Genomic DNA, 144,179 nt, shown 5'->3' with positions numbered 1-144,179 from the left:
ACAGAAGACTGCAACCTCTGTCCTCTCTTCTGCAATTCAGCAGGAATTAGCAGCACACCTTCCCATGAACCTGGCCTGGTGTGTGTGTGTGTGTGTGTGTGTGTGTGTGTGTGTGTGTGTGTAAGGGTGCTAGGTGAGCACTGACCACTTGGAATATGGCTTATAAATTAAAACAAAACCAACTTTCAATCTTCACAGACACTAGTGGCAAAACCAGTCTTGGTCAGGTATTTCCCGCTTCTTCTTCAGGACCGGCCTTGGCCTTCCCAGTCCACCTGCAGGGCTGGGCCTGGAGCAGTCATGTTAATTTTGTATGTCCATAGCTTGCCCTAATAACTAGTGACTGGCCCGAGGGAGAACACCTGGGATAACCTGGACCCATCAGATTTCTCCTGCATGGATTTAGAAGCAGGGTGCTGAGTTGAGTCTATGCCTGTGGCAACTGGACGTCTTTCCTCAGATTTCTCATCACTAGAGTCAACACTAGCCTTTGTTTACCATGGCACTTCCCTGTCCCCACATTTCCAATCTCCCTTTCTCCTACTCTACTTTCTCCCAAACCCTGGTAATCTACATGCCACATGTGCTTACTTGTGATGTCTACAGGCCCTCCCCTCTCTTTCCAGCTCCAGGAAGGTGGGTCTCTCCACTTTGTTCACGGATGCAGCTGAAACACCTAAACTATTGCCTGGTGCATTCTATACAGAAAAATGCGTAACTGAATAAATGAGTTCAAGCTATAGTGTGGTCAGAAAATATTTTGTCATCCAGAGAAGCAGGAAAGCCAGGACGTAGAGGGAGAAGGAATCAGAGTTCTACCTAGAGACCAACAAGTTAGTGAGAGCTTTCCAGGTTTAGCCCCATCTGGATGGACTCCAGGCTGTTGTTCTGAACTGGACTTCATGAGTTCTCAGAGTAAGCGATCTCCAGGACCTTGTTCAATTAAGGGAGCAGAAAGCATCCAGATTTCCAAGAACTTACATCCTAGAGGACTTAGTGAAGGCCCAGGAACTAGAGAAAAGTGACCAGAGGGGGAAGCAGGTGAGGAGGTTGTGTCCAGCCGGCTTTGCCTTTTACCTGGACTCATACAGAAAGCCACTGCAGAGTTGAGAAATTTTACATCTGAATCTATTACATTTAAAAGGATCCCCTTGGCTGTCACAGAGCAATATGAGGGATGTGGGAGGCAAGGGGAAGCCTGAATTTCAGCCAGGAGCTACTGCAGTGATTCAGGAGAGAGGGAAGCTCTGAACAGGTGTCACTGGGGTGTGATAGTGCCAATGCTGCTGACATCTCAGACATATGAGGCCCCACTCTCCAAAACAGAAAGGTATGTCTTCTATGAGCCTGTCACTGTTGGACAGTGGGGCTGTTGATCCACCACATCCTGCCATCTGTCCCTTGTCACCAGCCTTCTGCTTGTATGGGATGTCATCACCCCTCTGCTTATGTGAGGTATCACCAGCCCTGTGCTTATATGGTGTATTACCAGTCTTCTGCTTGTGTGGGGTATCACCAGTCCTTGGCTTCTTCAGGTTGTCTGCAGGCTTCTGCAGAGCTAGTTAGTAATAAGCCTGAGCTATTGGCCAAGCATTTATAATTAATACTAAGTCTCTGAATGGTTATTTGGATAGTGGCTGATGGAACACAGCTGATTAAGGTCCAGACAAAGAAAGCCCCACTTACACCAGCCCTCAGCTTCTGCAGGGTGAGGCTGAGCAGCTCTACTGTCCAAATCCTGAGCAAGGCTTCAAACCCTTTTCCACCTTGAGTCTACCTGGGCTGTGGGCTGAGGGGAAGACTCAGTGTTTGTAGGGATGGGACTGGGGATGTATGTGTGACTAGAATGGGAGGGAAATTTGTAGTTTGCTGAATTGCTTTGTAACTCTGTATAAAAGTTGCTGATAATTAAGGGGCATTCAGCTGGGTATTGGATAACCTAGAAAGTGCGGCTGGTGGCAGGCAAGGCTTCCACAGCTGGAAACATGACACCTGGATGTGCACCAGGTCATTTCCTGCTGATAGAGCCCCTTGGTGAGACCCAGGGCAGGAAGGTCTGCCCCTCAGACCTTTTAGTCTTTCCCAGAACACATTCTTTCACATATGCATTCTTTACCATGTATGGGCCAGTATATAGATTTTTTTCACAGTCTCTTAGCCTCTGTCTGTGACTTTGCTAGTGGTGAGAAGAAAGAGCAATGTGAGGCAGAGTGTATGACTGCTGGATGTGAGAGCTGCTGGATTCCCAGAGAGAGAAGGAACCCAGGAAAATGTGGGCAGCTGCGGCAAGCAAGCTGAAAACAACAGAGTTACAGACGACAGCAGGAAGTTGATCAAACAGATCGTAGCCTTCGGAGGGCCTTGGACGATGAAAATCCCACCTCTTTGCGGATAAAGAAATGTGCTGAGAGATGTGAAGGAGAGAAAGTCACTGCCTAGCAGCTTAGTCGGCACCACGAGTGTGCCAGCATTCACCTACAAGCAAGGAGTCCTACTAAGAATGAAAGAGTTGCCGGGCGGTGGTGGCACACGCCTTTAATCCCAGCACTCAGGAGGCAGAGCCAGGTGGATCTCTGTGAGTTCGAGGCCAGCCTGGGCTACCAAGTGAGTTCCAGGAAAGGCGCAAAGCTACACAGAGAAACCCTGTCTCGAAAAACCAACAAAACAAAACAAAACAAAACAAAACAAACAAACAAAAAGAATGAAAGAGTTAGGCAGACAGGCATTCCTTTGTCATAATAGGAAGTATTGTATGTTCCCTAAAGAAAAAGTCAGGTTGTTAGGACTCCTTTTACCCCTTCTGAACCAAGGTGTAATTACCTCCATCCCTCTGTGTGGGGGGAAATTAGGTTGTGGTCACACCTGGGCTCGGTGCCTCTGTCACGAAGAGGGCTTCATTTCGAAAGTTTCATTCTTGTTAATGCAGTGCTGGAAAGGCCCAAGGGGCTGACTGACCTCAAACACAGTCCTCTGAAATACCTTGAAGGGCTAATCCGGGGACAATCCTTACACACCAGTATTCTTGAATCTTATAGAATACAAGCCCACTGAGTCAATAGTTCTTGAATAACCCCCCCCCTTTTTTTTTGAGACGAGGTCTTTCTAACTTTGTATGTAGCCCAGGCTGGCCCTGAACTTACAGAGCTCCACCTTCCTCAGCTTCCCGGGTGCTAGGATTAAAGGTGCACACCAGCCACTATGCCTGGCTTGCATAACCATTTTTTTTTTAATTTAATGTGGTCATTTTCTTAGTTTGCGATAACCTCAAGGAACTCTTAACTGAACTAGAAACAGAGTTGATTTAAAGTTAAGATTGAAATCAAAAGAGTTTCTAAACACATATTTTTGATGAAATAAAGCAGGCATCAATGTCTTGTAAGTGACTCCCGACCCCTAGCCCACAGAGTTCAGATTAAGCTGAGATTCAGTACAGACATCAGATCTCAATCATCTGGAGTGAGTGCTCTGACACACTGAAAAGCACCAGGTCCTCGAACAATAATTAAAAGACGCTTCATCGTTCCTATCAAAAGCAGCTATCAAGCTGTTACTGAGAGATTTAATTCCTAGAGACGGATGGGGAAGTGGGATTATTATAAACACCAAAGCTTTCTCCCTGTGTTTGGAAACGTTTCGTTGGGAGCTTTCACACGGTCCCTACACTGTGAGATGTCCTGGCTTCTCAGATAGTGGGAAACATAAAATCTACAAATCTACATCTTTTTTTTTTTTTTTTTTTTGTCTAAAGAAAGGAGTCACAAATCCTCTTGGAAAAATACCGTTGTGGAATAATAAAGAAAACTATGCTTCAGCAGATATAAAAGGATAGTTGACCCCCACATCTGTGGGTTCTCCATGTGCAGATCCAACCAGCTGCAGACTGGAAATATTTGGAAATTTGAAGAGATGTGGATGTGCTGAACACAGGATAAGCTTTTTTTCTTTTTAGTATTTCCTAAACAATACAGGACAGGGAGTCTTTGTGCCACATTTACATCGTTTAAGGCATTGTCTGTAATCTAGAGCTGATTTAAATCAGACAGGAGATTTGCATAGGTTCCCTGTAAACTGTGCTATTTTAAGAAAAGGACTTAGCAGGCACACATCTTGATATCTGGGAGAAGGGACTCCCAGGATGAATTCTCAGTTGAGTACGGAGGGATGGCTGTTCTGTGAAGGGCAGAATGCTCCGCAAACAATCAGATGAGAAAATGGTAAATCTGTATGCTTCGTGTGCACAGATAATGCCTCAGCCCCTCCATGTGCAGAACTGCCGGCTTTGCATTATGCCATTCCCCTCCCCTCTTCTCCTGATTTCCCCTGTGACCCATAAAGGAAAAGGGAAAGGAGGAGAGCAGTGAATGCGCATCTTAGTGAAGCTGGGCCGCACCTCAGAGGCGTTCCTCCTCCCTGTCGTCCCCATTGCCACCTTTGCCTAAAAATACTGTGCTCTCTTTGAATATTGTTTAAAAATAATTTGCTCTTGAAAGGATACTGGCCTTTTTAGGAAGCAGCTTCTGGCACGGACCAAGCTGTTTTGTGATCTAAGCTCTTTGAGAGAGCAGCGTATCTCAGAAAGCCCGCAGTAAAAGCGGTGGTTGCTAAGGGAACAATTGAATTGCTGACACAGAGACATGTGATGTGACTGAAAACTCTTTTCTTCTCCTGCCACGTGGAAAAGAAAGCAGATGAGTCAGAGGGAATGGTGGACGGTCCTTTCTGACTGCTAAGAAAGCTGATGGTAAAATAGGCTGGGCCCAGAGAGGAACAGTCGGGCGGTGGTTCAAAGGGAATTAGAGGCTGGAGCAACGGCTGGGCCATTAAGAGCACTTTCGCTCTTGCAGAGCACAGAGGTACCATTGCAGAACCCCGACGATGGTGACGCATAGCCGTCCATAGCTTCAGTTCCAGGGGACTGGACGCCCTTTTCTGACCTCCGTGGGCCCTGGGCATGCACGTGGAACACATACATACATGCAGGCAAAACATTTGTACACAAAAAAATAAAAATAAATACATTTAAAAAAAATTCAGAGCCTCCGAAGCAGCTGGAAACTGAGGGTAAGTTGTGTGTGACAGTCAGCTGTGAGATGGCTGGCCGTAGGTCCACAGAGTCAAACACAGAGGATGCTGCGCGATCACATCTTCCTGGAGCACCATCCTAAATACTCTGAAATATTTCCTAATTTATTGAATCACTCACTCATAGACCATAGGTATTTGGGAGAGAGCCTATTGGTTTTTTAAGCACCTTTTGTGTATGTGTGTGTGTGTGTGTGTGTGTGTGTGTGTGTGTGGTATAATTTATATACCTTAAAATTCATGACAACCATATGCTTTAGTGTGTTGGGGGTAACTTTACGAAGTCCCTTAATTGTTCTTCTAATGTAATTTGAGAATATGTCCACCTCATCAGAAAGTCCCCTTTTGCCCATTCAGCTACTCCATCCTTCCGGCCTAGACAAAGACTAGTCAGCTTTGGAACTTGCTCATTAACCTTTCATAGACACTTCTGAAAGACGTGATAGAGCCTGCAGGCTTTTGTGTCTGGATTACTTATCTTGTATTGTGTTTGAGATCTAGCCATATTATACCATGTCTCAGCTCATTCCCTTTAGACTGAATAATATTCCGTTGTCCCAATATACGACACCACACGTTCACCAGAGGAGGACATTTTTGTTGATGCTGTTGTTTTCTGGTTTTGGAGAATTATGGAAGATGTCTCCGTGAGGCACTCGTGTACAAATCTGTATAGGGAACTTTTCGTTCCTTTGGGGTGTGTGCTTAGGATTAGAACTTCTGAAACATCGGTAGGTATGCTTAACTTTTTAGGAAGCCACTCAAGGCCAGCAGAGGACTCAGCAGGTCAGGCACTTGCCACCGAGCCCGGTAACTGGGTTCCATGTCCAGAACCCACGTGGGGGAAGCTGAGAGTCTAATCATGGAAATTGTTCTCTAGCCTCCACACAGGTCCTGTGTACATGTTTATAAACACACACACGTGTGTGTGTGTGTGCACACTTACATGCACACACAAGAAATAAATAAATGAAATAAAAAGTAAGAGGTCCCCAGTTTCTTCCCATCCTCCAGGTAGATCTAGGCTGACACCACTTCCCAGGTATTGTGAACAGTAGTAAAGAACGTGATGCGGAAGTATCTCTATAGTAAGATACGGAATCCTTTTGGGTATATGTCCAGGAGTTGTACAGCTGAATCACGTGGTAGATCTACTTGTAGCTTTTTTGAACCTCCACATGACTTCCATAATGGCTGCACCAATTTCAACTCCCACCAACAGTGGTTAATAATCTCCCTCGACAGTATTCCTTGTCATTTAACACTTCTTAAGATTTATTTATTGTTTTACATGGATGAGTGTTTTGCCTGCATGTGTGCCCACATGCATACAGGACCCACAGAAGCCAGAAGAGGGCATCAGGTCTCTTGGAAATGGAGTTACAGATGCCTGAGTGCTGCCTTGGGGGTGCTCTTGACCGCTGAGCTAACTCTCCAGCCCGTCACTTGTTTCCTTGACAGCCATTCTGTCTTGGGAGAGACGGAAGCTCCAAGCAGTTTTAATGTGCATTTCCCTAGGAGCTCATGATGTTGAACACTTTTAAAATGTTTTATTGGTTGTTTGTCTTTCTTCTCTTGAAGACAGTTTTATAACCTGTTCTTTTTTTAATTGGGTTGTTTGTTTTCTTGAAGTTTAGTTTCTTGAGTTCTTTGCATACTCCAAACACTGGTCCTCTGTCAGATGAGTAGTTAGCGGAGAGTTTTCGCCCATTCTGTAGGCAGTCTCTCGCCCAATTGGCTGTTTCCTGTGCTGGATGAAAACCTTTGGGTTTCATGACACCCGATTCGCCTTCTTTGCTGAGCAACTGGAGCCCTTGTCAGAAAGTCCTGTGTCTCGACATGTCCTCTCTGCCTTTCCTCCAGCTGTTTCCTTGTTGTGTTTGGAGTTGAGTTGTACGCAGGGTGAGAGGGAAGTATCATTCTAGTTTCATTCTTTCGCTCGCAGACATCCAATTTTCCCAGAACCATCTGTTGAAGACACTGTCTTTTCTTCAATGTGTAGTTTTGGGTTCTTGGTCCAACATCACAGGTGGCTGCAGCTGCACAGTCTTGTCTCTAGACCTCTGGATTATTCCATTGATCTACACTGTGCTATTTTTTTTTTCTATTTCTTTTCTTTTTTTTTTCGGGGGTGAGGGGAGTGGGTTGGTTTTGTTTTTTCCAGACTGGGTTTCTCTGTGTAACAGCTCTAACTGTCCTTGAACTCACTTTGTAGACCAGGCTGGCCTCGAACTCACAGAGATCCTCTTGCCTCTGCCTCCTAAGTTCTGGGATTAAAGGCATGCACCACCACCTGGCCTCCTGTGTTGTTTCTTATTCCTAGAGTTCTGTAGTATATCTTCAAGTCGTATGCTGACACCTCCAGGAATAATCTTTTTGTTGAGAATTGCTTTAACTTTCTTGGGTATGCTTCATGTTTTATGCTTCAACAAGATTTAAATACTGATTTTTCTATTCCTATGAAGAAGTACTGGATTTTGATTGGGATTTCATTGAATCTGCAGATTGGTGTGGGGAGGACGTCCATTTTCACAGTATTAATTCTTGCAATTTATGAGCCTAAGGAGTCTTTCTTCTAGTGTCTTCCTCAATTTCTTTCTTCAGTGTTGGAAAGCTTTCATTGTGAAGGTTTTTCACATTCCTGGTTAGGTTTAATCTAAGATATTCTTTAGGCTGCTGTGAATAAAATTCTCTCTCTCTCTCTCTCTCTCTCTCTCTCTCTCTCTCTCTCTCTCTCTCTCACACACACACACACACACACACACACACACACACACACACACTTGTATGCACATAGGAAAACTGCTGGGTTTTTGTGTTGATTTTGTATCCTGCCATGTTCCTAAAAGTTCTTACCAGTTTCAAGAGTTCTAAAAAAGTCTGGGTAAGTCCTAGGCGCTTTCTTTAGGATCTCCTAGGTATAGAATCGTATCATCTGGAAACAGAGACACTTTCATTTCTTCCTTTCCTATTTCATTCCCTCTTCTTTGCCCCTCTTGTCTTACTGCTCTAGCTAAGACTTCCAAAAAGTTCATCCCTTTTTCTTGTCCACAATTTTAGGGGAAATGCTGTAATTTTCTCCTCATTTAACATAATGTTGGTTATTCGTTTGTCACATGGAGCCTTCATTATGTTGAGATATATTCATTTTATTGCACATTTCTTCAGGATTTTTAATGTGACAGGATGTTGGATTTTGTTAAAGCTCCTTGGCTGTGTCAATGAGGATGACCATGCACTTTTTGGCCTTGAGTCCATCTGTGTCATTTAGAACATTTATTGATTGCTGCATACTGAACCATCTCTGCCTCTCTGGAATAAAGCCCATCTTGTCATGGTGAGCGATACTTTGATGTGCTCTTGCATTTGGTTTGCAATATTTTGTTGAAAACTTTTGCATCAGTGTTCATCAGGTAACTGGTCTGTAATTTTCTCTTTTTTTTCTTGTGTCTTTATCTCCTTTTGGTATTAGGGTAATACTAAGTTCCTAAAAAGTTTATCATTGTTCCCTTATTTTCTACTTTATGGAATAGTTTGAGAAGCATGGATGCTCTGCTTTGAAGGGCTGGGAAAATTCATAGTGAATCCATCCAGGTTTGAACTTTTTTTTTAGTGAGGAGATTTTAAAAAATATTCAGTCAATTTTTTTTGTCATGCCTTTGAAAAAGATTTATCTTTTAGTATTTTTTAATTTTTTGGGGTGTGTGTGCGTGTGTGTGCTTGCACACTTGGGTGCAGGTGCCTGAGTAACCCAGAAAAAGGTGTCACATCCCTTGAAGCTGGAGTTACAAGAGGTTGTGAGCCACCCAATGTGCATGCTGGGAACCGAACTCTGGTCCTCTAGACAGCAGCAAGTGCTTTGAACCCAGCAGTTCTCAGCTGTGAGATGTGACCCCTTTGGAGGCCCAGTGACTCTTTCTCAGGAGTAGCCTAAGCCCATCGGAAAACAGATGGTGACATTATAACTCATAACAGTAGCAAAATTACAGTTATAAAGCAGCAACAACAATAATTTCATGGTTGGGGGTCCCCACAACACGAGAAACTGTGTTAAAGGGTCCCAGCATGAGGAAGGTTGAGAACCGCTGTCTTAACCACTGAAGTATCTCTCCATTACGTAGTTATAAGATTAAAACTAACTCTTCAATTTGACTGCTTGCTATAAATCTGTTTAAATTGTTTATCTCAACGTGGCTTAATTGTAGTAAGTCATATGGATCTAGAAATTTATCCGTTTACTCTAGACTTTACAGTGTAATGGAATATAACTTTTTAAGGTAAAAACCAGTGATTTGCTGAATTTCATTAGTATTTGTTGCAGCATCTCCCTTTTCATCTCTAGTTTTATTAGTTTGGGTCTTCTCTCTCTTCTGGTTAGTTTAGCTAGTTTATTGATGGTATTTACCGAAGAACTCTTTATTTCATTGACTCTTAATACATTTTTTGTTTCCATTTCATTAATGTTGCACTGATTCTAATACTTTTCTTCCATCTTCTGATTTGGGGTTTACCTGGTTCTTATTTTTCCAGGGATCTCAGGTGTGTTGCTTCTGTTCAATGTCTCTGATTTCTTAGCGTAGGCACTTAGAGCTAAGAATTTCCCTATTAGGACTGTGTTCGTTGTATCCCATAGGTTTGGGTATGCTGTGTTTTCATTTTCTCTAAAGTCTAGGATTTTCGTCGTTGTTGCTGTTTCTTTCTTGGTTTCTTCAGGGACCCATTCATCAGGTAATAATGTGTGTATGTTCTTGAGCTTCTCTTGCTGTTGATTCACACTTTTCTTTCCATTGTGATCGGACAGAAGACAAAGAATTATTTCAATGTTCTTGCATTCATTGATACTTTCATTGTGTCCTAATGTATGATCAGTTTTAGAGAAAGTCCTGTGTGCTGCTCAGGAAGAAGGTGTACTCTGCTGTGTTTGCATAAAATGTTCTAGAGATGCCTGGTAAGTCCACTTGTTCTATATCATTTAACTTACTTCTTTTCATTTTTACTTTTTATTGTTTTCTCAAAGGAATAAAAAACCAAAACACATTATATGCACATATAATCAAGTGTTTTAATTAAGTCTATCCCAATTCCCTTCCCCCCAGGCCTCCCCTATGTCTTCTATCGCTATTTCCTACCAATTTTATTCTTTTTTATTTTTGAGTGCCCACTTAACCATGCCTGTATGTTCACGGGTACAGGACCATCTACTAGATTGTGGGCAGCCTCTCAGGGGCTGCACTTGAAGACAATTGACTCTCCCTTTCTCAAAAGCCATCAATTGTCAAAAGCTTCTTAGCTGAGGGCAGGACTTCATGACCACGCTCCATGCTGGGCTATTATCTGACTGGATCTTATAGGGGTTTTGAACCTGCTGTCACTGCCGCTGTGACCTCGGTTGCTCCATCGTGTCCAGAAAATACTGTTTTACTCTCGTCACTCACTGCCTATGGCCTTTACAAATTTCCTGCCCCCTCTTCCACAATGATCTCTGAGCCTTGGGAAGATGTAGTGTGATACAGATGTCCCATTCAGGGCTGAAAGCTCTGCAGCCTCTTACACTCTGCATGTTGACCAGCTAGGGGTATCTGTATTAATCTACAGCAAAAAGAAGCTTCTCTGGTATTGAGAGATGCACTAATCTATGAGTATAATGATGAGTCATTAGGAGTCAGTTTAGTTCATGTCTATTTAGAAGAATAGTAATAGTAGGTCCTCCCATAGGGGCCTATGACCATGGGTTCTTGGTGACTGAGGTAACCCAGCCTCAGAAAGACATACATAATATGTTCCCTCTCTTATGTGGATGCTAGCTTTGACTCTAGATATTCATGTTAAAATGGGAGTACCCATAGAGGTCAGTACTAGGCATGGGTGTTGGCTTGTGGAGTGGTCCTTAAATCTAATTGACTCAGAAAGTGGTTGGTTACTCCCATGGTATTCAAACCACCGTTTCATCAGTGTGTTTCACCAGGCCAGTTGCTATGGTAGCTCACAGAGTGCACAGCTATGTGAGACTGATGATTACTTTACTCTCCTAGTAGCATGCATAATACTTTCAGCACTACTGGGATAAAGTTCCCAAATTGGTGTCAACTTGATTTCTCCATGTTTTATGACTCAAGTATGTAGTGTCTTCAGTAATAGTGTCCAAACAGTAACCAAAAGCAATGGTAAACAGCTTGTGATGTTCAGGTGTCTATGGGGGCCCATTGACCAACAACTCCCAAAACAAAACAAAACAAAACCAACCAATCCCTGGCACTGAGATTTTCTTTTGATAGCATATGATGTCTAGGAGAGACATTGTCTCCCATTATAGGGGACATTGTTTATAGTTATAGTAATATCATGTATTATTACATTATAAGTCACTTCATTTGAGCTCTTTTGATATATGAATATGGAGCCTCTACAGCAGTAGGTTTCCATGCAGATTTTTCAAAGGTCTGACGTATTAGTTATCCCTCTTCTACTCTGCCTTCTTATCCCCACCCCACTTAATCACTCTTGCTCCATTATTCCTCTTCCCACGTTCATACCAACTGCGTCTCTCTCCTCCCTTGAAAGACCCCTTCATAGCCACTTACAAGTTTTATGACCTCTCTGGGTACTCCAATTTAAACACAAATATCTATAGTCAAAGCTGGCACCCACATATGAGAAAACATGTCATGTTTCTCTTTCTGGGTCTAGATTACCTCACTAATTTTTTTAAAGATTTATTTACTTTTTTTTTATGTATATTATGTTTTGCCTACATGGATATCTGTGCACCACATGTCCTGCCCAGTGCCCATGGAGGCCAGAAGAGGGCATTGGATGCCCTGGAATTGGAGTTAAAGATGGTTGCAAGGCACCAAATGGGTGCTGGGAGCCAAACCACAGTTCCCTGGAAAAGCAGCCAGTGCACTTAACAATTGAGCCATATTTCTAGTCCCTCATTTAGGATTATTGTTCCCAGCTCCACTCATTTACTTGCAAATATCATTTTTCTTCATAGCTGAATAATACTCCATTGTGTAAATGTACCACATTTTCATTATAATAGGCTTTTCCCGTTTCCTGTCTATTGTGAATAAAGCAGCCAAGAACATGGATCAGTGAGTACATCTGTAGTATGGTATTGAGTCATTTGGGTATATGCTTGCGTGGTGTAGATGGATCATGTGGAAGATCTATTAGCTTTTTGAGGAACCTCCACACTAATTTCCACAGTAGATGCACCAGTTTGCATCAGTCTCACCAGCAGTGAATAGATGTTTCCCTTTTCCCACATCCAAACCACCATCTGTCGCTATGGTTTTAGTCTTGGCCATTCTGCCTGATGTGAGATGAAATCTCAAAGGGGTTTCTCTTGTCGACGTTTTATGCACATGGGTATTTTGCCTGCCTGTGTGTTTGTGCACCATTTCTTGCCTGGTGCCCAGGTAGGCCAGAGGAGGGCATCAGATTCCCTGGAACTGGAGTTACAGATGGCTGTGAGCCACCGTATTGCTGCTGAGAAGCGAACCCAAGTCCTTTGGAAGAGTAGCCAGAACTCTTAAACACTGAGCCATCTCTTCAGCTCCTCATATGGTTTTAATTGCATTTTCCTGTGCCTAAGGGTGGTGAACATTTTTAAAACCTATTAGCCATTGTTATTTCTTTTGAGAACTCTACTTACACAACTCAATTTTTAATTGTGTTGTTTGTTCTCTTGATGTTAAGTTTTTTAGTTCTTTGTGTATTCTAGACACTACCCGTCTGTTTTTCCTATTCTGTAGGCTGACTTTCCACTCGAGTGATGTTGTCCTTTGCTTTTGAGTTTGGGGTTCCACTTATTAATTCTTGGTGTGCACTACTGGAGTTCTGTTCAGAAAATCCTTTCTGGTTCCCCTAAGGTCAAGCCTATTGCCTGATTCTCCTCTATCAGAATCAGTGCCAGATCTTATGTTGAGGTCCTCTTTGGAGTTGAGAGTCATGTGGGGTAAGAGATATGGATCTAATTTCATTCTGTTACATGTAGCTAAACAGTTTAACCAGCAACATTTGCTGATGTCTGTGTTGATTTGTTGTCAGAAGAACCTGCCAATTGCTGAGAGTGGTGTGTGGAAGACATCCACCACTGTTGTGCTAGAGCTAATCTGTGACTTTACATCTAACGAGATTTTTGTTTTATGAAATTGGTTGTGCCTGTGCTCAGGCCATAGATCCTCACAATTAGAATGCTCTCTGTGTAGACTGCTCTCTTAGTCAGCATGAGTGACCTTGTGTCAGGTATTAGAGCAGTGACATCTGCTTGTCTCCTGGGCTCATTGACTTGAAATGTCATTTTCCATCTCTTCACCCTATGGTAGTATCTGTCTTTTATGGTGAGGTACATGCCTTGGAGGCAGCAAAAAGAAAGGATCTTGTTTTCCAGCACAGTTTCCTGGCCTGTGTCTTTATAGGGAATCGAGGTTATTAATATTCAAAGTCACTATCAGAGGGTGTTCGGTTTGTTTTGTTAGTTTGTTGTCTCCATGTCACCTCTTGGATGTGTTTATATTTCTCTTTAATCTCAAATATTCCTCCTGGTATCCTTTGCGGAGATGGCCTGATGATCATAAACTCCTTTAGCATGCTTCTGTCAGGGGAAGATTTTCTTTCTCCTTCGATTACGATAGATAGTTTTATCAGGTGTGAGTTTGCAGCTGTGATCTTTCCGAATCTGTAATAGATCTTTCCTAGTTTTTCTGACTTTATTTCCACCGAAAGACCAGCAGTTATTCGGATGTGTCTGCCTTCATGTGTTACTTGGCTTTTCTCTCCTGGAGCTCTCAATGTCCTTTCTTTGTCCTGTCTATTTAGTGTTGTGTCTATGTGATAATAAAGGGTTTCCTTTTCTAGTCTTAATTGATGCTCTGTGGACCTCAAGTACAAATGGGCATCTTTCCCCTTAGTTTTGGGAAATTTTGTTCTAATTTTTTAGTTTTACTGAAAACACTTCCCATTTCTTTGGCATAAACTTCTCTCTTTTCTATGTCCGCAGTTTGTAAATTTTTCCTTTTCATAATGTCTTCCCAAATTTGCATATCCCATTGATGCACTTTTCAAAATTTATCATTGATTTTGGTGGAGTGACCCAGTTCTTCTACCTTGTCTTTAAGCCCAAAAGTTCAGTCCTCTCTATGATCCATTATACCATTGAGAGTTCAGTCCTCTCTATGATCCATTATACCATTGAGAGTTCAGTCCTCTCTATGATCCATTATACCATTGAGAGTTCAGTCCTCTCTATGATCCATTATACCATTGAAAGTTCAGTCCTCTCTATGATCCATTATACTATTGAGAGTTCAATCCTCTCTATGATCCATTATACCATTGAAAGTTCAGTCCTCTCTATGATCCATTATACTATTGAGAGTTCAGTCCTCTCTATGATCCATTATACCACTGAAAGTTCTGTCCTCTCTATGATCCATTACACCATTCAGGCTTTCTGTTGACCTTTTATTTGACCTATTGTTATGTTTCATTTCCGTCATCATTTCAGTTTGCTTTTCCTTCAGTATTTCTCTTTACTGAATTCTACTTTCAAATCCTGAACTGACTTACTTATCTTCCAGTTGTTTCTATTCTCTTAGAATATAGTCATTTCCTCTTTGAGTTGTTTTGATGTTTTATAATCATTTTTCAGTTGTGTATTTAGAATTTCATCTGTGTCTTTTTCATTTTTTGTGGATTGGTAATTTTTGGAGTAGACAATATTTTTATCTTTAGTTACAGTTTATCAATTTAGTGTATATATGTATGTGCAAATGTGTATGTGCATGATTACCTGCTGTGGGTGGTCTTTCTGTATTCTATGAATATGTGTTGCTACCATTGGTTAATAAATAAGCTGCTATGGCCTATGGCAAGGCAGAATACAGCCAGAGGGGAGTCCAAGGAGAGACGAGGAGAAAAAGAGTCAGAGAAGACACTGAGTGCTGCTGGGGGAGTGAGGTGTAATGGGACACAGGTAACACCACAAAGCCATGTGGCAAAACATAGGTTGATAGAAATGGGTTAATTTAAGATTAAAGAGCTAGCTAGCAGGAAGCTTGAGCCATAGACCATACAGTTTATAATTAACATAAAGCCTCTGACTAGTTATTCAGGTATTGGCAGGCGGGAAGGCATTATCTGGCTACAATTATGGGCCATGGTGTGTGTGTGTGTGAAGGTCAAAGGATAACGTTCGGAAGTCAAAAGTTTAGCAAACAAAACACTCGTACACATACAATCCACAGATCTTTAAATTAGTGAGTGATGCTCTACACGCATTCACAAGCACTGTTGTTGTTGCCTGCCCCCTCCCCCGAAAAGAAGAAAATCCAGACTGTAAAGGTTACTTAAGCCTAGGGAGGAGGTTTCACCTTGAAAAGACTTAAAATTTAAGGGAACACAGTTTCTGCTCCATCAGGAAGTAGAAAGAAAACTGGTAGAAAAGGTTCAAAGGAACTTAAAGTGGAGATTGATGGCAACTGGGAATCTTACTAAGAAATTGTTTTTCTTACCACATGAAGTCAGGCAATCTTCCTGTGTGTATTTCAGATTAAACACCACACACAGACACACACACACACACACACACACACACACACACATCAAGCCACGCCCCCCACCCCGCCCCCAGGGTGGGCACTTCCATGTTAATGGTCTGTGGGTGGCATCTCTGCAGCCTTCCATCACGACAGCTCCCTATCACTCCAGGGAAAATGATACACACGCCTGACAAGGGAACAGAATCCTGACTCCACCCACGCTGTTTATGGGCTTGTTTCCCTACACTGGGCTACTGAGCGGCATTGTGAAGTAGAATTGCTTTGGCAGAGCCCGGGACTACAGACATTGACGGAATTACTAGGCACAAATTACTTGGCACTGACAGTTGGAACGATCAGCAAACCTTGTGACGAAAGGATGCCGGTCGTGAAGCAACTTGAGAACGGAGTAAACTGGCCCTGTGAGGCTTTGTAGTCAAGTGCCCATAGTGCACTGTTTGCTTTAGCCAAACTGAGTATTTATGTATGCAATTTGAGAGCTCGGATCAGACCAATCAGCAGAGCCTTGGCCCTCACCAAACATGAAAGGAAGGAACAAGCTATTCTTCAGAAGGCAGCATGCCCCCATCCCAGATCGGACGGCAAGTCACATCATGTGCCGGTAACATCCCAGTTAGTTTTTACAGTGACCATGGGTTTTTGTAGAAATTAATGACAGAAATGAGACTTCTGAAATAACACCATTTAGTAGAGTGACTTTCTCCCCTCCCCAACCGTCTTTTTGAGAAAGGATCTCTCTGTGTAGCCCTGGCCGGTGTCAAACACAGAGACCCACCTGCCTCTGCCTCCCGAGTGCTGGGATGCCTGGGCCTCTCCCGCTTCTCTGCAGGTCAGGCAGACCCCTTGGCTCCTGACTCAAGTCACTCAGTCGCAGTGCATGCAAAAGCTGGCAATTAAGAGCTGAGGGTGGCTGTCAGGTCTGGTCTAGCATATAAGTTCCCTCCTCTCCCTCCCCTCTCCTCCCCTCCCCTCTTTCCCTCTTCCCCTCCCCTTCCCTCCCCTCCCCTCCCCTCCTCCTCTCCCCTCTTCACCCAGGACTGCATGGCTCTTCTTTGCCTTTCCTCTTCTGCTTCCACTGCCTTAACTTCTTTTCTTTTTGAGATTTATTTATTGATTACATATACAGAAGAGGGTGCCAGATCTCATTATAGATGGTTGTGAGCCACCATGTGGGTGCTGGGAATTGAACTTAGGACCTCTGGAAGAGCAGTTGGTGCTCTTAACCTCTAAGCTATCTCTCTAGCCCTGCCTTAACTTTGAGAGTCATCTTTCTTATAACACAGATCCCCACTTCTTTCTTCTTTCATCTTTCTTATAACACAGATCCCCACTTTCTTTTATACTTCAAGTGAATGTTACTGATTCTGCTGATTCTTGGCATTTATCTTTATTTATTTATCTATTTATTTTGGGTTTTTGAGATAGAGTTTCTCTGTGTAACAGAATCCTGGCTGTCCTGGAACTTGCTTTGTAGACCAGGCTGGCCTCGAATTCACAGAGATCCTTCTACCTCTGCTTACTGAGTGCTGGGATTAAAGGTGTGCGCCACCACCGCCCGGCTGGCATTTATATTTATAAAGTTGATTCTCCTTCACCTTTGTTTCTTGTTTTCTTAGGACACAGGGGTTGAACCCAGGGCCTTCTGTGTGCTGGGAAAGTGCGGTACCACCAAGCCAGCTCTGTATGTCCTCACTCCTCTGCTTTGATTTTGTGCATCTTCCATATCGAGATTTTCTTTCTACTAATTTTATGTTTTAGAAATTTTAAATTTTATAACAATTTTAGAATTACTGAAAATCTGAAAGAATAGTAAAAACAGTTCTCATAGATTCTTCACTCAGATTCTGGAATGATCGTTATCACTTCACAATTATTCTATCATTTTCTCTCTGGGGTGTGTGTGTGTGTGTGTGTGTGTGTGTGTGTGTGTGTGTGTGTATACATTTGTCTAAGCTATTTCTGAGAAAGGTGCAGCATGGTTCTCTTTTGCCCTAACATATTTCAGGGTGTAATCTCACTCTAAAAGAATTGCTCTTCAGTGCTGAAGAAAGAAAACACAGATAAGGAAAAAAGAAGGTAATTAAATTCCATCTGGGATCTCACCACCCAGAAATAAGTGCTTGCTCCATAGTCTTCCAGTTCTGTTCTGTGCATATATTCAATCTCTTAAAACACCAGTGTGCTGTTTTACATATCGTTCTGAGCCATACTGTGAGAGGCTGACTAGCAAGGTGGGAGACTTGCCTGGGTACAGATCTGGGTGGAGCGCTTTTTCCATTTAAGTACTGCAAGCAAGGTAGATCGGAACAACACATCTCACAGTTCTTGAGTCAGGAGTCTGATACCAACGTGCTGGCAGGTTGGTAGTTTCTGAAGGCCCTCTGGGAGAATCTGCCCCCTGCTCCTCTCTGGCCTTCCAGGGAATACAGGAACCTTTGGCATTCCAAGGCTTTCAAATGATGAATCTAGGATCTGCTTCCACCTTCACAGCTCCAAATCAAGACCATTTGAGTAGGGTCCACTCTAATTTGAGAACACCACCGTCTCAAGACCTTTAAGTAATGAATCGCGTTTACAAAGACTTTCTTTCTAAATAAGGCTATGGCCTGAAGTTCGGGGTGGGCATGAATCTTGGGGGAGGTGTCATTGTTCATCTTACTATAGTATTCACGGAAGGATCTTTACCTCTCCAGGTGTGTTATGTTTTCTGAGTTTAACTTCCTGGCCATCAAAGATTAAATGTACCAATAATACACAGAAAAGGGGGTATTCGATAATTCTGGCTATTGATTGTAGAAAAATATTGTTATAATTTATTCAACCCAAATCCTAATGTCTACTTAGGGTGATGTTTTATATCTTTTGTTGTTATATGTGTTGTGTCTAATAAATATCTGTGGCAATTTCTGAAAATTGTACACGATTATTCCTTAGTATGAAAGTTTGTATGATTTCCAAAATTCTAAGAGTTTTGATTTGACAAGTTTCTTTCTTGAACTGCATGCTTCCTGTCTGATTTTTATTGCTCATCCTGTGAGTTCCCCTTTTGCACGGCAGTCTGCAGACTGTGGGAATTTGCCTGATGTGTGCACTTCGTGTGCCGAGAGCTTGGTCTCCAGTGTGATGGTGGGAGCTGTGGGGACCTTTAAGTAGAGGGGTCTAGTGGGAAGTCCTAAGATCCCTGAGGCGTGCCCTGGGACCAGGTTAAAGCGGTTCGCCGGCAGTTCTTTAGAGCTTTGTTATCTAGCACTAGGACGTCCCTCAGTGGCAGAGCCCTTGCTTAGCGTCTATCTAGGCCTTGCATTCAACCGCGAGGACCACAAGAATAACAAAAGTTAGGCAAAGATGGGGGGGGGTTGGACTTAAGAACTAGAGGCTGGCCACACCCAGCACCTGAGCTTCCAGGTTTGCGATGTGTTCTGTGATGGGTGGTGAAGGAGGCGCTCACCTGAGTCTGCGCTGTGCGGTTTGGACCTCAGCGTCCAATATGATGACGTAACAAGCCTCTACTTTATAGGTACCTGTCTTGTTATGGCACACAAAGCTGACCAACACAGGACCCATTGTTTATTCCATCCAAAGTACCATCCTTGGAAACACACTCTGCTAAGGGACTGGAGTTGACACCACCCCCTTCATACCCTTTCTTCTGATGGTTAGTCACACGGTGGATATGCAGTGAGCAGAGAGAAGAGGTACAACAGGGTGTTATGGGGGTGACCCAGGAGTCAGGTCAGTGGACAAGGGAGAAGCACTCAGCTTGAAGCAAATCCCTGCTTTTTATAAAGCAGTTGGGAACACTTGGGTCAGCAGTAACTACAGTAGTGTTGCTATGACATTGCTTAGCAACTCAGGTGGGCGTGTCCAGAGTCCTCTGTACTTACAGAGGAACCTGATAGGTGTCTTTTAAAGGGACTTCAGGCCTGGGACTCAGGTAATTCCAAAGAGAAACGTGCAAGGCTTTCAAGAGAACTAACCCCTCCTTCTCCTAAGTGCAGAGCTAATGTGGGGTAAATAGAAAAGACAGAGCAGGTGTGATATCACACAGCCAGCACAAAACTGGAATTCTAGCTCCAGAGGAAGAGGCAGGAAGATCACTGTCACTTTGGATCATCCTGGTCTATACGGTGGTTCCAGGCTAGCCAGAGCTACATAATGAGACACAAAAGTCACGGTGTTCCCCGGCATGGTAAGAAGATGTTGGTTTCCAGTGTTAACACGCATCTTAGCATGTCTCCGTGGTACGGCGCAGAGGCTCACACAGAGGCAGCACCAAGCCAGGCCAAGCACGCTGACGAACTCCCAGACCCATCAGGCATCTGGCAGCTCAGAGTCCTAGAGCAACCCTGAATCCTGCTACTTTAGCTGCTTCTGACCACAATAGAGAATGTCCCCAGTGCAGGTGACCACGGATGTATTTTAAGACATTCTGATGGTTGGAGAGGGGCGAGCCCACCAAGCTAGCCCCCACCCTCACACGCCCTGCCTGGGTTCCACCTGCCACACAAACTGGTTTTCTCTTATTCTTGTTTGAAATGGTTCAAAAAAGCCATGAATTTGGAGGTGAGCGATCTGTTATCTGAAGCCTGTCTTTAGTTCTGCAGTGAGCGTGTGGAATGTTTGTGCGAGCACCCAGAAACAGGGCTTCTGTGCTTTGTTCCAGGATGACTCCAGTGAGTCAGAGAACAGCATGTGGCTTAAGATCCCTCTCCAAGTGGCCTGGGGGTTTCAAGGGCTGGAATTTGTGGATCTTCTAAGACTATCAGCTGCCTCCTGTCTGCCTTGGCCTGGCCTAGGGCACTTTCCATTCTTTTCTCTTCTATTTCTCTCTCCTTTCCCCTCCTCTCCTCACACTCGCTTCTTCCGCCTCCCTTTGCACTCAGAACCCCTTTGTCTATTTTGTCCAGTAAGATGAGGGTCAGCCTGGAGGAGGAAATTATTGGAAGGCTGGGAGCAGAGAGGCCAGAGTCTGTTTTGGAGTGAATGAACCTGTTCTAAACCCATGTGGGCTGAAAGGAAAGCAAGTGTGTGGACTTGGCACCTAGTTTTTCCAATGTCCTCCACCAACACATCCATGCTCAGCATGTTACTGGTTAGTCAAGCAGGGGGATTTGTAAAGGCTAAGTCTTCAGACAGACTGCACTAGAACCCACCATGCTCGTTCAGACTGCACTAGAACCCACCACGCTCGTTCAGACTGCACTAGAACCCACCACGCTCGTGAGCTCAGAACAGAAGCAGTCATGGAAGGAGGACAGGGATGCGGGCAACAGGCCATGTACACAAGAAGGTTGTTTAAAAAGGCGAAGTGTGTCTGGTAGTTGCAAGCGCTCCGGCAAACTTCCCAGCCTTTGAAGAATATCCTGGAGAGGGATGTCCTCTGTTCTGAGCTCACGAGCGTGGTGGGTTCTAGTGCAGTCTGAACGAGTGGTGGGTTCTAGTGCAGTCTGAACGAGTGGTGGGTTCTAGTGCAGTCTGAACAAGTGGTGGGTTCTAGTGCAGTCTGAACGAGCGTGGTGGGTTCTAGTGCAGTCTGAATGAGTGGTGGGTTCTAGTGCAGTCTGAACGAGTGGTGGGTTCTAGTGCAGTCTGAACGAGCGTGGTGGGTTCTAGTGCAGTCTGAACGAGTGGTGAGTTCTAGTGCAGTCTGAACGAGTGGTGGGTTCTAGTGCAGTCTGAACGAGTGGTGGGTTCTAGTGCAGTCTGAACGAGTGGTGGGTTCTAGTGCAGTCTGAACGAGTGGTGGGTTCTAGTGCAGTCTGAAGACTTAGCCTTTACAAATCCCCTGCTTGACTAACCAGTAACATGCTGAGCATGGATGTGTCGGTGGAGAACATTGGAAAAACTAGGTGCCAAGTCCACACACTTGCTTTCCTTTCAGCCCACATGGGTTTAGAACAGGTTCATTCACTCCAAATATTTCTAGAAAGTTTTCAAAACCTGAATCTTTTCATAATAACACATTTCTGCTTTTGGCAGCTGAGTTCACACACATATACTTTAAAACGTGCATACACAGGCATGCACACCCACACATGCACCTTCACACGTATACACACACACACATCCCTCCACATTCACACACAAGCACCTCAAAGTGTATACACACACACACACACACACACACACACACACACACACACACACACCCCTACAAGCTGTCTCAAAAATTCAGTGACAGTGAGCTATGATGACCACTAGATGGCACTCTACAAACCACTCACAAAGAGACTTGCCTGAAGGACATTCAGAGACAACCCAGGGGTAAGAGTCTCCATTTTTTTAATCTATAAAATTAGAAAAGGAAAAAGAAATCTAGAAAAGGAAAGGAAAGGAAGAGAAGAGGAGAGAAGAGGAGAGAAGAGAAGAGAAGAGAAGAGAAGAGAAGAGAAGAGAAGAGAAGAGAAGAGAAGTGAAGAGAAGAGAAGAGAAGGGAAGAGAAGAGGACTAGGAATATAGCTAGATTGGTACAGTACTTGCCTGGCATGCTCCGAGCCCGGACCATTTAAACCAGGTCATAGCTGTAGTCCCAGCACTAAGGAGGAAGAGGCAGGAGGATCAGAAGTTGGTAAGGGATTGCAAAGGAAAAGAAGAAAAGATCACCCTATGCCTGCCAAGCTTGTGCTTTTCTAAGGAATACCATTAGACATAACTAAGCTTGCAAGCACCCTAGAGAAGCATTCTCAGGAAAGACAGAATTTCAGAGGAAAGGGTGTTCTAAACTCCATGTTTGTTCTTTCGCATGTTTTGATACAGGTGGGTAAAAGCAAGTTGTGAACAAGCACTTGGGAACCAAACCTAAAGGAAGATTTGCAGTCCGGGGTACGTTCCCAGGAGTGGGATTAACACCTGCAGGCTTGTGCTAGCTGAGCTCCTAAAAGACTCTAAGACCTAACCAAGCTCAGGGCTCAATCCAGAGGCACCAAGAGAAGGAGGACCACTCCCTGATGAGAACTAGAGTTAGCAGAACTGAGTGCAAAGACCAGACGTTCTCATCCCCTTTCCTCATTTGGAGCACACACACCCCCCAACACACACACACACACACCACACACCTTTGGTTGGGATCAGAGCCATTCATTGCTGAATCCCCTGGTCTTCAGGATGGGCCCATTTGGCCAAACCTCTGGGCCAGGGCACTGGAACTTCTAGAAGGCTCCATCTGATGGCCATGGCTAGGCTTGCCTGCATTTGAACTTCACCAAAGCATTCTGAGCTAGAACCTACAGAGAGACACAATGGGCAGGACTCCATTACAGGGTGTTTTAAATATATATACTCTAAGACATCCAGCAGTTTCCCATCAGGCTGGTTTCAGATTCTAGGGCTTGAAACAACCTTTTGTAGCTATTGAGTTAATGAGGTGATCTCCACCAGGAGTTCAGTGCCACCCTTGCTGTTTATCTAGTATGCACTAACCAATACTACTATAACTTTGATCAGGGTATCCCTTCCCAGAGCAGGTGGGCTCGATTGCCCTCAGAGATGCTCTTCTCTAGAATGAGAACTCTTAGAATCCAGTTGGGGGAAATTTTTGCTCCTAGGTAAGTGGGAATGTGAGAGAATCCTATTCTTCCAGAAGGTTCTAATTTGATTCCCAGAACTCATGCCCTGCTGCTCAAAACCTTCTGAAACTCCAGTTTCAGGGGAGCTAACATTCTCTCTCTCTTTCTCTTTCTCTCTCTCTCTCTCTCTCTCTCTCTCTCTCTCTCTCTCTCTCTCTCTCTCTCTCTCTCTCTTAAGTCATAGTCATCCGTGCCCATGTGACATACAAACACATACATTTCAAAAGCTTCCGAATCTCGAATTTTCTTTGAACAGCTGGTCATAACGAGTAAGTGACTAGGATGCTGGTGACCTGGATGGAGCTTGTAGATGGAGCCTCCTTGTCCAGAGGGTGAGGAGTGGAGCGTTTCTCTCAAGTCACTATATTCCATTTCCCGGAGGGCTCAAGGTGTTGTGCCCCCAGCAAAATTATGACGACTCTGGAGAGCCTGGAGATGCAGAGGAAACTCCAAGTGGCCAAAAACATCGAATCGGACACCAGCCATCTGAAGTTATAGAAGACAAAAAAGAAACAAAACACAAAGCCAGCCTCGTTAGCAAAGCGGGCTGTCACCACCCTGTCAGTAAAAGCCCTTTGGAAGGCTATGCTTTTACTGCCATCTAGTGGCCAGAGAAGGCAAGGCTGGAGCCGGTAGCGTCCCTGGCCACGCTGTGCGAGGATGGTTCAATAGGAACTACCTTTCTCTTGAAGAATTTATAATAAACGTTATCAGAAGCTTGGAATGATTGTTCTCTGTTTTTGTTTCGCAATGTCCCCAAATCACCGACAAGTCTCTGAGAGTTGAGAAGAGGGTAGCCTATGAGTCTGGAGGCTCAGTTGGTCCGTAGCTGGCTGCGTGTCTTAGGGGAAGTGGTTAAAGCCTGTTTTCTGTTAGAGCAAGCGTTAAGTTCATGATCCTCAGAAATGAAGGCGAGGGGTGGATAGCTCAGGAGGGCTGTGCTGGCCTCTCGTGAAGGAGACCAGGTTGGAGGTCTGAAGGTAAAGCCACTCACTATCCACATGCTATGTTCTCATCCTATGTTCTCAGCCCTGTGTTCTCTAACTTCTAAATGAGTGTTCCTTGCTTCCCTTTTAAAAATCTTTCATCTGAGTTCAGAACTTCAGGGAAATATTCCGAACTTGTGGAGACTCTGGATTTTGGCTGCAGGCTTGTTCCCTTGAGTCACTGGCCCTAAGACTTTGAAACAGTGCTTTTCCACGGGCAGTCTTCTTAACATGGCCACGATCACATCAGAGTTAGGCTCAGTGAAGGCCCGCGCTTCAGGGACACAGAATTTGGGAGCTGCCCCAAAGTGACGGGTTCAAAATCCTTCCCCACGTTAATAGTCTGTAACCTCTTAGGGTAATTTAAATTTTGCTAAGTATTATATTTACTGTGTTTTAAAAACAAATCTAAGGCTGAGGCCAGATGGGTAAATGGCTGACTGGATAAATAAAGTACTGTCCTGTAAGCCTGATGACCTGAGCTTGACCCCTGGAAGGAGAAAACAAACTCGAAAAGTTGTCCTCTGACACCACACACACACACACACACACATACACACACACACTCAATCACACACACACACACACACTCAATCACACACACACACCACACACACACACACATACACACACACACCACACACACATACACACCCCCCCCACACACACACACTCAATCACACACACACACACCACACACACACACACATGCACACACACCACACACACCACACACACACACATACACACACCACACACACACACACACACCACACACACAATTTTTTTAAAAAGCCAAGTGTGGCAGTTTCTCATTGTAGTTCCTGAGCTGGGGAGGCAGACATGGGAGGGTCCTCGGGGCTTGCTGGCCAGCCAGCCTAACTGAGCTGGTGAATTCCAGGTTTCTTCGAGAACACATCTCCTCACACACACACTCTCACACAAATAAAGACAAAAGAAAAGACAACGTCGACAGTCTCTGAGGAATGGTGCCTGAGGGGGATCTCTGGCCTCAAGAGGCACCCGCACACAGGCCACGCACCCAGTGAGCATTCAGACTGAACTGGGATCTTTCATAAGGCCGTATATGAGAATCATCATAGTTTGTAGATACATTAGCTTGCTTTCTAATGACCAAAAGTAACTTGGGGAGGAACGTTTCTTTCATCTTCCACTTCCAGAAAACAGTCCATCACTGGGAGAAGTCGGGGCAGGGACTCAGGCAGGGCAAGAACTCAAGCACTGCGGGATTCTAAAAGCAAGGAAGAGCTTGCCGCGCCACCTAGTACCTGAGACAGAACCGCAAACGAAGCCATGCCTTCTGAGCTGGAAGCCTAGGCCCCCTGCACTGCACTGGAAGACACACCGTTTCAGTGCCCAGGCACAGGCTTCTCAGTGGCATGCTAGTGAATAGTCTCATATTATTAGCTGGGACCCAGGGAACCAGGTCCCACAGTGTGGAGAGCCAGGAGGAGGAGTTACAGAGGAGAGGGCCCACCATTATCCAGGCGAGCCCAGGAGGGCTGTGTGTTTCACTCTCATGTCCATGTTCCCAGAGTCGGCACCAGTCACAGCTGAAACGCTGCTTCACCAGAGGAAAGGAGAGGAGCAGCATTCACACAAGTTGCTGAGAATCAAGAAGTGCACCATTGTCATGTCTACCAGAAAACCTTCCGTGAGATGTCTGTCTCTTTACGCTCCGTTACTGGAATGCTTGACACCCTTCTGGAGATATCAAACTTGCCTTAGTTGCTGTGTTAGTTAGGGATTTTTCTTTTCCTTTTCGTCAACCTGACAGAAGCTAAAGTCATCTGGAAAGAGGGAACCTCAACAGAGAAACCACTACCATCAGATTGGCCGGTAGTCGGGGCTGTGGGGCATTGTCTTGACTGATGATGGATGTGGGAGGGCCCAGGTCACTGTGGGTGGGGCCATCCCTGGGCAGGCGGTCTGGAGCAGGCTGAGCAAGCCCTGGGGGGTAAGCTAGTTAGCAGTGCTCCTGTATGGCCTCTGCTTTGGTTCCTTAGTTCTGTCCTGACTTTCTTCAGTGGAGGGCTGTGACCTACATGCTGAAATAAACCCTTCTTCTTCTCAAGTTTCTTTGGCCATGACATTTTATCACAGCAACAGAAACCTAACCAGGACAGTTCCCACCATATTAGAATTGGTAGTGGCCTTCAAACTAATGTGCAACAGGGGTTAAAATTTTGGTCTTGTTTCAGTTAGCTGTGGAGCTGAGTATCGCTTAGGGAAGTGGCTTGGGGATCATGGTGTAACCACCGTTGTCTTTGATCCTGGGTGTCCCGCTTACCATCAGCGTCCTCATCTGAGAAACAGGACTCCCATCAGCAGAGGTTTACCAGAAGGATGTGCCCTACCCCAGGTGTGCAGTGTTTAAATACTTGATGGATCCACCTAATATCCCTGTTTGAAGATGGTATAGTCACAGCTTCTGTGGTTTTGTGAGGCAGCAAAGAATAGTTTAATGGTTCAATTAGCTCCTTGAGGAGAGACGTGGTGCTTGAGATATGCCAAATAAGCAGCGTGTAGCCTCTGTGGGAGAAAAGGGTTAGCAACTTCTTGCGAAGACACAGCTTCCTGCAGAGCCAGATGTAGTCTGCATTTTCTTATTGCTTTTTCCCAATAGCAGTGCTCAGGGGGGATAAACTTTACTTAACCTAATTAATTTTAATCACAGCTTTCAAATCTCATACTGTGAAAAGAATTACAAATTGGAATACATTAATAGAAGCCATAGTTTATGCTGCAAGCTAATCATGAAATGTGCATTTACATTTTCTGCATGAGTTTGCAATTATCATTAAAATAAAAATCTGTTATGTCCTTTTAAATTACCAAAATGTGAACAGCAGATTGAGCAGGCCCGTTGTGTGTGTGTGTGTATGTGTGTGTGTGTGTGTGTGTGTGTGTGTATGTGTGTGTGTGCTAAATTACTAGAGGAATGTCTAAATTTCCAAGAAATGGATGACTGCCTCCATGTGAGTTACTGCGAGGAATGATTGACAGTCTTCTGCTCCAGGGATGTTTCTGTTTTTAAATAACCTTTAAAGCTGATGCTGCAAAAGTCTCACCTGCTTTAACAAGTAGTCCTCTGAGTCTAGTCCAGAGATATGTATTTATTCTCTCTCTGTCTCTGTCTCTCTCTGTCTCTCTGTCTCTCTCTGTCTCTCTCTGTCTCTTTCTCTCTGTCTCTCTCTGTCTCTCTGCTCTTAATAATAACATATACATACAATTTTAATTTTGGGTTCTGTGTCTATTTCTGCATTATCAATATAACAAAATTTTAGTTGCTTCCTCAAATGATTACAGGTAGTTTAAAGGAAACATGGGAGGCATACTAACAAAATTTTAAATTAAAAATGAGTTTCTGGGCTGGAAATCGAGCTCAGTCAGTAGATGCTTGTCTAATGTGCACAAAGCCTCGGGCTCAGTCCCCAGCACCACAGAAAACTGGTTGTAGCACATACCTGTCATCCCAGCACTAGGGAGGTAGAGGCAGGAGGATCAGAACTTTAAGGGCATCTTCAGCCATATAGTGAGTTCAAGGCCAGCCTGGGCTATGTTAGACCCTGTCTCAAAAAACAGTTCATTGCCGAATTGGCCTGGAAGGGCAGTGCAGCCGCAGAGCGATACAAAGGGTGTCTGTGTCTCTGTGTCCAGTTCTTTCCTTCTTCACACACAAGCTCGCTCCCCAGAGGAACGGTACTAGGGTTGCAGCATAGGTGTGACTGTCCCCACATCATAGACAGGAGACCCAGAGAGTTGTCGTGATCCACACAGTTTGGGTCTAGAAACCTGACTGGGGTGGCGCAGAAAGGAAGGAAGGACAGACACACTGCAGAAAACCCAGGTCAGATGGGCTCTCTGTACTCTGATGGAGCGTCATAAGCTATCACAGACACCGGGAAGCTCCGCCTCTTTATTTATGTGCAGCCCAAGGCCGGGGGTCGGGGTTCGCTCCTCTGAGTAGGAGGTTTCTTCAGGGGAGCAGTCTCAGGCTCTACACAGAAGGAAAAAGATGTTGTTGCCAGTTTTTGCACACATCCGTCAATCATAAACATTTGTCCTTGCATACTCCACCAACGTTCACACTCAGACCACAGAAAGGCTTTGCGGATTTCCGGTGGGTCTGAGGCCTTAATCTTTGCCATGGCTGCGCCCATGTCAGAGAATACACATTCACTCGGGGTTTCCTCAATGTCTCGTAGATAGTGTTGTTGAAAGCGATGGGATCTTCAACTATGGTCTTAGGTTCTAACCTGGATGGTTTTTTGTCAATTCTACTCAACCTAGGATCATCTGAGAAGAGAAACCTGTAGGCATGTCTGTGGAGCATTTTTTGATTGATGATTGATGGGGTGGGCCCTGCCCACTGTGGGTGGTGTCACTTCTGGGAAGGTAGTCCTGAGTTATATAAATGCAAGCCAGTAAGCAGCATTTCTCCATGGCTTCTGCTTTAGTTCCTGCCTCAAGTTCCTACTCTGACTTCCTTCACTGATGGACCGTGTTGTGATAGTGTAAGAGAAATAAACCCTTTCCTCCTCAGTTACTTTTGGTTGTGGTGTTTTATCATGACAGCAGAAACCCTAAGACAGGTCTTTCTGTAGAGAGGCTCTGACTGTTAGAAACATGATTTTTGAATGTGCTGGATAAGGAGGGAGCTACTTCTTTCAGGTAAAGATTCCGTTTCTGACAAAATTTCTATCCAAGATGGCTTCAAGGTGTCCACCAATCAGTTAACTTACCTCTCTACATGCCAACTACTGAGAATACTCTGGGCTCCTGGTGGTCCTACACAGAGGCAGACCCCCACCTGGCCCAGGAGGGTCAGGCCACTTCTAGAATGGGAGTCCAACTTCAGGTACCCCTGTTTCCTTCAGATGTGACTGTCTGGAACTAGCACTTCCTGCCTGAATCACTGGCTTCCAGTATGGAGGCTCATCTGTTTTTAGAAGGGTTAGCAAACAATGGAGCACACCTGAAGCATGAGGATTTCAGAAACTGAAGATGTGGGGGTGAAGTGTGGATCCATCCTGTGCCTGCTGGGAGATCAGGTTGCTATGGAAAGGCTCCACACTTCAAGCTCCTCCCCTGTTAGCAAGGACTAAAGTCTGTTTGTAGGGACTTTAACCATGATGTGTGATATTATGGCTGGTTTTAATGTCGGCTTGCCACAAGCTAGAATCGTGTAAGTAAGGAGGCCTGACTGAAGAACTGTCCTGATTGGTTGCTTCAATTGATGCAGAAAGACCCACTCCAACTGAGGGCAGCACCCTCTCATAGCAGGGCGCCTAAAAAGAATGTCTTCTCTCTTACTATCTGTCCTGTTGTTGCTGCTGATTGCTTTAATGACTCCAGAACCAGCGTCTCTGGCTTCCACCAATTGCTCTCCGGAAAACTTCCAGATTTTCAGTGACCAGTTGAGACTGTTGAGTCGTCTGGCTTCAAGGACAAGCAATGACTAGATTTTTAAACTCTGGTGTGATTCAGCTGTTGTCACTATTTCATAAGCTTGACTTAATAAATTCACACACACACAAACATATATATGTATATATATATGTATATGTATATGTATATGTGATATATCTCCATATGTAACCATCCATCCAGTTGATTCTGTTCCTCTAGAGAACCTTGACTAATTAGTACATGTGGCCTCTTGTGGGATACTCTTTTTGTACACTGTGAAGATGTGTCTCTGCCACGGCACCTTCTGACTGGTTTAATAAAGAGCTGAATGGCCAATAGCTAAGCAGGAGAGGATAGGCAGGACTTCTGGGCTGAGGTAAGAACTCTGGGAAGAATGTATGACATTTGCCAGCCAGAAATGGAAGAAGTTAGGTGTACTGTACTGAGGAGGGGTAATGAGCCATGTGGAAGAATGTAGATTAATATAAATGGGTTAATTTAAGTTTTAAGAGCTAGTTGGGAACAAGCCTAAGCTAAGGCCAAGCTTTCATACTTAATAAGAAGTCTTCATGTCATTATTTTGGAGCCAGTGGTCCAAAGAAAGCCTGACTACATTTGGTGCCCAACAAGTGGCATTGTACAGCCAAGCATAGGGCCTGAGAGGGCTGAGAGGGGTTCTGGATGCAGAGTCAGATGTGGCTTCCTGACAACCTGGGTCTCTCAGATAGGCCTAATGCTCATGGTATACAGAGGTGAGGCTCCTTTAAGAGGCCCTACTGTGCAGTCAAGCACTTGAGCAGCTGGCATGATACTAGGGACTGGGTAGAAATAACCTGCTGTAGCACAGGCCCACCAACTTCCCAGAGCTGGGGTGGGTAAATGTGGCTCCTAACCAGTGCCTGCAGGTGTAAGGCTTGGCTCTCATGGACCCAAAGTGGGTGGAGCCAGCCACCAGCAACATGTGCTAAGTGAAGCAGCAGCAGGAGGCCTGGCCATTTAAGGTTTGGCTCACGTGATCAGAGAACAAAGCAGGCATGCAGAAAGCCAGGTTCAGACTAAAAAAACCTCTGAACAGGTACAGTATGCTTGAATATGTGCTTAGATGCTGAAGAAAGAAAAGAAAAATGGGAATAGACAATCATAGAAAAAATTAGGTAGTTTAAAAATAATAAAGCAAAGTCTTTAAAGAGAGAGTAAAGTAATATAAAAAACAAGCCACTTAAAGGTAGGGAATACCATAACACAGGGCATGTGAGCCCTATATAGTTCTTTATTAACTTTAAATGTTTAAGTGCTAATAAGCAAAAAATAACAGCTGCTAAGATATATTGGATTATGGAAACTGCTGAATTAAACCAGCCTATATATTTTAAGAATGTTTGAACTTCAGAATGAAAGTCAGGAATTGTGTTGTATTTGGGGAGAGGTCATGCCTTTGTTTTCACAGGAAATAAAAAGCTATAGATGCCTTCAAAATTAATAAAGGTCAGATTTGACTGGGGGAGATCTCTTGAAAATCTTGGCTGCAGACATGAGGGAAAAAAACAAGAAAAACTACAAGACAGGTGATGTACATGCTGATCCCTTGACATGGGAACAGCTCTGAGACTGGATGAGACATGGTAAATCTTCTTGGCTACAAAGTCCTTATTGTAGTTTTTGTTTGTTTGTTTGTTTGTTTGTTTTTACTTTTAGCTCTTTTGGGGTCCTACCACTCAGCTCCCAAATAAATACACATGGAGACTTCTTATTACTTATAAATGCCTGGCCTTAGCTTGGCTTGTTTCTTGCCCGTTTTTCTTAACTTAAATTGTCCCATCTATCTTTTGCCTCTGAACTTTCTCTATTTCTGTGTATCTTACTTTCACTCTTATTCTGTGCCTGGCTGGATGGCTGGGTGGCTGGTCCCTTGTGTTCTCTTCTCCTTCTCTCTTTTGCTTTTTCTTGTTTTTCTCCCAGATTTCTCCTTTTTCTTATTCTTTCTGCCTGCCAGCCCCACCTATCCTTTCTCCTGCCTCACTATTGGCCATTCAGCTCTTTATTAGACCATCACGTGTTTTAGATAGGCAAAGTAACACAGCTTCATGGAGTTAAACAAATGCAACATAAACAAGAGTAACACACCTTAAAATAATATTCTGCAACAACTCATGACTTATTTTTACATGCCATCCTTTCACATGGCATGGATGGAGATTTGTATTACAGTTTGGTTATGCAGTTCAAATGGACTTATAAAGTTGGCAGATGCTTTTTACCTGCTCAAACATAGAACAGAAAATCATCTTTACCTGATTTGTGCATACCACTTATTCCATACTTATATTAAGGCAGATATGTATGTTACCTGTAAAAGTCTGTGTGTTTTCAGAACAAAAGGACCAGACACCAGTGAAGAAGACAAGAAGCCCAGATGATCCAGACTTTCAGAATGCTTCTGTTGCAGTTTCTTTAAAAATCTTCATCGAGAACAGCTCCAAATCATCTAGCTGGAATGGTCCAGCCTCAAGGACTACTCCAGCCAGGGCTTCAGTTAAGCCCTGCATTTTCTCATCACACAGAGACTGGACAACAAATGACACAGCTAGCTCTCCCAGGACTTGATCATTATCCCAATTTTCTCAGGGTCTCCTAAAGATGCTGTCACCCCCAGATAGCAGGAAATAATTTTAAGAACATGACACTCACATTCCCAAGAGGTGGTGGGTATAGGACAAATGTTTCTTGAGTCCCACCAAACCCCTGCAGTCCTGTGGCCCACTTATAAAATAATCACTCAGAAGCTTATAATTATAACTGCTTGGCCATTAGCTCAGGCTTATTACTGACTAGCTCTTACACTTATATTAACCCATAATTCTTATCTATGCTTATTCACGTGGCTTGGTACCTTTTCTCAATTCTGCCTTGTCATCTTGCTTCATCTGTGTCTGGCTGGAAACTCCTAAATCAGCATTTCTCTTCCCAGAATTCTCCTCATCTGCTCACCCCACCTATACTTCCTGCCTTGCTACTGGCCAGTGTTTTATTTATCAACCAATCAGAGCAACACATAGTCACAGCATACAGAACAATATCCCACAGCCAGTGGGTGGTTTTTGGTTGTTCAGTGGATTATGGATGTTTGTCATTGTTTAGGGGGGTTAGTTGCAAGTTGTTATTAGTCATGGTCAAGGAGGAAACTAAACAAAGGAGGTTGGATTAAGGGACTTCCTTCCTTCCTTCCTTCCTTCCTTCCTTCCTTCCTTCCTTCCTCCCTCCCTCCGTCCCCCTCTCTCTCTTTCTTTCTTTCTTTTTTCCTTTCCTCTATCCTTTCTTTCCTATCTAGTGAAAAAGGGGATGGGCAGCAGAATGATAAAAGGGTAGGCTATTGAATCTACTTTTAAACTAAAAAGCAACTACTAGTCTTAAATATTTTACATTGGTATGGATTTTGTATATTGATACAAATTTAAGGTTGCTATAACATACTGCACATATATGATTTTATTCTTGTTTAAGGTATTGTACTTATGTAGCTCACTTAAAAATTAATGTAAAGTTCTAGTCCTTGAAAGCTACTATTACAAACCATTTAGGATAATTAAGAAATGCAGGTTAGTATTAGTCATCTATAACAATCAAATTTGTAGTCATGTTAGGTATGTTTTCAAGGTCAAACAGATATATTTTGGATAGATAGGTCATCTTCAAACACTTCAGAGAGCTACAGAATATGGCATTTAAGATGTTTTAATAACATAAGGCTTTTCATGACAGTGAGATGTGTCCTGGCAACACCAACCTACTTCAGAGAAGATGATGGGCACTGAAGAACCTCCACATGTAGTTTGCTTTCAATGTGGCAAAGTTAGCCACTGGGCAAGAAACTGTCCTTGCCTCAACTGCTGACAGTATGCTGTCCAAATTGGATAAGCAAGACACAAAGGAAATCGACTACTGAACTTTGCCAAGACAAGGCAGGGCAGTCCTTCAAAATTCCTGCTTCACAGAAAAGTCTTTCAGATATTCTAGGCCTGTAGGCTGAAAATGGATGCCCATAGCAGACCTTGGGTGACTGTGCAGATAGCCAGCTTTCTCTGTCATTTCTAGTTTTCGAAGTTGTTTGCTCTGCACTTCTTATTTACTCAGGTAATATTTTATCCTTCTCAAGTCTCTGATGGGGTTGAAGACTAAATTAGTACAGTCTTACAGTTTTCCTTGTTACTAAATTCAGAAAATTTACATCTCCTCACAAAGGAGATGTAAAATTTATAAAGTTTGAGAGACATAAAAACTTAAGTTGTTTATCTAAGAACAGTTTTAATGTCTAAAAAGATATTTTTAGGCTGACAACTCAAATTATGATAGAAAGTGATTTAGGTACACAACTTTGGACTCACCAAGATAGGATAGATAATAGAGTACTTTCTCCAAAGTTGCCGTAAAAATGGACTGGACATTGTGACTGTAATTTTTACCTGATAATTGCTCTTATTGCATATATTTTTACTGTGTTAGAGTTAAAACCTTTCCTTTTTATTTAGACAAAAAGGGAGAATTGTGAAATCTTTTTGTACACTGTGAAGATGTGTCTCTGCCAAGGCACCTTCTGATTGGTTTAATAAAGAGCTGAATAGCCAATAGGTAGGCAGTAGAGAATAGGCAGGACTTCTGGGCAGAGACAGAAACTCTGAGAAGAATTTGAGGCATGTGACATTCACCAGCCAGACACAGAGGAAGTCAGATGCACTGTACTGAGGAGAGGTAATGAGCCACATGGCAGAATGTAGATTAATATAAATAGGTTAATTTAATTTTTAAGAGCTAGTTGGTAACAAGCCTAAGCTAAGGCCAAGCTTTCATACTTAATAAAAATTCCTCATTTCATTATTTGGGAGCTGGTGATCCAAAGAAAAATCTGACCACAGCCTCTAGGTGAAGCAGGAATCCAATCTTTAGCACATAGTCAACAATAGTCAACTTTTAATGCCCTGATTTGAATGTCCTTCTTTTCTTGCCCCTCAGATTGGATTGTGCTTAACTTCTGCTGGAGAGGTCTAGGCCCATTTCCAGAGAACTAGTCCATTCCACAGTTTCTACTTCCACTCTCCCAATCAGGTATTAGCACTCCTCCCTGCTGGCCAGAGCATCTGCCTAGACTCCATAGATGGGACCCTGTACTTCAAGCCCTGGGAGCTTCAGGGTGTGGTCCACTAGCAGCCCCTGCACTAAAGCAGTATGTTCCTGGTGATTTCTCTTAAGGTGTGTGTGTGTGTGTGTGTGTGTGTGTGTGTGTGTGTGTGTGTGTATGTGACTATATGAGCACAGAAGGAGATAGTGAGAGAATGGGTAAGACCTGGATCCTCACAGTGTGGCCAGCAGCACAGATACCACCTTAGAACTTGTTAGACATACAGACAGTTGAGCTGAGGACTCAGAGTGTGCATCTCCACAGGTTCACAGGTAAGCCCTGTGCACATGGAAATAGGAAGCACAGGCAGAGCTCCCAGGATGCAAGGGGTTCTCAGCCACTGACTAGAACCTCCAGGTGCCCACATACCCTGCTGTTCCACCCTGGCCTCAGGCTTAAGGATCTCTTCTGTGGGCTATCCTTGCCATGCTCATTAAGTATTGCTTAGCTACAGAAGCTATCAGCCCAGCCAAAGCCTCCATCTTGCTCCTACAAGCTCTAAGGAACATGGCCTCATAATGACATTTCTGTGGCTTCATGGCATCACAAAATTTTGTGTTTTATTTGTACACTTGGTAACACTGAAGGCACAGCTTTCTGTCTGACACTAAATTTCAGGCATGTCATGGATGCCCTAAAAATGCTTATTGCATAAGACAAAACAAGCTAAGCCTGGTGTGAGGGGTTTCCCTTTGTCCATTGCAGTTTAATTAGAATGAAAGAAAACCACTGCAGATTCAAAGCATTGGGGGAATATCTGTGACGCCCCACAACCAAAGTGGAAAAAACAGATCAAAGGGAAATTAGATGGCAATGTGTGTGTGTGTGTGTGTGTGTGTGTGTGTGTGTGTGTGAGATGTGGTGGCATTTTAATTAGAGGATATTCTGAGGAACTCCCAGGGAAATACTTGAGACATTAGAGTGTCCCTCCTCACATTTTCCCTCCAGCTATCACAGGACCCGCTGAGAAGCCTTTGTGACAGCAGCACCCAGAAAGCCCAGAGCAGAGCACTTAGCACTCCGCTAATGTGCAGCTCTCTCCCGTCCTGGCCCGGAGGGGTGAAAGCCCACATTATGATCGGGATTTGCTGGTGAGAGGTTAGAGATGCTGAGGATAAACTTGTGGGCTCCAGCCCACGTGTGGGCTCCCTTCACATGGGAAAATTAATCTATTTTTCCCCTAAACAACAAGGCTAATAAAATTGAAAATTCATGATCAGTATTATGCCTTAGCACACAAATATCTTACACCAAAAAATAAGGAATTATTTCAGTTTAGGTTTTGTTTGTTGTTTGGCTGGTTTTGGTTTTTCTTTTTTGAGATGAGTTCTCACTACATAGCCCAGGTTGGTGATCTTCCTGCCTCCCGAGTGCTGGGCGCCGATATGTGGCACTCCTGGCTAAAAGCCCAATTATTTACAGACTTAAAAAAAGATTTATTTAATGTACATGTTCTTGCTTGCATGTGTTTCTGTGTACCATGTGTGTGCCCGGTGCCCCTAAAGAGGAAAGAGTGCATTGGATCTCTGGAGTTAGGGATGCTTGTGAACCATCATGTGAGAGCTGGGAACTCAACTCCAGGCCTCTGTAAGATCAACAAATGATCTTTACTGCTGAGCCTTCTTTCTGGCCCTGGAACGTAGCTTTTAAAAATGGACTACACTTGACTTTGGGAAAGTCTTGTCCTACTGCATTTTTTCTCATTTCACTGCAGGTTGATGAAGACCAGTCTGGATCTGTGCATGGGAATATCTCACTTCAGTGACCCTTATTTAACAAGCTTAGTCCACTAGATGGGTGCATTTAAGATGGTTTAAGAGTTAAACTTTATTTAGTTTAGAGACAGGGTCTTACTATGTAGGCCAGGTTGGCCTTGAAATCACAGAGATCCACCTGTCTCTGTCTCCTGAGTGCTGGGCTTAAAGGCATATGCCACCACACCTGGCTTACTTAACCAGATCTATGCTGTGTATTCTGTTAAAACCTCAAAGCCTGACTTGTCAAGGAAAAGTGATCAGCCTTGCCTGTGGTGGCCTATTGTAGTGTGTTCTCTGCTCCTCCTTCATGGCATACACACGTAGGTGCCACTCAGAATGGGGATGGGACTTAATGAGAATCAGCGTTATAGCCCTGCCAGGCCAAGTTTCAAATACCAATTAAAATCAAAATCTGAGAAACCAGGAAAGAGTGAAATCCATCCATCCATCCATCCATCCATCCATCCATCATCATTTATCTATCTATCATTTATCTATCTAGTGTATATACATATATAATGTATATATATATATATATATACATGTATGTATGTGTGTGTGTATAGGTATATAGAGTGAGGGTATAAAGGAGGAAGAGGAGGGAGAGGGAGCTGGGGAAGGGAAGGAGGGAGAGAGAGATGGAGGAAGGAAAGGAAATAGGGGAGAGAGAAATGCGGGGGGGGGAAAGAAAGAGGCTTTAGCTCCTGGCATTTTAAACATCCCCCCCCCCACACACACACACTTTGGTCACCTCTGGTCTGAGTCTTCTCAGAGGTCCTGACCTGAGCCCGCTGTCCTTTTGCATTCAGATCAGTCTTGAACCACAGAATCTTGTTCTCACGTTGCTGCTTTCCTGTTGCACCAGGATCTGTGGCCACTAGAAGTTCCTCTTAGTAAAAGCAAGGAAGCAAAGGATAAGGAAGGTCCAGTGACCCTGAACACATCTACGTTGATTTTATATTTTTATTATGTTGAAATACAAAGTTTGTCCAGGTGTGGTGACACACACCTTGAGCCCAGCACCCAGGAGACAGAGGCAGGTAGATCTCTGTGATTTCAAGGTCAGCCTGGCCTACATAGTGAGACCCTGTCTACAAACTATCTAAATAAATAAATAAATAAATATAAATACATAAAATTTAACTCTTCAACCATCTTAAGAGCATCCATCTAGAGGATTAAGGATGTCTACACTGCTGTGTAACCATCTCCAGAATGTTCTCCCTCTCCAAGCTGTAACATTGGACCCACCAAACCCAACTCCTTCCCATAGCCTCCTCCAGTCTCTGCTTTCTGTAGTTCCCTCCTCTGAGGAGAGCCACGCTATCCTCTTGTGACCCACATGCCTTACTTAGGCTTCCCAGTGCTTTGCAGGTTTACCTACTACAGCATGGGCAGAAGTGTCCCTCTTTGTAAAGGCTGGATAATATGCCATGACATACACATACCATCTGCTTTCATCCAGTCCTCCATCAGTGGGCTGATACCTTCTGGCCACTATGAATATGGGCATGCAGATCGTTATTTGAATCTGTTTTTATTCTATGGGTTCTATATTCAGAAGTGGAATTCTAAATTATACAATTATTGTCTTTAATTTTTTGAAGCAATTCTGGCTGTAGTTAAGGAACCTAATAGATGTTTGTTTACAGGTATTTCATTGATCTTTCTCATTTGATTTGCAGTTTCCCTTTTTCTTGTTTCTTGCTCCCCACACCCCCAGCCAAGCAGGGTCGGTCTCATGTAGTCCTGGATGGCTTTGAAACCATTATGAGGCAGAGGATGACTTTGAACTCATCTTCCTGCCTCCGCTTCATGGTGCTGGACTTAAAGGGATATGCCACTCCACCTAGTAAGGGCTGTTTGTTTGTTTGACCAACAATAAAGAAAAGAATATCAATAAAATAGCATTTTGATCAAGTATCATACAATAGCTACCTTGACATTTTGACAGCTCCAAGTGCTGTCCTTCTGAGGCGAGCACAGACTTCCCTGGTAAAATTTGAACATTGGTGAGAAAACTTCATTGTTCCTGGAGCTTGGCTTCCTTTTCCAGCATCACCCTCTGCCCTTCTGGAAAGAACTCAGACTGAGGGAGGGGCCTGTCTCCCTTTAAAGACACTGTTTCCATGGTAACTGGCCTTCATCTTCAGTGTAAATCAGGAAATTCTATTAAAGGACCAGCCAGGCAGTCAGCCGCTTCTGAAATGGGGTTAGATTTCAGCTGCTGCCTTCATCCACCCATGCCACTCCGCAATCTTTTGGATTTGGCAGTTTTGCTCTTGTCCAATGTAGGAAGTTAAATAAGACAACGTGAAGGTGATTATACAGGTTAGGTCCTGCAGTGTGCTTTCTGTGTGACTGTGTGATCTGCGCTCAGAGCTGGGCTGCTGGAGATGCACGGTGGGGTCAGCAGAAACAGGGTCAGCAGCACGGTGGAGAGAGCAGAAACCAGCTGCTCGCGGAAGCGACTCCTTTGGTGACAGATTTCATCCCGGCTGTGAGAACAACTGCATCTAAACACGAGCAAATGAAGCAAGTAACAGAATTACCTCACACTGAGGACTTACATTTTTCTGAAAGCATATTTTAAAGCTTCCCTGTCATTGGCAACTGGGCAGAAGGTTTGGGCAGCTTTAGTGGAGCAATGTGATAAGAATGTATGAAATCAACGTAATTTTCCAGTTCTCCAGATCCTCAAATAACACGTTTCAATTTCAGTTTAAATCATAGGGAATTTCTCAGAAGTTGAGGAAATTCAGCTGCCCAGTTCCTCTTGAGAGCAACATCACCTGATCATATTGCACACAGAGCCTTCTACTGGCTTTCCTCTTTCTGTGTAATAGGCAATCACCAGTCATCATCTTACCTTGGCTTTCCAACACAGTTCCTAGGTGAAATATCAATATTCAAAAACAGTTTTGAGATTGGGTGACTGAGACATTCTGGAGCTGGATGCTGGAAGTTTCCGTAATACCCCCAAACAATGTACTTCAAAATGCCATGAAGGGCTGGAGAGATGGATCAGCTGTTAAGAGCACTGGCTGCTCTTCCAGAGGAACCAGATTTAATTCCCAGCACCAATATGGCAACTCACAACCACCTACCTGGAACTTCAATTTCAAGGGATCTGACGCCCTCTCTGGCTTCTGCAGGAACCAAGTACACACGCATATACATACATGCAAAATGCCCTTACACATAAAATAATTATAAATAAATCTTAAAAGATTAGAAAAACACGTCAAAGCAGGTCAGTTGCATATTATACATATTTTACTGAAATGGAAGAATACTCAGGATTTTCAATGTAAATATGCAAAAGTGTCTGCAGCTCTCACTGGTGGTCAGACTTAGGGTCAGGGTCCGAGTGGGATATTTGCAGGTTATTAGCCTCTTATTGAAGGAATTGAAATAAGAACCCCCACAAACTGCAAGAGTAGCAATAATTTTTATTCAAAGCTAAGCAATGGTACAGATTAGCAAGGAATGCACTGTCAAGACTGACAGCAAGACATGTGGTGAGTGAAGGTAATCGAGGGCTGTGTTTATTGTTTGGAGTTTCCTTTTATGGGGTTCAAGAGCAGGAGGAGTATGGCTACTAATGGTGTTATTTGGGTGGGTTTCTATTTTGACTGACAAGTGGGGGTTATATAAGCCTTGCTCCCTGTGTGTGTCCCTCCCCATAATATGCAATTTTCAATAATCTGTAAGCCTGTTTTAGCAACCTTTCTGATCTCTTTCCCATCTGACCCTCAAATCCATAAATCCACCCAAGATGTCTTGTACAAATGAAGCTCTGGCTGGCCTTGAACTCACAGAGATCCATCTGCCTCTGCCTTACTGGGTTAAAGGTGTGTGCCACCCACCCAACTGAATAACTATTTTTGAGTGCCTGCCTTTTGGGGGATACAGTGGAGAATAAATCAGACAAAATTTTCACATAGTTTACAAGATAGTTACAAGGAGAGGCACAAGATTGGGGGAGAAGGGCACACATTTACTATAGAGGAGTTTCCTTTTAAGTTTTGAATGGTTTCTCAAAAAGCTAAGCACAGAATTACCTAATGAGTGAGCAATTCCACTCCTAAGCACCCATGTAAAGTAGCTGAAATATACATGTTACTTCTTCATGTGACTATTCAGGGTAGCTTCATTCACAACAACCAGAAGGTAGAAAAGGCAAAATGCATTGCATCTTTCAACAGGGTGGTACTAGAGAAGCAAGGAAGTAGCATGTGCAAGCAGATGGGAGAATCTGAAAACACTGTGCTAAGTGAAAGGAGCTAGACATGAAACAAGATTCATTTAATAAGAAATATCCCGAGTAAGTAACCTATAGACACAGAAGGAGTGGTGGGTTGCACGGGCTGTAGAAGATAGATGAATACTCTCTTAGGGTGGAAAATGTTATGGAATTAGAAAATGCTAGTGGTTGCCCAAGCCTAGGAATACACAGGGTGCTACTCAGTAGTGTGTATGAAGATAGCTAATTTTCAATTTGGTGAACTTTGCTTTAGGTATTTAAAGAAGCGTAACAAGAAGACTAATTTAGATTGAATAGCAGGGAAGATGACTCTGAGGAAGTGGTATTCAAGTTCAGACCCAAAGGCCAAGTAAGAGTTAACTGAGAAAGGTGGTTGTGATTATAGAACTGACGAGAAGGAAGTGTCTCAGAGCTACGACTGCCAGAGCTGTAAGAAGTTACCTTCTACTTACCGACTTACCGCCACACAGCACCCAGACAGGGCTGCTGGAAGCCTTGCTCCAGATGGGTTCAATGACCTGGGATGGATGTGTGAAGTTGGCACCAAGAGGAGACTGTGGCCACCTGTTGTTGTTCAAACAAGAGGCCCTGGAGAGCCTGGGCAGTCTTTATTTATACCGTTTCAATGGTTTGCACAGTTTCACAATCAGTTCTGCTTCCTTGAGTTTCTAAAAAATGGTTACAATAATCACCAGTTTATTCCTTGTTTTGCACAGTTAATGTCTTATGGTGATGGGGCACCACATTCAGCTCCCACTAGGCTTCAGAGTAGTGTCACTAAGGTTTGATAGGGGCTGCTGGGAATGTAGGTTTCCACTGTGCCAGTAATCTTGGCCCAGAAGTGATGTGGCTTCTTTGTGCAAGCTTCTGGATGTTTGATGTTTGGTTGCATGAAATGTATTTAATGGTTCTCAGTCAAGACAGGATTTTCAAAAGGACTGTGCAACATTTACACTGACATACTGTGTTTGTGAGAGGCTTTAACTTGTCCTAAAAGGAGGAATCAACAAATTCACACTAATTCTACTCCCCCCTTTCAATAAGTTTTATCATCAAGACTTGACTTGCAGGGGACAGAGCCCAGTGGAGAGTGAAGCTAATACAAACAATATTGAGGGAATAGATACTTTACAGTTGGTGAGGTTTTGCTGTTCTTTTGTTTTGTTTTGTTTTTGATGCAATCTCATACAACCCAGGCTGACCCTGAACTCATTATGTAGATGAGGATGAAGCTGAACTTTTGGTCCTCCAGGATCCTTCCCCATGACTTCTGGGATTAGAGCCATTGCACCAGAATGCCTGGTTTATGCATGATGGGGATGGAAACCCAGGGACTCAAGTCTAGCTCTACCAACTGAGTTCCATTCCCATGCTCTTATGTAAAAGGATTTTTTCTTTGGGATGCCAGCTCACAAAAAAATGGCATGGAAACTTATTAATTAATAAAGTTTAGCCTGTAGCTTAGGCTTGTCCCACTAGCTCTTAGAATTTAAATGAACCCATTTCTATTTATTTATGTGTTGTCATGTGATTTGTCGCTTTTAGCTCTTCTCCTACATGTCTTGCGCCCTCTGTGTCTGGCTGGAAACTTCTCCTTTCTTCTTCCCAGAGCTCTCTGTCCCCAGAAGTCCTGCCTCACCTCTTCCTGCCTAGCTAATGGCCATTCAGCTCTTTATTAAACCAATTACAGTGATACATCTTCACACAGTGTAAAGAATTATTCCACCACACACTAGACATCACTATCTGATCTGAGCCATCCCTCTTGCTTAGTTTTCTGAGGAGGAAATTGAGCTGGGTTTATGAAAAGACTGTGAGGTGATGGTAGCCAAGGAGGACTAGTGCAAGTCTGCTTCCACCTGTTAACCCTTCACAGTCAGCTATTCATCCGAGGACCAGGTGCTACCAGGCACCCTGGGGCAATTTCATGACTGCTGACATAAGGCAGAGCAGCATGCTGGACAGCAAACATCTCTTGAGTACTGATTGTAAAACCTGAGGCAGTGGCATCTTGACCCCATTTCTTTCCCCTTTCACTCTATTTCTGAACACACACAAATCAGCACCAAGACAAATAATGGTCATTCAGTAAGGGGAAAAAAAAGAGCATCCATGTGCTACAAAGCCTGCTTGAGGAGGATGGTCTTGAGAGAAGAGATGCCGTGTTCGAATGGATGATGTTTCTAACAGCTAGCAAAGTAAGAGAATTTGAAACAAAGGTGATAAATCTTTCAAGTAACAAATATTTAATATTTCTAGATTCCATTAGACCTTTAAAACATTAAAAGAAGACATCCCTCACACCCTCAAATAAGCACAGCATTGCCTCTAAGCTGTAGAAGCTTCATTTTGGTGAATCTGCTTCTTGCTCATGCATGGAAGTCTGTAAATACAGCCTGCCTGAATACTTAGCATTTCAGATCAGCTACCTCCACACTTGTCACTGTGACAGGTTGTTATTTATAGAGAGTGGCACACTGCTCAGATGCTGAATGAAGCAACAATACATTTCAGGCAGCCATATTGGCTCAGGTGCTGGTTTATTTAGGCAAGAAAAAGAAATGTGTGTCTTGCTTTATATACTTTCCCAAAGAACATGTGAAGTCACAAAGGCAGCATGCAGTTTGAACTGGAAGCTGACAGGACAAGTGCTGGAAAAAATAGACTCATTGATGGCCTGTAATTGTGGAAATGAGTGAAGCCAGCTTCAAAAGTAATCCATCCTTTTGTGGTTTTCTCAGTCTGTTGACATGAACTCTTGGCCAGCATCTCATCATCTACTTAAGGGAGCAAAACTGAAGGCAGAGCAAGGTGAACTTGAAGGAGGCTTCCTCAGTGGCATCCAGTTCTGGTGTTTCATTCCATGCAGAGCTGCATTTGGCTACACGAATTGCTAGCACATATGTGTATTCTGTTGTTAATTTTGTGCACACATCTGTAAGGTTTGTGCTTCAAGGGAAGAAGAAATTAGGATTTGTCCTTTAGGGACTAACTGTCCCTCCATTTACTTCCCTCAGTAGACAATACAGTTGTAGGTAGAGTTTTCTGTCTAGACCATTGATCAGTTCTGTCCCACCAGTCACTCCCCAAATAACCACACAGAGGCTAAATATTAATTATAAATGCTCGGCCAATAGCATAGGCTTGTTTTTTAGTTAGCTTAACTTAAATTAACCCATTTCTATTAATCTATGTGCTGCCCTGAAGCTTGTTTACTTCATGCATGTACTTCCCATCCTGCTTGCTCTGCATCTCATGGTGTCTCCTGAGACTCCTGCTGCTTCTCAGCATTCTTAGTCTGGTTCTCCTGCCTAACTTTATACTGCCTAGCTATAGGGCAGTCAGCTTCTTTATTAAACCAATCACAGTGATATATATTCACACAGTGTAAAGGAATATTCCACATACGGTTCCTGAAGATTTTCCTTGCATGTTTCCAATGATCAAAACTGTTCTGGTGATATGGAGATTACAACTCACCTTTGAAGAAGTCCCTTGCTCACGTGAGTCTATAATGGATCCCATATTTTCTCTTAAAACCATAAAATCCACACAGCCCAGTTCAAGGGAAACTATTGAATCCATCATAGACTCATCCATTGTAGACTCACACATGAGCAATAGTGTTGGCAAAGGAGCTAAAACAATGCTATAGATACAGGTCATTCAGTAGGCAGTGCTGGAACACAACTCCATAGCTGGTGAGGGAAAAGCAAGCAAGCAAGCAAACAAACAAATAAAAACATTGATTCTTGCTTTACCACAAACATGATGATAACTTAGAGTACACCTAATTTTTAAGCCAAATTAGCTAAGTTCTAAGAAAACAGAGTGGGGGAAGTATTTGGTATCTTGGGTTAGGTGAATATATATTTTTTGGCATATATGTTTATAAAAAATTTATTGAGTACAGTGTAGAAGGATAGTGGGCTGGGCAGCAACTAGAGTACCACCTGCAACATAGGTAGGCAAATATTTTTTTAAACAGCACACCAAAGGCATAAATTTAAAAGTGGATAAACTGGCAACCTGCTCCACCTCCAGACCTGAGCATTGCCACAGCCCCCCATTGGGTCCCTTGGCCTGGCCCAGGTAAGAGACCACATCTCTGGTCCCAGGTGTGGGGCACCTCTGCAGAAGTTGGTCAGGGAAGCACCAGAGGACAACCCTCTTTCCCGCCAAATAATACAGGCATTTGCTAGCCCTTTTAGTAGACCAGAGAGCTAGAGGATCAAACCCCACATACTCCTTGATTGTAAGATACAGAGAAACCAAGCTGGTGTCGAGTAATAAAAATTCCTCCATGTTGGCTAGCTTTCAAAGTGCTAGAAGGTTCATGTGATGGCTGCTGGGTAGAAAGGGCATCAGTGGTCTTTCTCAGCTATGAACCCTATGAACCAAAAAAACCAAATTATGGAACAATATATTCCTACCTGTGCTATAACAGCTGTTGTGCATGAAGCAACTGCCCTTTGATTGGATTTGAGGCCTGTTCCACAGGAGGGGGCCCATGCCTGTTATTATAAGCCTGGTTAACCACCAATGCCTGGAAGTCACAGACCCAAGTGTGGAACTACTAATATTGTTTAACTAAATTGACTCAACATCTAATTGCCTTTTTTCCCCCCCGAGACAGGGTTTCTCTGTGTAGCTTTGCGTCTTTCCTGGAACTCACTCTGTAGCCCAGGCTTGCCTTGAACTAATAGAGTTCTGCCTGCCTATGCCTCCCGAGTGCTGCTAACTGCCTTTTAAATGTCAGGTTTATACTCATAGACAAAAGCATCTCACCTTAAAGAAATGCAAGTAAAAAACCATAGTAAAGGAGGAGTTGAGGATCTTGGAGGAATTGCAAAAGAAAGTTGATCAAAATATAGTGTATGCTGTCTTGAAAAACATATATATATATATATATATATATATATATATATATATATATATATTATGAAATTCTCCAAAAGCAAAACATAACTCAAACCACAATAAGATACCCATTTGAATGGCTATGATTAAAAAGTAAAGGGCCAGAGACACCCACATCATGTCTCCCAAAGGTCTGTAACTCCAGTTCCAGGGAATCTCACACCCTCTTCTGGCCTCTGTGGGCACCAGGCACACATATGGTGCATAGACATACACGTAGGCTATGTGAAACACTAACACACATAAAATAGAAATAATTTTTTAAAAACTTAAAAATGAAGGACCACACAATATGTTGGCAAGGTTATGGAGCAACAGGAATTATCATAATCTGCCCAAGGGAATATGAAATTGTACAACCACTTTGGGAAAACTTGTGAATTTTCTGAGAATTTAAAGACATACTTATAAGGTGACTAAGTCATCTTATAGACCTAAAGACTTAAAGTTACTTTATAAGCATTTAGCCAAGAGAAAATACATGTCGATGTGAAGACAGATATATGTCATATATGTGTGACCTAGTCCAGCAGGCTGTTCTTCAGTGACAGGGTCCTGATGGGGAGGTGCCAGGGGATGAGAAAGATAAAGACAATAGAAGACAGAGGTCTTTGCACAAGCTTTGTCTCATGCCAAGCAAATTTATTAAGAAGTACTGCATCACATACACTATTTGCAATGGGGTAAACAGCCATGGTCAGTAGAGAGCCAAGTCAGACAATGTTGGCAGAGAGAACACAGGTTACTTCAGAGAAGCTGCCCATGGTCTGATCATCACAGTCCAGGGGGAAGAGTCGGGTCCCCAGAAGCCGCAACCTCAACTGCTGTGAGGCATGGGCTCCAACCCTACACCAGCCTTGCCAAATGCACTCCTGGACAAGGACACAGAACTAACGTTCCCATTGTTCTTTCATCAGGGCTTCGGAGAAAGTCTTGGGTTTGTCTGCCTGCCCACATGTGTATATTTACTTTCATGTGACTATATATGCAATTTCACATGATATAAATATGTTGATAGCACCTTTAGTTGTAAGAGCCCTAAACTGGAAGCAGCTCCAATGTTCACCAGTGAGGGATCAACAAAGTTTATATAGAAACAAACGGGATCCTGCCCCTAAACTTGGAAGATAGGACAAATTATTAATACATGCAGCAACCTGCAGCAACCCAAGGAGCAAACCCATGTGGAAGGCCTGCACTGTTGACATCTTGAGCAGCAAGCTCTAAACACGGAAGTAGAGGAGCAATGGGTTCCAGACAGGCCCAGGACACTCTGGGACAGAAAACTGTCATATTTCACGTTTGATAAGTACACTTATTAATCAAATTGTATACTTAAAATTTTCTGTATGTGAATAATTACTCAACCTTAAAATACTCTCTAAAATCCACTCTCAATGCTACTATATTTCTCAATTTAAATGAAAAAAAAATCATCATGTAGATGTACGCAGATAAAAATTTTGAAGCTGTTTTCTCATTTAGGAAAATGTTCTTCATTATGACTGTGACTTTTTCTTTCTTTCTTTCTTTCTTTCTTTCTTTCTTTCTTTCTTTCTTTCTTTCTTTCTTTCTTTCTTTCTCTCTTTATCCTTTCCTGGTTCCTGTTAAATGATTTTTCCTATAATTTCATTATCTGTTAAAACTTACAAAAGTGATTTATTTTTATGTATGTGTTCTGCCTAAATGTACAAATGTACATGACATGTGTGCAGTGCCAGCAGAGGCCAGAATAGAGTGTTGGATCTTTTAGAACTGGAGTTAGAGATGGTTGTGAACCTCCATATGGATTCTGGGAACTGAACCTGGGTCCTTTGCAAGAACAGCAATGACTCTTAGCCACTGAGCTACCTTGCTAGTACCCAGTTAAGACTAACCCTTTTTAAAAATCTTCATTTTTTTTGATGCTTTCATGAGTACTGTATTTCCACCCCCCCCTCTGGCCTCACAATTCCTCCATGTCTACCCTACCTTTCAAATTCATGACCTCTTGTCACACACACATATTAACATACATGTAATTATATATACAATCTACTGAGTCTACTTAGTGTTGCTTGTTTGGACATTTGGTTAGGACTGACTACTTGGTATTAGATAACCAATTAGGAGCCTCATCCATGGAGAAAAAGTATTTTCCCTTCCAGCAGCCATTGATTCCCTATAGACTTCATTGCAGAATGGGACCTGGTAGAATGTCCCCCATCTACATCAGCATGCTGGTGTGATCACTACATGAATTCACGGGTGCAGTCCTCCATCTCACAGCAGGTGTTCTGTTCTTCTGGCTTTCACAATCTTCCAGTCCTCCTTATACTATTTTCCCGGAGACTTAGATATAGGGGTTGCTTTGTAGTTTAATTGGGGTTAGGTACCACATGCTCACTTATTCTCTGCATTTTGACTAGTGTGGATCTCTGTAGTCTCCAGCTGCTACACAGAAAGAAGCTTCTTTGGTGAGGGATGAGAGCCACACTTGTCTGTGGGATAAGTACTTGGAGCGCAGTTAGAAATTATATTGGTTTAGTAATGTGACAACAGAAGGTCTAGGGTCCTTGGTCTCTCCAGCCAAGAGTACTTGGCTATGTTTACAATACCAGGCATGAATTCTCACCTGTTAAGCAGGCTTTAAGTTCAGTTAGACAGATGTTGGTTACCCCATGATGTAAGTGCCATTATTTCACCCCCAGGAGACGTCTTGCTGTGCTGGTCATTGTGGTATGTAGGCTTTATAACTGGGTATGACTACTGATTGCTTTTCTTCCTTGGCAGCTTACATATCACTTTCTTTCCTCAATGACGTTTCCAGGTCAGTTCCAATTCAATTCCTCCAAATCCTGTGTCCAAAGTGTGTGTTCTCTTCAGCAGTAGTGTCTTACTTTTAAGTTCTGGGAGGTAACAAAGGGCAATGGAAATAGCCTATAGTTTTTTTTTTTTTTTGGGGGGGGTCTCTTGGATTCCCTTGACCAACAACTGGAAGTTTACCATGCCTGGCACAGGGCTTTTTTTTTTTTTTTAAATTATTATTAGTCCCCTGTCTCTTGGAATCATTACCATTCCCATGTAGCAGAACTTTCATTTAAACTACATATATGTGCTTTAAGTAAGCTTATATGTTTCCCTGAAGCTTTTTCAAACATCCTTAGTTTTACCACTTCTTCCTCCCTCGGCTTCTAACCTCTCCAATTTTTCCAATTTCTTCCTTCATAGCACCTGTGTCCTACTACCCCCCCTCCCTTTCTTGAGCTCCTTCCTCCGCATAGTCCCTTTTTACTTTTCTGGCTTCTGAGGTTACTTTTGGTTAGACACTCACATCTCAAGATTTGGAGCTAGGATCCACAAATAAGAACGTGTGGCATTTGTCTATCTGGGTTGCCTCACTCAGCTCCATTCATTTACCTGAAAGCCTCATTATTTCATTTTGTTACAGCTGAATAGCATTACATTGTATGTATGTACATTTCATTATGCATTCATCAGTTGAATACCATTTAGGTTGTTTTCATCTCCTAGCCCTGTGAATAGAGGCAATGAACCTGGCTGAGCAGGCTTCTCTGTAGGATATTGCAACCTTCAGATATATGCCAAGGAGCGGTATACACATCCCAAATCTTTATTGATTGGGTGGGGCCAGATCTCCCAATTACTTTCTCAGGGGTCACATAAGTGTTTTTATGCACAATGTTTCTCTTTTTCTTTACTGTACTAATGTCTAGGTCCTTGGCAGACTTCAGCTTGGATATTGCTTCTTCAGAGGGTTATACTCTAGATGTCTCCACATCTACTATTTTCTCTCAGGGTGTCCTATGATTTTCCTTCAGGACATGTATCAACACCTGTAATTATAGGTTCGTTGATCTGCCATTTATTCTTTCTCCACACTGAAAGTTCCATAGGAACAGGGACACTGTCAATCAACTGTATATTTAAGCAGTACTTTGACAACTGTATACTAAGTATTCACTAACTGTTTTTTGAATTAAAGAATCTACGATTGTTTACTTCCAATGTAACGATGTGAATGGGTAGAAGTGGGGGCTTAGATGTGTCATGCCATGTAAGAGTTAGGAAAAAGATTGTGTAACTATTTTTTAATCCACTGAGTTACATAAAGGTCAAGGATTTGGCTCTAGACTTGAGTTCTATCCACGTTGGAGTTTAAACATAGGGAAGAATGCTTGCTAAAAAAGGATAGATTCAAAAGAGGCCAAATCATAAAAAGAAAAAAAAAAAACCTCTAATAAACAATCATCTACAGTTATACGAGTGGTTGTTTACAGATGGGGTCTTGAAGGGGACAACTGATAGCCTCATTATATAGTTTAAGATGGCCCCAAACTCATGGTAATTGTCCTGAGTGTTGAGATTGTAGGCATGTGCACACACTTAGCACTGATTATTATCAGTGTCTCTTTTGTTGCTGACAAAATGCCCTGGCAAAGCAACTTGGGGAAGGGAGTGTTTATTTTGGCTTCACAGTTCCAGGTGAGTCCATCACAGCAGGGAATATACATTGGCAAGAATTGGAGGCGACGAGTCACATTGAACCCACATGAAAAAAAGCAGTCTACCTTGTTCTCCATTCTGGTCACTCCAGATTTACTCTTAGTCCTGCAGCCTGCCCACAGGAGTCCCTCTTCCCAGGGCACCGCCATCTCCTAGGGACTCTGCCTCTTGGTGTGAAACTAAGGGGACCCTAGTTCTTTCCTACTATTGCTCCTTTTGGCCTTCATTAAAAGCCCATCTCAATTCCTTTGTGACAGATGTCCACCCACAGAAACTCTCTACCAGGGATAACATTTGGCTAAGACCTAGAGTGGGCAGCAGCAACCAAAAAGGGGAACACTTATCCAACAAGGAGCTCACATAACTACACCAAGAAACATTTAAAATGTCAGATGCCTAGATCCCAGCACAAAACCACAAACAAGAATAATCAAAGCAATATGTATCCTCCAGAAGCCAGCAACCTGAATGCACCCCGAGAAAAGTAATCTACCTGAAGTACAAGTTTTAATTTGCATTGCCCTGATGGCTAAGGATGTTGAATATTTCTTGTTTCTTAGGTATTTGTTTTGTCTTTTGAAAACTGTTCAGTTCTATACCCTGTACTTTAATTGGGTTATTGGTTTTTTCCTTAGTTCTTTATGTATTCTAGATACTAACTTCCATCGGAAGTATAACTGGTAAAGATCCCCACCCCCCCATTCACTCACATGATGGTGTCCTTTGCTGTACAGAAACCCTTCAGCTTCATGAGGTCCCAGTTATAGGTAGTCTTAGTGCTTGTGCTATCTGCGTCCTGCTCAGAAATTCCTCTTCTGTGCCAGTAACTTCAAACCTATTTCCTATTTTCTTTGTCAGACTCAGGTTACCTGGTCTTATGTTAGGGTCCTTAATACACTTGGGACTGAGTTTTGTGGAGGATGATAGATGCAAATCTATTTGCATTCCTCTACATGCAGCTACCCAGTTTGACCAGAAACATTTTTTAAAGGTGCTGCATTTCCCACAGTATTTTTTATTTTTGTCAAAAACCAAGTATCTGTAGGTGTGTAGAATTGTATGGGTGTTCAATTCTATTCTACCAATCCACCCCCCCTTTTTTTTGGGGGGGGTCTGTTTTTATGTCAATACTATACTGTTTTAATCACTAGAGCCCTGTAATACAACTTGAAACCAGTTCACTTTTTATTCAGGATTGTTTTAGCTATGCTGAGTTTTTTGTGTTTCCATATGAAGACTGTTTTTCAATCCCTGTGAAGAATTGTGTTGGAATTCTTATAGTACTGAAGATGAGGTGTATACACACACATCTAAAATTTAAATAACTTTTAAAAATTACCTTTGCTTTTCAGAAGACAAATATTTAGCATATGTGAGGTTATCACTGGTCACTGAATTAGGACAAAGAATTCAGTTCCTCATTTGGAAATCTAAAATCACTGGGAAACATCAACTCATTTCTCAGAAAAGCTTCACTGGAAAGTGGCCTTAGATTTTAGATGACTCAGATGATAACACAAAACTACAATAACTGATATGAACGGCAGGCCCCTTAAATAGAAACTCAATTCTGGCAGGGCCGCATGGCAGGATGGGAAATAGCAGAGGCCAGGCATGAAGGAGGCCACAGATGGCACTTGTGTGAGATATAAGCCAAATGCTCTAAAGCTCTTTCCACAGCCACCGAACAGTTCTGTATACTGTTCTGTGATGTAGTAAGTCTTTCCTACGAATCCATTTTGATTTATTCTATTTTCTTTGTATGAATGTTTTTGTCTGAATGTATGTATGTGCACCATGTACATGCTCGGTGCCCTTGGAGGTCAGAAGAAGGTGTCAGATCCTCCTGGAACTGGAGTTATGGAGTTGTGAGCCACCATGGTGATGCTGGGAATTGAATCTGGGTCCTCAGTAAAAGCAGTAAGTGCTCATAACCACTGAGCCATCTCTGTAGCCCCCTTTCTTAGGAGTTTTAGCAAGCAGGAGGCACCTATAATCTAACCACAAAGAGAAGAAAACATTCTTAAAAGCTATACTAACCAATAGTATATACTAAAAATGTAACATGTACCTACCAACATACTACTTCCCATGACTATATACAGCTACAAATACATACTTTAACATACAAAGGCAGGGGAATTTTGCGAGCCAACGATTGAGATTCTGTAAAAACATAAAAATAAGATGATCTAAAATGTTCCTAGCTATGACACTGCACAGTGAAACAGGACATATTAAGCACATTTCCATTTCCTAAAATCTAGGTACCCCTCAAAGGCCAACATAGAGTTTCAAGTATTACCAGAAATGGCTTAGAAAGTCCTCCAAAGGAATTAAGAAACCACTCAGACTGAAGGTCAAAACTTAAAAAATGAAATCCACAGGGCAGGATTTCATTTAAGTGAGACTACAGACAATGCAGATTCATCTTTACAATTAGACCAGTGGTTGTCTATACAGGGTCTTGAAGGGGACAGGAGCTTATACATGTGGTAGACGTATTCAGGATGCTGATTGCTGGAGTGGTTTCATGTGTATGTATCTGTCAAAACTTAGTAAACTATACACTTTAAAATGGATGCAGTTTATTGTATATAAATTATGCCAATTAAATAAAAGACTTCCCAATAAGCAGAAACAAAAATATCACCACCACAGAAATAACAAAGCACAACCATAGCTCACTTCCTGTGTGCTGAGCAGGTCTTCTTTCAGTTGGCCTAGGATCTTCTATTTGTACGTCCATTTTGGGCACTTTGTCTTTCAGGTGAAAGTAAGTGAACGCCAACATTGAGGCACCCCTAAATTATGGGGGAACTTTATAGCATAGCAGTCATTCAGAACAGATTTTTGGGTTGAGGAGGTGGGAAAATGTTTCCTCTGCTGATAAGTGGCCAGTCTCCACATCCGTGACTTCACCTAAACAGACGGAGAAGGTAGAAAAGTAGATCCGGGGACAAATGCTCTCCTTGAGGAGCTCCAATCCTCAGCATCTTACAGGGGATCCTTCTACTGTGGGGCTGACATGAACACAGAGCTTGGCATCAGTAACAGCTTGTCAGTAAGTACTGAAGAAACAAGGAAACTAATGGATATATTAAAAATATGTGCACTCATCTATAAGCTGGAGTGTTACTTGATAAAAGAGCAAAATACTCACTGTAGCTTAGAAAAAAACATTAAGTAAGTTTGTAATGAAAACAGTCACTTTTATGCTGTCCTTCATTAAAATGAAGGCCCATGAAAACATAAAAAGGATTTTTTTCTCACTTAAATAATAGTTTGTGTGTGCCACAGTAAATATGCACCATCTGCATGCAAGAACAGAGGGATGTAAGCCTCCATGTGGGTGCTGGGAACCAAACCTCAGACCTCTGCAAGAGTAGTAAGTGCTCTTAACTGCCCAGCCATCTCTCCAGCCCAATGCCTCGACCTCTCCAAAGCATCATGATTATGGCACAGCAATGCTGAGTATCCTAAGAAACTGGTGTTTCAGTTATTAGTCTATGTTAGGTGAACTCCACTGGCGCAAACCCCACAGCTCAGCTGCGGAGAGAAGCCAGCTACCATCTCTACATACCAGCCTGAAATAACAATCTGAATTTTATTAGAAACAAAAATAAATTGAAAAAGCCTCCTTTAGTTACATAATATGCACAAGAGTTTCTACATCACATCATTTTACAAGAAATTTCTGAATGACAGGAGTAAAAGGAAAACTTACTACGTGAAGAAAGGAGTCAGGTGTGGAAGACGGAGAGTGCATGCGCGCGCACGCGCGCACACACACACACACACACACACACACACACACACACAGAGGAAACAAGCCCACCTATAATCTCTGGCTGTAGCAGGAGATGGAACTAGGAGCATGACAGAAATCGAAGGAAAAAGACTTTCGCTACTTTAAAAATACTTCAGCAAAAAGTAGTTGACCATTTGTAAATAACTTTAAGCAGAGCTTTTCAGTATGTAGGATAACATTCTTAACTGACTTTTATTCAATCCAGAACACAGTTTTACCGCTGAGGGGGATTTCTCTCCACATTACACAAACTTTGCTTCCTTTCCTGGAAAAAACAAAATGCAAGTAGTTTCTGTGCAGGGACTGTGATTCTTGGCCATCACTTGGCAAACCTGTCTCCCTATCTGGTACTTGCACCCAGAAAGTTAGGCTTGAATAAACTGTAGAACAGGAACTAACGACACATCCGGTTCCCTGGTACCTTGGGTATTGGACGGTTTTACGGGTAGAGACATCGAGTAAACTGGTATGGATTCAAGTATGTATGCTGTCGTTTTAATCTTCAGGGATAGCGGGAACTTTAAAAACACATCTGAGTGTGGCAATGCACTTACTCAAGGCTGTCCAGGACCACTACAGTATTGGAAGCCACAAAGAACTGACCACAAGCAACTGCTTAACAGTCTTTTGCCATTGGTACCATGAGTAAATTTAGTATTTTCTTCCATTTACCTGTTTGGATACTTTTATCAAGTGACTGCTTACGATGATGCAGATAAAATATCCTTTTAGTTCTAGGATGACCTTGCAAAATAAATTTCTGGTTAGAACTGAGATTATAACCATGTAACATGAAATCTAATGGAAAGTCAAACTCAGCACTCATATTTCGAGATACTTTTGACATGCTGCCTAAAAGAGACCACACCCCTGGGGTGCAGTGTCAGGGAGACTCTGGTCTTTGGCATCTCAGTCTACAGCTATCTCATTTTCTCTGTCATTTTTATTTCAACTATTAATGCTGGGCTTAAATTAATTTCACCTGATAGAATTTGGGACCGATAACCTTTACTTAAGTGAAAGAAGACACTTAGCTCCCAGGAGGAAGGCACATGTTACTATAAATTGCCCTATACCTTTATTTGTATACAGAAGGGATTCATTATAAAACTCAGAGAGGAAAAAATAATGGAAGAAAAGTTACCTGCTTCAGCATTTTAAAGAACAATTTTGATAGCTTCTTGTGCTCCTCTGAAACAGAGCAGGAACATGATAGATGTCTAAGGACCACAGCAATCATGCTTTCAGTTCCAAAGTGTTCTCTTTACAAACATGAACACTATAAAAGCAAGACTGACGGCAGCCTTAGTTAAAAGACATTCTCAAACTGGTATCAAAATGTAGTAACATGGACTGAAAAAATAGAGCTTAGGGAATTTTTTTTTCAATGGCATTTTATTATTTACCTTTAAGTTATTTTGAAGGTTGGTAGTAAACTTAATGTTAACAATATAAATATTTTCTTTGTAAGTGCTGAAATTCTCTTAAAAGTATGGGAAGGTAGCAGTCATTCCAGATCGGACTTCAGAGAAATCAATCCTCCAAATATCTACGGAAAGTGGGTTTTCACTTCATCTTCCTTCCTCAGGTCTCCTGATTGGTCTGCTTATTTGCTATCATAAGCAGACATGCCTTTTTGGCTGGGCCAATCATTTATGTTTCCATTATTTTTCAATTTTCTTCGAATATACCATAACACGATTCAATAATTGTTGTAAGGATCATTTAAGCTAGACCATGTTCTTTCAATTTCATCTGATACTAATATTAAAAGTCAGAAAAGCTTCTGTTTCTACACAGAACTGAAAATCCTTAGGGCATACAAAAGAGCACATATTCAGTATCTCATAAACGATGTTTAGCCTAAAGAAAATCACTAAACTTGCTTTCATTAAACACAGCTGCCACCACTTACCTTTAATATTAACAGATGGAACTATGTTTAATATTGCTCCAGGATGTGTTGGCACAAAACCCTGTCTTTGAACTCAGCTTAAACGTTCTGTACTTCCGTAATGTACCACCAGTTATTTATAATACCCTGTCTTTACATTGGTGCACACCAGCTTTTGGAAAATAGCAGACTTTTGAGATGAGCTCTAAGAAGAACATCCTTGAGGTTCCACCTTTTACTACAGAAAAAAGGACGATGCTTGCACACAGTAGCTAGTGTGATACCCCCCTGTCAGCTAGCTCACACCAGGAGCATGCATATACAGCCAAGTTTACTGCATGTTCTCTGAAATTGAGAACTCTTGCCTTTCCAAGCCACAGGTGCTATCATCTTACGTAACAAGACAGTGGACTGTATATCCACCATAAGAAAAAAAATAAATGACATACAAATGCAGCAAATATAGGCATTTGGCATTCAGAACACGCCAAAAAGCTAACACTCATGAATTGTCATAATGGTTTGTCTTTTCTTAAAAAAGGTCTTTGCATATTTTAAAATGTGACGGTCCCAGAGAGTCATGAAGTGCCTTGTCGCTTCTGCTGTTGGCTTCTGATGACCTCTAGTTGTTTTTTGCATTGCTGGTAATAAGTAGAAAGGCTTTTGTTTTCATCTAAAAGCTTTTTATGTTCCTGTACCAGACGAGATGTATTTTGCTGGTCCTTTTCATCCTGGTCCAATTCTGCAACTAGTTCTTGCCTAAAAACAAATTACACAATAACATTACACATGGTGGGAAGAGCTACACCTTTAGCTGATGAAGGAAACTCAGTTAATGAGAACTTTTCCTCCCTACCATTCTGCAGGTTAAGTATTCTACTCCAATACAATCCTAGGACAGAATGGAAATAACCACCCACTCTTCTACAGGAACCACACCAGGAACACAGTCCTTTCAGTAAGTATTTAAGGCAATCAGGGAAACAGAGAAATCACTGCAACATTTGATATCCTCTTCATTTGGTAGCAAGAAAAAAGGTTCCATCCAGTTCCAGGACAGTAGAACTGTGTCATAGTTCACACTCCACTTTCATATGCCATTATATCTTAATCCATATTCTGAAGTCACAGTCCTATTTAACTACAGCTCCAATGGCAGTAACAGAACATCTGCAAGCTAATTAAGAGATATTATACCACTTAAAGTTCTTTTCTACTCTACAACAGCAAGAAGAGTATCTGTAAACATTTTCAGGAGATCCCTATTTTTACAGACAGGTCAGCTTCAACTTCCTCTCTTCGGAGGATATTGAGAATTAGCCCCTGAAGCAAGAGACTCCTGGGTATAAATGAATAATGAGGTCTTATTATTCAAAGTAGCTTCCTGACATTTATCATTTAAACTAAGTATTCAGGTTGGTGAGATGACCAGTGGGTAAAAAAGGCATGAGTCACCAAACCTGATGTTGAGTTCAATCTCAAGAACTCACACAGTGGAAGAAGAGAATAGTACCCCCAGTGTTCTGTGACACTGCCCACATAATAAATAAACTAAAAATTTAAAGCAAGTACTGTGATCAAGTGTCATAGTTTTCACATTCACCTATATCCAACATTTGTATTTTTTAAAACAATTATTTATTTTTATTTGATGTGCATTGGTGTTTTGTCATGGGTGTCGTTGGGTCCCCTGAAACTGGAATTATAGACAGCTATGAGCTACCATGGGGGTGCTGAGAATTGAACCTGGGACCTCTGGAGGAGCAGCCAGTCCTCTTAACCACTGAGCCATCTCTCCAGCCCCCAACATTTGTATGTTGTTAACAGAGAATTCTTCTTTCACATAGTTAAATGTGACAAGGCAGGTTAAATACAGAAATAAATGCAGGGCTCCTCCCCAAATACAAAATTTTAGAAGTTCCATTGCTATGCCTACAGCTTCCAGACCATAATATTCAACTTCCTATTTGAGATCTTCAGGATACCAACTTAGATTACTTTAAATTATTATACTATTTTCCTCTTTTTAGAAATTATTCTTTTGTTATTACATTTATATTATTGTGTGTGCGCGCACGTGTGTGCATACACATGCACACCACGGGGTGTGTGTAGGTCAGAGGACAAACTCCTTCCATCAAGTGGGCTCTGGAGATGGACTTCACGTCGTCAGGCTTGGCTGCCAATGCCCCTAACCACTGCGCTACCTCGCTGGCTCGAGCCTCCCTTTCTGAAGCACAAGTACAGATGAATTCTTACAAATTACTCTGGAAAATAAGAACTTTTACTCCAATGCAAGTTACTGTAAGAATTCTATTTCCATATATACATTTATCACAGTTTTTTCTACAACATTTAGTTTTCATTCTTTACAAGTCTAAAATTTCACAAGGTTCATGCTTAAGTGAATACCAACCTTCTAACCAAACCAAACCAAACCAAACGCACCTGTGTGGAAATAAGCAGAAGTTTTTAAATACAGAAGGGAGGTGGTTTCTATCGCTCTTGAAAATCATAGGTGGCTATAAAATTACCCCTAAACACTCACAGATACAAAGACAGAGCCTGCTGTCACAGTATCCCTGCTCTAGTCAACACACACTGAAAGACTGTGAAAACCGCCTCAGAGACCAAACTCAACCAAATGCCAGGAAAACATTACTTTACCTTTGGTCAAGAACCAATAAACCTTGTAGTGATAACTCTAAACACCCTTCCACTGTTTGACTTTGACAACATAAACTTGGGTATGCAACCAAGTTCATTTTCCTTAGCACTACATGATGTCATCAAAAGGATGAGTTTTGCATGAAACTGGTTAAAAGGTGCTTATAGTTTAACATAAATCTAGATGGAAATACCTTTTGTATTTATTCATTAACTTATTTTTTGAGAAGGGTCTCCAGATGGCCTTGAACTCACAAAGATTCACCTGCTTCCACTTCCTGAATGTTGAAATTAAAGGTGCATGTCACCACACCAGCCTAAAGATTTATTTTTAATTATGTGTATGTGTGTGTGTGTGTGTGTGTGTGTGTTTGTATGGGTATGTGCACATGAGTGCAGTGCCCTCAGAGGCTGGAAGAAGGCATTGGATGCCCTGGAGCAGTAGTTACAAATGGCTGTAAGCTGGCCACTGTGGGTGTGGAAGTAAACTTGGGTCCTCTGCAAGAGCAACATGTGTGCTTTTAATGTGCTGAGCCATCTTTCTAGCTCTTGGAGATGAGTTTAATGACTAATTTTAGAACTCTTAAGACAACAATTTCTTAAAGTCTTTTAAAATAATGTTGCTATCTCAATATATTTTAAATTCAAAATACTAGTATGTTTTTAACTTTTTTTTAAAGGACTTACTTTCTCTGTAGTAACAACGCAATTTCCGTTTGAACTTTCATATACTCCTGTGCCATTTTACAGTGTTGTTCAAACACTGCCATGGATTCTTTGGAATTTGGGCATGGTGCTAGAGGCTGGAAAGAAAGCAAAAATGTTAAAATGTAAACCTCAGTATCTACCTAAGATGATGGCTAAGGCAGAGTCTGACTGACATGTTTTTATAGCATTAAAGCAATGTAAGCAAAAGTAAGTGTGCTGAGGAGCCCACCAGGTTTCACTGGACAGTGCCAAACCCTGGGCCACAGAGTTAGACACAGTAAACAAAATGAAATAAAACTCATGGATGTGAGAAAGAGACTTGTAGGGGAAGGGTGCAATAGGGTGAAGAGGTAAGAGTGTAACTACAGGTGAGTGGATTAGGGTCACCAGAATGCACTTCATACATTCATGAACTGCCCAAGAACAAATTTTCTGAAAGTTGTTTGTGTTACTCTGTGTCCTGGTAAACTTGGTGCTCCCTTGTCAGCCAATTCAGAATGGCTGTGACGAGACCAGGTGAAGCTTTGGGATGACATTTCCTACTGCACAGCTGGAACATACTAAGGACCCTTCTTTTATTTATTTATTTGTTTGTTTGTTTGTTTTTTTTTTTCGAGACAGGGTTTCTCTGTGTAGTTTTGGTGCCTATCCTGGATCCTGCTCTGTAGACCATACTGGCCTTGAACTCACAGTGATCCACCTGGCTCTGTCTCCTGAATGCTGGGATTAAAGGTGTGTGCCACCACCGCCCGGCTCTTTTAATTGGACAGGACTGGGCTGCCAAGGCAGACCTGCAATTTTCAGTCCTATCTGCCCTACAAGTAGCTAGGACTAACAGCACATGCCGGGCTCCCAGGATGCTTATAATTCTCACATTCATAAAGAAGCATTGAAACACTTTACATATGCTTTCAGTCATTATGAACCTAAGGATGCAACACAAAATGTTTTAAAAGGAAGTTTTGTATCTTAATACACTAAAAAATTACGGAGTGAAAATGCTATATTTGGCAGTCTTACAACAGAGATATGGAACTATTTTAAGATGACTATAGAGATGAGAACATAAACTATGTTAATCCTAAACCTAAGTAACTTAAAAACTGATAAAAAAAAAAATAAAAGATTTTTGAGACAGGCTTTCTTGTGGTTCAGGCTGACTTCAACCTCATTTTGTAGCTAAAGCAGACCTTGAAGCTCTGACCCTCTGGCTTCTGCTTCTCACATGCTGGGATCAGAGGTGTGAGCACCATGCCTGGCAAAGCCATTTACTTTACTTTGATTGTGAAGTTGGCTGAAGGGGGTCAGCTAAAGGCATAAAGAAATGGACAGGAACACACTGTGAATACCATGAACTACCCCAGGAGGAAAAGCAAATGTGCTCCTTTACCTGTAGCTGGTGATCCAGTGTAAGATACGCCATTGGGATGGAGTTATCTGAGCCATTGGTATCTGGAAGCCAAGCATGCATTTTATTTATTAATTCAAGAATGTAAGTATTCATTTGTTATAACAATAAACAAGTGGGAAAGGGTATGAGATGTTATCCCCTCCAAATATTATTAAATAAAAGTTACTGTTATTGGTAATGAACAGGGTCTGGTTCTGAATACTAAATGAAAAAGGGGGAACATGTGGTCCCAGATATTAAAATATAAGCTTATTCTACAATTTAAGTTGGCTCTAAACTGAATAGGATACTATATACTAAAGATCACAGGCCCATGTTTAACTAAAAACAGAGACATGGCACACAGCCTTTATATTTTCAAGTTTAAACTCAGTCCTAACTAATCCTATGCAATTCAAGCCTATATCCCTTTCCCCAGGTTCTGTTCACCAGGAGCTGGATCAACTCTGTCAGCGTCAGTGTACACAAGAAAGGTAAAAGCAAGTGTTCTGGAGTCTCCAGATAGTCTTCAGTTGACACAGACGCTGTTGTGAACACCCCCAGCCTGCTTCAATGAGACATTATTGGTGAAAATATACGACATGAACAAATAATAGAGACAAAAGAAGCATTTAGAACTCTGGCTCAACACCATGTCCCAAATAGTTATATTGGTGAATTCAAGCCATTAGCCACTCTTACCAAAAGTACTCAAAGTACAGGTCTTGTTTGTTTCAAAGGCGGTAAAACTGCCCTCCCACTTCAAAGACTAGTTATGGATTAAAGCAAGGTCATGCACGATGACAGTGGAGACCCTGCATGGAATCTAATGAACGGCTGAGGAAACGAGATGACCCACTCAGACACTGCTTTCCATAAAACTCAAATGGGATGAAAATGATAGCTTCCTTACAAGGAAGAATGAACCATCTTGAAAAAGTTTCCTCAATTAAAGACTTCCCTCCCACGGCTCTTCCCCTCAATCACGGCTACCTCTCCACTCCACTGTACCAGCATGTAGTCTCTGATGGGCACTTCAGAATCAAGTAGAATTTGTTGGTATTTCAGAAGCACTGTGCTGGTTCAAACAATGAAAGCTTTCCACAAAGGGAAAATTAAGGTCCTTTACTGGATTTCATCTTTGATTTCTAAAGCCAAGGAGTGGCATTTCACTTTCTCATTTGTACCTAAGTTGGAATACCAGCTTCCAGTTTCTAATATTAACAACTGCTCACAAGATAGCATGGTTATTACTCCATGAAAGTTTATTTTTATATTAATTAGACATGATCTCTTCTCATGAAACATTAAAACTCACACTGTTTTGGTTAAGTAAGGCAAAATTTCTGTTTTTCCAAACATGATAGATATTAACATTGTCCTTTCTTTACAGACATATTCCTTTAGTGGTGGTTTGAATGAGAATGGCCCCCAAAGGCTCATATATCTGAATATTCTATACCCAGTTAGAACTATTTGGGAAGAATTAGGAGGTGTGGCCTTGTTGGAGGTGTGTCACTGGTGGTGGACTTTGAGGTTTCAAAAGACTTGTGCCATTTCCAGTGTCTCTCTTGGCCTCTTTTTGGATTCCGATGTGAGCTCTCAGCTGCTGCTCCAGCACCACGCCTCCTGCCTGCTGCCATATTGTCTGCCACGATGGTCATGGGCTCTAATCCTCTGAAACTGTAAGGTCTGCAGGAAGCCTTGGTCAAGGCTTCTTATCACAGCAGTGGTAAAGTAACTAAGACATACTTCTGTGATGCTTTCTTTTTCTTTCTGGTATGTGACTGAAGAGTATCTTGGGGAGCTTTTGCTATTATTAATTTTTAATTTACCCAAACTAGAGGGTACGTACATCCCTCAATAAACAGTTCTAAATTACATGACACAGAGAAAAGCTGATCATTTAATTTTTAAAATTTAACTATAAACTTGACTAAACTACACTAGGTATCTACAAATACTGGAATCATATTTTAGTTTGTGAAGAAAGAAAGCTGAATTCTAAATTTCAATTTAATTGCTACTATTAATAATAGCTGATCTTATGGAAAATTCCAAATGGCTTCATCTTCCAAGGCTTAAGACACCACCTTCCTTTATGACTTACTAGAACACAAATCAAAATCTTCACTTAGCCACATGGAGCCTGGGCTCTGAGCCAAAACCTGTAGCCTTGCTGGTGACCAGGGATCATGCTGGTGCCAGAGCCATCCTGATCTGAGTGGCTGGGGCTTCCATCTAGAGCCAGGTTGTTGACTGGGCTGAGTTGCTGCTGAGGGCCATGTCTGGGTCTGTGGTCCAGCTGCAGTTGGGGTCTGTGTCAAAGTCTGTAGCCCCGGTTTCCACTAGGGCCCACACGGACACCTGGGATCTGGGCCACAGTCTGTGGCCTTGTTGGAGTTTGGGAAGCCATGCTGCAGTGGGGGGCCATACAGATCTGGATGGCCTATGCTGCTACCTGGGACTTATCTTCTGGGCCCAGGTTGTTGCCAAGGGGCATGTCTGGGTCTGTGACCCTATAATGGCCAGGGTTTGGATGGATATATGTGGATCCTCTTGCCAACGAGGGCTGTGAGGATGCCCAGGGTCAGGTCAGCCACCTGAGTCCAGGTTGGTGTCTGAGGGCCATGATGCCTTTGGGGTCATGTAGATCTGAGTTTCCTGCACTGCTACCCAAAGCCATGGTAATGTCTGGGCCAGGGATACAGCTGAGGGCCATGTCTGGGTCTGTGGTCCTACTGCAACTAGGGTCTGTGTTGATGTCTAAAGTTCCTGTTACCATCAAAGGCCGTGTAGATGCCCGAGGTTTGGGGCCATGTTGTTGTCCAAGGGCCATATTACTGCTGGGGCCTGTGACGATCTAAGTGGCTTTAACTGCCTCCTGGGGCAATGGTGACATCTAGACCTAGCTGCTGCTGAGGACCATGGTTCTACCATGGCTGGGGTCTGCGCTGAAGTTCAAGTGCCGTGCTGTCACCAAAGGTTACATAGAAGCCCAGGGTTGGGGCCTCAACCTGAGGCCTTGGTGGTTTCTAGGGACCATGCTGCTGCCAGAACCATCTCGACCTGAGAGTCCAGTGTTTCCACCCAGAGCTAGGATGTTATCGGGCTCAAGCTGCTGCTGGGGGCCATGTCTGGGTCTGTGGTCCAGGTGCAGCTGGGGACTGTATTGATGTCTGTGGCCCATGTCACCTCAGGCCCATAGGAACTATGAGAGGCGAAATCAGAGGGCCAGGTTGGGCTGGCTCCACCCTTCGCTGACCCAGGGAAAGCTGGCTTTGCCTCTAGCTGGACACTGTAACAAGAGAGCTGACCTCTGCTCTCTCAGGAGAGACGATCCCACCCCTCACAACAGGGGAGGAAGAACCGACCCTGAGGCCTTGGGCCTAGGAGGGCTGACTTTGCCCCCTTGTCTGAGGCAGGTGGCCCCAGTGGCTCAGATTGACCAGCTCAGCTACTACCCAGGCCCACAGCTGGGCCCTGGGTTGGCCCACCCTAACATCTACCCCATCTAGGACCTGTTGGAGCTTGTGAAGGGACTGGTCCCGTGGAACAACACCCTCAGGATTTCCATGACTCGGGGTAGCCACAAGATCCCAAAAGAGCTCCAGTGAGGATCCAGTGATGACAGTGTAGCAGAAACCAGAGGCCTTGAACCATACCAGTGATTCATTGCAATGAACATTTGCTAATATAGCTGATTGGACAAAAGGGTATACTGTGTGATACAGCAAGGCTCCTAATGCCACCAGGATGAATGAAGAGGTAGTACTGTTTGCTTGCTTGCTTTGTTTAGATCTTTTAAATGTTCTTTTGTGGGGCTGTACTGCAGAGGTAGAAGAGGATATGGAGGGATCGGTAGGGAGTGGAATTGGGGTGCATGATATGAAACTCCCAGAGAATCAATAAAGAAGTTAAATTAAAAACAAAACAAAAAACCAAACAAAAACCCAGAGGCTGACATTCAGGAAACAACACCAACAATTGACAAAAGGGATTTCATGAAATTATAAAGCTTCTTCACAGGAAAAAGAAAGTTAAGCTGGGTGTAGTGGCCTTTAATCCCAGCACTTGTGAGGCAGAGGCAGGCAGATCTCTGTGAGTTTGAAGCCAGCCAGGTCTACATAGCAAGTTTTGAGGACAGCCAGTGACACACTCTGAGATCCTGGCCCTATCACAAAACAACCAACCAACCCACAAACCAAACAACCAACCACCAATGAGTTAAGTGAACAGAGTCTATAGAGTGGGAGAAAAGTCTCTGATGGCTGTATGCATGACAGAAGATTAATATTTAGAATATACAAAAGAAAAAAACACTCAAGAAATCAAGCACTCAGCCAAACAACTCAGTACATAAGCTAATAAGTAGAGAGTTCTCAAAAGACGAAACACAAATGGCTGATAAACACATGAGAAAATGACCTGGTTAAAGCCCAGGGCTGATTAGGTTATAGGTCCTAGAAGGGAACCTAATGTTATCTTGCTAAATTAACATGTTGTCAAGGTGGCTTCTAAATATTTATGTTTACATCTATAGGTTAGTGGTGCTCTCAGCCTCGGCCAGAGAAGTTGCAGTGGTTAATGCAGAGACTCATTACTGGTTCACGTGTTAAGTTCTAAATGGGACAGCTGTATCAACAGCCCCAAGGCTCAGCACATCACAGAGGAGGAGGAAAGACTCTAAGAACCAGAGGATCTGAAGGAGTGCTGTGAAATGCTGTCTGATGGACAGGACGTGGGCATCACACTCATGAACCCAAAGCAGCTGTGGCTACCTGCACAGGACCAAGGCAGTCAACATACCAGCATGACTGGGAAGAGGCTCAGGAGGCCCACCCTTAGCTAAGCAATTGATGGCTGCCTGGGGAAGGAGAGCCACAAGCGTTTTTCTTGGAGGGGTGTGGCTGTTGGTAGGTTGCCCATGCTTGGTGGATGATCCAAACCCACGGGTTATCCGAAGAAGCATTCACTGGATTCAGTGGGACATAAAAAAGAAGACACAAATGTGGAAGGGGGACATGTTGGGAAGTGGGTCCAAGGGGGTAGGATAATGGTGCTGGGGATGGGTAAGATACATTGTGTACATTCATGAAATTGTCGAAGAATAAAAGATATTCCCATGGGGGGAAAAATCCGAAAAATGCTCAATCTCACTAGCCATTGTTGGGGGGTGGGGAAAGCAAATGAGAACTTACCTGCAATCTCAACTCATCTGGCAGAACGGCACCTTATATACACTGCTGGTAGAAATGTAAACTTGTCCGGCCATCATAAAATCAATGTACAAGTTCCTTAAAGCACTAAAAGCAGAGATACCACTTGACCCAGATATACACTCCTGGGTATTTTCCCAAAGGACTTAAGTTCAACAAATTCCAGCAAAACTTACACATCCATGCTTACTGCAGCACTAATTCCTAAGAGCTGAGTTACAGAACTCATGGGATATCCAACAACAGAGGAGAAAGAAAATGTGGTATGTATACACAACAGTGTTCAGTATGTCCTTTGAAGGAAAATGGAGGCAACTGGAAACAAACTGAACTGGTCTAAGAAAAGCAGTTTACATTTTCTCTCATTTGTGTCTTTAGATGACATGGAAGTAGAAGAGAACTGGCCAGAGGGAATGAAGAGGACTAGCAGGAAGGAGGGGGTGAAAGAGAGAGGGTATGGGTACAGAGGTCTGCTCAGCACGCAGTATGTACTTACGTGAAAATGTCCTTAGACAACACAGACTCATGAACAAGGAATACACACAATGGAAATTAAACACAAAACTGAGAGAGTTTGGGAGGCATTGGAGTAGGGGGTGGGTATGTTCATGTATGAAATACCAAATAATGTATAATAAAAAGTAGAAATGGAGATAAAGATGATGGTTATTTTTTTTTTTTTACCATTCTAGGAATTTTAATTACTGGAAAGATCCAACAGGAAGGATCATGATAAAAAAATCACAGAGTTAAGTACAAGGACACATGATGTTTTCTAACTGGAAAAACCTATTTTCAACATATATGTTTAGTATTTGGGAAAAAAATATACACAGGGTAAGGCAGTCAGCCTCTGCCATAATATTCCAAAGGAAATTTGAAAAGTTATTACCAATAGTGGATTTTATAAACATGAAAATTTAAATAATTATATCATGCTTGTTTTTGTAAGAATAATGCCTCTCAATTCACTCAATTTCATATTACAATGAGAAACTAAACTGGTCACCTGTGGAGTCATCGGGGGTCCATGGATGACTGCGAGCTGGCTTCTCTGAGGTTGGTCCTGAGGTAGTGATCATTCTGACACTAGGACTGGACGACCTACTGCTCACCTGGAGGAAGGGATAGAAGGAGGAAAAAGTGTCATTTTTTTTTTAAAAGAATGACAAGACACATTTTCATTTCTAGTGAAAGGCAAAAAGATTTTCATTTTTATTTATAGAGGCCCCGAGACTCCTGAAAATGGAATTCTAAGTAATATAATCAATGTATATCAAATTCTCAAGTCAATATATGTTGAATTTGTACAAGACATCTCTTCAACACTTACAAGGCTTGGACGAGAAAAGTAGAAATGAAGCCCACAAAGCCAAAGGGAGCTGGGGAGTGCTTAAGCTGCCAGTGAGAGGACTCCAACCTAGATCTAGCCCTTGATTGCTGTGCCGAGAGGAACTAGTAATAAGTCCTAGTAAGGAACTGGTAATAAGTCCTTGTAGGATGAGATGCCTGGAGAAAGCCCTGCTTGAAGCTGAGGCAGGGAATGCTTTGTTCTCTGGGAAAGAGAAAACTAATAAACAATAAAAAATCTCCTGACAAAGGCAGGTGGCAGACACCTATAATCAGCACTTGGAGGCAGAGGCAGGAGGATCATGAGAAGGGAAGAACAGTGCCCCCTGTACATCCAGAAACCATTTCTAGAATTAATGGAAGACAGAATTGTGCAAATGTACATGAAAAGTATGAGAAATGAGACAAACCCACACACCAAGTTCACAATGCTCATATACAGTCAAATTCCAGAAAATAGAATGACCTGCAGAGGGAAAAGGGCAGCTATCGGTGAAGCTTCCCTAAGTCAACAGATCTGAACTTAGAAATGCTTTGAAACCTGAACCTGAGTGCTCACAAGATGTCACAGGTAGACACACTGTACCTAACTAACACCCCCTGTGCCAGGTACACTGAAACAATCAAATAAAATTACCTGCATGCATGCTTATCGTACAGGGAAAACAAATGGGTGACAAATTCAGACCTGGGCCTCATTACCAAGGTGTCCCCATCAGATACATTCAAGTACTTCAAAATCTGAAAAGAAAACCCTCAACTGGAAACCCAACTGGTTTCATGCGTTTCAGAACAAACATTCAAAATACATTCACAAAATATGAGCTACAGCCACAAAGGAAGCCGGAAAAGTGGATTTCCAGCTACACAGTGCTGGCAGAATTACTAACAGCCCAGCGTAAATGAAGAATTAGATCAGAACAGCATCTGCAGATGATGAAAACTGAACTGACCATCCACAGACTCTTATGATAGGAATTTCTAAGAAGAAACCCCACTTAACAAGAAACTTTTCCTTGACAAAAGGGCCAGGATACAATTAACTTGAAGAAAATTCTGACAGAAAAAGGTGCTAGTCTACATAAATTGAAAACCATAAGTGAAGGAAACAGTAATTAATTCACAGAACTACCAAACAACACAGCAAAATAATCTACAAAATAATAAAACCCAAATAAGCAAGAACATTGTTGTTAAAATGCCTTTGTTGTTCAGAAAGAGCAGAGGTATTAAGCAGGCTGGATATACACGTTAAAATCTCAAAGGTACTCACTAAAAGTCGTAAAATTTAACTCTTAACCCAGAAAAACAAATGTGATGAGAAACAAGAAATGTACCTATTAAACTTTAAAGAAGGCAAGAAGATAAAAGAGGAGTCTCAAATAAGATGGAGCAAATTTACAAGTAAAAGTAATCAATATAAACTACAATATTATAGCTCAAAATGAAACAAAGCAAAACCCCTAAGCACAGGGCTGGAAGACAGCATGGGGGTTAACTGCTTCCTGTCTTCCAGAGGACTGCTTTCAGAGTTTGGATAACAGTTCTGAGGAGGCTCACAACTCCAGCCCCAGGGGATCTGAGGCCTACTGTGGTCTTTTTGGGGACCCGTATATGTAGCATGCATATGCATGTACATATATACAGACACACATAAGTGAAAAAAAATAAAGCCCCAACTAAATTAAAGGCCTGCACCACCACCACCGCCCGGCTTTTCTTTCTTTTTCTTTTTTTTAAGATTTATTTTATGCATAAGTACTCTATCTGCATATACACCTTTATGCCAGAAGAGGGCATCAGATCCCACTAGAGATGGTTGTGAGCCACCATGTGGTTGCTGGGAATTGAACTCATGACCTCTGGAAGATCAGTCAGTGCTCTCAACTGCTGAGCCATCTCTCCAGCCCTAAATGTGATTCTTAAGAGACACACCTAATTCACTGGCAAGATGACTTGTGGGTAAGAGCACTTACTGCTCTTCTAGAGTACTCAAGTTAGGTTCCCAGTACCTACACCAGGCAGCTCACATGTGCCTATAGCTCCAGCTCCAGGAGATCTAATACCCCTTGCCTCTTCAGGCAACTGCATTCTTATGCACATCCACACTTCCCATTAAAAAATAAATAAATAAAAATAAAAACAAAAAAATGTGAAAAATTAGAAAAATACTAAGTTAAATAGAAAACACAAACCAGGTAAAAAGCACTCAAAATAAAATATCTATATTAATATTAGAGAATATACTTTAGGGCCAAATTAAGAAAAAGCAATAATGTACTGTGTTCTAAGGCAGGGGAATCTTGAGGATGTAAGAACGGAAAGTAATCCTCCCCCTGAAGTCCAGCCAAAGCCTCTCACAAGCAGAGAAGCAAAGGTCCAAAGACAATCAGCAGTGTAAGGCCCTTCTCTCTCCCCTGCCACCGATCTTGAGAGTAACCAAATGGTATACAGGGCTAATGCTAAGACAACTGTGCCTCTCCCTCATGCACACCTGAGGATGTCTTACTCTGGCATTCTGAGACATACTCAGGCTGCTTTCTTCTGAGAGCTTCTCATTCTCTTAACCCTATGCTTAAGCCTACATTAAAGACATCTTAAAGTCTCCAACACTACTTTATTACATTTGCTAGTCCTACAATGTTTCCAGTATCAGAACTACCAATCCTGGTCTGGCCCAAGCTGATGTCCCTGTCTACTCAGAGTTGGAGCTTCTGCTCTGCCATTTTTAGTGTCACAGCTTTAAATAAGTCCCAAGACACAAGAGTCAAATGAGGGTCCCTTAAGGGTCTTGACAAAAGAACAACGTTCATTAAGTGGTGGCTGTGAGGGAGTAGAAAGCACAGGATGAGACCATGCGGCGGTGTGCAGCACTAACAAGTCCTTCCCTAGCTCAAAACCATGTCTATAAGGCATCTAACTGGCTGGGTGCTATCATGGGGATTCCAACACACACCTGCCACTTAGAATTTTGGTTATATTTATAGTAAGTTCCGACATAAACTTGGGCTTTATATTATTATCAAAGATTCCTCAACACTTTAACTTCAAGGACAGAGAAAAAACTAGTAAAGGAAATCTAAAGTTCTCAAAAACAACATTAACAGTACTTTTTAAGAGTATGTGAAAAAATACATGGCATAAATAAAATTAGGTATGATTTGACATTAAAAATTATTTTGTGCTAACCTATGTTACAGCTCACAATTAGGGAAAACGCTGTATTACAGAATCTGCTTTTCAAATCTTGCTGGTAGAATGCTGATGGCCCTAAATGCTAATTATTATAGTTCATTTGGGTTGCTTCTTCCTGAGACATTTCCAGGTTACCCTCTTCTGACATAAAGTAAAGTTCAGAGATGCAGAGCAACAATGGACAGAAATGCCATATGGCCACCCGAAGCAGCAAAAGAATGCAAGCCAATGTAAACTCTAGGGGTGAACTGCCAGCAAGAGACGTGGACCATAACTGGCCTTTGACCAGAATCTTATCTCTGTATTTATGAAATGGCATGGGGAGTGATTTTACAGACAAAAAACAAATCTTAGGTTTTTATGTCTCATCAAGTAGACAGGAAAATAATTCCATTAAGTCAATAACTTGCATGTTTGGTGCTATGAGACACATCCCTTCAGAACCTTAGTTACTGCAGTCACAGAAGCACAAAACAGAGACGCAGTACAGTTTGGGTCATAGACTTTAAAGCAGAAATCTAAGTGTCAGTGTGGACTTAAGACAGGCACTTCCTTCCTCTAAGGCAGTCCCAGGTACCCAGAACAGTTACTGAAATGCTCTCCAATCTGTACAATTCCAGCCTGCAATTTGCATCATTACAGCGTTTTGTTTTGTGAGACAGCATCTCAATATATAGTACACACTAGCCTTGAACTCAAAAGGACATCAGGAGCTTTTATCCACTGACACCTGCCCCCATTCCCCCCCCCCGACACAGAGATAATAGAATGCAAGATTGAACAGATTTCCCAGTACTATTTTCATTTCACATCTGGATAGCAAGAATCCTACAGTGAGGACAAAGAAGAGTATTACCAAGAGCTCTGTATAGAGGAAGGCTATAACACAGATCAGCATCTACTGTGTGTCTGTACTCCATTCCATAGGAACCCCATATAGTGGGTGTTACAGTGCACAGCTGCATAAAGACTGCTGAAGCTCAGGACAATTAAGGAGCATTCCAGAATGCTCATATTGTGTCTAATTCTCTAGACAATGGTAACTGCATCCCTATGGAATGGCAAACGTATACTGGATGGAATCCTCAAAGGGATGCGTAGATCTACTTTACAGTACATCATTTTAGTGAAACAGGAAGGTTCACCTAAGTGTTTAAAAAGTAAATGTGTTTTTGTTGTTGTTATTTTGTTTTGTTTTTTGAGATAGTTGGTCTCAAATTCATTATGTAGCAGAATGATGATCTTGAATGCCTGATCCTCCTGATACTTCCACTTCCCAAGAGCTGGATTATAGGCATCCATCACCACATCTAGTTCTCCACGTGCTGATGACAAAGTCCAGGATATTATACATCCTAGGTAAGCACTTTGCCAGCTTATCTACCTCACTACTCCTGTAATGCAAGACAGAATGAAAAAAGTTGATAGTGTGCCACTGAATCAGACTTGCACTCAAAACCTCTTCTTAGCAGGGTGCTGAAAACATGAAGGAAGAGAGACTTAGGTTTGGTTTCTAATTCTCAGGTGACCCCAACTGCAAAAAAAGTATCCAGTACCTAGGGTTAAGATACAGGTAAAGTCTATTAAGTGTCTGCCTGGCACCAAAGCCAGTGCATAACAAATGGCAGCTATTATCAGTAGTGGTTCTCCAACTGTAAGAAAGTCCATCAGGTAAGTATGGTCTGCTTTAAAAAGTCCTTTAGGGGGACTGGAGATGTAGCTCTCTTGGTAGTGTTTGCCTAGCACACAGAATGTCCTGGGTTTGGTCCTCAATACCACATAGACAGGAGTAGTGGTTGACACCTGTAAGCTGAGCACTTGGGAGGTAGAGGCAGGAAGATAAGTACGTCAAAATCACCTTTGCCACATGGTTTGAGGCCAGCCAGGGATATATATTAGACCTCCTCTGAAAGTCTGGGGGCAGAAAAGGCTTCACCAAGACTGGGCATTTTTGGTACTATCTGTCTCCAGCCAATGACTGCTAAGAACACACTGGTGGAAGAAAGTTGGGTTTACTATTGTGGTGATGGAAGGTTCTCTATGGGGCACCACAGAGCATCTCTTTAAGAATGCTTTAGAAAGAAACTTATAGAACTGTGACTCCGTGGTTGGTTGATTTGGGGAGGACAGAATCTTCTCTCCTTTGGCTGCTGCCAGCAGGGGAAATTCTACAGAGAGGCAGACAGGAGAGAGCTGCATTTGGTAAAGCAGGTGGAGAAGGGCAATGATTTCTTTGTTTGGGGTGGCAGGGACCCTCCTACACTGAAGTGGATTTGCTTTGTCTTATTTCCCAGGGTCTGAGCAATCTTTTTGATATAGCTAGTAAAGAGCTGCTTTTTTTCTTTCCCAAACACACTAGGAGGCCAGATACATTTTGAGTGCTTCCTAAGCTTCCCAAATTAACTACAAACCATGTACACTGCAAGCTGTGAAGAAATGGTTTTGTATACATTTACACTGTTATATGTAATTAAAAAGTTTGCTTTGCTATTACTCTCAATAGAAAGGGAAGTACCAAAAAACCCAAAAGTCCTACATTTTAATTTACAGGTGAAAAGTAATTTCACTGAGATTACTTCTCAAGTCACAAGCCCAAGTACACACAACTCATCAGTTCACTTTTTTTCTGTGAGATGTAATGCTAAGCTTCACCATCAACTATTCCTTTTCATGAAAATCGTACTACATAGGTCTGCTTTTTTGTCAGGCTCTTTACCGATTTCAGTGTCTAGAAACAAACCTAAAAATAAAACTAAAAGCAGAAGTTGTACCCCCTGCCCCCACCTCCCCACCATGTACATCAGCCAATCACTTCATTAAATTTGGGAAAAAGCACACTGTCAAGTTATGGAAACCCATGCTGTGGGAATGCTCCCTCCTACATAATCAATGCTGTTTTCATGAGGAGTTACATGGATTCAACCCAATGGTCATGCAGACACTTTCCTGGGGAAATGCATTCATAGTATACTATGACTATTCTCTGTCACTCTTATCCCAAAGTGAATATAATGTACTGTAAGGTTATAATAATACTTTGGTAATTTTTAAAGAGGATGAGTTTAAAACACTAGTTATACCAACTATTTTAGAGACAAATCAAATGCTCTTTTCTCCCGTATCTTCTGAAATGGTGTATGATAATTCATGCCAGTGACTGTCCCTCGGCCAGTCTGACTCGGTCCCTAGGTTTTACTACTTGAAGGCATTGTGCATTAAAGGGTTAATAGCCACAGGTCTAAGCTAAGTGTGACCAGTGGAGAGATGATCAAGGCGTGGTACTGGGAGTGTTCAGACCGAAGCTCTCACATTAGCAGCTACTCTGTGTTGTAGAGTAAGAGAACACTGGGTTAGGGTTCAAATAACTGGAATATTGATGGTAAGAGTAAACACAGCTTAAAAGCTTGTGCCTATCAAGTCTATGGACTCAAAGCAAATACCAGATGTTAAATAGGCTGATTAAAGCCTTTAAACATCAGTGAGGGAAATCAAAAGTTCTAGGGTATCATAAAAACCAATAAACTAGAAAAACACCACTACTGAATGAGTGAGAAAAGGTTTAAATTCATTAATGACTCTAAAAAATTAATAACTTATATATCTGTACTATATTTTAAGATTACATAAATATATGTGTGTATGCAGTATGAGTTGTCATAAAATATTACCAGATTTAAATAAAGTCAAAGACATTAATCACTTTATCAAGACTTTTTTTTTCTTTTCTTTTTGAGACATGGTTGCTCTCTGTAGTATTGACTGTCTTAGAACTCACTATGTAGACCAGGCTGGCCTCAAACTAACAGACATCCATTTGCCTCTGCCTCTCAGGTACTGGGATTAAAGGTGTGTAACACAATGCCCAGACTATCAAGGTATTTTTAAGTTAAATAGAGAGCTAGAAACATTCTAACTTTTATTAGAAACTACAAAATAAACCATTAATTCTTGTAAAAAATGAATAAAAGTTTCTAAGATGAAAAGTATTAGTGTATATTTCCTCAAAGTAAATTACATTGATACTTTACATGTATACATGAACCATGTAATAATTTTATCATTTTATATGAATACTATACTCACATGAAAACAAAACAACAAAATACCTCATACTTAGTCCTTACTCATTTTAGAAAACATGATAAAATGTATGTCAAGTGTATTGAGTAACAGAAAAAAAAAACTTAATTACTTAGTTACTTTTATATACCCGATTAATTAGAACTCTACAGTAGAGTCAATATGGCTTGAATTATAGCATTTTCTGGACGATTTACAAAGAAGCTATGATAAAGAGTTGGGGGAATTCAGAAGAACATTGAAAAAACAAACAATAAAATCTGTAATGACTAGAACAGAAGTTTCCTGGAGTTTGGCCATCTGCTTAGTAGTATTTTCAAAGGATATTTAAGAAAAATATGATGTCAGTGGATACATCAAATTAAAAGATGTTACCATTCTCCAGGTGGCCCTGGGAGTAGCATATTAGGGAAATATTTATTTCTTTCATTAGTAAAAAGTATTCACTTTAGAGGACAAAGATAAAGATGCATTATTAAGTTCTATAACAGAATACTTTCTTAAAACATATGAGAAACACATGGTGCCCTGCTGAACAACATGTTTTCTCACACAGTTCAAAGTGAATTAGGAACATCAGAGCTTCTAAGTTCAGTGGCAATAAACTTCTCGACCACATTTTCAGGTCAACTAATTTACAGAGGATATTATGGTTCATTCTTGATCTCTGCTTATTATAGTTCTCCACAGACAGATAATTTGAATGTTAAGTCTTACCTGACCAGGTTCTGTCCCAGTAACAGTCAAGTCTTGGATGGATCTACGCCTTGGTTGCCCGTTGCCTTTAAACAAAACAACAACAAAGTAAAACTGCAATCTATTCACACAAGTGAGAAGGGTGTAACTGCTGCAGAGGAAGTGCAATCTGCTGCTCCTGGGATCTACATAACACGTTCGCAGGAAAAAGAATGAGTAAAGTTATTGTTAAAACAAACCTACCCAAAAACTGAGAAAGAAAGAGAGAGAAAGAACTATAGTGTATTAACTCAAAATTTGCTGGCCCACATCAGAGTATGTCCTAATACAGTGACACTCCTCCCACACAAACAGCAGCTGATCTGTCTTCCACCATCTTCTGTCATGTGTTTAAATAGATGAATGCTTGGGGGCTGGGGCTGATGACGGCATCTATTTCAAGGGCCTTACGTTACAGTTTTCACAGCAAGACAGCTAGCAGGTTGCAAGACACGTTTGGCTGTAGCTGGCAGCAACGCCAAAGAGGATGCTTAGGTTTAAATTATTGCCCAAGTCACATTGAATCCCATTAGTCTTTGTCAGAATGCAGTAATTCATCATTAGTGAGTAACAGCTCAGTTTCCTCTTGGAGAGGAACAATGGTCATTCTATGCTCAAATAAATGCTTGTTGAGATGGGCTATAATGAACAACCTGCTTTAGAAACATCTGTATTAGCAACTATTTTTAACTCAATAAAAAAGAATTCTACAAATAAGCCTTCAGAAGAACAGATGGACTTAAACAACAGCTTCACTCAGCACCTTTACTTGGGAGTAGGGTTGTTTATACAGTGTCTTTTAACATGAGAGATCAGCTGTTAAAAAGGAAACACTAAAATACTACGAGAAACAGCTGGCATAATAGTTACAACTCCTTTGAGCCCAAAGCTGTACCATATAACTCTGCAACTAGCAGGCAGCACTCAGGACACATGCTCTAACAGCTCTGTTCTGATGAGCAGATAAATCATTTACATTTTTCACACTTCACGATCTCAGATATAAAAAATTGTATCTAAAACCAATCAGTACCACTTAGCATCTTAATCCAGGTGATCTCATTATTGTTTGACATATAAACTAAATGGACTTTGAATAGAATTAAGAATGTTTAATGAAATAATACAAGTAGTGAATATAAAACTGAAATGTATAGTCACTCTTGTAAGTATAGCTCGTAACTTTTCCCATTTTAGACTGTTTTAAAATTCTTTGCATACTCTGAATTCAAACTTACTTCAAGTTTCAACTTATTCTGAAATGTCCCAACTTTTCATTACAAAGTAAAACAACAAACTGCATTTCTTAAATCAGACACTTTCATGAATGCTTTTAACTATTTTTGTTTCCCCAAACAAAAAGGATACTACTATGACTAATGAGCAATTTTAGGCACATTTCATTCAACACCCTCATTCTAAAATTAGCACAGATGAGACAGACTGTAAAAGTGTCTGGAACTCTCTTTTCAGATCAGCAACATTTACAAATCTGAGGAACTCCAGCATATGTGTATACACCATGACATCGCCATCATAGTTTCACCAAATATGAGTTCAAGTCTAGCTGAGGGACAGAAAGAAAGGGGAAGAGAAACTTTAAGGAAATAGGGTAAAGAAGAGCTGACAGTTAACAAATGCCATCAAATGAGAATTTTCATGCTATAGCATGAGTGGAAGCAAGCAGTATTAGGCAATTCATTTTAATGAGCACAACTATGGCAAACCACCTGGCAAACAGCTCAGACAAAGCAAAAGAGGATTGCAATCAACAAATACTTGTTGCTCCAATATTAAGTTTAAAAGCCATAATTTAGAAATATGAATGTAAATAACTCAAGCTCCTAGTACTGCAAATGAAAATCACTGGGTGTGTTCTTAGAAAATTTGAATTCTCCATTTTTTGCACTGCATACTAATCTAGAAATGTACTCATTTAACACTTCAAATACATCTTACTGTGTATATGTGTGCGTATGTACTCTTGCTACAGCAGGGCTGTGGAGGTTGGAAGACAACGTGTGAGAAGCAGTTCTCTCCTTCCTGCCTGTCAGTCCCGGAGATCATACTCAAACTGTCAGCTTTGGCAGCAAGTTCCCTTACTTGCTGAGCCATCTCCATTTCCCACTTTTTGAAGTTACTTGATATGTGCACACCTGCATTCCATACGGTCTAGTAAACGAAAAAGCAGAAAACCCTAGGGCATTATGATATAAGTAAGAACCAGAAGTCCACACATGACACTCCAGCATTGACAGTGTAAAAATCCTTGACCTTCTGCCAGGCATGGTGGCACATGCCTTTAATCCCAGCACTTGGGAGGTAGAGGCAAGAGGATCTCTGAGTTCAAGGTCAGTTTGGTCTACATTGGGAGTTTAGGACAGCCAGGACTCTGTAGAGAGACCTTGTCTTAAAAAAGAAAAAAAAAAAAATCCTGATTGTCTACAATTTGTAAGAGAAAAATGAGAGTTTTAAGAATGGTTTGTCTAAGATCTCACTGCCAGCTCATGCTATACACTCTCCTCCAGGCCCCAAGGCAAAAAGGGGAGACAAGAACATTAGAAAGCTGCTGTCACAGCTCAGTTCTTCAAGCGTGTCACAGATACAATCTAACTCCTCAAAAAGGCTGCTCTTTTAACTATAGTTGAGTTCCTAAGCAAGTGTTTAAGTCATTTCAGAACAAGTCCAGAGATTACTAAACTGAGGTCTCACACAGTCTACCACTTTGTTTTCTCATATGGTCTAAATCAGTCCACAGCTTTCTCCACCAATGCCTTAAACTTTCAAAGTACATGCAGACTCTTCACGTAAAAGCAAACTATTATTGTGGAGACTTCTCTAGTCTAAATTGCTGAAAAATCAGAGATCTGTAAGTTCTAAATAAAAATTGTTCTCATGCATAAAATAGGATTGAAAACATTGTATAACATTATATACATAAGTATTAAATTACTGCTTAGTGGTAAACTGAAGGAGTAATTTAAAAATGTGTGCTCATTAGATTGCCACAAATCTCTTACTCTTAGTAATTTCAATAAATTGTGTCTCTTTTCTTAGGATACCAGTTTGGCTTTTCAAAGCAATTATTAAATGACTGATGAGTTTTGCTTTTGAATTAGCTTTTTTAGATTAGAATTTGAAGTCCACCCCGCTTTTCTTTCTTTCTTTTTAAAATAAATTTTATTTCGTTTAGACAGAGTTTCACTATGTAGCCCCCCCTGGCTGATTTGAACTCTGAGAGATCCACAGGCCTCTGTCTCCTGAGTGCTGGGACTAAAGACAAGGGCCAATATACTTAAATGTTACTTTAGTTTTTAGATTATAAAATGTGACCCTGGTAATCTAAAATTTGGTGGAGAGAGTTGCTGAATATTTACAGTAAAGTTAGATTAACTTCTCTATGTAACTAATCACAAACACCAAATTCCATAGGAAGTGAACAGGAGTATCTTAACGCAGTCCCCAATCACAGGTTTACAATTGTTAATGAGACTACCTGCGATAGGTAGGGACTTTTCAACTGTAGAAAAGCTTAAATCTCCCATTATACTGTCTTGTATTATATTACAAATGGGAAATGTGCAATACTTTGTATAATTCTAGTTGAAGAAGTATTTACAGACATTAGTGTCTACTAGTTCTTGAAGCAAGCACAGCAATGTCTGGTGTCTCTCAGGACTGCCTCTGCCTCCAGGGCATGGCACTCTAAAGAGCCCTCCCACTGGTCACTATGCCTGGCAATACCTAAGCTGGAGGAGAGCGAGAAACCCAAGTAAATGTCTGCCTGTTTCACCTTTCTCTTCATCATACTCTTGCTATAAAAGTAAATATACAGCACAGCCAATGTCTTATAAAAGTGAAAGTGAGTATTTATTTTTTTGACAGCTAATAGACCTAAATGTGGCTAACAGATCTAAAACTTACAGACTTAAGGTTTGTTTCTAACTTCAAAAACAATACTATAAACAATATATCAGATAATTCAAGGTCTTCAGGGAATTGTAAAAAATATTTTATATACATCAGTTAAGAAGGCTCAAAAATATTATTATGCAAAGAAAATACCTAAGATGGAATACTATTTTTAGTGAAGGCATTCTATCCCTCTCCATACCAGGCCATATTATCACTGACTTAGAAACCACAAAGGTATAGTAAATCTGCACTGTTATGCCCTCAAATAGGAGTATTTTAAGATATTGCATATCTACAGTGGATCAGAGGCTATTCAAGTGTCTTAAAATGGAATCAAACATTATAATTAAGACAAATATTCTATAATACTTTCTAATTTAGCTTGTTTTCTCAGGATATGTATATATTATAACTATAGTATCAGTATTTATAAGGTGACTTTGTAAGTCAAATTTTGAGTATTTGTTTCATTTTATAGTAGCAATCAAGTTGGTATAAACCATAAATAACTATAATAAACCAAATAAACCATACATACATTTTCGTATTAGAGAAAATGCAGAAGGTTGTTTCAATTATACCATTTGTTTATAGATGTGTGTGTCTAACTGTGATTTTTTTTCCCCAATGGACTTTGAAATGCATTATAATCATGCCTGGTATCCCTGAGTGCTCCAGTCACTCATAAAGTGACTTTAGGGCACATGTGCTCTTCCCTGACTATTGATTTTAGAATTACAAAGCAAGAGCCACAAAAGACCAAGGACAGCACAAATAATCCTGAGCAAAGAGAACAATGCTGGAGGGATGCCCATTCCAGACCTCAAGCTACATCGCAGAGCCACAGTAGTAAAAACAATATGGCATGGGCACAAAGGGAGACAGACCAATAGAACAAAACAGAAGACCCAAACATGAGCACATATAACTGCAGCCATGTAATATTTGACAAACAGGCCCCAAACAGCTCTCTACTTGGGTTTAAGACCTGCTCAACAAGAGGAACACCATGCTTGGTTCTGGAAACCTTGCCCACTACCCACAGCTAGTGAAGTCATGGATCTCGGAGAAAATCCTACAACCACTACTTTGCTAAACCACTGAATCTCCAACTACATTTTAAATATTTGTCCTATGCCCACAGGTAAGTGTAGTTCTTACCTCTTATCAAGGAAATGTCTCTATGCAATGGATAAAGATCATTATAGGAAACTACAACTGGTCAATATGCAGAGCTGCAGAGCCTAGTCCCAAATGATACGTCTACAACACAACTTCTACACCTAAGCCTAAAGGAGCATTTCATAAGATAGGGAAGAAAGATTGTAAAAACCAGAGGAACAGGGAATTTGCTCTGAGACTGTCTCCTAGAAATGTCAGAAGACTCTCCAGCTACACTACATGCATGAAGTCTCACCAACATGACAGCTTAAATATGACCTAAGACAACAGACAATATTAACAGCACAAAGGGAAAGCTCATAAGGTCTCAATCCTTGACCTAAGACAACAACAGACATTATTAACAGCACAAAAGGAAAGTTCATAAGGTCTCAGTCCTAGACAAAAAACTATAGGCAACTAAGGAATGCTGAGGCTGGAGAAACAGTCTTCCCCAGCAAGAGTAGACTAACTGACTACTCAATACCACAAGTATCATTCTACAGATTGAGCACGTTGTATTTATATATTCAGGAACAAATAACACACCACTAGCACCACCACTAACACCAATATTTGAAAAGAAGAGGCTGTGAATTTGAACTGGCAAGGAGGGGATATATGGGAGGATTTGAAGGAAGGAAAAGGAGAGAAATGATGTGGTGGCATTATAATCTCAAGAAATAAAAAACTTATTTAAAAACAATTCTGAACAAAATTTGCTTTCTAAACTACTCAGACTCTCATTCTCCATTTTAAACCAGGGAAGGCTGTTGCTCCTTTTATGTAACTTTTAGGTATTTTGCCTATTCATCTTCAACAAATGATGATTTTGAAGAAATGTACAAGTTAGATATTTTAACATCAGCTGAAAGAGATGACCTCCCACTGCCAGGATAGTTTTGCAAACATAATCCCATCTGGGCATCTGAGAAGGGGAAAGGGGAGAGACGAACCAGATCGAAACTTGGGGCAGCAGCCATGTCAAGATGGAGCAAAGATCTCCTTTCTAGGCACTGGCCATCAGAAACTCATTGAAGTAGATGATGAACCTAAGTTTCGCATTTTCTAGGAGATGTGCACGGTCACAGAAGTAGCTGCTGATGCTCTGGGTGAAGAAGGGTTATGCGGTCTGCATTAGTGGTGGGAATGACAAAGTTCTCCCCTGACGAAGCAAAGTGTCTTGACCCATGTCAGAGTGTGCCTGCTGTTGAGTAAAGCACATTCTTGTTATAGACCAAGGAGGACTGGAAAGAGGAAAAACACAGATCTGTTCACGGATATGTTCATGGATATGCCTTGTGGATACCAATCTCTGTGTTCTCAACTTGGTTACCGTAAAAAAGGGAGAGAAGGATATTCCTGGTCTGTAGAACTAATGTGCCTGGTGGATGGGGACCAAAAGAACTAGCAGAATCTAAAAGCTTTTCAATCTCTCTAAAGAAGATGACGTCTGTCAAAATGCTGTCATACAGCCTTAAACAAAGAAGGCAAGAATCCTAGGACCAAAGCACCCTAGACTCAACATCCTGTTACTCTATTTGTGCTGCAACACAGACGCTGATGCACTGCTCTGAAGAAACAGTGCACTAAGAAAAACAAAGAGGAGGCTGCAGAATATGCTAAACTTTTGGCCCAGAGAATGAAGGAAGCTAAAGGAAACACCAGGAACAGATTGCCAAGAGACATAGGCTGTCTTCACTGAGAGCTTCTGAGTCCAGTCAAAAGTAAGTCTTTAAGGGTAACAAGTAAACTATCAGACCTCGAAGAAAAAAGTTAAAACTTGGGGGTAAAGCCAAGTTCAAGATCTATCTTACCTTCTTTATTAAAGAAGTAGAAGGAAAAACAACCAGAAAACTTAAAGCAATCCAATAATACCTCACCCATTTCTGTTTCTTCAAACAAAAGAATCTATTGCAAGTCACTGGAAGCTAGACAGTGGTGACACACACTTTCCCCAGCACTCCAAAGACAGAAGCAGGCGAATCTCTTGAGTTCCAGGCCAGCCTGGTCTACAGAGCAAGTTCCAGGACAGCCAGAGCTACACAGAGAAACTCCACGTCTTAAAAAACCAAACCAAAAACCAAACAAACAAACAAACAAACCAAAAACCAAAAAAAAAGTCACCGGCTGTAAAGGAGACAGGATCATGCTTTCAAAACTCAAGTGTCAAGGGAAGGCACATAAGAAAAACCCACTGCTTCTTCTAATAGCCCATTTCAATTCATCAGTGCACAATGTAACAAGCAAATGTATTAAGCAGTTAGAGTATGAATGTCCTAAGTATGGGTGAGAACCTTCTTATCTGTACTGACACTGCCTAGGGAAAGCAGGCAGCACCTCAAAAGAAATGCATAAGCAGTAAAATGTCACCAGCACTCCATTGATGAGCAGCTCTTAGTGGTGTCCTACTTGGTATAAGAACAAGACTTAGCTACAGCTCCCTCTGCAGGGCAGGGGACAGCGGAAAATAGAAGGGAGGGTTACTATGCCAAAATTTGCCAACAAATCAGCCCTAGGAATGAGACAAGGTATGGAACTTGTACACTCTCACAGTGTATGAAACAAAAACAAAACACAGCATCTCCCCAGGACTTCCCGGCTTCAGCACTGCTAACCTTTCAGACTAGCTCTTCCCAGCAGGCTGTCTAGGGCTACACAGGTTAGGTGCAGCTAACCTCTGGCCATCGCACAACACTAGCTCTTGCCTATCTAGATAACTACTATGTTTCTTCTTTCTTCCCCATTATTTTGTCTGCCCTTTAGACTTAGAAACCTAACTTCAGGTTAAGTTGCTACTTGTCTAAATTTTCTGATTTTGTAATGTGTTCAAGGATAATACAGTTCTATGTAAACTTAAATGATGCAATTTTTGGGGCACTATATTATACCTATCAGTATGGAAATAAAATAATCACAAATACTTTGTTAATTTCTAAAGAAGCCATCAATCAATAAAAATTGCTACATGAGAGATGAGTTAACAATATCTGAAGTGGTGACAATGTTAAAAAATAGAATATCACTTTGAATATTAAAGAAAATTAATTTTATATAGACAAAATAGCCCATAAAACTATAATCTGTGTTTTTGGGACCTGAGTTTCTAGCTATGAGAGATACTCAATGACTTACTCATCTAATAACCTATTTATTAAACAGTATGTTGAGTGCGGAAAGTACTAAGTACTATGGAGACAGTTACTACAGACAGAATCAATAACAATTAACAAATACATAGTCCTTATCCCTTAGTTTTGAGTTCAGACAGAAAAAATTAGGTGTTCAACTACAGTTGAAACACAACACTAAATAAGTACTATCATGGGCAAAAGTACAGAATGCCAAAGAATCCATCCAAATCACACATGTGAAAAATATCAACTCTATAAAAAGTCATGAGATGAAGGAAAATCTTTAGTTTATTGAACACAGGGAGAAATGACAATTTTTATAAAAATCTACCTTTATTTTACTTATCTTGTCCTGTGTGTGTACACCTTCATGTGTGGAGAACAGACAACAACCTTTGGAAGTCTGTTCTTCCACCATATGGGTCCTAGGAATTGATCTTAGGTCATTAGGCTGAACCAGAAGTGCCTTGACCTGCTAAGTCACCTCAATGGCCCAAATGATCATTTTAAGAAATTATGCCATTTAAGTTCGTTTAAAAATGGTGGCTTTTAACATTTGGCTTCTGTTTCTGTTTAAAATGATGCTGTGTTTTGATTGTGCTCCGAAGCTTTGAAGCACTACTTGGCATCTCCTTCCTTCCTTGGAGGTCTCACCATTTAAGCATAACAGATTTGATAAAGTGTTGGTAAGGTGAGGTCTTGCTTGTCTCCACTAGGTCATCTTCACATGAATCCAGTGGTTATAAGGTTTTGTTTTAGGGGTACTCTTTCATTTTTTTAATAACGGTTTTTAGCTGATGTTCATGAGAGAATGAATCCTTAGAACTGTGCCACTAGGTGAAAGGAAATCCTATCTAAGAGTGTGTTTTTTTACGGAGCTTGTCATACCATCCACTGGGCCCTCTGCTGGAAAAGTAGAGTCAAGTCTCAAATAATGCCTTTTGATTGTATCCTCTAGTATTATAGGTGTAGGACAGCACTGTATCATACCTCTGTGAATGTAAAATAGCTTGTACCTGCTTTATGATACAGAGTAGTGACTGGGCTTTATCAGAGCTGTTTTTTAATGATGTTGCTCAGAATTTTTTCTTTCCAGATGATGATTGAGAAACTAATTAAAAAAAAAAAAATAGTGTCAGGTACCACAAGAGTAACAGGACTGTGCCGTTTTCTGGGGTTTTGTTTTTTTTAACTTTTTTTCTTTCTTTCTTTTTGTTTTTTAAATGGAGTGTGCTGGATGTCTCTACAATTTTGTTCAAGTGACTGCAGAACCTGGAAAAGCTGTTGCTGCTATTGATGCACAACATACTGCTATTATTGGTCTTTGTATATAAATATAACTATATATATACATATATATAATTTGATTTTTGGAAACTAGCTGTGTTGTCAACTTTGGAAAAAGTATCACAGTTTACCGTGTTGAGTTGGCATTGTACAGAAATTAACAGCCATATTGGTCTAGAAATGTTGAACTTAATTTTTTTTTTCCATTTGTACAGGGGTAACACACTGTATTAAATATAAGGTCTTATCTATGTGGGTTTGATTACAAAAACTAATAAAGTATTCTCTAAATGAAAAAAAAATGGTGGCTTTTATTCATCTACGAAAGGCCCACTATAAGATATAAAAGCATTTACCAACTGACACACTGAAGCATCATATATGAATAGGATATAAAACATAGTCTGTGTACCTTCCTCTTAACATACTAGCAGCAGAACTAACAGTTGTCCCAGTAGTTTTGTTTCTGGCAAGGTACTCTATAAATGGCAAGCCTTGCCTGGTTTCAACTCTCTGCTCTCTCCAGGTTAGGAGGATGCTGTGCGGCAGCTTTCTTCTTCCAGCTGCATGTCCACCGGCTCCCCAAAGACACAGCTGGACAAGGAGGAAGGGAGCCAAGGACAGCCAGAGTTTCAAGCAGCCGTAGCCTCTTTCTGCTATAACTTCTACTCTCCCGTCCTACAGAAGACTAGGTAAACATGGGGGTGGTGTTCTCCCTTATGTGAAGAATGTTACTTCCTTTTTACTTGACTCTTGTTACTAGAGATGTGAAATTACATTTGCAAGTTGGTTTCAGTGTGGCAGTATACAGTTTTCTACTGGTCTCCCTGGGTACTGTATGTGAGGTATCTATTTTCAGATTATATGAAAATTGGAGCAAGAAGCATTTATAAGTACCAGGATCATTAATCCAGTTCCACAGCTGTTACACCAACACAGGTGGTCTATGATACCTGATATGACGATCTCAGGGACATCCAGAATGTTGCCAAATGAAGCGGTTTTACGGTGGCCCCGTTTAGGCTTGGAATAGGCTGAAAAAACACACATGTACAGTATACATGCAAACAACCACAAACAGTAACACAGGAAATGACTGCAAAACAGAACAGTTCTGAAATAGTCATGTTAATTACATCTCATGCAGAATGGCATGCAGAACTATCTAACTTTTCATCCATGCTTAGGAAGGTGCCGTTAAAGAGCAAAAATCAGTCTAGGAAGTTTTACACAATGGTTTTAATTAGCAGGAAAAAAAAAAAAACCAAAAAAAAAAAAAAAAAACCAAACCACCCAACAACAAATACAGACAGACAAAGCTGCAGGACAATGGAGAAGCTAAATGTCCAATGTGTTCTTAGAAACAGTCTACCTAAGTAAAATCAATGCCATGAGGTGAAGGTAGAACGATGGAGGGAGGAAGGAGAGTGGAGTCAGTAGGTCAGCTGCCAGATTTGTGCTAATGACACAAACGGGAACAGATAGCTCTTTAAATTAGGTGTTTCTCGGAATGTGCTATAAATTAAAATTCTGTGATTAAACAAGTTATCAAATCAAAGCATAAAAATGTATGTTTCTCTAAGTACTTCTACATTATTTCTAATACACTGAACATTAATAGCTTTCAAGTTTAAGGTATATAGTTGTTAAATATGAAGGCTGTCAAAAGCTGGAATATGAACCTTTCAAAGTAAAGACAATTCATTATAAAATTCAAATTATTTAAAATTCAAAGAATGTATTGTCCTATATTTAGGTAGAGAGGACAAAGTAATTTATTTGTATATGATTATCCTTGAACTGGAAAAAATTCATTCCTTTAATATGTACTTACAAACCTGTAACTGACTAGAAAAATAGACTTAGCAAAAGCATAAACTATTACCCTAACATTACTTTGCCTTTTAGGGCAGAATCAATATTGTGTGTCTATTTTGAATGACACCCGTGAAGTGGAAAGGTTTTCCAAAAGTGTTGGGGATATGTCTCTGTCCACAGAGACAACTGTGCTTCATGGGGGCCAGTAGATGGCCACTGACTTCTTCTTAGCTTGACATTTTCTGACGATTTACCTGGGGCAGAGACAGCTAGTTCCCTGCTAATCTCTAGTCTTTCCTTTTCCTTAGTAATGGACCCTAACTCTGCTAATGCAGCAATGTCAGATATGGATGCAGATCCCTTCTACTAGAGAGACGGACAGGCCACCTGACCATGTCACTCCGGCTACTGGCATGTATGTACAAGTTGTCAAAATGTCAACAACAGCTTTCGTTCTTGTGCTATCTCTTCTTTCATGCCATCAGAATTGTGGAAGTGATGGCGTGAACTGTAACAGCCATTTTGGACCACAAGGTAACCTTGAGAACGGAGTTAAACAATACAGACTGTGACATGGAGACACAGAAAACCAGCTGCCTAATGACCATGGGACATGTCTAGACTTGTCTATGTGTGATCAGAGCTTATGTGTTCAGACACCGTTAATTTCAGATATTCTTTCCTGTCTAGAGGCTTTTAGTGCAGATCGATAAACTCAGTGATTGTGATTAGTTTGGACAAATACAGTACAGTTCATCTGGATGCCACTTTCTACAAAAAGAACATACACAATCAGATTATTTTACTTAGAAAACAACTAAGTTTAAAAAATAAAAAAGTCTGTATCTATAATTAAATGATATGCAGATAGACCAAAATATCCTCTGAGGAGAATTTGTAAGATTTTGTTGTTATTTGTTAACACTTCCACATTCTCCAATACAATGTTTATTTTTATAACTCATTCTTCTCTAACCTTGAAGAATCAGAAACAACAAAATAAGACCCAACTAAATGGACACCACTAAAATGGAACCTGGTTAGAAAAGGTGCTGGTTGACCAGGTGACAAAACACCATTCTTCTTCATTCTGGCCACTTTGTCTATTGTAACATTTTAAGAGGTGACAAAAAGTAATTTAAACACTAGCAAAGCCAATGTTTGATGAAACTACTACTATCTCATTTTATCACCAGATAAGCAAACCAACTAGCTCAGCTATTCTTGCCACTGGCAGGAGAGAGGGACCACAACACAGTTCTGGAGCACAATTTTCTGCCATGATTTTTTGTTTCTGGGCTCAGCATAAAAACAGTGGTAAATTACTCAGTCACTGCAAATATTCTGGTATTGGTAGAATTTCAATTTCTTAGAGCTAGTTTATGTTTGAGGAGAAATATATTTGATACAATCTGTAACTAGGAAGATGTATTTTATAATTCAATTAATTTTTAAGCCATATTTCTCTTATTTAAAATTCAAGCCAAATACACAAATTTACTGTTGGAAGTTTAGAAAACCTACTATAACCCTGCTATGTGTTTAAAAAAGCACACAGAAGAAACAGCCCCTGGTGGCCCCACTGAAAACAACCGAGTACCATGGGAACCACGGGCCTTTCCCTTTGGACCTGCAGCCCTTTACCTGCAGTCGCAATGATCCTCGCTTCTATCTCAGACATGTCAGCACTCATCCTCTTGCCCTCGGAAGTCGGGGGCAAGCTCTCCACACTGCTTCCACGAGAGGCTCCCAAGCTCAGCCGTCCGGATTCACTCTGTTAAAATTATAGGTCAATCTCAATTACTGAATTTCTTTTTATGTAGAGATCCAGGGCAGCCAAAGAGGAAGATGACAGACGGATTTTTATGACTATGGTACTGTTCTGAAAGAGGGAATTTTATACTGAGAGGGAGCTAACAAAGGAGAGCAAGCTCAGATACATGTCGCTCAAAGTAATCAAACCAACAATGGCCACCACACAACCAACCTGAACAGGATAAAATGACAGTCTGATGAGAACTCCTTAACTGGCCCACAGAACCAAACTGTACTTCACACTGTTCCCAGGACTCTTAGCTAGGGATGGATCACATGGAGGAAGGGGCAGGCACTGGCAAGAGCAACAACCAGAAGAAAGGAAAACAGCTTGTCTGGTAACAAATGGCAGCAAAATTTCATGTCTCTCACCATAAGCTCATTTGTCTGGTGCAGGAAGAAAACTTAGGATTGTTAACACACAAGACAAATAATAGACGCCTTTAGTATAACGCTGTGACTACTAGTTAGGTAACCACGAATCTTTACTTTTAATAACAAACCTGTTGCTTCGCCTGATTTTTCAACAGTTTTGACTCTAAGCGTTTAATAGTATCATTTGTGGCAGGGACTTGTTCCATATTAGTGTCACTTTTATTACTGGTATTTGTAGAAGCGATGTCCATGAATGAGCCTAGGAAAGCAGAAACATTTATGACTTAAGGCTGAGAATGATACAAATGCCTCATTCAATAACTGACAAGTTACACATAAAAAAGACTTAAACACCAATGGAGACATCTTTTTTTTTTTTTTTTTTTGGTTTTTCGAGACAGGGTTTCTCTGTGTAGCTTTGCGCCTTTCCTGGAACTCACTTGGTAGCCCAGGCTGGCCTCGAACTCACAGAGATCCGCCTGGCTCTGCCTCCCGAGTGCTGGGATTAAAGGCGTGCGCCACCACCGCCCGGCCCAATGGAGACATCTTAAACAAGCCCATTGTAAATAAAGGTTACAGACAACACAATAAAGAACCATCAGTCTTCCAAACAGATGAGACTAATGTAAGGGTTCACCTGAAGTAGAGCTAAGGGTTCACTAGCTGAGATGGGGAGACCAGAGGATGAATGAGTTTGGAGGACATACTCAGAACTCCAGTTTGGAAAGCCTTATTTGAGTCCCTACTAGAACTCATGTTCTGGATCTATGAGGGTGGAATTCAGGTATAAGATGAAACAAACATTCTTTCTCATCTGGTCCCAGGCACTTCAGGAGCCACAGGTCACCGTGCAGACATGGCCAAGTCCAAGAACCACACCACAAATAAGAAATTCCCCAAACGGCATAGGAAGGCATCAAGAAACCCAGTTACAAAGATACTAATGTCTTAAGGATTGACTTCAAGCTCCTCAGGAACATACACTTTGCCAAAAAGCGCAACCAGAAAGGCTGAAAAAGATGCAGACAAATAAAGCGAAGATGAGTGCACATGCAGAGGTCATTAAGGCCCTTGTAAAGCCCAAGGTGGTTAAGCCCAAGGTGCCAAAGGGCACCAACCGTAAACTTAAGTCTTCTTGCTTTCATCGCTCACTCCAAGCTTGGGAAGCAGACTTGAAGCTACATGGCTAAGGGTCCTAGGCTCCACCAACCAAAGCCCAAGGTTTAAACCAAGGCTGAGGATGCAGCTCCAGCTCAGTCTCCCAAAGGTGCTGGGCCCCTGTGAAGGCCCCACAAAAGAGGCTTCTATCAGCCAATATGAAGCTAGATGGACTGATGTGATATACCCACACACTATTTACAGATGGTTAGTGCTCTATGCTGTTTTTATAAAAAACATGAGGCAAGCTCTCCTGAGGGGGCACGGAAGGTGGGGGGGAGAGATGGGACAAAGTCCTGGTATTAGAAGAAGTAACCAAGGAGATGGAGATGAATGGCTAAGTGAATAAGTCAATGGCTGAGCTCTTGGCACTCTAGCACTTATAGCTGAGGAAATGTGGAACGACTAGCGAAGAAAGCCAAGAACAAGCTGGGGACAGTCTCAGAGACATAGTTTGTGTAGCATTCCCAAAGTCCTGGCTTTCACTTGTTTTGCAAAACAAAATAATAGCAAAACAATAACTACCACAAAACCCCTAAATGACCAGAAATGTAATGTGAAATTCAGATCAGTATTAGGTCCTGCACAGCAACTTCACAGAGTGTAAGGAGAGAGTGATGAATGCACCCAACATTCATTAGCATCAACTGTGACTATAAAATTGCATTCATTTGATGTAGTTATACAGAGATAACTGGTGACCTCCATGAGAATAATTCTGCAGTAGTAGTTGTAAGAGAAGTCTAAGTGAAGTTGATGCTAGAGAATGGGAAGAGGGGAGCTAGTGCATCTGAATACACTGTATTTGCTCTGGAAATGCCCCCAGTGGAAAGATGAAGTAATGAGAGGACAGAAAGTTATCTCTCTGCTGGAAAGGGTTGATAGGGCATAATGTACTACAACCATAGCGTCTTGCCTCTGACTAGAAACATGGGCAGTCAGTTGTAAAAGACAGAAAACAGAGAAGGTGGGCACTGATCCATGTAGCTACGAAGACTCGGGGAACTTGTAGGAGCTGTCTTCTGATGACTCAAACATTCTTAAACAGGAAACAAGGTCAGACTACATCAGGGACTAGAAAGACAGCCGAGCTTTCAGGAGAGGAGCTGGGTGACCACACAGTGGCACTAAGCATTCACCTGAGGACAGTCAGTGTGTGCTGTCCTCAGCCACATTTGGGTCAGGAGGAAGCTGAGAGACAGTTAGGCCTGGAACTTAGCTAAGCACGTGGGAGAGAGGAATGCCACCACTGAGTAGGATTCCCAATGGATCATCATTGACCAGAATGAAGTGAGGGATGAAGAAAAAAAGAGCCTCCAGGAACTGAGGGTCAGTGAAAAGGTGGCACCATCGAGGACTGAAAATCAGAAGATGAAGAAGAGGAAAAACACAAAGGGAGTTCTGGAAAAGTTCACTGTGGAATTTCAGGGCAACTCAAAGGTTTTCAGTAAAACTGAATTTAAGCATCATTAGCTTAACAAAAACCTCAAAACAAACCAACCATCTCAAAGTGGGGGAGAGAGACTAATGAAAATACTTGTTGGCAAAAGGTGAAATTTTAAAGTGTAGAGTACATACATATTGACATGTACATGTGTATCTCTAGATGAAGTCAAATAAGTAAGAAAATGTCATTTATTTTGCAAAGTGCAATTTCTCTAAGTTGAATGCTAGTTCTACTAATTCTGATAACTTCAAACTACCACTTCTACTTTATATTTCAGGAAACTTCTAATTAAAGCAGTGTCTTGCGTAAGTCTCTTTAGAAAAAAACTGAAAAGCAGAACCTAACTCGGGTGAAGAAATCTAAGATTCACAGTAATCTACAGTCCTGTTTGACCCAGTGGTATCCACAGAGAAACTGTTGGGTGTGGTGGCATGTATCTAGTCTGAGAATTCATGAGGTTTTTGAGGCAGGATCATGACTTTGAAGTTGGCCTGAATCACAGAGTGAGTTCTGGGCTATCCTGGATTCAAAGTAAGACTTTATCTCAAAAAGATGAAATGAAGAATCACAGCAACATAATATTCAATCCGTTAGCCCTAACTAAGCAGGAACTCTAGACATGGAAGCAGGTCTTAAATAGCTCTTTAACCTCAGGACCATCATGAAGGAAGCACCTGGCAACTCAAACTGCACTGAATCCAGAGAAATGAGGAATTAAAATGCAAACATGGACATCATTCCTTTTTTTCATGACAAACTTCATGGGACAGAGGGGAAATCCTGATGTTGCTCTGATGTCATCCGTTTACCTGTGCTGGTGGCTGAGTTGCTCTGCCCTTCATCAGAGTACTGACAAGGATACTGTAATGGCTCGTCCGCTCCTGGAAAGTACTGTAGTAAAAGCAAGCCACAATTTAAAATGCCTTTAGTACAGGGTAAACCCTGTTACTCAAGAGCACATCTACATCACTGCTTTAATTTAAGGAGCATGAGAGGCAGACACAGCTCTGCTTTCCCTCAGGTGTGTACTGAATGTGCAGCAACTTTTTTCAGAAAGCCAGTTGTGGACAGTGCCATGTACCTATGTAAGCACTGAGATGACAGGAAGGGGAGTTCACTGTTCCTAAGTACACGGACTTGGAACAGTGACATATACTGAAAACTGTTGCAAGGACTGTTAGTCTGACAACTGGCAGTGAACACCTCTGAATCACCTTTAGAACCAGTATTTTAAACATTAAGAACATACCTTATGGAAGCCCCCTTATGAACTGGGGACATAATACTGAAATTATTTACCTAACAGTGAAAGCAAAATTTAGGGGAAGATTTTGTTTTTTCAAATTCGATAAGATATGGGTGAACAGTTATAATTTGACTTACACAACCTAAAGTTTAGGTGTACAAACTTGAGTCAAAGCTACCACTTATAGCTCTTGTTGAAAAAAATAATCTATTTTCAATAAAGGGAAAAGAAAGCCCTAAAATATTTGAAATAATCCTAAAGTGTTAAGATAGGTAGAGTAGGGAATTTGATTATCTTTTAAAAGGATTCTTCTAAATTAATTCCATCAGGCCTAGAAAAAAAGTTGAGCTTCTATTGGCATCTGAAAACATGCAATCAAAAGCCAAAACAGGAAACATTAAAATTACTCAAACACATGTTTCTTAAAATACCTCCCCAGCACACTAGAAATGACTGTATTTTGATGAAAAGCTGATGAACTTAGTTTAGTTCAGCACGTTATTAATCACATTAATCACATGTAGGCATGAGAAGCTGTAGATACCTATACCATCATCTCTCATAAACTCTGGTGCCCTGGAACAAAATGCTTATCTACAAACGTTAGTACGGGACAGCGATCCCAGACATCTCATCTAACCATCTTGCCATTACAGAGAGCTAAATATTTTTCTAAAGTAATGTTTTCTCTTCTGATAATATGAGTAATAAATGCCTATTCTAACTTTAAAACCTAGAAAAGTATAATGCAGAAGTAGTTCCCATTCCTTCATTTTAAAAACCCATTAAAACTTGGTATATATCGAAGTCCCCCAAACCCAAAGCCCCTCAACAGAAGGATTATACCCGCATCAAGTGAGTCATTATTTTCACAATCTCCTCCATTGAAGGGCGCTGAGAAGGGTCCTTAGACCAACAGCGGGTCATCAAACTCTCAATGGGCTTAGGTAAATTTTTGATCAGTGGTGGTCGAGTACCTGTAATTGAAAATTAGAGGAAGAAAAGAATTATCTACCAAAGAGCAGTGCAAGATTTTTATAGTTCATTTCCAAGAATATCTGAATTAGCATTTTGGGTCTTTTAGTTTATCATTTATTGTATCTATATATTTTCACAAAGGGAAAACTATACCAAAGTTACATTAAATTTTGTAACACATGGTGATGACAACAGAGAGAACTAAGACTACGTCACCTGGGCTAGGTGTACGCCTTTACTCAGTGCTTGTGAGATAGAGGCTGGCAGAACTCATGGGTTCTAGTTTAGCAGGACTGCAGAGGGAGACTCTGTCCCAAAACCCAAGCTGAACTGTCACAAGCATTCTTTCAACAAACAGCAAAGGCCAAATGCACTAATTAAGAAAAACAAGTAGCTGACTTGAGGGAAGATGAATTTTCAGACTACAAAATTTCAAATGTGTTTGACAAAAATCTTCCATTTACAGAAAGTGGTCAACCACAGTGTCACACCCACTGACTTTGCTCAGTTATGATATCACACTCAGTCTTCCCTCAACCAGTATTAGACTCACTGACTTCCGTAAGCATGGGTCACACTGACATCCCTCAGGCATGTTGTTACACACACTAACTTTCTTCATCTACAATGTTATGCTTGCCCACTTTCCTCTGTTGCATTGTTACACTCACTGGTTGCAGTTAACTGTTTTACAGGATGAAAAGTGCCAACTTTTTTATAATTTATTAAGTCTGCAATAGCATTAATAAGCTTCCCCCACTCAAGAGTGGCTTCAGATACAGTAAGATTTTCATAGGCTAATCAGTCAACAAGTTAGTTCTTTTACCACATTGCCAATCATTTGCTGAGAAATGATAGACAGAGGAAGCACACTGTCTTGGTCAAGGCTCCTGTATTTTCTACAGTGACACTACAGGATGTAATAAAGTTGGCAGAGGAAACTGATACGAAAGCTAAGATTACTCTGACGGTTTTGTTCAGCTAGTCTACAAACACTTTAAAGAGTTAGACAGGTTGTTTGTTCTTTGATCACCTGTGGACTAATATACAAACATGTACCCACTGGAATGATTAGAGGCATATGAAGGCACAGTGATGCGCAGTTCCTTCATAAAGAGTTTCTTTATCAAAGAAAATGTGAAGTACCTATTAGTGAGAAGGATACCCTAACACATCTGTGAACAGAAGCATCACTGGAGGTCAGAGAGACATAACACTGTGCCCATTAAGTCACTATGATGAAAAGTAGGAGCACCTGAATCAGAAGGACCTGCATTTGGACCCCAGCTCCATCACTTACTACTTGGGATGTTAGTACGTGTAAGTACTGTCGAGAATACACAAATAAAACATGTGAAGCACTGAATGTTGTATCCTTTTGAGCTCAAATAACAACTCTTACCAGCAGTTTTGCGTTCTCTCCTTGATGAGAGACTGGTTTCCCCAGGACAGAATGGGACTAGCTTCCCAACTATCTTAACGACACGAGAGATTTCATTTACCTACTTTCCTGTAATGCTTCTCTATCCCCGAGAGAGACTAAAGGTGCTGGCTAAGTACGGATAGTCTTTTCCTAATCTCTGAAGTTGGCAGCCTCAGCCCTATGCGGAGGCGTCTAAATTCTCCCCATCAGAACAGGAGACAAAGAAAGGTATGGCGAGTGCTAAGGGAAGGTGACCTGGTATACATGGTCTACATTTCAGTGTCAGGTGTACATGGACTACATTTCAGTGTCAGGTGTACATGGTCTACATTTCAATGTCTGGTATACATGGTCTCTGGGGAAGAGGATGGGAACGGCTTTCCAAATAGGAAATATACAAAATATATTCAAGAAAAATTTCTTTTGACAAACCGTTATGAACAGCCCACATGATTCGGAAAGCTGGGCCACCAATCTCATCAAAGGGTTTCCGGCGTGTTATCACTTCCCAAAGAATAATACCCCAGCTGAAGACATCACACTTTTCACTGTAATTGCTACCTACAAAAAAAAGGCAGTGTAATCTTGAGACCTGTTCCATAGGAATCACAGAAACAATTAGTTTCAAAAATTTTAAAGGAATGGGTATTTTGGCTAAGAGACTGTCACACACAGAGTTAAGCAATTACTTTCTTAAATTTTTCAAAATACAGTTTAATGAATTAAATATAAACAATATACTCAAAATCTATACAAGAAACTCATTATTTTCTACTTTTTCAACAAAATACATTGGCCTTTCTTCTTCTGTGTGTAGAATGACTCTTTTATAGGCATAGTTAGAAACACCTTTCTATTTCTTTCCGTAAGTTTTCAATTCCTCTTTTAGAACAAGGTTTATTTAACTTTATTTTATATGTATGAATGATGTTTTGCCTGTATGTATGTCTGTGTACCATGTGTGGCAAAGTAGTCATCAGGCACCCTGGATCTGGAGTTATAGACCTTTGTAAGCCTTCTGTGGGTGCTGGGGATTGAACCGGGGTCCTCTGCAAGAGCAGCAAGGGCTCTTTGTCTCTGAGTTATTGCTCCAGCCCCTCAATTTCTTTTAAGAGTGCTTGTTTGGAGATGGAAGCGAGGGCCGTTTTCATACAAAGCATATGTTCTGTGACTGGACTATATCCCCAGCTCCTGTAATTTGTTACCTTAATACTTCTCCTGCTCTGTGACAGACAGCATTCTTTGCCATCAGAGTAAAGCACTGTTTTAATTTAGTGGCTTCCTCCTTAATATATGGTTAAAATTCTTAATTTAAAAACCACAAAGAAAACTTAAGTGATTAAAATTATGAATGTCAAATGAAAAGTAGATTATGAACAAAATTGTACTACTAAGACAGGATACACCAACATTATATATATATATATATACACACACATATATGTATATATACACATATGTATATACATATATATACATACACATACACACAGCAAACTACCACCATCAATAAAAAATCCATACCCCAGTTATTATGATGATATATCTGCATGCAAATAATATAGAATTGCCACACATAGCAATCTAATTTAGGCTACAGCTGCTGCCTGATGACACCTTTCAGAAATTTAGAAATTTACATAACCTAATAGTCTAGGCTTTGTTGCCTTCAAAATAGAAATGACAATTACTCTGCATAACAAACCCCTTTGCTTTATTTACTACAATATTGTGCCACTGTAATGCATAGAAAGTGACATTAAATAAGTGACTAAATTACTAGAAACAGGACCTGCACTATCCAGATGAAAGAAAGGCATTATTTAATTTTATGTAATTAAACATCTTTAGTCCAACACTGTTTTTTGTTTTTTGAGACAGGGTCTCTCTGTGTAGCCCTGGCTGTCCTGGAACTCACTATGTAGACCAGGCTGGTCTCAAACTCAAGGAGATCTGCCTGCCTCTCTAGTCCAACAGTGCTAGTCAAGTGACAAGCTGCATAGCATTTCCTGTCTCTGGGGGTGGCTAAACACAAAGCGTCAAAAAACTTTAAAATTCACCGAAAGAAAGAAAGAAGGAAAGGAAGGAAGGAAGGAAGGAAGGAAGGAAGGAAGGAAGGAAGGAAGGAAGGAAGAAAAGAAGCAAAGCTCTACCCAGCGGTGGTGGCGCATGCCTTTAATCTTAGCACTCTGGAGGCAGAGGCAGGTGGATCTCTGTGAGTTCGAGGCCAGCCTGGTCTATAGAGCGAGTACTCGGACAGCCAGGGCTACACAAAGAAACTCTGCCTTGAAAAACAAAATAAAACAATAACAAAACAAAACAAAAAGCAAAGCCCCTAAGTAGAGTCTGATTCTTGAATGTGTTTTGAGTATTATGACATTCATACAAATGGACATTCACATAAAGCCCATTTCTTTAGCTCAGTGTCTCTCATTTAAAAGAGAACTTGTTTTCAGACAGAAACTTAAATATACAGACTAATCTTAGGACATCTGAGTGAGCTATGGAGATGTAAAAGAAGCAAATGTTAGCTTACTCTTTATGGGTAGATCTCAGTATCATATCTGCACCCACAGTCCTTTTAAGGCATGCCCACCTAAACCTCAGCACTCTTAATTTTTAACTGATAGCAAATCAGTGCAAAGATACAGTTCATTCTCCTTATTTGGGCATATACACTCTATTAAGAAGTCTCCATAATCACTGAACCACTGCTCCCAGGGGAAATACAGACCTAGGTTCCTATGTGTCTTTGTCAATTAATCAATATATGTCCTTGTCTTGTGTGTGTGTTTAAAGACTCTTCACCTAACACTCCAGTAATTCATTAGTGTCAAACTCATGGCACTCTTGAGCATGTTGGAGAGAACACCCACTAACATATATTTTCAGGTATCTTACATATTCAAAGCTTTCTTGTATTTAGGTAGCACTACTCCTGGGGCTAGTGTAAACAGTAAAATCACCATGACCACCAACAAAAAAAGGGAAAGCATGCGTCTGAATAAACTGCAAAGGGTCCCTTATTCACCTTATCAGAGAAACAACCATGGAGAGTGCTGGGTATGACTCAAAATGTGTACTGTTGTACATGAGGACCTTACTTCTGGAACAGTTCTGAAAGCGTCTCAACTAAAGGTTAGCAAGTAGACAGCTTTCCAATTATGCAACCTGTGAACAATGAGGATCGGCTGTACATATGTGTGAATCTGCACAGAAAATGCCAATTTAAATTCTGCCATAAAATTTGAAATCTTAGGCTATAGTTATTTAAGACCCCTTTATGCACTATTCAGAAGTACACTATATATAGTGTTGTAAATGCATCCTGGATTTACATAAGTCAAGGCAGATTACCAACCATATCATGCTTTTATGATTGTACCTTCAAAAACTTCAGGTGCCATCCAAGCAGCACTCCCTTTATTATTGGTCATGTGTGTCTGGATGTCACAAGCTGTACCAAAATCACAGATTTTCAGAACTGTCCCTCCTGCAACCAGCAGCAAGCTATTATAAAAGATTCAAAAGTCACAATGTCAGTATTTGATTTTATAGTAAAAGAAGAGATAATCATGGAACTGGAAAAAGCCAAGTTAAACGAATGCTATCATTAAACTTCTATAAAATGTTACTTGGTCATGTATAATGGCCTAACAGTTTGGAGGAATAGCAGGAAAAATTAAATGGTCATAACCTAGAGGACTAGAGGAGACATTCAAATTTTGATGTCTCCATCCTTAGTCCCATGACATTTCCTGACCAAACATCCCTTTGGTTCAGCTAGATACAGGTTTAACAGCTTCCTACAGTGCAGCACTATAGTGTCCTGGAGTGGGAGTTTAATCACAAACATTTATTTCTAAAATAGCAACATAACATGAAACAAATAATCGAACTGAAGATAAAGTAAAACAGATCAATACAGAAGGAAACCAATAGTATTGGTTTATGTGTTTTTGCAGTGTAGGAAGTTGAACCATGGGTCTTGTGTATGCCAGACAAATGCTCTATCGCTGAGCTACCCCTCCATACCAATGGCTCTTATTTTATGTGTTTATTCAATGTTTAATCTCAATACCATTTCTGAATTTAGAATAGTGTTGGGAGGAGGACTATGAGTCTTGTATAGTTATGCTAGCCTAAATGCTGGCAATGTTTCAGAACTTCAGCTGCCTAGGTGCTAGGACTCAAATACAACTACCAAAGAGAATCTTTTTACTTACAAACTTTACTTTTGATAAGAAACAGAAATAGAGATGGGTCATAAAATGTGCATAACCATACTGTAGTAACTATTCAACAGAAGTAAATGAAAACTTGCTGTAATTATACATCCTATTAACTTCTTGTATGTACTGTTCTACTTAAACTCTAACTAGAGATCTAGAAAATTCTTTTAATTCAATGTGATTATAATAAGCAAATAAGCCACAATTTACAATGTCATACTACCAAACACTTTTGTCATATTTTAACTTTCCTATGCATGCAATTCAACAACAAAATTTCTGTCTCATTGTTTTGTCTAGATTCTTGTTCATCAACCCTTTTAAAGGTTCTCTAAGTATCAGGATTCTCACTCACTATGGAGAAATCTGGTCTGTTTGCATCTTTACCCAGATTCAGAAATGCTTTTGCTCAGTCTCTAAGAACAAGAACACCACCGGCACAGTTCTGCAGTGTCCACCATGTGCGACACTGTTCCTGTGAGGAATGCAGCAGGCCACTGGCACAGCTCTGCAGTGTCTACCATGTGCAGACCCCATTCTTGTTAGGAGTGCAGCAGGAACAGTAAGTCAGACTTGTCTCAGCTCTCAGAAAACTATGCAGAAGCAATTTTACACAGTACAAGTACAGAATGGGACTTACAGGCTAATAGATTCTAATTATAATGTAGAGCTGCAGTTAATTAAAACATCCCCCACAGACAACATTCTAAAATATAAGTTTAGATAAATAGCTAGATGATAAACATTTAAGTAAAAAACAATCATGTAAATAAAAGGAAGAGAAAAGAGAAAGTCAAGAGTGACAATTACCTTGAATTAGAAATGAATTGAGTTGGCAAGAGGGGAGAAACCAGTGTCACACCACTAAAACTTACTTTGGAGGCTTGAGGTCCCTGTGAATTAGTGCTTTGGGCTGCATGCTGTGCAGATAAGCCACTCCTTGGGAACACTGTAAACACCAACTCATGGCATGGGCAGCAGTGTAGTAAGGCAATGGTTCAGCACCATGCAGCACTGCAAGAGAAAGGCACGACAACTAAAAAGAACTTTATTGCATGTAACATGGAACAATATAAATGCAAGCACCATCAGAACACAAATGGGGATTCCTTCACAAATATTTTAGACTTGTTTCTAAGCCTTTTCTAGATTAAAACAACATGTTTAAGAAATTTTAGTAGATAACTTCCAAATGGCTATTCAAATAAAAGAAATAAATACTACCATACTTTTAAGATTGAGTATCTTTCATACAATCACATAAATTATAAGCAAACCTATTCATTATGAAGGTGGAATAGAGAAACAGTAGTAAAATAAGATGGCCATATCAGATGCTTACAACTATACTGTGTATTGTAGCTAAAAACTAGTAGTTCTCTCAAATAAAATTAGAGTACTATATACAAATTAACAATGAAGAATGTATCAGTGAGTATAACTAAATGTTTATGTAAAATAATGGTAACTTAAAGTAAATGCTGTCGATTTTATAAATCTTACAGGGACAACTCACACATATATGAGGTTGGTATTTGTAGGTTGAAAGCTTTGTTCCACAAGGGTAATACAAGCACAAAGTTTTCTTTCACGGTAACTGTGGTGGTTTGAATGAGAAGGACCAGTATGGACTTGTATGTGTACAAATTTGGCCTCCATATGATGGAACTGTTTGGGAAGGATTAGGAGGAGGAAGCAGTCAATGGAGGCAGGCTTTGAGATTTGAAGACTCAGCCATGCCAGTGTGCTCTCTGCCTCCTGCTTTCAGATAAAGATGTAAGTTCTCAATGGTCCCAGCTAACATGCTTGCTGCCACAATGCCACACCCTTTGAAATCGAAGCCCAGTTAAATGCTTTCTTTAGTAAGTTGCTTTGGTCATGGTTACAATAATAGGAAAGTAACTAAGACAGTAACAATTTAAAATGTTCTGTGAAATGAATTTTCACCATTTTATGTTTTGAAAAGAATGCACAATAAAGAATGGTAAAATGAAATATAGCTAGAGTTCTAAAATGAAGGCTCAAAACTAAAAAGATAGAAAGAAAAATGACTGAGCACATTTTAAAATCTATTTAAAAAGCAACTGTTACTTCAGGCTTTGACCATAATAAAATATTGTTAACTTGAAAAATGTATATAAATGTCATAGCATCTTTCTTGCCCCAAGTCCTTAGCAGTGAAAAAGGCCAAACAACAAAATGAACTCCGAACTCTGATGGTGGATTGTGAAGGTCAATAGGTAATTTAGTTTTCATTAAAAGCTTTCCAATTGCTTCAATCTACTAGCTAAAAGCAGGTTTAGCTGATACTCACCATTGTACAAAGAGCCTCCTTCAGCATATTCCATCACAAGACATACCTAAAGGGAATACACCAGAATTAACTGGAGTGACACTATTGGGCCCTCCCTGCAGATAACTTACTTCAACTGTCTGACTGCCCTGAAAATGATTCCTTTTAAAAAACCTGGAGCCAGATATTGGAGTAAATGCTGAAAGATCTGAGAGACAAAGAACAAGCCACAGCCACTTCTCTCCTCACTAACTCCACGAATCCTGACTTGTCTCTGAGTCCTCAGCCAAAAGGCTCTTGTTCCTGTCTCCCCAGCCATTTCACTTCCTTCCTAGTGCTAGGACTGATGGCGTGTGTGCTTCCCAAATACTGGTAGCAAAGGCATGAGGTCTCAAGAGCTGGGATTAAAAGCGTGTGGCTCCCAAGTACTGGGGTTAAAGGTGTGTGCAACCACTACCTGGCCCTGTTTCTCTCCTAGACTGAATCATCTCATATAGTCCAAGGTGGCTTTGAACTCACAGATATCTGGACAGATCTCTGCCTCCCAGTGCTAGGATTAAAGGTGTGCCACCACTGCCTGGCCTCTATGTTTAATCTAGTGGCTGGTTCTGTCCTTTGATCCTCAGGCAAGCTTTATTTGATATACACTATGTCACTATATATATATACATATATATATATGTATGTATATGTATATATATATATATATATATATATATATATATATGGATAACAAGGCCAAAACAGAATTACAAGACCTTTTGAGGACCTTCTCCAGTGCTAATAAAGGCATGTTCTAGGACATCAAGTCCTGTAACAAGGTGAGTTACTGGCAATGTAGGTTGGCGAGGACAGACAGACTACTAACTACTCCATGACAGCGCAGGCTTTTATTCATATGGGGTCTAGTATAGGAAGAAGAGCCCACTGCTTGCTTACAGGCCAGGGTAGTTACAGGGCAGAAAAGACGAAGGGGAAAGGATTGAAAAGTTTCCTTTTGTGACCCCTCATTGGCCATTGTCAGGTTAGCTAAGGAAATAAGACGAGTGATAACATAAGGAATGACAGGTGATCTCTCTTGGCCAGCAATTACTGGGGTCCATAGGTGGGGAAGGAAAGAATTTAGAAAAACAAATTATATTAGTTCTGGAAATTAAATTAGTTTTGAGAACTGTTGTTTACACAAGATGAAGGAGCTTTATAAAATGGTGTGGCCAAAGCTAACAGGTACCTGAGACAACTCCACCAGCATATTGTTGTGTTAAGACTAGACACAAATGAAATGCAGGAAGTGTAACATTTTCAGAAAAAAAGGTAAGACAGAGCAGATCAAAACAGCTTCACACAGTATCTAAACTGTATACACTTGCCATACTGTTTCCTACAGGTTTATAGCACAATAGGAGGAACACTTACTGGATTCAAGCAGGCTCCATACAACTTTACAATATTAGGATGGTTCACACGTGATAACTGCCGGAGCTGTAACAAATTATGGATTCTTAAAAAGTGCTAGTTTTTGAGGTACTTATTTTACCATGTTGTTGAACTCTTATTGTCATATAGAACATCTGTTTAAATCATTCAGTAACATCTGTTCACCAGGTAGCAAGCACTATGGAAATCCCCAGTCCCTGCCTGGAATCCCTGTCCTACAGTTCAAGTGGGAACACAGACATAATCAAATATATTAAGATAGAGAAATCATTAAACCATGCACAAAGTGCTGTAATGGGAGTTAAGAACAAGTCAGGACAAACATAGAAGAAACCAGCTGCCACAAGTCAGGGCATTATCCCAGATACGGTATTGACCGAGTTACCCACACCAGAAGCTGTGCTACTTTCATTAGAGCCACAGGTGATCAATTTACCTATTCTGTATGTGCTCCTGGAGTTCTTTGACTCTGAAGATAGGTACTATTACTTCCATTTTAAATATGACACCTTGAAGCTAAGTTCCAGAGAGAATAAAACAGCTAAGCTGTTAAAGATTCCATAGTCAGGATTTGAACTTCAGTTTATCCGACATGACATACACACTCTTTCTGAATAGCTGCCCCAATTCCATTTTCTCTCTTAGAGTTACTACAGAGAGCTCCTGTCCTGTCCTATGTTCCCCGCCCCCACCCCGCTCTTTCTCCTTTTCTCCAGTCACATGCTACTGGCTCATGGGAAGCCCACTAAAGTCTCTTAACCTTTTTATCATAGGCCACTGGACAGTTTTTTTTACAGTTGACATTCATGAATTTTTTGTCCTAACAGAAACTATTATGTATTTATTATATATAAATACATTCCATCTTGGTAAAACTCTAGAGTGAACTTCACATAGCACATTATTCAAGCATTTACTCCTGTTTTCTCCGAGTCTTATAAAGTAGGTGAAATTTTTTGTTGTTGTTTACAAGGCATAAACTCAGAAGGATGACGAGAATCTGAAATGAGACAACAGTATACAATTTTGGAAGTTGACAAGTTAGAGACTAGTAATAACTGACCCAGCAGACCTACAAACAAATCATAAACAAGCAATGAACACAAGAGAACCAACATGATTTACTTCACAAAACCTCATTATGCAGAAGAAACTCAAAGTAATAAAATTGATGTTACAAAGGGTTTACCAATAGCCTTGCTTAGGAGATAGGAATCACACAAAGCAGAATTCAGCTAAGGGATCATTGCCTCCCAAATACCTCAAAGATAAATAGTGTGCGAACCAGCCTGTTAGAGATAAACAAAATTTACAATGCTGGATGTAAACATTTGCTCACCAGGATTCACAGCCATTTACACCCATCCCCACATAACATGCCTCTAACTGGCAGCTCGGGGGCAGCACAGGGTCACAACCATTGATTGTTAAGTCCTTGGCTGCCATAAAGCCCTCACTTCTCTTCCTGAGAAAAACGTAATTCGGCCAGATGGGCAAGAAGACCCTGGATAACAACCATATGAAAAGAAAACTCTGGTGCTGTGTAAATCTCCCATGTGCATAAGTGGCCAGACTTGCGGGTCTCCTGTATTGTTTAAACTGTTCCAAGTGTAACCTGGAGCTGAGACCTACAAGCGTAAGGATTACAACATATGTGAAATGCAAAAGCCCACTGTGTATATAAGTTAGAAAAATCTTCAATTTGAGGCGGGCTCCTCTTTGGGTGCTAGCCACAACTGGCCCCACTTTTTCCGTAAAGAGCTTTTCCTGTATTAATCTCTAAGTGGTTGGAGTAGCTTCTCACTAGAAAGATGTATTATTTCTACAACATTATAAGAGATTCTTAATTTTAGGTAATGGAAAAGAATACCATTTCAAAATTAAAATACAATACCTTGAAACAGATTTGGAGTCCATGGATGAAAAGCATGCTCCTATGGCACTACCTTCAGTTCAATCAAATTGCTGAGGTTCACGTACACAGAAAAATGAAAACTCAGAAACAATGTCTTTTATCACCTTAAGATCAGAGTATCTCTGGTGAAGAATCTGGACAGAAATGACATTGCAGCTTACCTCCACAATGAAAGCCTTCCTCTCGGATTCACTTTCTATCTGTTTAATAGCAACATCTTTTGCTCTCCACTTAGCTTTGCAAACTACTCCAAAGGCTCCTCTTCCGACAACCTTAATTAACAAACAAACAAACAAACAAACAAACAAAAAACCCAAAATTCAGAAGCAGGCCCAGTTCAGTATGAAAAAGGCAGTTTTTAAGTCAGATCAAAGGTTCAGAAACCACCATTATCTGATTTTTCTAAGAATTAATTTTTCATGAGACTGAGGATGAAATGCAGTTTTAATCTGTGAAATTAACCTCTTCATTCTCAAGCAAAAACAAAAAATACAAGACACAAAGCAATGTCTTAATCACAGAAGAAAATTAAAGGCAAGATGAATGAGTAGAGAAGTGGTTCAGAAAAAAAAAGATAAAAAAGAACATATAATATTTTAAGAAATTAAAACCAGCTTTCAAATAACAAAATAGGGGTAGGGAATGGAGGGAGAAAGACTAAAGATACATATGATAAAAGACGCATTCCGAAGTACCACAAAATGTGTTACTGTCTGTACAATGAAATATTGTTAGGTAAGAAAAATACACAAATATGGCTATATGCAACAACATGGATAAACCTGAAAAATATACTAAGTAAAAAAACCCAAAAAACCCTTGACCCTCGATACCACATATTTCAAGGTTCGTTTATAAAATGCCTATGAGAAAAAATATAGAGACAGCGAGCAGATCAGTGGTTGCCTCAGAGTAGGATGAAAACTGGAATTAATATAAATGGCTACTGGGCATCCTGCCAAGGTGACGACATGTTTGAGAGTTGAGTGTGATTGGCTGACAACTGGATAAATTTGCAAAAGTCATTAAATCACACTTCACATAGGTGAGTTTTACTTTTAAAAAAGTTATAAAAATACAGATCAACCATATGCCATATTCTTGCTAAAACTAATGGCTATCACATGGGTACATTACTCTGTCAAGCTGTTCTATTTTTAAAAATACTTGGAAAAGTAAAAAAAAAAAAAAGAAAGAAAACAAAACTAAAAATTAGCTTGATCTCTGTCAGATCAAAACGATTCAACTGTTATTATGAAGGGCGTTAGTTAAGCATCATCATCTCCAATCTCCCACCTTCTTCTATGTATCTAAGACTGTGGCACGGCCCTTTCCTTGGGCAAAAGTCCATCTCCATTCATTACATTTGTATATATTTTCTACTAGCGGGCACTGAGAGAGTGCTGTGCCCACATCCCTCTTTACACAGCCTCAAGAGGAGGTGCTAATGTTCTCCTCGTGTTACACATAAAGTATACAGCTTTAAAGAGGCAAACTCACGCTCTCCAGTCTACACAGGGAACAAACAGTGGAGTACAGTCGATGGCAGGCAGCCCAACAACAGAATGTCAGTGGTTCAACACATAAATCAGATCCGTGATCCCTTGGTGAGCACTTCACTTCAGACACATTGATATAAAACTCCTTAACAGCAAAGCTGACTGTAGCTAGAATGATCAAATGGTTGTTTTTAAAAATCTACACTGGATTACTCCACAGAGGAAAAAGGGAGAACTATTCTAGGGCAGAAGCTATAACCTGGGGTGCACGGACAGTCTAGCCATGGCTCCAATTCTATTTCCTAAGTCATATAAAGCAGTGTGAATATTTCTCATACTCAGTGTTCACCATAAGATAGGGGCAGTGTGGTGTATTTTTCATGGATTAGCACATTTAATCCTCTTCCATTTTAAAGGTAAGCAGTCACAGGTTGCAAGTTACCCACAATACACAGTAAGAAAGTATTCAGAAGTAGGATCTGAAACCTACAGCACGTAATTACCACATGCTATGGGCTATACTCAGCTTAAAGGTAACCAGGCTGCCTCTAGGCAAGGTCCCAAGTAAGCCAGGTTCGTTTGGAGAGTTTTTCCATTTCCTCATCCTGGGCACTGAGAGCCCACTGTCTTGTTCTCCAAGCCTTAACAAGAACAAGAAGCCAACCCTGGTGATTTATACTCACAATCTAGTTACTTTAACATCACTGAGAAATTGGCTTGAGTTTGAATGTGTCTGCCTACGTACTCACTCTTATTGCTAGGTACCCTGTTCACTCTGACTGCTAGATAAATTAACAGCTGAGTTTTTTTTTTTTTTTTTTCTTGGCACTAAAGCAGAGATGCTTCTATTTTCCCTAGTGAGTATCTATAGAGTTCCTAAATTAAGTTTATCTACAGGGGTCATAGAATCATAAACATTAAGTGCTCATGTTGGGTGTGAATTAGTGTAAGGAGCTGAAGGAAGCACTCATTTTTTCCACAGGAAATTAGCAGCAAATAGGTCTTAAGAGGTTTCAACTTCATGGTCATAATAAACTAAGACGATGCACATAGATCAGCCTACCTGTTGACATTATTAATTATGAATGAATGATTATAAAGCATTCCAACCATGTACCCACAGATGAATTAAACTGACTAGTATTTAGCATTCTAAAGAATGTCAGATCTCAAATATTTTCTGTATTTATAGATTATGTACTTGTCATAATTGCATTGAGTACGCATGACTATTTATGACTCACAAGTGCCACCTAGCGATGAAATGATGACTGAGTTTTCAATTTAAACCACGGGAACAAAATGTGAGCAATCAATTTTATCAAACAATCTGAAATAAAACCAGTCACTCTGAGAACCCATGGCCTTAAGAAATCTCCATTCTCATCTGAGTCATAAATTACTTCACATACACAGTTAAGTAACATGTCCTAAGTAATAGAGAAAAGCAAGATGTCAAAGTTGTGCACATTTACTGAAACATCTGATAGAAATAACTGTCATGATTTCATAGGAGTCAGTTTATAAGCATGGAGCCAGTGCTTAAATAATTATATTTCTTTATATTATAAAGACTTCAATTTTTCATATGGCATTATTAGGAGTAAAATATTAAATATCAGGAGTAAAAAGAAGTACATGAAAACTGACTTTTTGTGAGATGAAAATGAGTTAGAAAAGAAATCCAAAGCTACACAATAATAGAACTTAGATTTTTTTTCTAACACTTTTTTTTTTTTAAACTGCTAAGAATGCCAAAGGCAAGGACTAACAGTAGATTCTACAGACCTCACTAGCCTCCCTTTCCAGAACAGGTTTGGAGATTCAATGGTAGAAAACATTCAAACCTTTCCCCATCCACACTCTTCCCTGAGATGACCAAGGCAGACGGCCTCACAAATGTGCTCCATATGGGCAGTTACAAAGGCCTAAGAATGAGGCAAGGACGGCAAGGACGGCAAGGACGACATAGACGAGGCCCTACCCCAGGCTTCTTTGGCCTCAGTTGAATATGGAAATGACTCGTAAGTCTTGCAAAAGGAGCAAGATAAGTGAAATTCAAGTCTGACCACAGGGAAGAGGCTACTGAGGGAGGGTTGAGACCTGAAATGGAATGATAGCTGATCAATCAGACCTTAATGCAAAGTCAGTTGAATTTCTGAGTATCGATGACAGTCTGGCGAAGACCAAGTCAGCAAGCAAGAAGAAAGGTCTTTCTTCAGTGGTAAACTGAATTGCAAACTGCATTTCTTTACTCCTGAAACATTTCTTGAGTACCTAGTGTATCCAGCTGCTGTTTTTTACAGCAGAAATAGGAGAACTGAAGGTTGTTCTTTACTTAAACTGACAGCATCAAACTGGAAGAAGCCGTCAGAAGTAGAAAATATGCTACAACTAGCAACCATCTATTTTTTAACATATCACATTCAACAGGTTAACTGTGGAGAGGGGATTTTTAAAAGGGCTCCACCCTTTCATAAACAAGAGTGAGTGGGACTAGCAGAAGCTTGCACATAAAGCAAGTCTCCCAAGATGGCTGCCCTCGGTCTTTTCTGTCCTTGTCTGTCTTTACCATTGCTCTACTGAGGAGTTCACGGCTTCTTCCCTTGAGTCAAGTCTATCAAGAATGGCTTTTATCAGTAGTATAGTGGATGCTCTGGAACCTTCAGAACCAGGGCTCAAGAAGTTTTAGCAGCTTCTGTTTCCTTCCTTTTAGAACCCAACATCATGAGATAAATGCCCACTTGATACAGAAAGGCCACATGGAGAATGACTGGGCATTGCTAAGAGTCCAGCTGAGTCAGCAGACAGGAGTACTACCCTGGAAGGCCACCTCAGATGATCTGGTCCAGGTGACAGTAATACGTATCAAGGTACATATAAACAAGTGTGATCATTTTGACACAGCAATTTGACTTCTAAAACAATCTGACAAGTATGAAAAGATATTCCTTTGTCTATAGTAACCAAAAATTAGAAACCAAAATGTTAATTAGAAGACCAATGAAGAATAATTTCATCTTAGTCTCCTTCACCAATTCTTTTTCCTCTGTCCAACTCTCAGATCCTAGTACTTTTTAGGTTTTGTCTCTGTTGTATGAACCCCCTCTCCTCGTTTGTGCTCTATCTCATGACTTTATACACCAAAATCACGTTCCCATCCAGGTGTTTGCCTAAGCTCAGGATATAATGTAAGTTGCCTTTACAAGCTGGAGGTACTTGTGGTGGTTTGAAGGAGAATAGCCTAGCTCTATAGGCTCATATACTTGAATGCTTGGTCCCCACTTGGTAGCACTGTTTCAGGGAAGGATTAGGAGGTGTGGCCTTATTGGAGGAGGTATGTCATGGGGTAGGCTTTGAGGTTTCCAAAGCCCAAGTCAGGCCCAGTCTCTCACTCTCTCTGCCTCAAACTCGTGGATAAGATGTGTTCAGCTACTGCTCCGGTACTACGCTTGCCTGTTGTCAAGTTTCCTGCCACAATGGACTCACCCTTTAAAACTAAGCAATCACCCAATAAACGCATTCTTTTATAAACTGCCACTCTTGTGACATCCTGGCAAAGCATGTGGCTGGGTAGCCTTTATCCTAAGAATCTGCCTAAGGTTAAATTGAAGAATTTTGGACTAATGTCACTGGAAGAGGAGATTTCAAGACTGTCTAGTATTGACTCAGTTGTGTAGTTACTAGAGACCACTCTTAATCAGATCCACAATGAAAAAGAGCATGCAGGGCAAAAAGAAATACAAAAGCACAGTGGGGGGGGGGGGGGCAGGGACCAGGAAATATAATGTTGGAGGCTTGGTTTGTACTGAAAGAGATAAGTAGAGGTCTGATTAGGAATGGAATAAAGAGATTGGTGCTCTCAGGATAAGACCCCACTCAGCTAATTCTCTAACTAGTAAAAAGGAAATGCCTAAGAAATCTTCTAAAGCTAAGAAAACAATATTAAACACAGCAAAACATCAACAGATCCAAGTGTGCGCAAATGTAATTCCTGGAGGGGGCAAAGTTCCATCCCAAACCTAGAGCAGAATTTGACAGCTTCCGCCAGGATTCTAGGTTTAGGGTCAGGAATAATACAATAGTAAAGAGACTGTAGAATCATCCTCTGGAAAGTCACTAACATCAGGTCATCAGGTGGGTGGCAGGGGGGTCCCTGAATGAAGCTGTGAAAGTGTAGCCTATATTGTGATGGAGACCCTAAGATGCTGGAGATGCCAGAGCTGTGTGATGGCTGCTGAGGAGAGAAATGTAAACAGGGAGTGGAGACAGCCCAAGAAAGAATGGGACTGGAAGAGTCACCTAAGTCCTTTGACATCAAACATGGTGCTACAGGTTTTGGAGCTTTCCCTGCTGGGTTTCAGTCTTGCTTTGTTCCACAATTTCCTCACCATGCCCCCTTTCCTCCCTTTTGAAATGGTAATTTTCTGTGCCACTGTATGTTGGATGTATGTAATTTACTTTTGAACAGGGGTTATAGTTAAGAGATTGCCTCGAGTATCAGAAGTGACATGGGGCTTTTAAACAGCGAGTGCTGAGACTGTGAAAGACCATGGGGGACTTTGGAAGTTGGATTAAATGCATTCTGCATTACGATGTGACTACAAGTCTATGGGGACCAGGGGCTGGAATGTGATGGTTTGCATGAGAATGGCCCCCCATAGGCTCATATATTTGAATAAGTGGTCCCTAGTTGGTGGAACTCTTTAGAGAAGGAGGTGTGGCCTTGTTGGAGAAGGTGTGTCACTGGGGGTGGGGTGTTTTGAGGTTTCAGAAGTCTCTCTTCCTCTCTGCCTCCAACTTGTGCAAAAAATGTAATCCCCTCAGCTACTTCTCTGCACCATGCCTGACTGCTGCCATGTTCCCAGCCATGATAGTCATGGACTCACACTTTGAAACAGTATGCAATTCCCCCTCCCCAATACATTCTTCTAAGTTTAGAAAAGTAACTAAGATAGTACTGTAGGCACTACAAAGGTCTAGCATGTCAAATACCAACTTGAGGCTTTCATGGCTAGTGCTTCTACCCAATGAGCCATCTCTCTGGACAACTCAAGTTCAATCTTGGAATCCACACAAAAAGCCAGATGCAGTGGCACGGATATAATGTAATCCCAGCACACCTACAGGGAGATGGGAAGCAGAAGAGAACTGCCTAGAACTATGCAGCATAGCAGCAGAGAAAGAAAAAAGAGTTTCAAACAAAATGAAAGGCAAGAATGGACTCCTGAAAGTTGTTTTCTAATTTCTACATGTGTTCTGTGATGTGCATGTGTGCACTCGTTAATCTTAAAATGATTTATAGAGTGTGTTATTTATTCTAATTAATCCAATCCTTACATTCTTGAGAAGTCTTATTTGGACAAAGTTTATTACAACTTAAGCCTTAATCAGATTCCAGTAAAGAACTACAAGTTAATGTCAGCTATTACTGACTCTTTCATTGAATTAACACACTGTATCTTCACATGTTCTATAATGGGCCACACATCCCACAATATATACAAAACAGAATGAGTTTTGTTTTACTACTAGGAAATGATCAAAACAACACGTAGCCTACTGCCATTATAGGACTCATTAGCTACGAAAGTGTACTTCCAGGGATAGAGAGAGATGGCTCAGCAGTTAACAGTACTGACTGCTTTTTCAAAGGATCTAGGCTTCATTTCCAGAACCCACATGGGGGCTCACAACTGTCTATACCTCTTAGGAGAACTGATGCTCCCTTCCCACCTCTGTGGGCATCAGACACCTATGTGGTACACAGATATACATGCAGAAAACACTCGCACACCTAAAATATAAAAATAATAAAAGAAAGTCCACTCTCTCTCTGTCTCTCAGACTGATAATGTAAAACAACACTTGGCTGGTGGAGGAAATTTTCATAACTGGAAGATTTAAAAAATAAATTATTTTTAAAATGCCAATAGCTTGGTAGCAAATTTTATTTTTATACTAATTGAGAATATAAAATGCCAGATCTTTATGAGAGAAACTAGCCTGTCTGGACTATGAAAAAACCAAACCAAAAACATAAAAGAAAATTATGTCCACTGTTAGAAAGACAAGTCAATGTTGCAAACAGCAGCTAGCAACCCAAAAAGGTAACCCTTGAGATATAGTGATAAACTGAAGGAGACAATTACAAAATAATAAAGTTATACTTTATTTGCTACCTCATTTCTAGTTCAAGTTCACAAAACAAGCTTTGCAGACTGTTTTCATAACTGAATAACATAACACAATTTCTATACTATCATATACACATTATTTTCCACATAGAACAATTTTCTTAACAATGTAGAAAAGAGAACATGTAAAGGTTGAAAATATCTATGCCATCATACATGTTTATTAAAATGGTGAACCTGCAAGTAGATTTCAGATATGTCTTATAATCACTTCTTTGTAAAACCAGAATAGAGAAATATAAAGACACTGATTTTAAAAGCATTTCTTTCTAAATTAAAATGTTTTAGATTCTCTTGTTGCATGCATTTTTTCCTGTGGTTTAGCTCTTTTGATTTTCAAACAATTTAGCTTCATAAAACAGAATCAAATTTAATCCTTAATAAATAAATGAGATGGTATATAGAGTAATCATGCACTTACTACTTAAAGACACAAAAAACAATTAAAATATTAATTTCTTTGGCTGAGGAGAGAACTCAGTTGGTAGAGTCTTTGCTCCACAAGCATGAGGACCTATTTCTAAAAGCTAAATTTAAAACATTTGGTGTAGTGGCACACATTTATAACTGCAGCACTGGGGAGACAAAGATGGGTAGACCCCTGGGGTTCATTGGTGAGTTTCAGGCCAGCAAGAGATTTTGTCCTAAGAGGATGGATGGTACTTGAGGAAGAACTCTGGTTGTAGGTCTTCAGGATTCCACGTACATGTGTATACAGGTGCACCTACATAGATGTGAACATGCACACAGGCAGCCTAATTCCTTTAAGTATGAAACATTAATTACTCCTTTCCTTCATGTAAATAAGATTAAAAACCAACACCTAAACACCTAAAGTAATGGAAAAGGCTGTATACTCTTGAGCTCTTAATTTAATATTAGATGATTCATGTTAATTGTCTCCATTTTATTTAGTTCAGTGACTATGGCTGTCAGTTTGGTCTAGCTCTGTTCTATGCACTGTATGAATGGACCTCTAGCTATGCTACTATTATTCTGGCAAAAAATCTGGAACATGACAGAACAAGCATAGATCCTAAATTCATTAGTTCGGACGTGGCGTCTCCAACTATTCAGAGCCTCAATATCTATTAATAAACTGTCACAGTGTAGAACTGCTGACAAGACAGACTTGATAACATAAAAATGAAGCTTTCGTTTTTTTGCTCTTCTAGTCTTTTAAAGCCTGTCAAAATGTCTTCACCATCAACATCTAACTCTCTACAACTGTAAGCCAAAATCAATTCCTCTGTAAGTTGGTTTTGGTCATGATATTTTATCACAGCAATGTAAAAGCAACTAATACCACACCTGACCCACTTAATGAGCCTTTCCTTTAAATGATATGCTCAGATTATCTGTTCAGCAACATGTGTATGACACATAAACAATCTCTGTAGCCATTTCTTTATTGTAACCATTCCAGATTTCTATTGAGATCGGTGGCCACCAGTTTCACATAGAAGAACTTACTGATTATTTTTGGATATCTGTAACAAGCCACTAACAAACCCACAGACTCAGTTTATTCAGGCCCTATAATTTTAGGTTCTCCTCTAGAATCAGTTGCCTAATAGTTTATAGTCACTGCTAATGTTCTTTCTATATAATCTCATCCTAGAATATTTTAGCTTTAAAAACAAAACCTTTTCTGTGCCTCTTCAATAAAACATAAGCACACACATAAAAAGAGTGATTGTACATGTCCAATATCCTTGGTTGTGGTCAACATTCTGGGACTCTTTTACAGAGTCACCCCTATAAATACAGTCTATGTACTTAAGTTAAAGTCCACCTTAATGACTGACTCACTCAGCACCTGGCTCTTCATAGTATCTTTCACCCCTGCTAAATCTAAGTATTTGCTAAGTATAATGGGGTAGAAGGGAATCAAGACTGGGAAGAGTCAGATCTCATTTCTTGTGTAAATGCTGGCTTAGGCAAATTATGTAAATTAACTCTTGATTTACCACATACAAGAAAACCAGATGTGCACGTAATTCTCATAATTTTGTTGTGATAATTTTGTTTACTGGCTCAACAAATAGTTAACAAATGGAGAACACCTTTAGGTGCTGTGCACTAGGGTTAGAAATGTAAATAAAACTTCACACCTGTCTCAGAGGGATGCACAATTCAACTACAGGTAAGTGCCACAAAGGACAACAGAAATAAGAAAGTCAAGTTGATTAGGGAAAGCTTCTCTAGGGAAGGAACATCTGTGGTAGGACTTGAACGGTGAGAAGGAACCAGTCATGTGATGCTTTGGAGGAAGAGCACGTAACGCAGAGGAACAAGTGCAAAGACAATTATTCACTAGTGATATTTTGAACCAACGAAAATGAATTTATTTGGCATCTAGCTTCAATCCTGTCTCCACTTACTGGAGCTGCTGAGAGTCACTCAACTGTCAAGCTATGGCTTATATGCTTGAGCTGTACCACATCTCCAACTGTGATTTTGAACATATAATTAATCCTAGGACTCTTCCATGGAGCCTTAGCATACTGTACAGAGAAGAAAATGTTAGATGAGGAGGACCAACTCCTATGAAGGAAATCAGTATTTTGTATCTTCATTTCTAGAATAAGGTTCCTTTATGGAGTACTGCAGTGACATTGTAAATCTAGAGGAAAGAACAAGGGACTCATGAGTGAGAAAGTTCAAACACCCAGCTCTACCACTGATGTTACTTTTGGCAAACCAAACTCTATGATCACTAGTCAGTATCTATAAAATGGGTTCTGTCTACCCAACCCCCTTTCTTGGGAGATTATGACTACTGTCTGAGAATGTCTAAATTTACTGTGGAGAACAGGAAGATACAGGTTTTTTATTTTACAACTGGAATAGACATCTAATGATCTCGTCCTGTCAATTCAAGAGAGAAATCACAGGTCTCCAAAATGAATGACCTGCCTAAATATATTCTGACATAATCCATACAGCGCCTAATTTTCCACATACTCAGCTTAATACATTTTTCACCAAACCACATTGGGTTTTTTTTAACCATCCCACCCTCAATGCCATCTATAGTTCTAATTTTTTCCACTCAAGTACAAGAAGGTTAAAAACTGAATGACTTTTAAAAGAGTTAAGTACCCATGTAGATTTCTGAAGCAGAGAACTGATAAATTTGACAGCAGAGTTAAATTTTGATAGTGAAGAGCCGCAATACTAAGAATGCAGTGATGGAAAGCATCTGCTGTCTTAGAAATGTGTGTCTATTAAATGATTCCACATCTGCTCTGTAGCTAGATTGCTTTCTTTAACCACAGCTTCTAATTATCTTTGTGCTGATATATGCTGATTCCATTATATTGTTATTGAGAAATAAATAATATGGTTCTCTTAACTCACTTTTTGTGTGCTGGAATTGAAGCCAAGCATGGTGGGCAAGAATTCTATTCCTGAGTTACACCCCGAGCCACTATTTTCTTAATTTAAAAGGTGATATACTTGTCCATACAAAACACTGAAAGCAATGTAAGATTGTTTTTGTGTTGGGTCATCTTTCTGTTTTTCTATTTATGATTTAAACTAGAGGTGGAATGTGAGTTGAAAAATAGCTACCTTGTGCTAGTGATGCACCACTGACTATACAACCCTGTTTAGTATGCTCAAATGAAGGCTACAAGGGAAAGAATGTAATGGTTTTGACATCAGAAAGGCCTGAATTAAAGCAAGAATATGAAAATAAACTAGGCACTCAAATGAAACAAATTTCAAAAGTGGACCAGCTTTGGGTTGAACATTCAGTTGATTACTGTCTCCCTTAGCAACTTGCAGGCCTCAATGAAGCAAGAGTGTGAAAGCTTTAAAGAGTAGTGTATAAAAAAGAATCAGAGGAAGTTTATGGAAACAAGTGGTAGACCATGAAGTACAAGTTATAATTATATAACAATTTGTAGTCTCCAAGCACAGCAATTCGCCAGAGTACATGTAAACGCTTATTTAAAAACTGCAATTCTTGTATAATGACTCACTGAAATTTTAGTCTTAAAAAAGAATGTTATCTATGAAAGCTGGATCAACTACCCACTTCTGAAAAGAGGAATTTATCTTAGCTTCAAAGAGGGGGGAAAAAACCCTCACATATAAATGTTTTCCTCTTTAAAAAAAAAAAAAACAGGCCTTCTTTTAGCATGTGACCTTAAAGCAGGTCACCCTTCCTCTCCTGAACTTTATTTCCTAACTATATGTCAGACACTACGTTGGCTTTTATGCATTCACAGCTCAACTGGATTTGTCACACTGATAAAGTAGCAATTACTCCCATCTTACAGCTAAGGAAACTAACACTCAGAGAGCAGAGGGAAACCAAGTCACACAGTGGTCTATCCCACCCCCTGAACCCTCTTGTCTTAAACCTCACTCTTATCACACCTGTAAGACAGTCATGTTCTCAGATACGACTTAATAGTCATCTAAGGTAAAAATGTATGTGCTGAGTGTTAATTAGCTTGCAACTCTTAACGCTTTACTACAATAATTAAAAAAATTTAAAGACAACTCAAGAGTCTAGACTTCAATAAACCCCACACTGAGGTACAGAAAACACAAAGTGCTTAAAAATAGGATAAACTCATATTAACTGCATGAAAGCATTTCTAACCAAAATTTTAACGAGTTCTAAGCTGCATTTTAAGTATACACACACACACACACACACACACACACACACACACACAGTTTTTCTTTTGTAAAAATGAAGACTCTTAGAACTAACTGGCCCCACTATGGATCTGAAAAAAGGTGATGTATTGAAGACGTTCTGAAACGTTCGTTCTGAAATTCCAACTGAAGGTTTAATTTATTCGGGTTTTCTAACAGTGACTTCTGGTGTGGTGTTATATTCTATCACCATCATCATTACTTGCCTCTTCCGAATGTGCCACTTTCTTTGCACATTTCAAACATCTTTTCATAACAGACTCACGTCACTGAAGAATGGAATTAATCTACCCTAGCTCAATAGAAGACAGAACTACTCTATGGTACCAGAGAAAGAAGCCGGGACCAGGGAAAGCACCGTGAGACGCATCTCTTTACCAGCCTGTCCCGAGCATCCTTTCGTATCACACCACGCTAGAAGACAGACAGACAGACACAGACACACACACCCTTGGCCTTTAACACCACGACCAGCGAACCGAGACTCCGCAGCCGTCAAACTCTGCTCGATCTATTTACGGATAATCGAACGGTGGACCACATCTGTAATTAGGTAGAGAGTCACAGACTCCAAGTCAACCACGAAGCCCGTCCGGAAGAAGCCGTCTCCCGCCCCCGATCCGAGGCGGCGCGGGGCTGCAGGGCCGGGCCTCGCTCACCTCTTCCACCTCGATCTCCTTGTAGTCGATCTCTTCGAAGTTGAGGACCTGCGAGGGCGCTTCGATCATCTCACTGGCAGAAGACGAGGAGGAGGACGAGGCGGCGGAGGCTGTCGACATGATCCCCCGCGGCGCCCGGGGGGCCGCGCCCGCCCGCCCGCCCGCGCGCCGCCCTTCAGCCCCGAGCCGCGCCGCCCCGCCGCCGGGCGCTCCGTGGCGCGGGACCGACCGGGGCCACAGCCGAGTCCCGGCTTCGGCTCCTCAGCGCTTTCCGTCGGCGGGCCCCGCCCACCACACTTCCAGTTCCGGTTTGAAGTCGGAACTGGGAGGAAGGAGGCGAGGCTTGAGGAACCGGACGCGGCGATGTTGTGACTTGGAGAGAAAGAGAGAGGGAGAAGCCCGGGTAGGGGTGGCGTGGAAGAGGGCGAGAGCGGAGCTGTGGGCCTGGGGAACAAGTTTCGCGAGACTTTTGTGAAGGGGCCGCCGCGGCAGGGTGGTACCGCGATACCTGGCGCGGTGACGTCATGAAAATGCGCGAACGGAACGCGCGCGGAAGAAGTCAGAAGGCCGTTCGGTTGGTCCCGCAAGAGCCAGCGGGAAAGATGAACGCTGTAGCTTGTTGCTTATTTTTCGAGCTGTGTCGTGCCGTCCCCTCCTCTGTTCGGAGCCGCCTGCAGACAGGCAGGGTGGTTGTTTGTGTCGGGCTCTTTTGGCGCCTCTTAATGTTCAGTTTCACTCGTGAGCTGTTGAAGAAGCGTTTACGATTTGCAGAAATGTTTCCGCGGTGTGGCATTTGCGGCATTGTGTCTGTGACTTCGAGCTAACCCCGGAGCCTTGAGGGATTCGGAGAAAAGTAGTTAGTGTGCATAACCTGAGTAACACCGTGAAATAGGAGTGCTCATTGATAGAAGTTAGCATTGTGGTGTAAGACAGATAAAATTTCACACAAGTCATAAAGTAGTTACAATTGTTTAACTTTGTCAAGTTACCGAAGCGGTCGCCCGCAGCAGCCCGAAGAGTTTGAGAGACTTCCCATCGTGCAAAGCTGGACCCTTAGACACACCAAGGGAGAGAATCCTAAGAGGAGCCAGTATGAAGCAAAGCTGGAAGAAGAATCGTACTTCATTGTCCTCACAATGTTTCTGTACAGGATTTTGCTGACCTTTCAAGGCATTGCCTTTGATGGCTTGCTAAGGAGTTAAGTGAGATCGTAAGGTGGTTCCTGAAGAATACCTAACAAGATTACGATTGATGTTGTAAAACTCCAGACTCCAGGATTGTTTGAGTTAGGATAACTTCTCTGGAAACAGTTAATACTCATATGAGATTCCCAGAAGATATCTAGCAAAGGACTAAGGCCTTACTTGAAGGGCATAGAGGCTTGAACCTTAAGCAAGATCTACTGCTAGTTCAACATGAAATATCTTTATATAAAGGGATGTTGGCAGTCTTCATAGCAAGTGTTAATTGTACTGGAATTCTTGATTTTCTCTAACTTGGTGACGAGCTTAAACTTCTGAGTGAGGGGCTCCTTTCCTTTACGTTCCCATAATTCTTCCATTCCTGCCTTAATGCTAGTGCTGTATGTTTCATAGAGTACTCATCAATAGTTTTGCAATTCAAGTTCGAGCCTCACAAGTTAGATCAGAACACCCCAAGATGCATAGTATTGTCCATGTTGTATGACCAACACAATTTTTAGTTTAAGCTAGGTGTTGAATTTTGTTATTTACCAGCAGGAACACTGGAGTTAGATTTAGTGCTCACGGATGAACTCCTGAGACTGCCAAGTTCTGACTTTAGTAATGGAGACTGAAATGGAGGGAAGGAGGGGTAGAGATTCCAGTTTTACTACAGGGAAGCTTTCCAATGAAAGAGGAGCCAACTAAGTTAATGCAAGTAAAAGTAAGTAAGCCATGCTTGGAGTTGCAAGTAGATTGTATTTGACAAGCAAGAAGCTATTGTGAGTTAACCATTCTCATTTTCTAAGTCTAGTAACAATGACAATTTGTTAAATGGATGACAAAGAATAAATTTCTTCCTTCTATACACATTTTCTAGATAATTTTACCCAAGGTCTTGACCTTCAGTATTATTGTGTGACAATGACTTCTGAGGTCTTCTGAATACTAAATTTATTGGGTTTGGGACCTGTTGGACATCTGTATCTGCCTGTAGATGTAATATAAATGCCTAAGCTTGAATATCAGAGTGGTGGTTCACCATGCGACTGATAAATGCCTGTAATGAAATTTTTCTGGGATAACTGGGTGGATATGGTTTGGGATTCAAGAGTGAAATATTTAAATCTGCTCTTTCATAGGTAATGATGTTTCCAGTGAGAATCTGATCTAATTCATAATTTTCAGAAAAGAGAAGGTAGGCTTTAGTTTATTTTTATTTTATTTTTTTTTACTCTTTGGGGACCTACCACCTAGCTCCCAAATAAATATATGGAGACGTATTCATACTTATGAATACCTGGCCTTAGCTTAGCTTGTTTCTAGCCAGCTTTTCTAACATCTCATTTTTCTTTAACTGCTTTTTGCCTCTGGGCTTTATACTTTTTTTTTTATTCTATATACCTTTCTTTCCTTCTTACTCTGTGACTGGCTGCGTGGCTGGATGGCTGGCCCCTGGCATCTTCCTCTCCTCCCCTTTCTCCATCCTTGCTCTTTTTTAGAGCCTGGATTTCTTCTCCTATTTATTCTCTCTGCCTGGCAGCCCTGCCTATCCCTCTCCTGCCTAGCTATTGGCTGTTCAGCTCTTTTTTAGACCAATCAGGTGTTTTAAGACAGGCAAAGTAACACAGCTTTACAGAGTTAAACAAATGCAACATAAAAGAATGTAACACATCTTTGAATCATTACATTACACAAATATTCCACAATATAAATGAGTGTATAACACATCTTAAACTAATATTCCACAACAGTAGGTCTTTGGAACTGAGAAGTGTGGGAATTGATAAGGAAGGATATTGATGGATTGTTATTCAATTATCTGCTTTTTCTAGTGATAAATATTACTGAGATGAACATCATGTACTTAAATCTAATGTTAAGGTATTGTTAGGTAAAAGCTGTTTTGGTTTTATGGTAATTTTACTTTCTCTGGAACATTTTTAGTTTGCCTGTGCTTTGAAGAAAAGTACTAATTGATTGCTTTTAGGATGTATGTCTTTTATCTTAAAAGCACAGATTTTAGAATTCTAATATAATCTCTTATTCCAGTTCTGCCACATATCTTTAATAAATTAAACTCTCAACCTCAATATATCTACCTAATACCAACCTCAATGGAATATGAAAAATTAGAAGAGTGACTGATACAAAAAATTAGTTAACCCTGAAATAGTTATTAGTTTCATATTTTCCTTCCTTGGGGTGTGAAATTGGGGGAAACAGTTATTCATCATAGGCACTAGGTTCTGATGATTAGGAGAGTCTGTTATCATGGGATAGCGTAACTGCTGACTGGCTTACCCTTGAAAGTAGAGTCTGGCTTAGGTTGATAAGTGGCTGAAGAAGAATGTGTGTGAATGAGCTTGGATGAACAGGTTGGGGTGCCCACATCTGGGGATGTGTAAAGTCTCTTGTGGGTTTGAACCCAGGGGAAGGGGACAGGTTAGAGAGAGGATAGGATAACTTTGCTCAGACTACCATTTTCTGCTGAAGAGAATGTTATTAAGGTAGGAGGATGGAACATCTTTAACTAGTTTGTTGTCTTTAGTTTGTTTGGAATGTATAATTTTTAAATGTTTAATATGTGGCCCTCAGCTTTTACTCTTGCTCTGGGCCCCTCAAATGTTAGGTTTGGGTATTTGTTGTTGTTGCTGTTTTATTTATTTTTATTATTTATTCATTCATTCATTTATTTATTTAATTAATTTATTTTGTGTAGCTGGAGTTTTTCTGGCCATGCCTGGCTCACAGTCAGGACAAATTTCTCTCACCTGCCAGTCCCACAGCCGCTCAGACCCAGCCAAGTAAACACACAGAGACTTATATTGCTTACAAACTGTATGGGCATGGCAGGCTTCTTGTTATCTACTTCTTCTATCTTAAATTAACCCATTTCTATTAGTCTATAAGTTGCCACGTGGCTCGTGGCTTACCAGTACCTTACATCTTACTTGTCATGGTGGCGGCGGCTGGCAGTGTCTCTCTGCCTCAGCCTTCCACTTCCCAGAATTCTCCTCTCTTCTTGTTCCACCTATACTTCCTGCCTGGCTATTGGCCAATCAGTATTTTATTTATTAACCAATCAGAGCAACACATTTAACATACAGAACATCCCACAGCAATTGTGTGTGTGTGTGTGTGTGTGTGTGTGTGTGTGTGTGTGTGTGTTATTTCTGTTCCTATGTGCTGGCTGGTTATAGGTCAGGTATTCATAACTTGAGATTCCTATTTCCTAAATTACTCAGGAATGTCTGTCTTACCACTTGGGTCTCAGCCCAATCACAACTTCAGAGATAATATTGTCATACTTCTTTAAGCCCCTACCCTTTCAGTTTCTATCTGTTACTGTTTTATTTCTACATAGTTAGCTATCTGACATCTTTAATTTTGTCATAGGCTTATTTTCTGTCCCAGTCTCTTTGACCTTACTGTTCTAGTTAGCATTAACTGTTGAGTTGCCACAGCCTATAATCACCTGAAAAACTTCTCCATTGACCAGTTGCCTCTATCAAGTTTGTCTGTGAGGGACTGTCTTGATTGATGTAGGAGAGCCCAGCCCACTGTAGGTAGTGCCACTTTCTGTCACGTGTTCTAAGCTGCATAAGAGAGCTAGCTAACTATGAGCCACAGAGCAGAGGTAATTAGAAGCAGCATGTCTCTTTGGTTCTTATGTCTGGATTCTCACCCTGACTTCCCTCAATGATGCATTGTGACCTGGAAGTATAGGTCATTTAAACTCTTTCCTCTCCGAAATTACTTTTGATTAAAGTGTTTTGTCACAACAACAAAAGGAAAGACTAGAACAACTACTGATCAGGATTTAGAGCAATACCTGAAGTTCAGTATACACTTTATAGAAAGTGAATGAGTATAGATCCTAATAAATACTGCATTAGTTTATTTTACATATAAAGCCTGAGTTAACCAATTGTTTTCTGTAACATCATTGGAGAAGACTTAATAAGTAGATGAAATTGATGTGTAGTTAGCATACCAGTTTGTAATGAAAGTTTGCTTTTAAAATGTTTGAAGCCGGGTGGTGGTTGCGCACGCCTTTAATCCCAGCACTTGGGAGGCAGAGCCAGGCGGATCTCTGTGAGTTTGAGGCCAGCCTGGGCTACAGAGTGAGTTCCAGGAAAGGTGCAAAGCTACACAGAGAAACCCTGTCTCGAAAAACAAAAAAAAACAAAACAAAAAAAAAATAAATAAATAAATAAATAAATAAATAAATAAATAAAATGTTTGAGAGTTTTGAAAATGTTTCCTCTCCTAGCAGGTAGCTCTGCTATGTTAGCAGTAGTCAGTTTGGGGGACTCTCTCTTCCCAGAGTTTCCAAAGTTAAACTAGATCTTCTTACCAGACACTAATACTATTTAGCTTGTTTCAATAGATTGCTGTCTAAAGATTAGTAACACTATTATTGTGGCATTAATGATTGTTTTAAAAATAACTGGTATTTTAACTAACTGATTTAGTTTCTGCATTTCCCAGGCAAGCTAAAGCTTCCTCTTGTAGCTCACATCATCTTTTTTTTAAAAGGTAGAACCCTACATAGATAAGAACATGCTTTAGAAAGGAAAACAGTCCTCACGGAAATAGTATTTTTTGTTAAAAACACATTCATTAAATGTCTTATTTCACAGGCTATATCAATTGATGCTTTAGATGATCTTTCTCAGAAGAAATTCCGGAAGCAATTTGGCTTCATTTTCAGGGATAAGTAAGAGTGTTTCATCTCACACAGCCCCAGGGAATCACAAATTAAAACTTTCCACTTTAATGATGCCATCTACTATTTATTATTTCAACAAACAACACCCCTACTCCCACCAAAGTCACAGTTGGTATGGTATTGGAATGCTTGAGACATGCAAAGCAGAGAGACCCACTTTGCATTCTTGCTCATAAGCAGTCCGTTTCCCACTGTCCTCTGCTTCCCCAGCACCCCACAGAGCTGCTCTCAGTGGTAAGAGGCTCCACTGAGTGAGAGATTCCCATTCGAAAGTCATCTCCGGGAGCTAAACATGCTCTAAGAGAGAACTATCGACTGTTAATCAACTCAATCATGTAACACACTTTACACACAATAAAGGGAAAGTAAGAGTCTTTTAATTATGCCCAGAGGCATTCAAGTAGTTAAAGGAAATAAACTAATGGGAAAACCAGCCCTAAACAGTGTATTATTTTGATCCTCAATATTCACTCCTTCTCTCCCACTTGATGAGTTCAGGGAAGAAATACTAGTATCCAGATGCTTAAGAAAGAATTAAAATGGAAGAAGAAATTCAGGAAATGGAATTATAGCATGTATTCCTTAATGGGATTGCTAACCTGAAGTGCAGAAGACAATCTCAATGTGGATTATTAAAGCCATGCAGTTTTATCTTGAACCTATAAATGAAAATTAGATAAACTTTTAATATATGAAGCCAGAGTGACTATGGTAACTAAATATCACACTGCATAAGCTATGCTTATTCCCATCACTATTATAATGTTTTCTTAGTAGTAAGTATAGGAATTAGTGGGAGCTGTAGAAATTATAGTAAGTATTAAATGTCTGTCTCTAAATCCTTTACTGTGTAAGAAGTAGTGTATGGAATTAGTACATTGCTTCAAAAGTCTATGTGGCACTCAAAAATCGTATGCTTTTCCGTATGGAAAAGGAGAACCAGGTGACACAATTCAACAGACAGCTGGTCATAGCCCCTCAGTGAGTTAGTATTCTGACAGTTTCTCATCCAGTAAGTCTCGGGCAACCTTGCTTTAGATTTTACAGTCCAATCAGAGCTAACCCTTGAGGCCACCTAACAGTAGCTGTAGCCATAACATTTATTTTATTGAGTAATTTGACTGTCATTTTGAAGAACAAAACTTTGCTGATTACATTTTAATCTTGGGCCTAGTTTCCTTTTCTCTGAAAGAAGAAAGCTGACATTAGCAACTTTGTTTTCATTTGTAATATGTTTTTATTAAGTTTAAGATTTATTTCCAATAGGCTCCATAAGACTTCAGTGTGGACACTGTCTTGGCTGCAGTCTTTTGTTTTGTAATTTTAGTAACTTCATGTTTTGATTTGTTCAAAGAATGACTACTTTTAATTCCTTCTTTCCCAGACCACTATTGACCATATGAAGTAAAGAGTCAATACCATTTACTAATTTTTTTCTTGAAAAGTTTAAATCCATTCTTTCTATCTATCTATCTATCTATCTATCTATCTATCTATCTATCTATCATCTCTCTCTCTCTCTCTCTCTCTCTCTCTCTCTCTCTCTCTCTCTCTCTCTCTGTTTGTCTCTCGTGTGTGTGTGTGTGTACATGCACATAGTGCAAGAAATGTGACCAAAGGACAACTTGCAAGTTGATTCTTTCCATCCATCCTGTGGGGCTGAGTGTGAAACTCAGGTCCTTAGGCCTGGTGGCAGGCTACTCTACTCCTGAACTGTCTTTCTAGGCCCTGCCATTTGCTAATCTTGAGATAGAAGCTGGAGGAAGGAATTCCCACAATCTGGGGAGAGTTATAAATAATTGGGCTGATGAACAAAAGAGGGTTTGAAGTAAGCTGTACATATCAAGACGCTGGTACAGGTGAACTCACTGTCCTAGAAAAGTCTTGAGTCAAGTTGATCAGATCACTGAAAGACCTCAGCTACTTTGATGTGCATATGAAGATATTTCAATCCTCTCTAGATGATTTTCCTGTCTGCAAACCTATTTTTCTAAAAAGTGGGAGAGTTACATGCACAATTCTAGTCTTCAACTGAGCTATCAGATAGTATTTCTTTGGGGGTACATTGGCTTCTTTTAAGATAAATGATTGATTGATTGTAATTTTTTAGTTTGAAGAATGTTATTTTGAGTATGATTCTTCCCTAGGAAAAAAACAGAAGACTTTAACATTGACTTATTCTAGGTGATAACTATACTTTGAGTTACTTACAGTATTTCTTCTTATCTTGAAGCATAATGAAATATGTTAAAGAGTGCAATCTCATTAATCTCTAGTGATGATTCATGAATGTTTAGAAAAGTGATGGTTACTGTAATGAGTAGATCAAATGTGATATTGTTAACTGTAGGCATAGGTAACTTAGGGAGGATGGAATGAATATACAAATGCTGTCACTCATTTATGTTAGAATTTTGAATCTTTCCATTTCTTGACTATATAAATACACCTTTCTGGCTTCTTGATAAATGGCAACTGCTTAAGGTATTATGTTATTATCTTAATCAAAATTGGTTGATATCCACAGCCTAAAGGCAAATTTAGTTTTGAGATAAAATTAAGCAATTCTTGATCAATTTCAATAAGTTCCACATCTAGTACATTCAGAATCCAAAAGTTTATCAATCGATATAAACCATCTTCATTAAAAGAAAAACAATAGCATATTTTAATTGACATATGATCTTTATTAAACTAACAAAAATAGAGTTGTCTTTGGTCTTAATGAGGTTGCTTAACTAAATCTGCTGCATGGAATTGATTTCTGCCTTTTTTTAAAGGACTCATTATCAACTTTAATAAGCCAGGGATTGATCCTTTTTGGAAAACAAAGAATATATTATCTCCAACTTAATTTGTAGAGAAATAGATACCATCAGAATTGCGAATTCTCTTCCACTAGAACATATTGAACTGGCCTAAGAAAGATTTCTGAAAGCAGCACAATTTAGCTGCAGGACCATAATAGGATGTGGAATCAGCACGGACACCTTAGCCTTGAGATGCTGTTCATTCTAAGAACGTGAAGGATTCAGCAGACAACAAGAGAATGATGCCTCTGCTCTTTAATTTTAGGATGCTTTTCTGCTTTACATTTTAATTGGCTACATAGTTGCATGTTAAAATTCTTAAGGTTAAGCTATTATTTTTATTCTTGGTTCTTTATGGCAAAAAATGCAGTCTGCGACTGTCTCTCCCAGAGAAAAGTCCTGCATCAAAGCTAGTTCACCATAGTGAACTCTTAAGAAATAAAATTTCCTATCTATGCCAGCTCAAGGGGGCTGCTGTGGCTGTTCCGGTCTGTCTGTTGCAGATTCTCTTTCTACATGTTGATTTGACTTTGTAGTCCAGTGTGCTGGCTTGATTTATGTCAGCATGACACAAACTATAGTCATGGAGAGGAGGAAACCTCGATTGAAACAATGCTTTCATAAGATTAGGCCGTGGGTCAGTCTGTTGAGCATTTTCTTAATTAATGATTGATGTAGAAAGACCCAGCCCATTGAGGTGATGCCATTCTTGGGCTGGTGGTCCTGTATTCTATAAGAACGCAGGCTTAGCAAGCCATGGGGAGTAAGCCAGTAAGCAGGACCCCCTCCATGGCCTCTGCATCAGCTCCTGCCTTCAGGTTCCTGCCCTGTTTGAGGTCCTGCCTTGACTTCCCTCAGTGATGGACTATCACCTAGAAGAGTAAGCTGAAGTAAACCCTTTCCTCCTTAGTTGTCTTGGTCATGGTGTTTCATCACAGCAATAGGAACCCTAAGACATCCAGCAACTACATATTTGTTGGGGTGCTACCTTTGTGTTACCAAAATCCACTTTCTCCACATAACACAGGCAGGCTATGGAAAATCATGTTCCCCAGGTGATAGGCCTTAACCCCGTGAGCTGGGCAATAGAAGTTTAAAGAATTTCCAAGATCTTCACTCCCTTTGCAAGAATAATTTTATAGCTTCTTCATGTCTCCTGGAGTAGTTGGCTTAACAATTCTCCCTGTACTGACTATCTTTATTTTTCTGCAATCCTTGTCTTAGGGATTGTTTCTAGGAAAAACATCTAGGAATTTTGTATCCTATAAATAACTCAGGTGGAGGTTTGGTTGTATCAGCACAGTTCTACCAAATATGGATGGTAGATAGGAATGTTGTTTGTCTTTCAGGCCTGGAAACTTACATGCCTTACTGTATGAATAAATATATTAGATTTCAGCTTGTTGGTAAATAAATGTTGGTATATAAAAGTCATATGCACACAGTTCACATTCATGTGAATCTTGTGTTTGGTCCATTGATTTTACTTTGAAATCACTAAACATCTCCCAAACCATCAGTTACAGATAGTTGAAGTATTTGGTGTAGTGGTACACATTCCTGGCAATTGGGGCTGGAGCAAGATTGACAGCTGGAGGCCAACCAGAGCTGCAGAACCACCTGCAGCCCAGTGTGGGATACACAGCAAAACTGACTCAATGATAACTGGATGAAGCAATTTCTGTGTGTCGCTCTTATTTGAACAAAACTTACTGAATGACTATAATGTGCCAGGCACTATAGTTGCCTTTGGACACACAACAGTGACAAACAATAATGGTTGCTTACTCTTAAACTCTCTGCCTTTGTGGAAGTTTAAATCTGAGCTGATTTTGCTGTACCCAGATATATTTACATAATATTCTTCCAAAAATACGTTGTTCTTGCCACATATTTTGTGAATCTTACTAGCTGTCTTGATAGATTTCTATTGCTGTGATAAAACATCATAACCAGAAAGCAACTTGAAGAGGAGAAGATTTATTTACTTCTATTTATTTATTTCTATTTACAGCTTCTAAGTCTGTCATGCTGGCAAGTCAAGGCAGGAACCAAAGGCAGGAACTGAAGCAGAGCCCATTCACTGCCTTTCTCCTCATGGTTTGCTTAGCCCGCCTTCTTATAACCAGGATCACTTGCCCAGGGCGGCATCATCCACCATGTTAACCCTCTCATGTTAACCATCAGTCAGTAAAATGCCCAGCAGACATATCTAAAGACCAATCTGAGGCCAAGCATTATCTAAATCAAAGAGCCCTCTTCCCAGATGACCCTACCTTGAGTCAAGCAAGGCTGAGTGGTACAATGGTTAAGAAGAGGCTCTGGGCTAGGCTATGGTGGTGCACGCCTCTAATCCCAGCACTTGAGAGGCAGAGGCAGGCGGATCTCTGTGAGTTCGAGGCCAGCCTGGTCTACAGAGTGAGATCCAGGACAGCCAGGGCTACACACAGAAACCCTGTCTCAAAAACAACATCTACAAAAGAAGCTCACTTTATTCATTTCCTTAGCATTTTCTCTGCAAGCTCGGGGTAGTAGTACACTTTCTGTTATGTTTTTCTATAATGATTGCGGCTTGACTGCATGTCTGCTACATCCATGTATATGGCTTTTTTTCCCTCTTCATCTTTGTTCAAGAAGGATTTTTTTATTGTAGAATTTTGTTTCAAGTTCTATCTTATTACCTTACTAACATCTCACCAAGAACAGCATTTCTTAATGTTTCATATTTGAGCCAGTTGTATTTACTCAGAGATATTTCTTAGCTTTTAATTAAGTACAAAATAATGTGTTCAAAATTGAATATATTTTTTATTAAGAAAATAAATGGCAGCAAGTGAGATGGCCTAGTGGGTAAAAACACTTGCCCCATAGCCTCACCTGAGTTTGGTCCTTGGAACCCAAATGGTGGAAGAAAGACTGACTTCTATAAGTTGTACTCTGACCTCCATCTGTGCACCATGACACATGCATGTGTGGGTGTGCACACACACACACACACACACACACACCCAAAGTAATAAAAAAAATTTTTTAAGTGAAAAGAAAAAAACTAGTCTGAAACACCACTAATTATTCTTTTCTTTTCTTTTTTTGTTTTTTTTCGAGACAGGGTTTCTCTGTGTAGTTTTGGTGCCTGTCCTGGATCTCGCTCTGTAGACCAGGCTGGCCTCAGACTCACAGAGATCTGCCTGGCTCTGCCTCCCGAGTGCTGGACTTAAAGGCATGCGCCACTGCCACCTGGCAACTAATTATTACTTTAAGACAAGGTCTTACTATTTTGCTTAAGCTGGTCTTGAACTCAGTGTGTAACCCAGGCTGGCCTTAGACTCATACAGGTCCTTCTGCCTCAGCCTTCCAAGTGCTAGGATTAATAGCTCATTTAAAACCTTTTTACATTTATCTATTTATCTGTTTTGTGCATTTATTTAGAGGTTGGGACAGCCTGTTGGCTTGGTTCTATCCTTCTGCCGTGTGGGATTCTGGGAGGAGACCCAGTTCATTAGGCTTGGGGGAAAGCGCTTTTACTTGATCCATCTTGCTGGCCCCAGGGTTAATACTTCTTTCTAAAGATTTACTTTCATTTTAAAATTATTTGTATATATTTGTGTCTACATGTAGGTTTGTGGATGTGAGTACAGATGTCCACAGAAGCCAGAAGAGTCCTGGACCTGGAGTTACATGCAGTTGTGAGTGTCTGGGAACTGAACTTAGGTCCTCTGGAAGAACAGTATTCACTCTTAACCTCTTAGCCATCTCCCACCCCAATAATTCTTCTTTAATTTTTTTATTAAAAATATTATTTTATGAGTGTGAGTGCTTTATCTACATGCACGCCTGTACACCACTTGTGTCTGGTGAACAAGGAGGCTAGAGAGGTTGTTAGATCCCTAGGAACTGTAGTTACAGATGGTTGTAAGCTACCATGGAGTATTGGAAATAGAACTTTGGTCCTCTGAAGAGCAGCCAGTGCTCTTAACTGATGAACTGCCTCTCCAGCCTCAAGTTCCAGTATTCTTACTACTTTGCAGGTATTGCATATAGGTTCAAAATAAGTGCCATTTATATTCTTTATATTTCCAGCTTTATTTTGTTGTCAAGTTAATACTCCCTTAAAATGCTGTAGTTTTCTTGCCTAGGCAGTGGTGGCACACGCCTTTAATCCCAGCACTCAGGAGGCAGAGGCAGGCAGATCTCTGTGAGTTTGAGACCAGCCTAGTCTACAGAGGGAGCTCCAGGACAGCCAGGGCTACACAGAGAAACCCTGTCTCAACAAAACAAAACAAAACAAAACAAAACAAAACAAAACAAAACAAAATGGCAAAGAAAAAAAACTGCAGTTTTCTTGTAGTCAGTAGACTCCTGTGCACTTATTTCTTGGGGTTCTCACCTAGCCAAGCCTTACAAAAACAGGAAAACTTGTGTGTGTATACGTGTATATGATGTTCCACAATTTGAAAGTTTGAACTCATGCAGTGTATTCTTTGAACAAAGTATTTCTTTGGGAATTGGAGAGATTGCTCAGCAGTTAGAGCACTGGCTGCTCTTCAGAGGACCCCAGCATGCACATGGTGGCTCATAACCATCTATAACTCCAGTTCCAGGGGATCCAATGTCCTTTTCTGGCCTTTGTGGGCACCAGACACACATATGGTGCATAGACATACATGGAGGCAAAACACAGAGACACATAAAATAGTAAAATAAAATAAAAATTCTAAACAAATTCTTTGTTGTTAAAGTCTTTTCCTGTCTTGAGGGTTGCTTGCAGTTGATGTGTCTGAAGCTGACTTTTCTTTTGGGAGGACACTTTGGTTTCCCTTTGGATGATGAGCAGGAGAGCCTCAGGAAAGGCTTACTGCCCTTCCTTTTATGGTAGTCATCTGAGAGTGACCGAGCAGGAAGTAGTATGTGTCTACCATTGACCCTTTGCTGATTGTTAACAGGTGCACTGTAGTTGTTTGTTTTTACTCTTTTCTCTTTGTTCTTTTGAGGGGCCTGCCACCCAGCTCCCAGATAAATCACATGGAATCTTATTCTTACTTATGAATGCCTGGCCTTAGCCTGACTTGTTTTTAGCCAGCTTTGCTTAGCTTAAAATTTCCCATCTTCCTCTTGCCTCTGGGCTTTTGTATTTCTGTATACCTTTCTTTACTTCTTATTCCCTGGCTTGCTGTGTAGCTGGGTGGCTGGCCCCTGGAGTCCTCCTCCTTCTCTTGCTCCTCTATCTCCTTTTTTCCCCCAGATTTCTCCTTCTCTTTATTCTCTCTGCCTACCAGCCCCACCTAGCCTTTCACCTGCCTTGCTATTGGCCATTCACCTCTTTATTAGACCAATCAGATGTTTTAGACAGGCACAGTAACACAGCTTCACAGAATTAAACAAATGCAACATAAAAAATGCAACACATCTTTGCATCATTAAACAAATGTTCCATAGCATAAACAAGTGTAACACATCTTAAAATAATATTTCACAGCAGTGCCCACATAAACCTGTTTCTTAAACTGTGAGTCATGACCTCAGCGTTTCATAGTTGATTGTGGGGGTAGCAAAAAGTTTAGAAAGAATGAAAGATTTCTCAATGCATATCAACCATACTTTAGTTTGAACTCGGAAGCATAAATGAATCCACGATAGTAGTGTCAGCTCTGCCCCTTGTTGCAACTTCACCTCAGCTTGGTTCTGAACATACAACATGCACATGGTGCACCGCACATACCATCATGCCATGCAATGCCAATGAATGCTTCCTGAAGGAAAACATTGCAGTGTTTGTTCTGTACATTTTCTGTTTTGTTAGAAACACAATGACATAATTCTAGGAAACAGACTTTTAACATTTTCCTACCTCCGAACCTGTTTGTCTAAGCACCAAATCGGAGTATCTTTGGATTGTATTGTGTTAGAGTGTCTAATTTAAAAAATTAGTATATCTGTCCAGGCAGTGGTGACACACATCTTTAATCCCAGCACTCTGGAAACAGAGGCAGGTGAACCTCTGTGAGTTCGAGGCCAGCCTGGTCTACAGAGTGAGTTCTAGGATAGCCAGGGCTATTACACAGAGAAACCCTGTTTCAGCCCCACACCCCAAATAGTATATCTGTCGCTGGCTTGATTTTCATAAACAGTCACTAAATGAATTTTGGCTTGAGATTAGAACAAAATTTCCAACAACTGTTGAAATGGCCCTAAAGACACTTCTGCTGTTTGTACCATGTGTTTATGCAAAGCAGTGTTCTTCATACTGACCAAGCAATTTTGATAAGTGTTGAAATGTTGGGTTCATATAGTGTTATCTTTTGGAAAAAAATTCTTTGGTGGGGGTTGGAGAGATGGCTCAGTGATGTCAAATACTCAGACAAGATTTAATTCTTTGTGTAAAAATAAGCAACTCCTTTCATTTTTAGTAATGGTAAAATTTTGTGTGTACCAAAGAATTGTTTTAAAATAAATTTCCTTACTGTTCATTATCAGTAGAGTTTTTAATCTGGATTGTTATTTTATATACCTGTGTAACTGGGGTCACACAACAAATTTCTTGGGTGAAAAGAGTTTGTGAGAAGAAAAAGTTTAAGATGCTCTGGTGTAAATAAGGCAAGCCCATCGAAGCCAGTAGGCTTTGGCTGGAACTTTGGGGAAAGACATTTTGTTCTTGCTAGATCACTAGGGAAACTGTGTCTGGGCTACTGGTAATTATCTTTGTAATGAGAACAAAGCCCATGAAGGGAATTTGCATGGATTGCAGAATCCTAGCACCAAAGCCTGAGCATATGGTCCACTGGCGCCAGGGGAGCCACCTCTAACTCTTACGTATTTGAACTGAGTTTTAAATGGCTTGGGATTATTTATTTATTTTATTTTATGTGTCTCAGTGTTTGGTTTGCCTCTATGTATCTGTACCACATCTGTGTCCAATGCCCATGGATATGAGAAGAGGGGATTGGACCTCCTAGAACTGGTGTTACAGATGGTTGTGAGCCACCATGTGGGTTTTGGGAACTGAACCCCAGTTCTCTGCAGAAGTGGTACCAATCTTACCCAGTGAGCTTCCAGCTTTCATTGGAAACTTTTAAGTTCTAGCTCCTCTACCACTGCTTTCCTGTTACGTTATGACTCTAAAATCTCCACCTCACCCACTCTTTGAACACTTGTTCCTCTCAGCTGGTGGCACTAATGTGGGAGACCTTGGAGCCTTTCGGAGGTGGGGCCCAGCTGCTGAAAGTTTGTCACTAGGGGAGGTCCTTTGAGGTTCTAGTTTGACTCCTGGTCCTACTCTCTGTGTTTTGTCCTCCATGATGTGAGAGCCCTTCCCAACCCACTCTTGTCATGAACTCATGAACTCTGCCATACCATCCACACTGTGATGGACTGAGAACCTCGGAAACCATGAACCAAAACACTGTTTCCCCTAAAGTTGGTTCTGTCCATATCCTGCCAGTGTGGTATAGAACTAGTGATACAGCCCCTTCACAATCTGTCAAGGCCTCCTAACAGTCTCACAGAGATTGCACTACTCCATGCTCTCTCCCCTTCTCAAGACTCTCCAAAGAATTAGACCTCTGGTTTAATAACCTTCTGGCCCTTGACTCACATATGAGAAAGTTAGACTTTTCCTTGCTGTGCAGCAAAAGTGCTCGATGCTGTTGAATCCCCACTTAGATATATACATGGAAGCACAACTAGGAAGTGTGAGCATTAGCTAACTCTACATTTATAGAGGACAACTATTTTCTTTGGAGATAGACTGTTCATTCAATGCATACATACTGAGTTCCTGCAAACATGTGCAACAGAGCATGAGCAACACAGAAAAAAAGCCAGACTCTGAGAGCTAATATTCTTGTATGTGTTTTGTGGAAGGCTTGATATTCAAATTCTGGGCCAGATGGCACTCAGAAGCTTAATTTTACTACCTAAAACCCTTTAGTGAATTTCATTGTACTTAAAAATCTAAAAGCCACAGCACCTAACCAGGGCTACATCAGATCTGACTCATGTGTACTTGTCCAAAATCTCCCTTGGGGATTTTCGTCCCTGGTTACACTAGTCACAGCAGCATGTTTCCCTCCCTTTAATACCACCCGGTTTCTGAAGTGTTGTGTTCACATCTTCTGTCTTGACTGTTTTTCTCCTGCTCGTCACCCTGTACTTCCCTTAGCATGGTCACAGCTCAAATGGTGCTGCCTCAGGGTGGTTTTTCCTATCCATCCCAACCAAAGCAGGCCTCCTTAAAAGTTCTCTTCAAAAACCCTGTTTTCCATGATGTTTATAATAAATTGTTATATATGTCTGTGCTTGATTTTTAGTGTGCATTTACCACTGTTCTTACACCATTTAGTGTGTACAATGGTGTACACACTTACACCATTGTAAGCTCCATAAGGTCAGAGGCTATATTTGTGCTTTTCACCATCAAATTTCCAGTGTCTGGCATAATGTCTAGGACAAATATATTTGTTGTATAAATATTTGGCTTGTAGGGACAAATATATTTGTTGAATAAATATTTGGCTTGACTTCAGAGTCTTTAGAAGCAGTCTCAACTCTCAACTCTTTTTCTCAGTCTCAGGCCTTCTAAGTCAGACCCTTTCTAGCCTTCTTCTTTTGATGCCTATCCTAGGGTTATGCTGATACATCAGTCATCGTCTATTTATGTAGTAGGTTGTGCTTCAAGCACCCAAGTTGGAAAGTGACTGCAGGGACCTGATGAGCTAACAGGAACCAAAACAGAAACGCTGCCCTCACAACTAGAGCTTTCGGGAGCTAGAACAGAATGGAGCTGTTTCCCCATTGGTCCTCACTGGTCTGCTGAATCCCAAACCTGAGTGTGGACAGAAGACAGTCAGCCAACAACATATGAGAGCACGGTGAGACAAAGAACATGTGCTGTTTGGAATGGGATGTGTGCGAGCTGGTGGCAGTTACACACTGACTAGCTGTGTCTGTGTACAGGCTGACTGTAACCTACAGAGTGTGTGTGAGCTGGTGGCAGTTACACACTGACCAGCTGTGTCTGCGTACAGGCTGACTGTAACCTACAGAGTGTGTGTGTGAGCTGGTGGCAGTTACACACTGACCAGCTGTGTCTGCGTACAGGCTGACTGTAACCTACAGAGTGTGTGTGTGTGAGCTGGTGGCAGTTACACACTGATCAGCTGTGTCTGCTTACAGGCTGACTGTAACCTACAGAGTGTGTGTGTGAGCTGGTGGCAGTTACACACTGACCAGCTGTGTCTGCGTACAGGCTGACTGTAACCTACAGAGTGTGTGTGAGCTGGTGGCAGTTACACACTGACCAGCTGTGTCTGCGTACAGGCTGACTGTAACCTACAGAGTGTGTGTGTGAGATGGTGGTAGTTACACACTGACCAGCTGTGTCTGCGTACAGGCTGACTGTAACCTACAGAGTGTGTGTGTGAGCTGGTGGCAGTTACACACTGATCAGCTGTGTCTGCGTACAGGCTGACTGTAACCTACAGAGTATTTGGGAACCTGGGTAAGATTGACCTGGAGGTGAGAGAATCACTGTAGCAGACTGTATGGTGTCTGAGGCTCTAGTGAGTTCTGATGACATTCTGACCTATAGTTCTGGCTCTCAGTCTGGTTTTAAATGGAGTATAGACCATTCTCTCAAAACAGCATACTCTGGTCCTTTTAGATTTCAAACTTTCTCAGAATTAAGAAATTAATTTTCCTCCCCAATATCTTATTTTGAAAATTTTCAAATATAACAAACTTAATTTTTTCACTTTGAACCCCCAGACCTCTCCCATCTAGATCCTCTCGTTAACATTTCACTGAGCCTGTTTCTTCGCATCTCTACCTGTTTCTGTATCCTTTAATTACCCATGTACATCTTAATTTGTATTTAAAATTGGGGCCTCAAAATGCTCCTCAGAACTAGCTCCAAGTTCCTTGGCTCATGCAATTCTCCTACGTCATCCTTCTGGTTGGTGCCTGCCCCTACATTCAAGTTTTTCATATAATTGTGCAATTTTTTTTGCCTAAGTTGGTACCCTTTCCTTAATTCTTCAGAATTCATATCATTATCAAAATTCAATATTTTTACATATAATTTTCTGTAATATACAAATATTTAGTATACATACCAAATCCTATCATAATATAAATGTCATCCGCCATCCCCGTGGATTCTGCCGTGCTTTTTTCTAGTTAATCCTTTTGACATAGTCTCCAAGAGCCCAGGGTGGTCCTGCTTTTCATTTTATTTTGTTTCTTCTGACTAGTTTCAAGCTACTGATTTATACTAGTTGATGAATTTTGAAATAATCTTTCTTTAATGGTTATCTGTTCTTATTATCCACACAGAAAAAAATTCTGCTTCAAAAATTCAGACTCAAAACCTAAGAAAGAATTGGCATGAGAAAGCTAGTGTGAGCTTCGTAGTCATTTCCAGTTAGGTGTTATGTGTCTAGCTCAGTTTCCCTGGTTACACCAGGGACAGAATACAAATAGGGTTATACCTAGGTGATGCTAACAGAAACAAGGCAGAGTGTCCCTGGTTATTACCTCTTCTGTCCCTACTCCAAGATCTTTCTGGCTTCCGAAATCCTTACAAGTGCTTTGAGGACTGCTTCCTGTTCTCACATGATCTTATTTATTTATGTATTATGATTCCTTCAGTCTTCTTTTTGGTTTTTTATTGAAACAGATTTTCTCTCTCTCCTACGTAATATATCCTGATTATGCTTTCCCCTTCCTCTACTTTTTCCACATCTTTAATCCCAGCACTCATAAGGCAGAAGCAGGCGGATCTTTGAGTTCGAGGCCAGCCTGGTCTACAGAGTGAGTTCTAGGACAGGCTCCAAAGCTACACAGAGAAATCCTGTCTCAAAAAATCAAAAAGAAAAAGAAGGAAGAAAAACCCAACAACAAATAAGCTTCTAAAGGATAATGATAAAAGAAAATACAAAAAGATAAAACAAAAACTAACACATTGTATAAGGAGAGCCTCAGTGGTATATATATATAAATTATTGAATATATATATCAATTTATTCAGGGGTTCTATGGGGGAAACAGACTCACTGATACAGGATAAGGTAAATCCAGTTGCACAGTCCTTGGAAAGCTGGGGACTGATCACATGCTGCTTCACACTGCCTGGTTCGATCTTTACAACCCAAGAGAGCGTGATGCTCTTTCTCCCCTTTAAGCGGTCACATAAGCAGATAAGAAGCACCGCCTCTGTCAGGCCAGACAGCCCAAGTCATGGGTGGAGGGAATTCCCACTACAACATTGGAATAGGACAAAAACAAAACAAAACAAAACAAAAAATGAAGAGAAGGAAAAGAGCCCAAGGAAAGGCATAAGAGACAGATATAGATGCAGAGACCACTCATTTTCATATTCAGGAATCCCATAAAGACATTAAACTGGAAGCCACAATATGTTCACAAAGGGTAAAAGAGAGAGAAATATATAAATAAAATAAGATAGAATTTAAAAAAATAAAAGGAAAAGCCCAGTATGAGACAAGGAACCTCCAAAGATGCTGTTGAGTTCATTTGCTGTTGGCCGTCTACTGCTGGGCATGCAGCCTGCCCTTAAGAGTAGTTAGTTTCCCCAGGGAGACTCCCTTGGAGAAAACTAATTTCTCACTTGCAAGTGGTTATGAGTTGGAGATTGATTTGGGGTTAGGAACAGGGGCGTGTGTCTGCTTCTCCTTTCAGCTCTAGGACATCATCTGGTGCAGATCTGTGCAGGCCGTGGGCATGCTGCCTCAGTCTCTGGGAGTTCATACGTGTGTCGGTCCTGTTGATTTTAGAGGGCCTTGCTTCCTTGGTGTCCACCATCCCTTATGGCTCTTATACTCTTTCTTCCTTCTCTTCTGCTGGGCTCCCTGATCCCTAGTGGGAACGATTTGATGGAGACATCACGGTATAGTGAGTGTTCCTAGGTCTCTCACTCTGCATCAAGTCTGGCTGTGGGCCTTGTGTTTGTTGCCACCTGCTGCAGAAGGAAGCTTCTCTGATGATGGCTGACCTTATTAACCAGCCAAAGTCACCCCTCTGCACTGGCACTAGCTCTTCACAGTTCACTGGGTTTAACTGGTACCTTGAAAGTCTGTCTAAAGATGAGTAATTTTCCTGCAATGTCCTTGGTCTCTTTTATAAATAGAACTTTGGTGGTTGAATTGTGCTTGTGTTCTAGACATGCTCAGACATGTCTGGATTTTCTGTGTGTCCACAGCTTGGCTTATTCTTATTACAACTTATTCTTTGACACTAACCCATTGATATGAGTCATATGTTTTATCTAGCTCTTTCTATTCCAATGCAGTGGAAGGCATTTTAACTGGGCTATGTCATATATACCTTTTCAGTATAGACTTTAATGTATTAAGCATAGATGCACAAAATGCCTTCTGTATACTGAATTTGAAATCTTTTTTTTTAAAACTTTCTTTTTATTTATACTTTGTGTCTCTTACATCATGCATCTTGATCCCATTCATTTCCTGTCCCTTCTTATCCACCCTCTGCCCTTTCAACCTCCCCACAAAATAAGATAAAATAAAATTTAAGAGAAAAGAAAAAAGAAAAAATCTCGTCATGGAAGCTGTAGTGTGACACAGTGAGCCACACAGTAAACCCTTTTATCCATTTATCTTTACTTGCAAGGATTCACTGCAAAAAGTCATTGGTTTGGTTTGAGGCCTCTAGTTTCTGCTCCAGTATCGATGCTGGGCCCTCACTGGGGCTCCTCCTAGGTATCCTGTTGTTGCCCTGTGTTGTGGAGATCCTGCAGCTTTGGGCCAGCTGGTCAGGTCCATTTACATGCTCCAGCAGATCACAGATGGGGTGGACGTTGGGGTGGTTCAACTCATAACCCTGGTCCTGGGTCTGGGTAGTCGCAGGGTTGGCCAGCCGGCCAGTCCCCCCACCCCCACCCCATCACCACCAGGGTGAGCTCTGCTGCACTGCTCTGGCTAGCTCACCCCTAGCAGGGATGAGCAAGGGGTGGGGCCAGTCTCCTGCTTTCCTGCCCTCAGGGTTGGCTCTCCCATACCTGCACCATCAGGGCCAGCTCTGCTGTGTTGCCTAGGTGAGGTGCAGGGGCCACTCTCTCAAGTGTTGCAGCTGGTGAGGGGCAGGGACAACTCTTCCACTCTTACAACATCAGAGCCAGCTCTCCCACCTGCCACAGGCAGCAAAGGGCAGACATTAGAGCCAGCTTTCCCACCTGCCACAGGCAGCGAGGGGCAGGAGGGTAAGGGTGAAGGGTGGAGGGCATCTCTTCCTTGCTCACACCACCCTATGGCAGATGAGGGGCAGGACCAGATCTCCCATGCTCACGTTCTCGGGAGGTTCTCCTGCACCCCAGTCATTAGAGTCAGCTCCACTGTGCTGCCCAGTCAAGGAGCAGAGCCTGCTTTCCTGACTGCTCCAGCTGCTAAGGGGGAGAGAGGGTCAGCTACCATGTCTGTCACAGGCAGTGCTGAATTTGAAATCTTTTAGACCATTTTATTAGCTGTGATTTTGGAATAATGCTGAGTTGGAATTGATGGCCAGTCAAAAGTTTAACTTCACTTAAGTTTGTGGTCTTATCTGAGGAGTAGTATCTATTTATATATTTGCATAACTGGTTATATTTTATCCTTATTTGGAAAAGATTACTCAGAAAAGTAAAAGGAACCAAAAAGATAAAAAATACTTAAATGTCTTAACAGTAACCTAACAATAAAGTTTGGACAAGGTCTAAAATAAGCTGAGGGTATTGTTACTTTCACAGGCTCTTCTGACTTAAATAGCTTGTCTGTTGCGGTATACTGAAAGGAAGAAAAAAGGTAGGTGCCTGTATGTAAGATGTTTCAGGAATATTCCACTCAGGGCTAAGTCTGAAGTATGATGGGAGATATGATGACATTTTGTAGCTTTTTGAAGGGAAAATCCTGTGTTAAAATAATTTTCTTATTTCTATTTATCACAAATATGCTATGTGATTATTAATCATGTGTAGGTTTAGCCTGCCCTTATAAGTTCTTTTAGGTTTCTTCTAATCACTCTTTTATAAGAAACTTCTAAAATGACCAGGACTTAAGGATAGTTGGTAAATGTGTTGAATGAAGCAATGAGCTTGTGTGAGTGTTCCCAAAGAAAAGCTACCCAGGGGCATTGGAAGTGGCTCAGTGGAAGATGTTTTAGATAAAAGAAAGAACAAGTATAAGAATAAGAGAAAAAATTCCAAATACTGAATAAGACAGATGAAATCAAATGAATAGTGTACACCTGTGCCCTGAGTACTACGGAGTTTTGCGAGGAAGGAAGCATCAGTAAGATGTTCTCATGCAACTGAGGAAAAAGCAAACGTATATGATCCTGTTTCCCTGAGCCGTAGTAGATCCCTCGTCCTATATGGAGGAACAGGCAGATAAAGAATGTGGAAGCTCCATTGAGGTTGTGATGTTTGTATATATACCTGTGTTTTTGTGCAAGAAAAACACAGGAAAAGTGGGAGCTAGAAATCAAAATGCAACTGTGCTCCCTCCAGGAGTGAACGGATTGGGGCTGTTGTAGCTGGAGAGTTTTCTCTCTGGATCCCACCAAACTCTGGCAGTCCGACAGCCCACTTATAAAATAAACACACAGACATTATATTATTTAAACTGTTTGGCCTAATGGCTCAGGCTTCTAACTATCTAGTTCTTACATCTTAAATTAATCCATTTCTATAAATCTACACCTTGCCACATGGCTCGTGGCTTACCGGTGTCTTCACATGCTGTTTGTCATGGCCGTGGCTGGCAGTGTCTCCCCCCACCTTCCTGTTCTCTCAGTTCTCCTCTCTGCTAGTCCTGCCTATACTTCCTGCCTGGCTTCTGGCCAATCATTGTTTTATTTATTGACCAATCAGAGCATTTGACATACAGACCATCCCACAGCAGGCTGTCAGATGGGAAGTCTTCATTTAATATATTTTGGGTTCAATTTTTTTAAAAAAATTTAATCTATCTACATTTTATAATGAATACTTCTTTTTTTTTTTTTTTTTTTTTTTGAAGAAAGGACGTATTATATGGAAGCATGGAGAGAGCTGCCTGGCAAGCACATAGTTAATAAACTTGCGGGAAGCTTCCAGAAAAATTTTAGGGGTAATTCTTTGTTAGACTTATAAACTAGGTTAGGCTACCTTGGTGATTTTCTGATCCTTTTTGTAGCCATGGACTCTGTAGTTTGCATACAGTCTTAGGTAGAGCGTCTGTCCATGAAGAAGATGAAAGCAGAGTGCTTGCTGAGATGGGACTGAGGGGGGTTTTCCTCTGTTTCCCTTCCCCACATAATCTTTTCACAGCCCCTGGGGCTCTGCGGCACACAGTTTGAAATACACTGGTCTCTTCCTGGGATACCTTTGATTTAGTCCTTCCCGAAGGTCAGGGGGATATAGCAGTCCTGTGATTCTAAAATACAAAGAATAAAGGATGCCTAGAGGTAACCTCCGAATTCCACCTTGCCTTGCAGAAGACGTCTGGCTAGGAATCACTCACACCAGGTGAAATGTTTCCTGCTGTACAGTAGAAGGGGCAGCTTCGGTTTGCATGTCTTAGCTTTGGAGTCCTGGAGTTTCACGTCTTAAAGTTTAGGTTTATGGTCTGTAGCCTCTTCATCGATAGACTGCTAGAACACCACTGTTAAGGTCATGTTTGTAGACCCTATAAATTGTTGCTCTACCTCTCTTAGTTAGAACTAGAGAAGCAGCTTTTAAATAAGTAAGATTGCTTTATATTTATCTAAGACTCTACTTTTTCCAGATGCAAGCAGCTGAACAAAGAAACTACATTTTCTTTAAAAGACATAAATATTTAATAGTGAAACCTATGAAGAATCATTCTTTTAGGACGTGGACACAATTTTATATTTACTGTTTCAAGCAAACACTAATTTTCAGATTATCCCATTAGAACATTTCTCAGTGCTACATATTGTTATGTTTGTTGGCTTGTTATAATTTTAAAAGCTTTGATATAAACATACTAATATGTTCAAAATAACCCAGAATAATACTACTCTTTATCCACATAAATCAAATTTCTGCCTCTCTCCTAGGTGGCTTAATCTCCCTCTCTCCCTCTGCCCCCTCCCTCCCCGAATTGGGGAGGGGGGGCGGGAAGACAACCCATAAAGCTGCGGAAGAAAAAGAAATCCCTTTTCCCCACAAGGTGGCACTGTGGTTCTTTTAGTCTTTCAAACAATCCGAGCACACAAATGATACTTCTCTGCTCTTCCTTCCCCCACGGTTTTCAGGTGATCCTCAATTAGATTCTCATAAAAATGAGAAATAATTTCAAAGGAAACTTGATACTTACAAGTTTGAAGTAACCTGCAAGCAACTTCGATTTCTCTATTTAGCTCTCTTTACAAGAGTCCCCCCACTCCGAGCTTTGCTTTTAAAATAAAGTTCTTATACCAACTTTGGTTATGGTTTATGGCGTTTTATTTATACTCTTTGTGTTCTGTATACTGTGATGGTGTACATAGTAGTCTATTATGAGGAAATAACGTATATAAGGAATCTTTGAAATGTTTCAGGAAGTAAGCATAATACCAGCTCATCGCCTTTAGATAATCTGGCTTTGTGGTGTTTGAATTTTCTCTTTTCTAGCCAACTTTTACACTTAAATTAATCCATGCCTCTTTCTATAGGTAAAAATTAAAGAATATATCTTCATATTTTTTGAGTAGCCTTTATGCCGCATGCCTGTGTGTGCATTTATATAGATTTATGTAACAGTATTGAGGGGGCTTACTGTACTTTATTTTAATGCTCTTATTCTAATGTAAACGTCTATATAAATTTGTTGTTTTCTGTACCAAGGTCCAGGGCGAGCTAGGTTCCACTCTGCCCGCAGACCACCGGCCTACATGAATCTCTAGCGGTGGCATCGGGTTCTAGGGCCAAGGCGACAAGGCCGGTCTGGTGGCTGCTGCTCCGGGGCAGAGATGGTCTCCAGGGCGAGCGGCGGGAGCCTTAAGCCTGCTCGGCACAGTCAGCGGTACTTCCTGGCTGCTGCTTGTTGGGTGACCTGGGGAGCGGAGTCGTGGGGGACTGAGGAGTGCTGGGTCTGGGGGTAGGAAGAAGCTTGATGAAACTGTTGGCCACAAAAGCCAACAAGGGGGAGGAAAAGGAGGAAGAAACGGGGAGGCTGGGGAGACAAAAACAGAGAGAAACTGTGATCAGTCGCCAAAGCCAGGGAAGATAAAGGCGGCGCCTAGGAGGGGAAGAGCGGAGGACGCAAGGATGCGGGGTGAAGCCAGGCGCCGGCCAACGCGGCTCCCCCCGTCCCAAGGCTGGGAGCTGCTGGGTCACTGGCCGCCGGTCCCCAGCTCTGGAGGGGCTGCGGGGACAGGAGCATTCGCTGGCTGTGGAGCTTCCGGGTCCCGGAGCCAAGGCAGAGGCGTCCCAGAGATCGGAGTCCCTGGGCCGCGCCCGAGTTCCGGAGCACATATCCAGCCCTGCAGGCT

General features: G+C 41.0%; 1 protein-coding gene across 2 annotated transcripts; it reads right to left on the bottom strand.

Moving 5' to 3' along the window:
* Positions 1 to 54,713: 54,713 nt before the first annotated feature.
* Map3k7 (mitogen-activated protein kinase kinase kinase 7) lies at positions 54,714 to 118,113 on the bottom strand. Of its 2 annotated transcripts, XM_059254072.1 has the most exons (17): positions 117,970 to 118,113; positions 105,099 to 105,209; positions 103,002 to 103,067; positions 101,607 to 101,652; positions 100,168 to 100,306; positions 98,446 to 98,570; positions 95,493 to 95,621; positions 93,506 to 93,636; positions 92,223 to 92,304; positions 88,937 to 89,067; positions 88,263 to 88,392; positions 85,754 to 85,834; positions 75,286 to 75,350; positions 66,953 to 67,058; positions 60,725 to 60,786; positions 59,314 to 59,429; positions 54,714 to 56,718 (listed from the first exon to the last, which is right to left on the bottom strand). In XM_059254072.1, exons 1-17 carry the CDS (start codon positions 118,087 to 118,089, stop codon positions 56,538 to 56,540), a joined length of 1,821 nt encoding a protein of 606 aa, XP_059110055.1. In that variant the 5' UTR covers positions 118,090 to 118,113; the 3' UTR covers positions 54,714 to 56,537. The 2 variants fall into 2 exon arrangements, with proteins under 2 accessions (XP_059110055.1, XP_059110056.1); XM_059254073.1 differs by lacking the exon at positions 85,754 to 85,834.
* Between the last annotated feature and the right edge of the window lie 26,066 nt (positions 118,114 to 144,179).

The sequence above is a fragment of the Peromyscus eremicus genome, chromosome 2 (genome assembly GCF_949786415.1).
Source record: "Peromyscus eremicus chromosome 2, PerEre_H2_v1, whole genome shotgun sequence".
Taxonomy (NCBI): Eukaryota; Metazoa; Chordata; class Mammalia; order Rodentia; family Cricetidae; genus Peromyscus; species Peromyscus eremicus.
This window is presented reverse-complemented; position numbering and strand designations above follow the sequence as displayed.

Excerpts from the sequence above, each read along its gene's own strand:
- Map3k7 (XM_059254072.1), bottom strand. The coding sequence starts at position 118,089 with ATGTCGACAGCCTCCGCCGCCTCGTCCTCCTCCTCGTCTTCTGCCAGT. Across the intron at positions 100,307-101,606 it reads AGGAGGCTCTTTGTACAATG|TGCTGCATGGTGCTGAACCA; the intron begins GTGAGTATCAGC and ends TTTCTCTTGCAG. Across the intron at positions 95,622-98,445 it reads GGCACCTGAAGTTTTTGAAG|GTAGCAATTACAGTGAAAAG; the intron begins GTACAATCATAA and ends TTTTTTTTGTAG.